Source organism: Leiobunum rupestre, chromosome 2 (genome assembly GCF_980474605.1).
Source record: "Leiobunum rupestre chromosome 2, qqLeiRupe1.1.hap1, whole genome shotgun sequence".
In the NCBI taxonomy this organism is placed as follows: Eukaryota; Metazoa; Arthropoda; class Arachnida; order Opiliones; family Sclerosomatidae; genus Leiobunum; species Leiobunum rupestre.
The window spans coordinates 9,453,469-9,573,944 of NC_143385.1; the positions used below are offsets into that span (position 1 = coordinate 9,453,469).

At 34.6% G+C, this 120,476-nt stretch overlaps 2 protein-coding genes and 1 long non-coding RNA gene across 5 annotated transcripts; 2 read left to right on the plus strand and 1 right to left on the minus strand.

Moving 5' to 3' along the window:
- Positions 1 to 31,962: 31,962 nt before the first annotated feature.
- Positions 31,963 to 103,252, minus strand: LOC149956045 (cytochrome P450 4V2-like). Its single transcript, XM_090166748.1, has 9 exons — positions 103,120 to 103,252; positions 102,470 to 102,539; positions 47,628 to 47,757; positions 42,486 to 42,683; positions 39,593 to 39,709; positions 37,965 to 38,138; positions 37,138 to 37,204; positions 32,183 to 32,362; positions 31,963 to 32,120 (listed from the first exon to the last, which is right to left on the minus strand). The coding sequence occupies exons 1-9, from the start codon at positions 103,250 to 103,252 to the stop codon at positions 31,963 to 31,965; spliced, it is 1,227 nt and encodes a 408-aa protein (XP_090022874.1).
- On the plus strand, positions 58,326 to 71,119 carry LOC149956046 (uncharacterized). The gene is made up of 3 exons (XR_016478459.1): positions 58,326 to 58,411; positions 69,776 to 69,941; positions 70,725 to 71,119. It is a non-coding gene; the product is annotated as an uncharacterized LOC149956046 (long non-coding RNA).
- LOC149956047 (uncharacterized) lies at positions 91,527 to 98,992 on the plus strand. Of its 3 annotated transcripts, XM_090165375.1 has the most exons (3): positions 91,528 to 92,467; positions 98,574 to 98,803; positions 98,867 to 98,989. In XM_090165375.1, exons 1-3 carry the CDS (start codon positions 92,442 to 92,444, stop codon positions 98,935 to 98,937), a joined length of 327 nt encoding a protein of 108 aa, XP_090021501.1. In that variant the 5' UTR covers positions 91,528 to 92,441; the 3' UTR covers positions 98,938 to 98,989. The 3 variants fall into 3 exon arrangements, 2 of the variants coding, with proteins under 2 accessions (XP_090021500.1, XP_090021501.1); XM_090165374.1 differs by having other exon boundaries at positions 91,527 to 92,467; positions 98,574 to 98,992; XR_016478460.1 differs by lacking the exon at positions 91,528 to 92,467 and adding an exon at positions 96,577 to 97,397 and having other exon boundaries at positions 98,574 to 98,992.
- Positions 103,253 to 120,476: the final 17,224 nt, after the last annotated feature.

A 120,476-nucleotide genomic window follows, 5' to 3' on the forward strand; every position in this document is an offset into this window, starting at 1 on the left:
TTTAGTGTAGAAATCTACTAATTGTTGAGGTACACCCTTTAGCAAAACGTTTTATTTAATCCAGTATTCATTTTATTGCTTCTCGAGATTTGGGACCACTACCTTAGGATCGGTGACTAATTGCCTCCATACCAAAATTTCGAGTTACTAAAAGTAAATTTATTTTTAATTCGCAACCAAACGAGTGTCATGGCGCTAACTTCTCCGAGGTAGCGCCTATGATCTAGCGTCTGCTACAGACAAATTAAAAAGTCATAGGAACGCTTTTTCTTAAATAAACTTATCAAAATATAAGCAAAAACGATGCAAAAATTATACTGAAATGTAAGTATCAATATTTATAAAGTCAAATTTACGAATACCATTGAGGAAAAACTAATAGCGTCTGTTTAGCCGCTCTAGGTTTCAATGACGAGCCAAAGGAAACGTAGCCATAGTTTTCGGTCGCGAATAGCAATTATTTCGCTGGTATTTAGGACCAGGTTGACCACTATGCCCTTATTATTTTCAAGATTGATTCTTATCTAATTAGTCGTATGTTTAGTCTTATAGACGACCACTAGTTTTGCGACCAGCTTCCAGGCGAAAATCGTTCAGTTCCTTCTTCCCCATTTTAGCCTTGGATGATGATTTCTATGGGCTATTATATTAGTACAATGTTTTGTTCAATATGTCCATCATGAGTTCTGATATCATACAGTACGCATTTTAATTTTTTTTATTATTTTAAAAACCCATCGGTCTTCTGCTGAGTCTGCTCACGGCATGTCGTGGTCGTGGCCATGAAACACAGTAAGATGGCTCAAATTGTTCCTGTCAGTGCTAAGTTTAATTAGAGATTCAATAATAATTTCATTTTAACCGGGATTATAATTCGACAAGTTATGACTGAATTTATTAACGACGGATGCTATAGGCCTAGGCAAGTTTTTATACTTTTTATATTAGCATTTTGGGTTTTGGCAGGAATTTTTCTCAGTCTGGAATCATGCCCTTTTTCCTGTTTTAAATAGACAATAGGGAATTACGTGGGCTTATTTTAAGCATAGACAAATAGTAGATTTAATACAGGACTGTGGTTAACGAAAGTCATTACTTAAACTAATTTAATAATACAATTTTAACTTTTTATTCTTTATATACTTTTAACACTGACACCCGTGTTAAACCTGGCTCATTGTCATTACCCTATACTTTGTCTCAATTTCCCCTTTTTAGATCTTCAGGATCAAGTACTTATAAATCAACAATTGACGGCTTTTAAAATTCATTTTGCGCGTGAAAATACCCCTACATGTTATGGTTTAAAAAACACGCAAAGAAGGCTGTGTGCCCAAGACATGTACCTGTAGTGTCACGCGCTAAAACGTCATTTCAAAATCCGTCAATTCTATTCTTAAACTGATCTTCAGGATCCAGTACTTATAAATCAACAATTCTATTCTTAAACTGATCTTCAGGATCAAGCACTTATAAATCAACAATTATATTCTTAAAATGATCTTCAGGATCAATCACAAGTTACTTTCTATAAAGTAACATAGGCCATCTTGTTTTGATGTTGCTGCTGCATCACGGGTGACGTATCGATGACGTTTTGCTACGAAAAGCCCTCGAGTAAATTCGACGAGGCACCCTGTTTTTAAGCATAAACTGAACTGAACTTTCACGTATTTCGTGACGAATGAGCTACTTAAAAGTTCAGCAAGCGAAGCTTATTTTATGGAAAGGCCTATTCAAAATAGTCTTACGTTTCCCTTTTTTGACCTTCATTTTCGTTAACACTTTTATCACTTCCACAGTTCGGTCACACAATTAAATATGACCGACTCTCAAAATAACCCCGTAGAACTTGATTCTTTAAAGGAACTGTATCACCGAAAAAAAAAAACGGTATTGACCCTACTTGTTTTCCCAAAAATTTACTGCTTATCTAGGTTACATGGTTTATTTTTCTCATGTAACCGCACGAACGTTCGGAGAGATACGTCGACTTAACGAAAACTATCTCGAACCAGCCTAACCAGGGCAGGAAATAAGAAATTAAATTTATCGGACATTGTCCAATTGACCCCCCCTTAAAAAAAAAGAGTAAAAACACTTAAAAAACAAGTTCAATATTTATTTAAAATGAGATCTATGCAAAGTTAGTTTTGATAAATATAGGAACCAATTTTTACAGGCAAGTCTACTTCCTTTTTCTTTGTATCACTGTGTAGTAGATTTTTCTGACTGAAAATCTGTTATGGAAGGACCATGCAAAATAATAGTCATACATTGACTTAAATGTTCTTTAGTTTTACTAGCGCGTTTATTCAAACTGTATTGGTTTTTATATCATTCATAATACTGATGCCTCTTTCTGCTTCTGCACATGAGGCTCCAACATAGCTTCCCCGGTCCCCGGATCCCCAGGGCGCCACTGCCCTCCAGGGCCGCCAGGCGGCCATCCCTTTCTATTTAGCACAGCCACAGAATCTATTAAGACTAGGATTAGCGCTCAACTAATTAACGATTTTAATTCGATAAAAAAGGTAAAGTACAAAATATGTCAGATGACGTAACATCTGTTGATAACATCGTAAAAAAAACAAGAGAAAATTAAGTTTTAATGCGATAAAAACGAACATAATTATCAAATACGTTATTAGGGGTTTTTTAATAAACAGAAAATCGTATGACTACGTAAACACAAGAATTATAGAACAATTTTAACAGAATCAACTTCAGTAACTCGGTACTTTCTCATATTTTTTGTAAAATAATTGTTAATATTTTTATTTTGTAGAAAAATACATTCCCAGTTTATTTTGAAAATGTTATCGGACAATGACCACCCTAAGATTTTTAAAATTTATCGTACAATGTCCGGTGTCCTGTGCTTATTTCATACCCTGCCTCGAACCGTCGATTTAACGCCTTACGTCGACATTCGGCGCTGCATGTAACCTCTTTACGACGACGTTTCCTTGGCCAGTAGGGTTTTCTCCTACTATCCGACTATTTCGAGGGGTCGGACATTCCCAAAAAAAGCGTACGGGATTTAGAAATCTCTGTGATTTCGCGATTTCGTCAAAGATTTCGCGATTTCATAAGATTTCGCGATTTCGTCGGAGATTTCTTCTGAAGTGTACGGGCTTTTGTACAAATGTCCGACCCCTCGCTATTTTATATCAGTTTTTATTTAAAAAGTTGTTTTTATTTATTATACGAATTTAACTAATAATTACTAATATTATTCTTGTCACTATTAATTACTATTATTACTGCCTTCACAGTTATTTAACTAATACATTATTTTTTTTTAAATTACAACGGTGCATTAAAGTTTAACGCATAACTATAATGTATTGGTTTATTGCAAATTTAAATATAAATAGCATTTAATAACGCGTGGCATGCAGGGCTTGCCACCACCCTCCTACGCATTGTAACCCGGCCACCTGAAATAATGGTTTCAAAAGTCGCTTGATGACTTAGGCGTAAGGTGGAGCCTTGGGTATTAGTCTAGCTGATTATTTTAAAATGACCAGCAAACACAAGCCACAACCTTGACCACAACCCCACACCCGTTTCTTATTTTACCAAAGAATGGCGGTTGGCATGTCTGCCCGAAAGAGACCCCCGATGGGATATACCCCTTTCTATTCCACCCCAAATATTATATCTCTCAAATCGTTTTTTTGCCCTCTTGTACTTCTGTAATGGCGTTTCTTTTGTTTACGAATTGGAAAATACCTCCGTAGTGCTTATGATTATCAACGAATTACAAGTGAATGCTTTCGATAGCTCATTACTAGATTAAATTACTACTTGTACGATAATAGGAGGTATTCTCGTGACGTCAGCATATCTACAGTGGAAGGCTAGTGTCAACCCCCATTCCCCCCTCACGACCTACCTTTGAGCCATATGGTTGCCATCGTGTATGAATTTCACGTGATTAAACGGAGACTCGTTTAGAAATAAAGCTAAATGCTCTTATATTTAGTAGCTGCGCGCAAATGTAGGCTACAAAGTGAGTGGCCCCTTTATGATCGTAAGAAATGTCATATAATATAATAAAGTATTTAAGTGGACTGTTACGTTTTACCATAAGTAACATAGTAACACCAAGAATGTATTTATTTATACCTAGGGAGAATGTCTATGTCGAGACGGTTTTTAGCCTTTCTCTCAATCCACCCGTTGGTCCCCCCAGTACGCTCCTCCGCTTTAAATAAAATGAATAGTCCCGGTATTTCATTGGCTGCTTAAAATTTACGTCACCTAACGCGATGGTAATCAAACGCCGGTGACGTTTTGTCTCTCGCCCCGCGCGAGACGGGGGAAAGGCGTTCAACGTGCCCGGCGATTGTCGCCAATAATTATTCTTCCTAAATATAAATAAATAAATTCTTGGTAGCACTAAGTATGACAATTAAACAAACTGATTTTCATAGTTATTGCGTAATCAAGATGTTTTCTCAGCACAGAGCCCTCTAGTGTCTAAAATACGCGAGACTTCCGCTAAGCCGAACATCTGGTTTCCGATAGATAGGCGGAATATTAGGCTAAAACGATAAAAATTAAAAAAGTTTTTATCGGCGCCACGAGCTCATGTTTTTTTTTATAACGCGGGCTTCAAAACAAAGCCCAAGCCCCTCGCGACTCCAGAACGTGCTCTCCGATATTAGGCTTAAATTTTTATCAAATAGTAGTCATCCAAAACGGGAAGTCGCGAGTCCAAGTCACAGCTTGAAGATAGTATCAGTGCCGAAAAAAGGTTCAGTTAGAAAATTAGCATTAAAGCAAATGGAAGTGTCATACTTATAGTTATTATGTTACTTATGGTTTTACTAATGATAATAATAATTGTTCAACAATTTATATACTCGTCCTGAGCTTTTTTTTTTCATAACATAAAGAATTTAGGGGAAAGGTTTATTTACCAAAAAACATAGTTTTATCTTATTTTACGTTGACCTTTCTTGTGGCCTTTTATTTACAGGTTTATTAGTTGCCGTAGTTACACACCCTTTTATAACAGGGCGGCTCCGACACAGGGCCGGAGCTCAGCCTACAATTTTAGCGTTTTAAAGTTATGAAAAGTTACGAAAATTATAACAACATTTAAACTATTAAGTCCTCATACATTAAACACTCTACAAACGCACAAAAATATAAGTCGTATTATTAGGCGGCTTAACTTCTTTTCCTTTACACATCTCAGCCACCCTTACTTCAAGTTATAACTTCATTCCTATCACCCCTAGCATCCTCTGACAAAAATCAAGAAACGTAAAAAGGGTCAGTGCAACTTATCGCGGAGCCATTGCTCCCTGGCTTTGTGCCATTCCAACGAGATACATTTAATTCCTACAGGATTCCAATCAGAGCGCCCAAAGCCAACCATATCTTTGAGAGACGAGCCAAACCATTCAGCCCTCCAGTCATTACTCGTGGTACTCGTACCCACAGCAGGACACTCCGCCAAAACATGTTCAATATCTTCATAATACCACCCGCACAAAGGACATTCAGGTTAGCAGTCGGTCAGCTGACTCTGACGCCCCGCTGTCAACAGTGACCCAGATCGGGCCTGGAACAGCAGACTGCTGTTTTTTCCGTCATAAAACATCTCCGGAGCTGGTTTTTCCTTAGCCGAGTATTGTTTGTCGTAGACTGTCTTTGCTCAGTACTCTAGCCTTACAAGCACATTCAAACGCAATTTTTTGTACCAGCCCCATACGAACGATCCATACGCTCCGCAGCTTTGTACCAGCCCCATACGAACGATCCAGACGCTCCGCAGCTTTGTACCAGCCCCATACGAACGATCCAGACGCTCCGCAGCTTTGTACCAGCCCCATAGAACGATCCAGACGCCCCGCAGCTTTGTACCAGCCCCATACGAACGATCCAGACGCTCCACAGCTTTGTACCAGCCCCATACGAACGATCCAGACGCTCCGCAGCTTTGAACCAGCCCCATACGAACGATCCATACGCTCCGCAGCTTTGTACCAGCCCCATACGAACGATCCAGACGCTCCGCAGCTTTGAACCAGCCCCATAGAACGATCCAGACGCCCCACAGCTTTGTACCAGCCCCATACGAACGATCCAGACGCTCCGCAGCTTTGTACCAGCCCCATACGAACGATCCAGCCCCTCCGCAGCTTTGAACCAGCCCCATAGAACGATCCAGACGCCCCACAGCTTTGTACCAGCCCCATACGAACGATCCAGACGCTCCACAGCTTTGTACCAGCCCCATACGAACGATCCAGACGCTACGCAGCTTTGTACCAGCCCCATATGAACGATCCAGACGCTCCGCCGCTTTGTACCAGCCCCATACGAACGATCCAGCCCCTCCGCAGCTTTAAACCAGCCCCATAGAACGATCCAGACGCCCCACAGCTTTGTACCAGCCCCATACGAACGATCCAGATGCCCCACAGCTTTGTACCAGCCCCATACGAACGATCCAGACTCTCCACAGCTTTGTACCAGCCCCATACGAACGATCCAGACTCTCCACAGCTTTGTACCAGCCCCATACGAACGATCCATACGCTCCGCAGCTTTGTACCAGCCCCATACGAACGATCCAGACGCTCCACAGCTTTGTACCAGCCCCATACGAACGATCCAGACGCTACGCAGCTTTGTACCAGCCCCATATGAACGATCCAGACGCTCCGCCGCTTTGTACCAGCCCCATACGAACGATCCAGCCCCTCCGCAGCTTTGAACCAGCCCCATAGAACGATCCAGACGCCCCACAGCTTTGTACCAGCCCCATACGAACGATCCAGATGCCCCACAGCTTTGTACCAGCCCCATACGAACGATCCAGACGCTCCGCAGCTTTGTACCAGCCCCATACGAACGATCCAGACTCTCCATAGCTTTGTACCAGCCCCATACGAACGATCCAGACGCTCCGCAGCTTTGTACCAGCCCCATATGAACGATCCAGACGCTCCACAGCTTTGAACCAGCCCCATAGAACGATCCAGCCCCTCCGCAGCTTTGAACCAGCCCCATAGAACGATCCAGACGCCTCACAGCTTTGTACCAGCCCCATACGAACGATCCAGATGCCCCACAGCTTTGTACCAGCCCCATACGAACGATCCAGACGCTCCGCAGCTTTGTACCAGCCCCATATGAACGATCCAGACGCTCCACAGCTTTTGTCCACTCCGTGTGAATCCGGTTTTTTTTCGTATATAGAAGAACATTTTCTTTACTAGCCTTCTCTCAGGGAGAAATTTAAGTCTTCCCAAATACTTCAATTTACTCTTAGCTTCCCTATCACGAAACAGGCTCCACCCCATTTCGCCTTGGATCGCAGCATCTGCTGCCATTGGACCCGCATTTAGGAGTGTTTTACCAACATCCCGCTGAGCTCTATCCAATACCTCTTGAGTTTTGGGCGAATAACAGACTACAAAAGTCAAGGCCGAAACAGCCACAGTTTTCCAGATGATACGACCAATCGCATATGGGTTATAGGACTCCCTCGCTGAGGCGCACACACCCCAACGAAACCTTTGCGCCTTCGCAATGAGTGCCCTAACTCTTTTTTGCTGTTTGAGATCCGTGTTTTCAATTTTAACGCCCAGGTACGTGTATTCTGTGACCTCCTCCATTTCGCGACCCTGGAGCAGAAGGATCTGGCCTGGCGGACCTTTGAAGGTAAGCCCGACATCCTTTGCAAATGAGCTTGCTATATCAAGTAATCCCTGCGTGTGTTTGGGGTTGTGCGCAAATAAAACTATATCGTCAGCGAAGAAGAGGTAGGCCAGGTCATCGGAGAAAGCACCGCTCGTATACCAGAGTCATCTAACTTCCTGTCCAGCGGGTCCAAAAACGCAATGGAAAGGCTTCAAAAGTCGCATGATGACTTAGGCCTAAGGTGGTGCCTTGGGTATTAGCCTAGCGGATTATTATTATTATTATTATTAAAGGATGGAAGATAGAGGACAGCCTTGACGAAGGCCCCCAAAGCTATAAACCGCTGGAGTCGATACTCCATCCAGGCTGTAGGAGTAATCGCCATGTTCGTACAAACTCTTTATTGCCATTGACAGCGGCCGGGGTATGCCCATTTCATCTAGTCTTTTCTATAAAAAGTCTCTCGACACACTGTCATACGCCTTCTGAAGGTCCAGGAGAGCCACCTCAAGAGGAATTGATCTAGATCTTGAAATTTCAAGCAGGTGGCAGATGATCCCCAAGACGCCGATCCCTTCTAAAACCACCTTGGCCCTCACTGAGGGGTAAGACACTTAGGATTTTTGTGTACACCGGGAGTTCACGAGAGTCTACGTTAGAACAATTATGAACAGGAATAGGGAACGCAATTACCGATTTCTCAGCTTTGTCCAGCGTACCCAAAATCATAATGACGCAATTCTACTTTTCAATAATTACTTTCAAGGTAGCGCAGCGCTACGGGTGTAATCGATTTTAAAAGGCGTAACCGACCTTCGAGGTGGTAACTCTCGTATGGATGTTAGTGATCTGGGGTTGTTGAACAGTGTGACGAGAGGTTTGTGATCCGTCAGTACGATGAATTTGGAACCAGATACAAATAGATGGTAGTGTTCGCATCCAAGTACGATCGCGAGGGCTTCTCTTTCAATCTGAGAGTATTTATTTTCTGTCGAGCTGAGTGTTCTGCTTGAAAATGCGACAATAGTCTCCTGTCCCAAATGGTCCAACTGGGTAAGCGTGACGCCGATACCGATCGGACTCGCGTCAACGTGTACAATTGTAATTTTGTTAAGGTTAATATAGTAGCGGATTTCAAATTGTCCTTTATATTCTGTATAGCATTGTCGTGAGCCTTAGTCCAAATCCATTCAATGTTCTTTTTTGTTAGAGGTTCCGTGATAGTGTAAAAGTTTGGTATAAAGCTCGCGCAATAATTAGCTAGGCCAAAGAAACTTCGAATTTCGTGTTGGTTCTTTGGAGCTGGTAGGGATTCTAAAGCTACCTTTTTTGGGTCGGGTTTTACACCTTCGTTCGAAAAGATGTGTCCGTAGAAAGTGAGTGATTTCTTTTGAAATTCGCATTTTTCTTTAAGGTGAGTCCTCTGTTACTCAGGCGTTGTAATGTTGCTTCAAGTTTTGTATTGTGGTCGGCTGTGACTGATCCTCCTATTAGGATGTCGTCGAACGGTGGTATTTATGAGATCCCGCTTATCACGTTTTCAGTTGCTTTAAAAAAAATTTCAGCTGCACTGTTCACTCCAAAATTCAGCCGTTTAATCTAAATAGACCAATGTGTGTCGAAAAGGTGCAGGTAATGTTCGAGATACTTCGTCGAGTTAAAGTTGGTGGTAGCCTTTATTTAGGTCTAAACGCCTAAACACTTTCATTCCGTTCATCGCGTATATTACATCTTCCACCTTTGGTGCAGTATGCCGCTCACGAAGTATTGATCTATTGGGTTCTCACGTATCCACGCAGATACGTATCTGACCTTGTGTATTTTACAGTATCTGGCTTCGGTACTCTAACTAATGGTGATAACCACGTAGTTGATCCTGTCGCCGGTTCTATAATGTCGTTGTCGATCAGATGTTCTAGTTCCGTCTTCACTTGTGGGCGTAAGTGAAAAGGTATTCGCTGGTGGTGTATCGCGATCGGTGGCATCGCATAGTTAACGTATATATGAGCTTGGAAATTACGCAACTTGCCGATATCTTCGAAGAGATGTAGATATCTTCCTAGAGTGTCGTCGTGTTTACTGTCTGGCGTTTTGTAATGTTAATGGATGAGATCGTTGGTAACAAATTTAGTTTTTCCAATGTTGGAGCGCCAATTATGTTGTACGCTGTCTTGCTGTGGTGTAGTACGTGAAATGTATCGTGGAAAGACTGCTTGTCTGATATTATAGTCGTTGTAAATTTCCCGATTAATGGCAGAGGCTCGTTGGAGGCGTAGATGAATACTCTTACGGTTGTTTTTTCAAGTTTGGGTCTGAATGTACTGAAATCTAAAATATTTAGACACGCGCCAGAGTTTGTGAGAGCAGGTATCTCTAAGCACCAATGTTGAATATTTTCATCATTTTATTTTGCGGGTAAGATGGTCTATTGTGAACCTGGCTAGAGCTGTTAATTGATGGCTCGTAGTCTGAAATTAGTTCTGGTTGTATGATCTCGTTTGGTTCAGAAACGTTAGGAGGTTCGTCTACTATAATAGCCGCTGCTGAGTTCATTCCAATCTCGTTCGCTTTCGATGGACACATGGCAGTAGCGGCGCTAAGGGTGGGCTGAAGTGGGCTTTAGCCCCCCTGCATTTCTGAGAATGGCCACATATTTATATTAAAAGGGCCACATATTTGAATTTATGATTTTTTTATCTCTAGAAATTTGTATTATTGCTAAGAAACGTATTTCTGGAAAACAAATCTTTAAAAATCAATTTGTTTACTCAAGAAGATAGTAGACCATTAACAGACAGATTCGGGAGGAAGGGAGCGGAAATTGAGAGAAAGTTGAATGTCCAATAGAAAGAAAAGAAAGCGGCTTAAGGGAATTTAGGGAAATACGCCGGGCATGCACGTGTCTCCTCCAGGTCGGATACAAGGTCAGTAGGGGTCCAGTAAACGCTACGAGAGCCGCAACAATATAAAACGACCTTGCACTTCTCGCTTGCTGGAAAATATTGGGTTTTTTCGATTTCACCACTTTTGCGAAATATGGCCAACCCAAGGTTCCCGCTAAGGGCCACAAAATTCTTAGGGGCCACAAAATAATAAGCCCACCTGTGAAAAAACCTTAGCGCCGCTACTGACACATGGCTTCTATGTGACCCAGTTTTCCGCACCATTGGCAAGTTTTGTTTCGAGCTGGACAGCCTTCTCGTCCTTGAACGTGTGGGAAATTGTCCCCGCAATTAATTTAATAATAATAATAATAATAATAATTGATTTATTGCAGAGAGAGTGGTTACATTAATAGGGACAGGGCGAAGTCGTGAAACGACTTTTAGGCCCTTTTATCGTATGAACAAAAACAAAAAAGTTAATAAGATTTGAAATTATAAACCTAAATTAGGTACATTATAGAAAAAGAAAAACCACAAAAAAAAAGAAAAACACACGCACTGAAAAAGGGGGAGCGCCGACTCTTTACAAATAATTTGGCCACTTGTTTAAATTTGCCGTGACTGATGTCCGACGGAGGATTTAAGTCATTGAAGAGTCTGGGCCCTTTGCAGAATAGGGAGTTACGTTTTATATTAGTACGAGCGAAAGGCACTTCTAAGAATATTGGCTTTCTTGTCAAGTACACAGATGCGAAAGGCACTTCTAAGAATATTGGCTTTCTTGTCAAGTACACAGATGCGAAAGGCACTTCTAAGAATATTGGCTTTCTTGTCAAGTACACAGATGCGAAAGGCACTTCTAAGAATATTGGCTTTCTTGTCAAGTACACAGATGCGAAAGGCACTTCTAAGAATATTGGCTTTCTTGTCAAGTACACAGATGCGAAAGGCACTTCTAAGAATATTGGCTTTCTTGTCAAGTACACAGATGCGAAAGGCACTTCTAAGAATATTGGCTTTCTTGTCAAGTACACAGATGCGAAAGGCACTTCTAAGAATATTGGCTTTCTTGTCAAGTACACAGATGCGAAAGGCACTTCTAAGAATATTGGCTTTCTTGTCAAGTACACAGATGCGAAAGGCACTTCTAAGAATATTGGCTTTCTTGTCAAGTACACAGATGCGAAAGGCACTTCTAAGAATATTGGCTTTCTTGTCAAGTACACAGATGCGAAAGGCACTTCTAAGAATATTGGCTTTCTTGTCAAGTACACAGATGCGAAAGGCACTTCTAAGAATATTGGCTTTCTTGTCAAGTACACAGATGCGAAAGGCACTTCTAAGAATATTGGCTTTCTTGTCAAGTACACAGATGCGAAAGGCACTTCTAAGAATATTGGCTTTCTTGTCAAGTACACAGATGCGAAAGGCACTTCTAAGAATATTGGCTTTCTTGTCAAGTACACAGATGCGAAAGGCACTTCTAAGAATATTGGCTTTCTTGTCAAGTACACAGATGCGAAAGGCACTTCTAAGAATATTGGCTTTCTTGTCAAGTACACAGATGCGAAAGGCACTTCTAAGAATATTGGCTTTCTTGTCAAGTACACAGATGCGAAAGGCACTTCTAAGAATATTGGCTTTCTTGTCAAGTACACAGATGCGAAAGGCACTTCTAAGAATATTGGCTTTCTTGTCAAGTACACAGATGCGAAAGGCACTTCTAAGAATATTGGCTTTCTTGTCAAGTACACAGATGCGAAAGGCACTTCTAAGAATATTGGCTTTCTTGTCAAGTACACAGATGCGAAAGGCACTTCTAAGAATATTGGCTTTCTTGTCAAGTACACAGATGCGAAAGGCACTTCTAAGAATATTGGCTTTCTTGTCAAGTACACAGATGCGAAAGGCACTTCTAAGAATATTGGCTTTCTTGTCAAGTACACAGATGCGAAAGGCACTTCTAAGAATATTGGCTTTCTTGTCAAGTACACAGATGCGAAAGGCACTTCTAAGAATATTGGCTTTCTTGTCAAGTACACAGATGCGAAAGGCACTTCTAAGAATATTGGCTTTCTTGTCAAGTACACAGATGCGAAAGGCACTTCTAAGAATATTGGCTTTCTTGTCAAGTACACAGATGCGAAAGGCACTTCTAAGAATATTGGCTTTCTTGTCAAGTACACAGATGCGAAAGGCACTTCTAAGAATATTGGCTTTCTTGTCAAGTACACAGATGCGAAAGGCACTTCTAAGAATATTGGCTTTCTTGTCAAGTACACAGATGCGAAAGGCACTTCTAAGAATATTGGCTTTCTTGTCAAGTACACAGATGCGAAAGGCACTTCTAAGAATATTGGCTTTCTTGTCAAGTACACAGATGCGAAAGGCACTTCTAAGAATATTGGCTTTCTTGTCAAGTACACAGATGCGAAAGGCACTTCTAAGAATATTGGCTTTCTTGTCAAGTACACAGATGCGAAAGGCACTTCTAAGAATATTGGCTTTCTTGTCAAGTACACAGATGCGAAAGGCACTTCTAAGAATATTGGCTTTCTTGTCAAGTACACAGATGCGAAAGGCACTTCTAAGAATATTGGCTTTCTTGTCAAGTACACAGATGCGAAAGGCACTTCTAAGAATATTGGCTTTCTTGTCAAGTACACAGATGCGAAAGGCACTTCTAAGAATATTGGCTTTCTTGTCAAGTACACAGATGCGAAAGGCACTTCTAAGAATATTGGCTTTCTTGTCAAGTACACAGATGCGAAAGGCACTTCTAAGAATATTGGCTTTCTTGTCAAGTACACAGATGCGAAAGGCACTTCTAAGAATATTGGCTTTCTTGTCAAGTACACAGATGCGAAAGGCACTTCTAAGAATATTGGCTTTCTTGTCAAGTACACAGATGCGAAAGGCACTTCTAAGAATATTGGCTTTCTTGTCAAGTACACAGATGCGAAAGGCACTTCTAAGAATATTGGCTTTCTTGTCAAGTACACAGATGCGAAAGGCACTTCTAAGAATATTGGCTTTCTTGTCAAGTACACAGATGCGAAAGGCACTTCTAAGAATATTGGCTTTCTTGTCAAGTACACAGATGCGAAAGGCACTTCTAAGAATATTGGCTTTCTTGTCAAGTACACAGATGCGAAAGGCACTTCTAAGAATATTGGCTTTCTTGTCAAGTACACAGATGCGAAAGGCACTTCTAAGAATATTGGCTTTCTTGTCAAGTACACAGATGCGAAAGGCACTTCTAAGAATATTGGCTTTCTTGTCAAGTACACAGATGCGAAAGGCACTTCTAAGAATATTGGCTTTCTTGTCAAGTACACAGATGCGAAAGGCACTTCTAAGAATATTGGCTTTCTTGTCAAGTACACAGATGCGAAAGGCACTTCTAAGAATATTGGCTTTCTTGTCAAGTACACAGATGCGAAAGGCACTTCTAAGAATATTGGCTTTCTTGTCAAGTACACAGATGCGAAAGGCACTTCTAAGAATATTGGCTTTCTTGTCAAGTACACAGATGCGAAAGGCACTTCTAAGAATATTGGCTTTCTTGTCAAGTACACAGATGCGAAAGGCACTTCTAAGAATATTGGCTTTCTTGTCAAGTACACAGATGCGAAAGGCACTTCTAAGAATATTGGCTTTCTTGTCAAGTACACAGATGCGAAAGGCACTTCTAAGAATATTGGCTTTCTTGTCAAGTACACAGATGCGAAAGGCACTTCTAAGAATATTGGCTTTCTTGTCAAGTACACAGATGCGAAAGGCACTTCTAAGAATATTGGCTTTCTTGTCAAGTACACAGATGCGAAAGGCACTTCTAAGAATATTGGCTTTCTTGTCAAGTACACAGATGCGAAAGGCACTTCTAAGAATATTGGCTTTCTTGTCAAGTACACAGATGCGAAAGGCACTTCTAAGAATATTGGCTTTCTTGTCAAGTACACAGATGCGAAAGGCACTTCTAAGAATATTGGCTTTCTTGTCAAGTACACAGATGCGAAAGGCACTTCTAAGAATATTGGCTTTCTTGTCAAGTACACAGATGCGAAAGGCACTTCTAAGAATATTGGCTTTCTTGTCAAGTACACAGATGCGAAAGGCACTTCTAAGAATATTGGCTTTCTTGTCAAGTACACAGATGCGAAAGGCACTTCTAAGAATATTGGCTTTCTTGTCAAGTACACAGATGCGAAAGGCACTTCTAAGAATATTGGCTTTCTTGTCAAGTACACAGATGCGAAAGGCACTTCTAAGAATATTGGCTTTCTTGTCAAGTACACAGATGCGAAAGGCACTTCTAAGAATATTGGCTTTCTTGTCAAGTACACAGATGCGAAAGGCACTTCTAAGAATATTGGCTTTCTTGTCAAGTACACAGATGCGAAAGGCACTTCTAAGAATATTGGCTTTCTTGTCAAGTACACAGATGCGAAAGGCACTTCTAAGAATATTGGCTTTCTTGTCAAGTACACAGATGCGAAAGGCACTTCTAAGAATATTGGCTTTCTTGTCAAGTACACAGATGCGAAAGGCACTTCTAAGAATATTGGCTTTCTTGTCAAGTACACAGATGCGAAAGGCACTTCTAAGAATATTGGCTTTCTTGTCAAGTACACAGATGCGAAAGGCACTTCTAAGAATATTGGCTTTCTTGTCAAGTACACAGATGCGAAAGGCACTTCTAAGAATATTGGCTTTCTTGTCAAGTACACAGATGCGAAAGGCACTTCTAAGAATATTGGCTTTCTTGTCAAGTACACAGATGCGAAAGGCACTTCTAAGAATATTGGCTTTCTTGTCAAGTACACAGATGCGAAAGGCACTTCTAAGAATATTGGCTTTCTTGTCAAGTACACAGATGCGAAAGGCACTTCTAAGAATATTGGCTTTCTTGTCAAGTACACAGATGCGAAAGGCACTTCTAAGAATATTGGCTTTCTTGTCAAGTACACAGATGCGAAAGGCACTTCTAAGAATATTGGCTTTCTTGTCAAGTACACAGATGCGAAAGGCACTTCTAAGAATATTGGCTTTCTTGTCAAGTACACAGATGCGAAAGGCACTTCTAAGAATATTGGCTTTCTTGTCAAGTACACAGATGCGAAAGGCACTTCTAAGAATATTGGCTTTCTTGTCAAGTACACAGATGCGAAAGGCACTTCTAAGAATATTGGCTTTCTTGTCAAGTACACAGATGCGAAAGGCACTTCTAAGAATATTGGCTTTCTTGTCAAGTACACAGATGCGAAAGGCACTTCTAAGAATATTGGCTTTCTTGTCAAGTACACAGATGCGAAAGGCACTTCTAAGAATATTGGCTTTCTTGTCAAGTACACAGATGCGAAAGGCACTTCTAAGAATATTGGCTTTCTTGTCAAGTACACAGATGCGAAAGGCACTTCTAAGAATATTGGCTTTCTTGTCAAGTACACAGATGCGAAAGGCACTTCTAAGAATATTGGCTTTCTTGTCAAGTACACAGATGCGAAAGGCACTTCTAAGAATATTGGCTTTCTTGTCAAGTACACAGATGCGAAAGGCACTTCTAAGAATATTGGCTTTCTTGTCAAGTACACAGATGCGAAAGGCACTTCTAAGAATATTGGCTTTCTTGTCAAGTACACAGATGCGAAAGGCACTTCTAAGAATATTGGCTTTCTTGTCAAGTACACAGATGCGAAAGGCACTTCTAAGAATATTGGCTTTCTTGTCAAGTACACAGATGCGAAAGGCACTTCTAAGAATATTGGCTTTCTTGTCAAGTACACAGATGCGAAAGGCACTTCTAAGAATATTGGCTTTCTTGTCAAGTACACAGATGCGAAAGGCACTTCTAAGAATATTGGCTTTCTTGTCAAGTACACAGATGCGAAAGGCACTTCTAAGAATATTGGCTTTCTTGTCAAGTACACAGATGCGAAAGGCACTTCTAAGAATATTGGCTTTCTTGTCAAGTACACAGATGCGAAAGGCACTTCTAAGAATATTGGCTTTCTTGTCAAGTACACAGATGCGAAAGGCACTTCTAAGAATATTGGCTTTCTTGTCAAGTACACAGATGCGAAAGGCACTTCTAAGAATATTGGCTTTCTTGTCAAGTACACAGATGCGAAAGGCACTTCTAAGAATATTGGCTTTCTTGTCAAGTACACAGATGCGAAAGGCACTTCTAAGAATATTGGCTTTCTTGTCAAGTACACAGATGCGAAAGGCACTTCTAAGAATATTGGCTTTCTTGTCAAGTACACAGATGCGAAAGGCACTTCTAAGAATATTGGCTTTCTTGTCAAGTACACAGATGCGAAAGGCACTTCTAAGAATATTGGCTTTCTTGTCAAGTACACAGATGCGAAAGGCACTTCTAAGAATATTGGCTTTCTTGTCAAGTACACAGATGCGAAAGGCACTTCTAAGAATATTGGCTTTCTTGTCAAGTACACAGATGCGAAAGGCACTTCTAAGATTATTGGCTTTCTTGTCAAGTACACAGATGCGAAAGGCACTTCTAAGAATATTGGCTTTCTTGTCAAGTACACAGATGCGAAAGGCACTTCTAAGAATATTGGCTTTCTTGTCAAGTACACAGATGCGAAAGGCACTTCTAAGATTATTGGCTTTCTTGTCAAGTACACAGATAGTTTGCTGAACAAAAATTGGTTTACTATGTAATTAGATAGAGATTTATAAACAAAGTTTAACAGGCTATAATCGTAGATTTCATTAATAGACAGAATGTTATATTGGTCAAAGATAGCACCAGTATGAGCGATGAATGGCTTATTATCGATAATACGCATTGCTCGTTTTTGAAGTAGAGATAATCTAGTTAGGTTATAGTCAGATACGCGCGAGTTGAGATTGACTATTGTTGGTTGGTAGTTGCTGTTGTTTCCTTAGCACTGGTCGGTTGATGTAGCGCGGTGTAGGCCACTCTGAAGATCCTCGTGGTGCTGTGTTATAGTATGGTTACGGTAGTTGAAACGATGTGTTCTGCGAATAAAATGGTGGCTGTTATGATTTGTTGATAGTGTATATAGTGGGTTTGTTGGTTGCTGGTTGATTGATTTGGTTGTTGAATTGTTTGTTGGGGTAGTAGTCGTTTGGTTTGTATGAATGGTTGAGCTGTATTTTGGCGAACAGCGTTTGCGGTAAATTCCTCCTTCGCTTCCATAAGATTCGCTTGTTCTTCCGCTAATTCATAGGATTTTGCTACCGTTAACGTAATCAGTGCTTTAAGGATCGGACCGTAACCCTGTACCTAATCGTAAAAGAGAACTTTTAGAGTTACAAGATAGAAGCTAATAGCTAACAAGAGACTAAAACAGTGTGGTTACGTGTATTACAGACAATCAGAAACAAATTCCTTAATTCGGTCTACCAACTACGAATTAAACTATATTTTATATCAGAAATGTTGAACTTTTGATCAGGGTTGTTGATTTTTTTTTTAGATCAAAATTTTTTTTATTAATTTTAAGGTTTTTGTCACTTTTTAAAAGCAATATATAAGCTTATTGATATAATTTTTATTTTTGTATAAATAATGCTCAATTGTAGTATTGAACAATATTCAGTATTCAATAGTATTTCAATAAAAAATATTTATTCGAAGAAATAAGTATATTTGTATCACATAAGGTTATGTATTTGTACCCCGCCGTTCCGCTGGGCACTACGGCGGCACACAAGACAAAGAGTCATGCCGGACAAAAATGCACTTTGCGAAACAAACGTTCGGCCAGTGAGACAGCCATAAAGACAGGCTCACATATGGCAAACAAACGCCCTCATCATGGCCCAACAAAAGGCGACACCATGGGCTGCCCTAATTCCCACCCTCGCACAGCTGAGGACTAGAGTGACTTCCTCTTCCACCACACAAATCCTCCCCAGTAGGATATTGAATGCCAAGTATGGAACACCCCCGAGGTTCCAGTGACCCAGCGCCCCGATCACGAGACACCTCCTCGAGGACTCCAGTGACCCAGCAAACCGGGTGTGGACCGCCCCCAAGAGCCCCGCGACACCGAACGCCGGGTGTGGAGCCCCTCAAGAGCTCCAGTGTATCACAGGAGTAACCTTGAAAAGTAAAACTAATTATAGTGTGAGAAATAAGGCACTATCACAGGCCAATCGCCAGTTTAAAAATTAGCTGGGCCAGTTTAAAAATGAAATGCCTGGGGTGTTAGTGGCCCTGGTGACCCCTTAATTAATTCTAAGTTCTTCCCTTCAAGATTTATAGTTCTTTATTTAACACTCCAAAATTTTGAAATACCCATAATAACTAACCTACTAAGCCTATGCCCTAGCACATATTGTCAAGACTCAAGAGTAGATAATTTGACCATAAATGATGAAAGCCTGATTTTGAAGGTTAAAAATGGTAAGTGGCCAGTGGCCAGTTTTTTAATTAAACTACTTAGGCTCTACTGGCCACAGGTCCAGTTTAAAACAATTCCTTATTTCTCAGCCTGGGAGAGTCCATTATTTTCAAAGAACCAAAAATGAGGTGGGGAAGGGATCGTGGTAGTGATAGGTAATAGTGTAATATAATGACAATATTGGTCTAGAATATAATAATTCAATAGTAAATCTCTCATTTATGGAAATTCAATACCTTTTAAACAATCTTTTATAGGAACTGATTTAAATCAACGATTTTTAAAAAAAAATCATTTGATTAAAATCGCGATTTAAATCGCTGATTTTAATCAACTTGATTTAAATCAAACAACCCTGCTTTTGATAAAGTATTTCTTTCGACCTTTACTCTGAAACAATTCGCTATGTCTACTCGGGAAAATCATACATTTTAGCTATTTTATTTGCTTTTGATTGGTCTCAGTTCGGGTATTGGTTTTTACTTCGATTTGGATTGGTAAATATATTCTATAAACATTTTCGAATGAATGGGATTCGACCGAATGGGATTGCAAAATTAGAATTCGATCAATTGGTAAAGAATATTTTTTGATTCGATCCATTGGGAATTCGACCCAATAGGATTCTATACAACGGGAATATACCAAATTGACCCCTTTTTCCCAAGATAGTTCTTATGAGTTTCTTAAAAAATATTTAAAATAAATTCTTAAGAAACCCTTAAGAATGTGCTTTTCTAAAAACATATATTCTAAAGAATACCATAAAATTATCTTAACATTTCCTAAGAATTCCCTAAACATTTCCCAAAGAATTTAAGACAGAAATTAATGATACTGAATAATGATTATAATTTTGGATTTTTTTGCGAAATGTAAAATATTTAAAAATCTATTTCAATCTGACATATTTTAATCATGTTAATTTTAGATTTAATTTTAAATATTAAAACTCAATCAATCATGTTTTGTGTTAATTTTTAAATGGTTTTTAAATAATTAAACTAGATAAAATGTTTTATTTATTTAACAAGATCTGCTTATATTTGCGCAGGTCTTTTTTCCTATGTCTCAAAAAGTTTAATATTGGGCCCTTGTCTTTCGAAAAATAGTTATATAATCAAACTTAAATTCTTCCGAAACTTCCCTTTTTAAGACTACTACTCCAAGTAAAACCAAATTTTTATCTAAAATTCCCTTCATTTTTCGTACGTTTTCCACAGACAAATTTTCCCAATATTTTCCCTAAAGTTATCACTCAAAATTTCCATTTGATTTTTCTTCAAAATCTTACAAAATATTTTCCCAATATATTCCAAAGCAATTTCTCTCAAAACTCCCCTTTCACTTTCCAAAGAGTTCTTAAGATAAGAGCTCCCTAGGATTTTCCTGAGATTTCTTGAGACATTTTTTTTAAGGGTATAATCAAAACTAAAGGTCTAGTCTAAATTTTGGTCGAGCTTTCGAATTTGACTTTATTGCGTCCACCTTAAAGCTACGGCCATGACGTCACGCGATTTAAATGACGTTATAACTGTTAAATACCTTTAAAAAAAGAAGTAGAAAACCTCAATATTAGGTCAATCTATAAACCACATTTGTCATTTATCTCTTTAAAAGGAGTATTAAGAGACATTTGTATGTTGAATCAACTAAATTCAAATTTCAATTGCCATATTTAATCGAAGCGTGGGCTTGTTACCTTAAAAACTATTTGTTAACAAACGATTTGTCCATTTGAAATATAATCCCTACATAAATTTATTGGTATCATTATGTTGCACGACAGGAATCCATACCTCTACTTGGAATGGTTATCATGCCGTATCGCGTATGGTAAGATCACTCTGACGGCTTTGGCCCCGCTTATGAGATAAAAAATCCCCTCTGCGTGCGCTCCCGTCTCACGTTTTTGTTTGTTAAGTTAGCATAGTGACGTCAAAAAAAACCGTCAGCCACATCGAGACGAAAATTTGCCGCCATAAGCATTCCAGGTAGAGATATGGATTCCTGTGCACGAAAGCTGATTGCTTTAAATAAATAATATATTGTTAATTATGGTTTTATTAAAATGTTATGTATCCTTAATCATTTTCCTCCTTTTGGTGAAATATTTTTTAAATAGAAATGAATTGTAAAATTCTGACACCATGAAAGTAACCAAAACATCCAGGGATTTGAGACGAGGTTTGAAATGCTCAAGACCGAACACTAGAAAATGTCCAACAAGGAAGACACACCGAAAAACGGAGCAAGTCGCTACCAAGAATAATCTATCCTCTCCAACTTCCTCGGCTACCTCGTTGGGTAGGAACGCTGTTAGAGATGGTACCAATCACAAAGACCAAACTCACGGGGGGAATTTTGACTCCCATTCATATCAGATTAATGAAGAAACAACACCATCCAAAGCTGATCAAATGACCGTCACTCGTAGTCAGTCCACGTCAAGTCCAACGGGTAATGATTCTTTGGCGTCCAAAGAAAATATATCAATTTTGAGTGCTCTCCGCGTGAGTGTTACTTTCACCTAGGAGCAACAAACACAAGGAGAACGCAGCTAGCCTTTAAACACGCTAACGAAGGGTTGTGTACGAATTTCATTGGACGAGAGTCACGAGCTTTTACCATGAACGGCGGGGGGAAGACAATTTCCGAATTTTCTACTTCCGACGGCAGCAGGCGCTAAAGCGTCTAGCCAATGAAAAACGTACACAAGAAAATCCACGAGTTTTGACGGGTTGCGTTCTCCTTGTGTGGGGTGTTGTGTTTGTTGCTCCTAGTACGCACAGTGAACATTTTGAAGAAGCGGATGAAGAAAATTCGTCTTCGCGTGTTTGCCCCAACGAGCTTGCAAGATTTTCTTGCCCGAGTTGTGATGTTTCTTGTCTACACAAATATAGTTTGAAAAGAAACATTGCTAATTTTCATTCCCTAAAGGGAAATACAGTATATTCGTGCCAGACTTGTAGCATTCACAAACATAGTGTCAAAAGACACTTTAATCGTTTCCATTCCACAGAGAACCGCAAAGCAAACGATGACGAAAGTGTAGTTCATAGTAAAACTAGCACGACACCTTCGTCTTTGAAGAACGTAAGACGATTCCGAACCAAAAGGTACAAACCTATCATAACCAAGGAACTAGGCACATCGACACAAAGAATAACTTCGAGACAATTAACGACGACTCCGGATTCCAGTACGGATAAGCGCCTTACCAGTATTCCAGCTAAATTAAATGCCAAGAACAAGCTAAGATTTTTCTGTGAAATATGCGACTATTCGACCATATACAAGTGGAACTTGAAACTTCATTCGAGAGTTCATCTAAAAAAACTCCCGATTATCTGTACCATTTGTGGTTGCAGGTTCCAATCCCAAAATGATCTACAAAAACACGAGAGACTGCATATTCCTTTGAAAGCGTTTGACCGTGAGCAATTGTTGAGAGAAATGACCAGAGGTCACTCCGGGAAGCCCTTTGCTGGTCTCAATTCTCTTTCTACATTTCGTTCGCGAAAAAAACTAGAAAAACACAGTGAAATGCATCCTAAATTAAAACCACTTGCATCTCAAGCACCCAGCACGACGCTAGCAGGAGAAATGAATAGCAAAAGCAATCGGGAGATTCCAACGGCGAAGCGACTTAAGTACAACGGAAAAGCAAGTCCTCCATTGAAAAATAAAACAGGCGATTCCTCAGCTTTTCCATTTTGCGATCCCACATCTGTCTCGGTGGCAATACCTGGTCATTCCCGTACCAGAATGGATCCACTGGAACTCGATCACTCTTTCGTAGAACCATCCAACAAAGATTCCGCGACTGCACGCAAATATCGTAACCGCGCCTTTTCCTGTCATATCTGCAACGAAGTATTTTCTTCGATGTCACTCATAAGGACTCATTTTAAAACGCACGATAGCAATCGTGCACGTAGACAACAAGGTGGTCGCCAAAGCTCCTTTCAGTGCGACATTTGCGAAATCCCATACGCGACTAACCAAGCCTTAAAGAAACATGTCACATTGCATTTTCAACCTTTGGATCGAAGAAATAAATATTCGTGCGACAATTGCGAATTAAGTTTCTCAGAAAAGTGGAACTTAAAGAGACACGAGAAAATTCATTTCGAATCTGTGAATCAACGAAGGAAATATTCGTGCGACAAGTGCCAGCGGAGCTTCACAGAAAAGTGGAACTTAAAGAAACACGAAAAAATACATTTGGAATCTGTGAATCAACGAAAGAAATATCCGTGCGACAATTGCGAATTAAGCTTCACAGAAAAGGGGAACTTAAAGAAACATGAAAGAATACATTTCGAATCTGTGAATCAACGAAGGAAATATTCGTGCGACAAGTGCCAGCGGAGCTTCACAGAAAAGTGGAACTTAAAGAATCACGAAAAAATACATTTTGGATCTGTGAATCAACGAAGGAAATATTCGTGCGACAAGTGCCAGCGGAGCTTCACAGAAAAGTGGAACTTAAAGAATCACGAAAAAATACATTTTGGATCTGTGAATCAACGAAGGAAATATTCGTGCGACAAGTGCCAGCGGAGCTTCACAGAAAAGTGGAACTTAAAGAATCACGAAAAAATACATTTTGGATCTGTGAATCAACGAAGGAAATATTCGTGCGACAAGTGCGAAAGGAGCTTCACTGAAGAGGCTCACTTAAATAGACACGATAAAATACATTTGGAACCTCTGGGTCAACGAAGGAAATATTCGTGCGACAAGTGCCAGCGGAGCTTCACAGAAAAGGCTCACTTAAAGAAACACGATAAAATACATTTGGAACCTCTGGATCAACGAAGGAAATATTCGTGCGACAAGTGCCAGCGGAGCTTCACAGAAAAGGCTCACTTAAAGAAACACGATAAAATACATTTGGAACCTCTGGGTCAACGAAGGAAATATTCGTGCGACAAGTGCCAGCGGAGCTTCACTGAAAAGGCTCACTTAAAGAAACACGATAAAATACATTTGGAACCTCTGGATCAACGAAGGAAATATTCGTGCGACAAGTGCCAGCGGAGCTTCACTGAAAAGGCTCACTTAAAGAGACACGATAAAATACATTTGGAACCTCTGGATCAACGAAGGAAATATTCGTGCGACAAGTGCCAGCGGAGCTTCACTGAAAAGGCTCACTTAAAGAGACACGTTAAAATACATTTGGAACCTCTGGATCAACGAAGGAAATATTCGTGCGACAAGTGCCAGCGGAGCTTCACTGAAAAGGCTCACTTAAAGAAACACGATAAAATACATTTGGAACCTCTGGATCAACGAAGGAAATATTCGTGCGACAAGTGCCAGCGGAGCTTCACTGAAAAGGCTCACTTAAAGAAACACGATAAAAAACATTTGGAACCTCTGGATCAACGAAGGAAATATTCGTGCGACAAGTGCCAGCGGAGCTTCACTGAAAAGGCTCACTTAAAGAAACACGATAAAATACATTTGGAACCTCTGGATCAACGAAGGAAATATTCGTGCGACAAGTGCCAGCGGAGCTTCACTGAAAAGGCTCACTTAAAGAAACACGATAAAATACATTTGGAACCTCTGGATCAACGAAGGAAATATTCGTGCGACAAGTGCCAGCGGAGCTTCACTGAAAAGGCTCACTTAAAGAGACACGATAAAATACATTTGGAACCTCTGAATCAACGAAGGATATATTCGTGCGACAAGTGCCAGCGGAGCTTCATAGAAAAGTGGAACTTAAAGAAACACGTGACGGATCAAGCATGTTTTAGATTTGGCAGAGCCAAAGAGAAACCTTATTTTTGCAACCTCTGCGGTACTGGTTATAGTAGCCTTTATTTCCTACAGAAGCACTGGCGCGAAAGGCATTCTACCTCGTGTCACAAGAGTCATCCGAAGAAATCCAATACGAATCAAGATCGCACCAAGGTTTCCTCAACGAGTTCGTTAATCCAGAAGAAATTTTCTTGCCCATTTTGCAAGTCAAAATTTACCCAGAATTTTAATTTGAGTCTACATATTTCACGAAAACATCACCAAGAAGCTACTCGGCGAAAAACCGAAGAACTTACCAACATTGCGTCAACGAGTTCGTCAAACCAACATAACCACGGGTTGAACCAATTCAAATGCACCCGGTGTACATCCACCTTCGCAGTCGAAACATTTTTGCAAAAACACTTGGCGAGGAACCATGGTAACACAACTTACACTTGCGTCTACTGCGACGTTTCTTTTAGAAGGCGAGATGTGAAGCGAAGACATCAAGCTCAACATCTCCGTAATGCGAAAGACTTCAGAATCTCTAAAATAGATGGTAGTGAAAAGGTCTTAAATGATGTCATCGAAGACCTTTCAACCAAAGAAGCAGTAACTGCGGTGACTTCGCAGCCTGCCGTCGTCGAATGCACAGTCCAGTCTATGGACGATGACCGTAAGGACTGTAACAGTGGCCGCGGTGTCATCAAGGAGAATGCCGAACGACGCGATTCCGGAATGTTATCGTTACCAGAGGTTGAAGAGGACGGGACAAATATTTTGTCCATGAACTATGAATGGGAAACTTGCTCGGATGGTTCGATTCTTGAGGGGTTTGAAGAATACGGGCTAGATAGTAATTTTTCCGTCGATTTAGACGATTTACTACGCGACATTTCCTTCGATGAAACCACATTTAATATTCACCAAAACGAAACGCCAATTAAAGAAGGCTTAAATTCGTCTGTCGTAATCCAAACGCAGAATAATCAAGGTGACAAACCGAACAACGCGACAAACAATAACGATACGGCTAAATATCACAACCCAGAAACGAAGGACCACGACCGCGGTAACATCGAAGAAGCGATTCATCCAGAACCTATTATCGCAGAAGTGAGGAAGAGGCCCCAGCGTAAAAGAAAATCGTGGATTTCGTACGAAGAAATTTCGGATCCGGAGGAAAACTTTCCTAATTGCTTTTCACGAGCAAACGAATTGGCAAAGACACCAAAAGCAGCGTCTTTGTTTGGACTTCGGGACTGCTTCGTTCTCATTCGTCGTTTACCTCCATAATGCCCGCCATTTACATCAGCGAGTTTCATCGAAACCATTCTTGAAAATGATAAACGAATTTTCCGAAATGAAATTATTTCGCCTTTGAATAAGATGCAGCGACAATATTGAGTTTCATAATGTGAGTATAATGGATTTCTAAGAACCTATTTATGTAGCTGAGAACTTATGAATCCCCAAACGTTAATCTTGAAAACGAAATAAAATTTTAGTTTATCGATAAATTAAAAGAATAGTTCTTTTTATAAAATAACCTTGGCCATCTTGTTGAAATGTTGCCTCCCCGCTTCAGCTGTGGATCCGTTTTCTCTCCCACTAAAGAGCTTATGAACTCATTCTTAGGCATTGGATGAACTATTCCAGGGCAACATTTCAACAAGTTGAGCAAGCGTAAAGACATTTTATAAAATCAACTATTCGCTGATAATTCGCATTTATATCTCTGGTTTCGTTGAAACTCTTTTGTCGAAGTGTCTTTAATTTATATCGTTTACGGTATCTTCTAAAATGACAATTGCTGTTTCTTAAAGAGAATAGAACCGCAGGTATTGTCTGTGGAACACCAACACTTCCAATCACAGAGTAACCCACTCACATAGAGTGGAAGGCCCTATGGAAGCGCATGATACATTAATCTTAACGAGCTAACTTGTTTTCGAGGCGTTAATAAATATAGTCCGAAGAGCGATATTGTTGTTTTTACAGTTTTTAGAGTATAAACTTACTTTTTTATCCAGATATTGTACATTAACTTTAGGCCAACTTGTTAATTTCACACCTCGAAAACAAGACGTTGCATACGAAAAGTGTTAACAAGTTTCGCTGATAGCCTTCCACTCCATGTGAGTGGGTTACTCCATAAACAGTATATATCCCTAAGGATATATATATACGCTGTTTCTCTCACTGACGCTCTGTTATTGAAAGAGGGGGAGGGGGAACACGTAAGCTTCTAAGCGCTCCAAATGACCTTGAAATCTCCCGTTTTTAAAGTACGGCCGTCTCTTTTCAGTTGGGGCCCTAGCAGGGCCGGACTTAGAGATCCTGGGCCCATAGGCAGATAAGGAGTCTGGGCCCCCTTTTCACGCGCTGCATTTACTCTTATCCCTGGAACTATGCTGTGCCTGAATGTCCCTGATTCAGCGTAGAAATCTGAGCTCTACGGTTATATTACTTAATAAAAGCTCTTAACAATCGTCGACTAAATATGCGATAATTATGCAACATTGCGATTTAAGGCTGCGTCCGTAAAGTGCCAGGCAGAAATTTTGGTAATTTAAAACAAAATCTTCTACCTAGGAATTCCTCCAATTAAATTACTATTGATATTATAGATTTATGCCTTCGAATACAGTAATTACGGTCACTGCAGGGCCCCTTCCAAGGATGGGCCCCTAGGCCACGGCCTAGGTTGGCCTAGGCGGAAATACGGCACTGGCCCTAGCATCGACACGAACTCTTGCAGTTGGCCGCAAAGCGACTGTGATGGGGTCTAAAAATCAGAGTGTATTCTCGTCCCTTAGGGATATATACTGTCTATGGTTAATCTATGGGTTATATTTCCTTTAAACGTTTCTTACCCTATCGATTTCGGATATGACATATGCGCAAATTGGGGCTGTCCACGAGGGGCAGGTCACTTCCTTGATTAACGACGCACCCCTCGAATGATTAAATCCGATTTATTCGTGATTATTTTGATTAAATTCCATTTAATCATGATTATGTTGATTAAATCACGTTTAATCATGATTATAATGTTAAATCTGATTTAATCATGGTTAAATGATTAAATCTGATTAAAAATGATTACATCCTGATTGAAACGATTAAATCATGATTAGTATGATTTAATCGCGATTAGAAATTAGAACCAATATCAATATTAATAATTAATATTAAATTATCATACTTTAGTTTTGATAATAATTATAAAATCTCGATTCGACCGATTAATAATAATTAAATCGTGAATAAAATGATTAAATCGTGAATAAAATGATTAAATCGTGAATAAAATGATTAAATCTGAATAAAATGATTAAATCTGATTAAAAAGAATAAATCCTGATTAAAAAGATTAAATCCTTATTAGAATGATTAAATCTCGGTTAAATCGTGATTGAAACGATTAAATCATGATTAGTATGATTTAATCGTGATTAGAAATTAGAACCAATATCAATATTAATAATTAATATTAAATTATCATACTTTAGTTTTGATAATAATTATAAAATCTCGATTCGACCGATTAATAATAATTAAATCGTGAATAAAATGATTAAAATGATTAAATCTGATTAAAATGATTAAATCTGATTAAAAAGAATAAATCCTGATTAAAAAGATTAAATCCTTATTAGAATGATTAAATCCATATTAGAATGATTAAATCTCGGTTAAATCGTCATTAGATTGATTAAATCGGGATTAGATTTTTTAATCTTGATTACCCTGATTTAATCACGCTAACCCTGATTTAATCACGATTACCCTGATTTAATCATTTTACTATGATTAAGACGCACCCAAAATGGAAGTGACCTGCCCCTCGGCTGTCCACAAATTACGTAACTGAGAAAATAGTCATTTGGCCTTCTCATCGTGACGGACAGGAACAATGGGAAAGACGCCCACCCGTAAATTACGTCACAAATACTGCACATCCTTCTATTCTAATAACACCTTACGTTTTAAAATTATTCAATTTCTTTCAAAATTAAGCTTATTTATCTCAGGGTTGGCAAAAAACCGGCTTTTTTAAAAATTGAAAAATCCAGTATGGTTAAATCCGGCTGTAACCGGTGCGTTAAACTAGTTAAAACCATTAATAAAAAATGAGAAAATTGGTTATATCAAGCCCTCATTGCTCAAATTTCCCGATTTAAAAATTACGTTTTTGCGCGTGACAGTACCTTTACATTGTGAGGTATAGCAGACTTATTTACCCGCTTTTATACCCTAACATGGCAGCGTATTTTCACGCGCAAAATTAATTTTAAGATACCCTAATTGCTTATATGTTAGCTCTCATTACTTGCGACAAAAAGTGAAAGTTAAGTTTTGTTAATGTTTCTAATTAATTTCTCAATTTTTTTATAAAAAAAAGTGGTTTTAACCATGGATTTTATTTGGTGGTTAAATCCGGCTTAAACCAGGGTGGGTAATCCAGTCTGGCTGGCTCTTGCCAACCCATTTTATCTCAGGAATCCATACCTCTACTTGGAATGCTTATCCTGCCGTATCGCGTATGGTAAGATCGCTCTGACGTCTTTAGCCCCGCCTACGAGAGGAAAATCCCCTTTGCGCGCGCTCCCCTATCGCGTTGTTGTTTGTTAAGTTAACATAGTTACGTCAAAAAAACCGCCAGCCATATCGAGACGAATATCTGCCGCGATAAACATTCCAAGTAGAAGTATGGATTCTTCTTTATATTATTTCAAACCTCTAAATAACTAATCATAAAACTGGTACTGTAATTTGAAATAATGAGGATGATTTATCATACTTTGCTGAATATGGCGCTAGCCGTTATTAAATAAAATAGGAAAGCGCTAATGATAATTATGTTAACTAACATTGGATTTCCCAAATGGATACTGTTATCGAATTAGGACAATGGCGTGGTAAGATAAAGCCAACGAATGCCGATTAAATAAATTTTTTAAGATAAACTTCTCTTTGATCAAGTGCCGCTCTGTATCCACAATTCACCAACGTTATCATCGAATGAGACTAAAAACTGTGCTATTAATTAAATATCGCTTGTTCCTTAAAATAATTTAAAATTTAGATTCAACTATTAAAATATTAACTGAAGAAAACTTGTAACATTAACAAAATAAATATAAATAATAATATATAATATAAATAACATAATATAATATATAATGTAAATAACATTATATAATATATAATATAAACAACATAACATAAATAACAATATAATATATATATAAAACATAATATAATATATATAAATAAATAAAATAATATAATATATAAATAACATAATATAATATATATAAACAACATAATATATTATAAATAACATAATATATTATAAATAAAATAACATAATATAAATAATATTCCGCGTTATGTAATTTCTGAATGTACCCTAAACTAGACGAGTAAATTTTCCCCATTTGTAAGTTCTCAGATACATAAATTATATCATCTTTGTTTTTCTTATATCACTTTTTCATTTAAAGTTCCGAATCAATGATTTCTATGTTTATTTCAGATTCTAAATTGCTTTTAGGAAAGGGATTTATTAGCTACACCTTTTCAAGAAAGTTTCTTGACCAGTTGCTAACGTTTATTTTAGTTTTTACTAAATGTTTTTTTTTTTGCTTACTAATCTGTTACATCTACCGATACCGGTGTTTCATATAAATGAATATATTTTTTAATGTTTGACAAAGATTAAGTCAGTCAACTTGTTAATTTTGAATGCTTAAACTGAAAGCATTTTCTTCAATATTTTTAGTTAAAATTTGACGGGTTTTTAAGATATTAATATTTTAATGTGCTACAAAGATAAAGTTAGTCAACCAATTGAAAATTCAATGCTAAAATTGAAGACTTTTTTTAGAAAATTTTCATGAAGTTAAAAGTTAACTTTTGTTCAAAGATTTGTATATCACAAATATGTTATCAACGTATACCGTTGTTTCCTAGATTTAAATATTCTTTTTCAACTGTAAGACGAAGAGTTGTAAAATGTTCGTCATTTATTTTTGCGAATGGCATTTTCTAGTTATAAATTAATCGTCATTTTTTTATTTTCAAAGGTCTTTTAAATCATTAAGTTGTGATTTATAGATATTATAGTTACCCAAGGCCATATTTCAAATTTTAATCCTTAGTACCGAGATTTCGCCCTAGAGTTATCTACATGACGGTAATGCAAGGAACCAAATGAAAACTTTACATAATTTTAACCTTTTCGTTAATTTGTTTTGTGGCCATGACACTTTGATAAATTTAGTCTTATTCTGATTTATTACCCCGGTCTGCTGTCGATATTCGTTTTATTATTTTTCTTCAGTTTTCTGAACGGTCTTGAAATAACTCGACCTACTTGTAATATTACTTACATAAAAATGAAAGTTGTGACATTTTTTATTGCTTTGGCCAGTGTTCGAAAAATAAAAGTTTATTTCAAAATCTGAAGTTACTGTTTTAACGTTACAAAAACCCTAAATATAATATATTTATTCACTTTAAGCACTTAAACAAAGTTACATAGAATGTTTATGGTGAACCAAAATAAAATAAAATAAATTAGCACAAGGTTGCCAGGTAATCGGCAAGCGAAGCACCAGGGGGACAGGCAGAAAAAAACCTAGGCCTTTAACAATGTAACACTATTAATGTTTGGTAGTATGTTTACTGTTATTAGACATTTTATATCGATAAAAAGGTAAAATTTATAAACCCTTAAAAAGTAATTTATGTTTCAATTTTTTATTTTTCCAATTTGCTTAAATTATTCCAAAACTTCCCTTTATTTATGCTAAGAGTTCTTAAGACTTATATTCCAAGTAAAGCCAATTTTTCACTACAATTCCGTTTATTTTTCTAACGTTTTCCACAGACAAATTTTCCCAATATTTTCCCTAAAGTTATCACTCAAAATTTCCATTTGATTTTTCTTCAAAATCTTACAAAATATTTTCCCAATATATTCCAAAGCAATTTCTCTCAAAACTTCCCTTTAACTTTCCAAAGAGTTCTTAAGATAATATTTCCAAACGTTCAAACCCCCATAGACTACTAAGAGCTCCCTAGGATTTTCCTAAGATTTCCTGAGACATTTTTTGTAAGGGACCAAAGATCTTGATAACCTATGACGGGCATTCCATCATAGACGTTTATCGTTAAGGGAGTCATGAGAAAAAACAAATTTAATTGATACCAATGATATAACATAGTACTTATACAGGTTATCGTTTATAAAGTTTTAACTTAATCGGTAACAAGGGTTTTTCGTGAATTTCCCAAGCCGTTTGCACAGTATCTCGTTCTTGCAAAGACTCAATTCTGAAACGACGCAGAACGTGGCACAGTATCGTCGTAATGGCCCTTACAGCGAAAGTTCCACCTAAAATACGAAAACCATATTTAGTTCTAAAATCTCATTAGTTTGTTATGTACAATTGTTACCAATGCATCTTCTGCTTCCTTCTGAGAAGGTGAGAAAAGAAAGTGGATTTCGATCCTTGGCGTTTTCGGGTAGAAATCTCTCGGGTCTGAACACATCCGGATGGTCGTAGTACTTTGGATCTCGGTGAATGGCGCTTATGAAAACCAACACCTCAGTTCCTTTGGGAATTACTTTATTTCCTGAAATATGAACTCTGCGTTTAATGGTGTTTTGGCCTAAAGCTCAGATGGACAAATATTTATAAATACAAGATGAAATTGACTTGCTCGCTCCATCACTTATTACATTTTTTTCTGGCATTACGTAAAATATCAGCTATCCTAATACCCAAGGTACCACCTTAGGCCCTAATGCCTTGAATTCTGGTGGGCTAGTTGCGTAGGAGGGTGGTTGCAAGCCCTTCGTGTCACACATAGCTCCATACACGCATTACTACTATTACCACAAGTGTATAATATTGTACAATAAGCGTGACACTTCCTATTCTTCACACGCAAAAGTTTTACTGAGAGCTATTTACAAGAGAGACTGCATAACGGGCTTCGTCACCGTTTTGCTAACGTGCCCTTTGACAGCGCCTCGCTAGGGGGAGATTTTCTTCTTGTGATGATGTCACTCCGTTACTAGCTCTCAGTAAAGTATTCCCCAAAGTGACCAACTTATGGAATCATATTATAGACTTATGCTATTGATATTAACCTCGACATGTTTTTTGTTATAGAAAGGGAACCGTGGTGGCTCAAGGTAAAATTTTCACCCGAGTGAGTTGGGCTTTTGGGCGCCCTACCACTTACCAGGGCCGGATTTACCATTAGGTATCGTGTCTAGGGCCTACGAAGGAGCTTTTAGGGCTTAAAGACTACGAATGCTTTAAAGCAACTGTCGGCTCTATCATTGCCACCTGTATTATGAAAAGGCCCCTGTTATTAGAGATGGCCATGAATCTATCCGAATCTTCGAAAAAATGACTTTCGTGGAGAGCGTGGAGCCATCTATTAATGGGAATGGAAGCTAAAACTCAAAATAGCGAAACAATAACGTCGTCAGAGAGCCATTATAGAGTATTATATTTAGACCACTTTTACTTTACTTAGTGAACTTTAACCTAAATTATATATCCCATATGAAATATATTGTACTACAATTACTATAATTGAAGTTATTGACAAATTTACAAACGAGCCAATCAACGCGAAGCATACTTTTATGTCCCGCCTTTTGGGTCAAAATGTAGCTTCAGCATCTTGTTTTGATTTCGACGCTAGCGACATCTGTTGGAAAAAGAGCTACTTCACCTAGAGCCGACACTTGCTTTAATTTATGGGGCAAACGACACTTAAATTTCATTTAGGAAATATGGGATCATAAATCTGAAACCGAAGATATAATAGAGAGCTGTTGGCTCGCGTGGTATGAAGGGCTCGCCACCACCCTCCTACGCAATTTAACTTGGCCTCCTGAATTAATAGCAGCTAGAAGACTTGGGCCTAAGGTGGTGCCTTGGGTATTAACCTAGCTGATTACTATTATTATTATTAATATTACCTCAAAAGCTTTGGAACAAAACATTACGTTTTTAATCAAGACACCACCAGTTTGCTCAATTTTGTTTGATTCGAATATAATATAATATATATAATTTATATAATATATAATATATAATAATATATTATAATAATAATAATATAATAAATAATCATCTTGATAAAATAATTTATAATATATATAATATATATAATTCATGGTAATTGGATGAACTAGAACACATTTTGGAAAATATCACTTTGTATTCCAATTTCAAGTAACTATAAATTTGTTGAACCACATCCTACTCCAGTTGGATAAAAACACCCAATTTGATTCAATTTGTTTAAAAATGTATTTAAAGTGATTTTATCTAACTGAATTTGGTTCCAACCTGGTATAGATCAATTTGTGCCCACCCTTGAAAAACTTATGTATAATATTTTTAATATAATATTTAATATTTTTTGCGTCCTTGCAGCAGCGTTAATCGCGTCGAAAAACGTAATTTTTAAGAGCCAATGAGATTGCAGTATTATTTGATTTTATTAAAGCGGAGGAGCATACCGGGGGCCCCAACGGGTGGAATTGGAGAAACGCTAAAAATAATCTCGACATATTCATTCTCCCTGAGTATAAATAAATACATTCTTGGTCGTAGCAAAGAACCAGAGATGAAAATTAAAAGGCAAGGGGTTTTGTGAAACATTTCGGAGCTCGAAACTCTAAGGGTAAATTAAAGCAAAAATTATTTAGATGGTTGTCATTAAAACAGCATACATTTTTGACCAATATTGCGCCAAATATTTCCCACAACATTGAATATATCCCTCTCCTCCATAGTTGTATGATGTTTTGTGTAATAATGGAAGGGGTTTCGATCTACAAAGGTCATAAAAACGTTCAATATTAGTTATTAAAATGTGCAAAGACCGATATAAACACGTGCAAAATCCACTTTTAAAATCTCTCATATTGAGATTATTGTTTCCTCCGCGGTATCACTGCAGCCACATTGAAGTTAATTTACAATTCAAATAGATCCGTAGAACAGTTATTTAATGGCAGTATACAGAATGTCATGTAAAATAATGTGCTTTGTACTCATTTTATGAACAACACTGGACTCGCGTTTCACTGAAGAAATATTACATATTTGTGCTCATGAGAGATATACCAGTTTATTGAAAAAAATCACATATTTGATGAGACATTTTCCAAAATGAGCCTTCTAAACATGTATATATCTTCAGTTATCCAATAAATGTCATTTAAAGAATCTATTCAGTAGCTAATTTTTGCAATTATAGTTTAGACGAATGCGGTTGCAAATGACAAAAAATTTTTATATTGAGTTAAAACCTACTTTTACAACCAATTAAGAGAGATTGAAGGTCAATTTAAGAGGCCAGATTGAAGGTCAATTTAAGAGGCCAAATTGAACGCTAGTGTACAGATTTGAAGCAAAAGCCGCCCAGAGAGTTAGATATGTATCTTCATTCTAAATTAGAAAATTTTCCTTTTTTGGAGGTATGTGTGCAACTTTGTACCATGTTTACATTTTTTGTTCTTAGAGTGTAGAGAAACATAAACCAACTTGCCAAAACCGGTCGTTTAAATGTTTCAATTTCATCTTCGACATCTTTACTAGTATTTATCAATTCTGAAAAAGGTAATCCCTCATGGCATATAATCTGTTTCTATCCTCATGTTTTCAATAACACAAGGAAATTAAAAAAGTAACATTTATAGTTTGATTTGAAAAACGTCTATCTGCATTTTGATTTATTTTTGATCTAAAAAAAGATGCACAAAGTTTATGACTTTCATTTCCTTTTTAGTTCACAGCGACGTTATTTACGTCATATCCCGTACACAAGGTTTCATGAAAGATAATACCTTCATAGAAAACTTATGAGTGATTATGTAACTCATGACAGCTAAATTATCGAAATTTTATTATGTGTAAATAAACGTCATAAGTATGAAAATAAAATAAAATAAAATATCAACACATATTCACCAAACATTGAGGGAAAATGTGCTAGGGACTACGAACACCCACCCGGGTTTAACGATTTATGTTTTAAATTGTTAATGATTTTGTAATATAATTATTAGTTACGCGGAAAGTAACTTCGGACAAAATTCATCTGCACAAATCCAAATCTTGTTAATCAAATATAACAAGTTGGCAAGGCAAAATATAATTTCTAATTTTCAGTGAAGCGTAACATGTATCTGTGGTTCTGCAGTAGAACGTTCACCTGTCGTGAGCAGGAGGGCTCGGGTTCGAATCCCGCCCGATACTAACGCAAATTCAAAACAAATTGTACAACACCCAATGACAAAAAGAGGGCTGTTTTTTAAAAAAGCTTTTCCCTAATTCCAAGAAACTGCGAACGCAGTGATTACACTTTGCCCCGAAAATGCGTACGCGTTCGCAGCTCAGACAGACAGACCCATAGACGGACAGACACGGTGATTGTAAAATTTGTAATTTCATCAGAAATAAGGTTTTGGCGCTACTTTAGCGGCCGCGTTGGCCCCCCTTCCGGCCCAGCCCTTAAGCCGTCCCTGAAAGCGGAAATAAATCACGCTTTAATTAATGTTTAGTGGAAATTAGTTGAGTGAAAATGACGTATTAATTTACGTAAAACTAAATTCCCCTGTCGGCAACTGGAATCCCTGGCGAGGCACTGTTAGAGCTTACATGAGGACATTACTTGCGAGGTCGCAGTAGCTGGTCTGACAATTGTGAGCTTTACGAAGATTGGCCGTGTTAGAAGCAATCGTTAGTAGTTAATAAGAGGCACTAGAGGCTTTTGATATTTGGGGTTATCACAACATGAAGATCGGCTGATGATAGATAGTTTAAAAGATCTTAAAGGGGAACAGTCAAGGTTTAACCAGTTAGATAGCCCTATAGCCCGTTAAAAACTAAAATTTATGCCGGAAAACGGCATCAAATAATATTAATATTAATATTAATTTTTATTAAAATAAAGACATTTCTGGAAATTGAAAAGCACGCGTCCGCTGCGACGCCTGGTGAGAAATCGGTGAGACACTCCTTGCTTGATTAAAATTGAAAAACAATATGAAAGCGCGCGCTGCTGAAGACGCGAAAGATTTGTTTTTATTTTGCACGGGCGGCGGGTTCCAGTTATACGAGACCTAAGCCTAAATTGCGCGATTTCAAAAGTTAGACTAGTTCGCAAATCACCCACTAAGGTCGTGCTAGCGCTGGCGATACACCCTAAGATGGCGGCGAAAATTCAAACCCAAATACTTGGCGTTATTTTGCGTTTCAACTTTTTGGGCCAAAAACTATTTCTTCAAGACAAAATAAGGTACGTGTAAGTATATTGAACATCATGTTGATATTTAATAACTAGAAAGTAACGTGAAAAATATTTTAGTACCATACCTATTGTCAAATCATTCTTTAATTCTCTGCCGACAATTGGAAGGACAGGGTGCAGTCTCATCGATTCCTGCAAAGAAATAATCATTCGTTCTTATCATTGTGTGGAAGGGAATAAGAAATCCGGTGAGGTGTGCAAAACTACAATGGCCTTTGTACTATGGGAAAATTACTCGTGTTGCATAAAATAAATAACGAACTACAATGCTGTTTAAATGACTTTCGTTCTTACAAATTTATGAAGATTCAGAAAAGTCTAGTTACAGTGTGCAATTTAACATAATAGTGGGATGGGAGCTTTACGGTTTCCCCTTCCCGTATAAAAATTTGGATATTAACGGTAATAGCATAAGTAACATAATAACAATAAGTATGACACTTCCTATTGCTTTAATGCTAATTTTCTAAACGAACCTTTTTTGGGCACTGATAAATAAGCTGTGACTTGGATGACTACTTTTTGATTAAAATTTAGGCCTAATATCGGAGAACACTTTCTGGAGTCGCGAGTGGCTTTGGCTTTGTTTTGAAGCCCGCGTGTGAATCATGCGTGATAAAAAACATGAACTTTTTTAATATTCCACCTATCTATCGGAAACCAGATATTTCGGCTTAGCGGAAGTCTCGCGTATTTTAGACACTAGAGGGCTCTGTGCTGAGAAAACATCGTGATTACGCAATAACTATGAAAATCAGTTTGGTTGTAAATCTCGTTAATTGTCATACTTATTGTTATTATGTTACTTATGGTAATAGTAAGTGCAGGTAGCTGTTGGCTAGCTGATTAATATCAACTTTTGTAAGGATAAGAACGATTAGTCTAGACAAACCTTGAGTGCGCACTGCATGTATGGCAATTGATTGATGTCGTCGTACGTGACCTCTCCGTTAGTGTCCTGGCCAAATACATCATCCAACTCCTGGTGGAGTTTCCTTTGGACTTCGGGATAGAGGCCAATAAGGTAAAAAGTCCATGACAAAGTGTCAGCGGTAGTTTCGAATCCCTGTGGGTTATTAGTATATTTAACTTAAATATATTTAAAACCAAACTATTTTCAATTTATATACTTAATAGCTCTTTCTATAAAATAATACAGGGTGTCTTCATTTGATCGGCCCAGGCATTTTTCTCAAAAACTATACCTTCTAGAAATGTGAAATTTTCAGTATTTACTCTCTCGGTGGAGATCGTTGTTATTTGTGAATTTCAGAAAAATCGTTAAATTTTTAACGATTTTAGAATTTGTAGTTTTTGAACGCTTGGTGGTAGACGAAAAGTTTCAAAATTCAATGAGTAAGTTGTAGAGCATACTCGAAAACTTTTAATGGAGTTGGTATGGTCAAAATCGTACATTTTGTCACTGAAATAATAGGTCATGAAAAATAACAAGTTGGTACTACCCAAATGTTTTTACGCCTCGTGTTATTGTAATGATTGTCTGTGAAATATGAACATGTTTTGAACGAAATCATTTTTTACTTTTACAAATTAAGCGTTAGAACAAGTGCAATTTTTCAAGGAATTACAGTAGGACCCCGCACACGTTTTCTAGGGACAAAAAGTTGGTGTTTTTTATTAAACAAGAAAAAGTAGGTTTTAGGGTCTACAAAATGTCAAATTTATGCCAACTGAATTTCCGAAAGCTTTTTTTTGCACTTCCGATTCGTTTAAAATGTGGGTCCGTTTTAGTATTTAAAATGCCACCGCTTTGTTTGAAAAACATTATCTCTACGTAATCCGCTAAAAAAAGTATGAATCGTTATACTCGTGAATAGCGGTCCAGGATGGTTAAGTTATACTACGGTGATGTCGGTTGTTTCAAATGTTATATCCTGACAGTCAACCAAATCACCACACTATTCTCCGAGCTGTTGTGGACTTCGAAGGAGACGGCAATGTGAATCCCAGATTCCGCGGACCTGGACGTCATAACACTAATATGGAAGACACGGTCATCACCTACTTTGTCGCTTACCCTCGAGCAAGTATAAGAATGGCATGCTCAGATTTGGACTTGTCAAAATATTATGTCTGGAGTGTCCATAACCACCATAAATTTCACCCATTTCGTGCCACGCTCCACGAAGCACTTCACGATGGTATTCAGCGCCTTCGGTTGGATTTCGGTAACTGGTTCAGTACCATGGCGGATTCCAACGAAGATTTCCTCCTGGCGTTCGACGAGTGTTCCTTTGGAAGGGACGGCCCATTGAACCACCAGAATAACCATATGTGGAGCGATGTAAATCCGCACTGGGGATTTTCTCATTACAATCAAGTACAATTCCGTTTAACCGTCTGGGCAGGTCTACTATTGGGTTATTTTTTCTTCCAAATCGGCTTAATGGGGTGAGCTACTTGGCGTTTCTACGAAATGAAGTAGCGGAAGCATTGGAAGATGTCCCTTTAGTCGACCGGCCACGCCTTTGGTTCTTGCATGACGGTGCACCTCCTCACCAGGAACGACATGTGGTGCAATACCTCAACACCGAGTTGCTTGAGCGTTGGATTGGGAAGAATGGTCCAGTGCGATGGCCTCCTAGGTCCCCAGATTTGACACCACTGGACTTTTACCTGTGGGGATTCGTCAATGAGGAAGTATACAAGACGCCAGTCACTAGCGAAGACGACTTGCGCCAGAGAAGCATTGCAGCGTTCCAACTCGTTTTTCCAGATATGGTCCGTGGTTCGTTCCAGAATATGTTTCATCGCGTACGGATTTGTATAGCAGCGGACGGTGGCATTATTGAACCGTATTTGTAAAAAACTTTCTGTAATTCCTAATTATAATAATTGCACTTGTTCTAACACTTAACTTGTAGAAGTAAAACAATGATTTGGCTCAAAACATGTTCATTTTTCACAGACAATCATTACAATAACATGAGGCGTAAAAACATTTGGGTAGTACCAACTTGTTATTTTTCATGACCTATTATTTCGGTGACAAAATGTACGATTTTGACCATACCAACTCCATTAAAGGTTTCAGAGTATGCTCTACAACTTACTCATTGAAACTTTTCATCTACCACCTAGCGTTCAAAAACTACAAATTCTAAAACCGTAAAAGATTTCACGATTTTTCTAAAATTCACAAATAGCAACGATCTCCACTGAAAGAGTACATACTGAAAATTTCACTTTTCTAGAAGGTATAGTTATTGAGAAAAATGCCTGGGCCGATCAAATCAAGACACCCTGTATATACGCTTATATGTATAAGAAGTGATATTTTTTGGAGCGCGCGCTTCCTGATATTTCCGTGTAGAGGGTCTCGTGCGTTTTCGCGCGAGCTAAACAAAAATATGCGCGCGCTCTCTAACTTTAACCACGGCCAACTTTGATTTCTCGCGCATCTCTCGCGCTACAGCGGCCATCTCATTCGTTGACGTTCCTGTGTTAACCTATGAGCAAAAGTTGTGTATGACGTCAGCGCCCCTAGCGGATTATTATTTTTAGTATAGTTTTTACATTGGGGACAATATAACCACCGAGCGTGGCGCTGAACTCCTACACATTATAGTACAGTTTATAGGGGGAAAATCCTTGCTCGCGGAATTTCGACGAATGTGTTGGCCTTAGTAGCGCGAACAGCGCGTGATCAAAGTTGGCCGTGCTTTAACTGCACGATGAATCTAACGTAACCACGTGACCTCTCGTATTTTATATAAAGAGGTATTTGAAATTCAGAAACACAGTGGCCTATGTAGTTTGTTTGAAACTTAATCTTGAAGGGACCAGGCGAAATTGAGGTTTGACCAAATAAAAAGAAGCTTTAATATAATCATAGAGTGGAAGGTTATCAGCGAAACTTGTTAACACTTTTCGTAAAATAAACAAGTTGGCCTAAAGTTAATGTACAATATCTGGATAAAAAAGTAAGTTTATACTCTAAAAACTGTAAAAACAACACCAACGCTCTTCGGACTATATTTATTCACGCCTTGAAAAAAAGTTAGCCGGTTAGGATTAATGTTTCATGCGCTTCCATAGGGCCTTCCACTCTATGCGAGTGGGTTACTCTAGGAATATAATAGTTCGATTTTGGAGTTACTACATTATAATCCTTACTAACGTGAGTTACGGTGCTGCGACAAGGACGGTTATAATTGGTTCTATCGGTTTGGCGAAGAATGTATTCAGGTGAACAGATAATATGTACCACGCCCCTCTTGTAATACCTCCCCTTTCTCCCGGTAATGGGGAGAAGACACTCTGATACAATCGCAGGATCTCTCACACGTATGTTCCGCTAACCTGTATGGCTTATGTATAAATCTTTTCCAGGCAGGGAACTCGAGACGAAAATCATTGCTCTATTTTCAGACCTTTAGATACCAGCGCTCATGCCTTTATTTTATTCTTAAAAGGTTTTTATTCTAAGTCGAAGTAGTGTGAAAACACCCTTTCTGGAAAAAAATTGGAGCTGAAAGAGCACAGTGGTGCCATTATTGCCTTAGGTGCCCGTGAATGTCAAAAGCTTTCCTAAGGTTATTGATATAAGATAAGGCTTTATCAATACTTAGAGGCCAGAGAACTGAACCTCGAGGCGTCGCCGTTAAAACAAAACCACGTAACTTGAGATACGTGATTTTGTCAAAATTGACATATTTAGTTTCTACACTCCAACTTACGTATATAACATTAAAAGCATTAATAGGTTGCAATTGGATTTTTTTTAATCGAGAAAACATTTAAACGTATCTTTGTTATTCACAACTTATTTCGCGCAAAAGCACGTATCTTGCTTATTTTCAGCTCCTATCTCACTTCATGACGCAAAACCACGTATCTCTAAATATTCCCCTTTAGCAAAATATTTTTAAATTAAAATCCTCATAAATTTAACTATAAAATTAACTCACATGTAAAAACCTAACAAGCGATTTCACATGTCCCTGCAAAATTAAAAAACCCATTTTCCTCAAAAAGGCCACCAAAAAGATACATGGTTTTGTTTTACCGGCGACGGAGTATTTATCCAAAGGCAGATTTTTTGCATTGAATGGCAAAATATCCAAGCCATGGCAAATCAATAGCTTACGTACATCATTTGCTCATACAACCTTATTTTTGGTGGTGGCAGATGCGGCTGTCAAAAATCCGTCATCTTTAAACAGAAAATATCAAAAATCTCAAAATGAGATCTCAAGTTATCCTCATATTAAATCAGCTTAATTCCGTTCTCTTTGATCTAAGTATTGATTTATCTTTATCTAGGCCTAATTTTATATCCTCCCTAGGAAATGAAAAGCAGAAATTCATAGGTGAGATTTCCAATATATTGAAGGCTATGCCATTTAACATATTTGAAAAACAATTTTCGTTTATAAAGAAATTATATTACTGCCGCAATTATTGTGGCAATTTCTTCGTAGATCTCTTGGTCCGATAAAGCCTTTAAAGGGGAGTTATCTTTGTTCAGTTGATGGTTGATCATTAAATCCAGGACGCAAGGGAGCTCTACTTCATCAGAGTACTCTTCGTTCGCAGATGCGGCCAGACTCATCTTATCTTGGATCTCTTTCCGTCTGACTTCAATTATCTGTTCGAAAATAAATTAAAAGCGTTATTTCTTAAAACTAAATCTAAGGTAATTGGGCTAAATATCCATTGAAAACAATCCAATAATCAGGGTATAGAAACCGGAAACATCTATATTCATTATCTACAAAGTTGTTGATAACTTACACAAGCGTTTTCCTTTATTTATGAGTTTTAGGCCTTTGTCAATTTATATAAATATTATTCAATTTTATATCATAAAATCACTTCTATTGTCAACAACAAACACATAATTTTATTAGTTTACCGAATTGAATTTTTTATTGGATAACGATTTAAACTTTTGATCCCAAAATTGGGTCGGTTCGCCATAATAATAAATAAGAATCAATGTCTTTTGGTGCTGGCCAAATAAATATAAAAACAGATGTCAAAGTGTTCTTACACTGTACTCTGTTGTACCCAATCAAGACCTTTAATGTTAATAACGAACATTTGTGGATCTATTTAGTTGAACACCTTTTACGATAAAAAGTAGTGTTGCTAATTTTCCGGGAAAATAAAATGCGGAAAATTTTCCGCAAATCGGAAAAACAAATTGAAACACAAATTACTTTTTAAAGGTTTTTAATGTTTTTAACTTTTTATCGATATGAAATGTCTAATATCAGTAAACATACTACAAAACTATGGGGCGCCAAACCGGAAAAAACTAAATAACATTTCTAGAAATATTTTGACATTTCTAGAAATATTTTGACATTTCAAGAAATATTTTGACATTTCTAGAAATATTTTGACATTTCAAGAAATATTTTGACATTTCTAGAAATATTTTGACATTTCTAGAAATATTTTGACATTTCTAGAAATATTTTGACATTTCTAGAAATATTTTAACAATTCTAGAAATATTTTAACATTTCTAGAAATATTTCGACATTTCTAGAAATATTTCGACATTTCTAGAAATATTTCGACATTTCTAGAAATATTTCGACATTTCTAGAAATATTTCGACATTTCTAGAAATATTTTGACATTTCTAGAAATATTTCGACATTTCTAGAAATATTTTGACATTTCTAGAAATATTTTGACATTTCTAGAAATATTTCGACATTTCTAGAAATATTTTGACATTTCTAAAAAATATTTTGACATTTCTAGAAATATTTTGACATTTCTAGAAATATTTTGACATTTCTAGAAATATTTCGACATTTCTAGAAATATTTCGACATTTCTAGAAATATTTCGACATTTCTAGAAATATTTCGACATTTCTAGAAATATTTCGACATTTCTAGAAATATTTCGACATTTCTAGAAATATTTCGACATTTCTAGAAATATTTCGACATTTCTAGAAATATTTCGACATTTCTAGAAATATTTTGACATTTCTAGAAATATTTTGACATTTCTAGAAATATTTTAACATTTCTAGAAATATTTTAACATTTCTAGAAATATTTTAACATTTCTAGAAATATTTTAACATTTCTAGAAATATTTTAACATTTCTAGAAATATTTCGACATTTCTAGAAATATTTTGACATTTCTAAAAAATATTTTAACTTTTCTAGAAATATTTTGACATTTCTAGAAATATTTTGACATTTCTAGAAATATTTTGACATTTCTAGAAATATTTTGACATTTCTAGAAATATTTTAACATTTCTAGAAATATTTCGACATTTCTAGAAATATTTTGACATTTCTAGAAATATTTCGACATTTCTAGAAATATTTCGACATTTCTAGAAATATTTTGACATTTCTAGAAATATTTTGACATTTCTAGAAATATTTTGACATTTCTAGAAATATTTTAACATTTCTAGAAATATTTTAACATTTCTAGAAATATTTTAACATTTCTAGAAATATTTTAACATTTCTAGAAATATTTTAACATTTCTAGAAATATTTTAACATTTCTAGAAATATTTCGACATTTCTAGAAATATTTCGACATTTCTAGAAATATTTCGACATTTCTAGAAATATTTTGAGATTTCTAAAAAATATTTTAACTTTTCTAGAAATATTTTGACATTTCTAGAAATATTTTGACATTTCTAGAAATATTTTGACATTTCTAGAAATATTTTAACATTTCTAGAAATATTTCGACATTTCTAGAAATATTTTGACATTTCTAGAAATATTTCGACATTTCTAGAAATATTTCGACATTTCTAGAAATATTTTGACATTTCTAGAAATATTTTGACATTTCTAGAAATATTTTGACATTTCTAGAAATATTTTGACATTTCTAGAAATATTTTAACATTTCTAGAAATATTTTAACATTTCTAGAAATATTTTGACATTTCTAGAAATATTTTGACATTTCTAGAAATATTTCGACATTTCTAGAAATATTTCGACATTTCTAGAAATATTTTGACATTTCTAGAAATATTTTGACATTTCTAGAAATATTTTGACATTTCTAGAAATATTTTGACATTTCTAGAAATATTTTTAACATTTCTAATTTTTTTTTTTAATTTCTAGAAATATTTTAACTTTTCTAGAAATATTTTTTAAACTCTAGAAATATTTTTAAACAAGTACCATCAACAACGGTACAAGTGCCGTCAGAGTTCGCCATTATAGTGTTCACACTCAACTCTACGACGCATTCAATTGGAAACTGCGAGCGCTGCTTTCTCTCTAGCGTTTTGCCGAAAAATATTTTATGTCCGTAAAATATCTATAGAAAGTCTTAAAATATATAGAATTAATATTTATAGGATTCTTAAAATTGATAGGAAATTTAAAAATATTCCTAGAGTTTAAAAATATTTCTAGAGTTTAAAAAATATATCTAGAGTTTAAAAAATATATCTAGAGTTTAAAAATATCTCTAGAATTTTAAAATATTTCTAGAGTTTAAAAATATCTTTAGCAATGTTGAAATATTTCTAGAAATGTCAAAATATTTCTAGAAATGTTATTTAGTTTTTTCCGGTTTGGCGCCCCATACAAAACATTGATAGTGTTACATTGTTAATCAGTTTAAACTAGTCTAGAGGTTTAGTTTTACTTTATTATTCGAAAAAATTAGACGAAAATACCATTTTATTTACATTTGTAAACAATATATTAACAACGGGTTAAATGTATCCCGTCAATAATGTGAACCAGATCGAGTCATTCTTAAATTGGATGTCCGAGGCCTAATTATTCGTGGCCTCGGTAGTCCAATGGTAGTGGCGTTGGTGATATGATTTTTCTCAGTCACTCAGCTGGTATTGAACAATACGCAGAGCTATTCCTTGGTTTAAAAAGAAACTTCTAATTGTATTAATTCCTGCGTATAATAAAAATAAATTCTCAAAAATATTAGACTAATCATGGAATACGGAAAATTTTCCGGAAAAGAAGCCTTGGTCATTTTCCGGAAAAATTTTCGGACTTACAACACTAATAAAAAGTGTTGTGTAATCGGAGTCGAGGGTGACGAAGTATAAGCTTCGAAACATTGGTTTATTCGACTTTTCTCCTTAGCTACCCGCTAGAGATGACTATCATGGCGGAATGTGATCGGGGAGGTTATAAGGTACAATGTGGCATTTAGATAGACGATTCCTCGACCAGGTCGTACCAATTTCTTAAATATTGGGTTTTGTCTGATGCAGTCGAGGACTCTAAAGAATTAAATTTTCCATCACTCGGCACTCGAGCTAGTTCAACTTTCTATGACTCCCAGAGTTCAACTTTCTATGACTCACGCGAGTTCAACTTCCTCCGACTCACGCGAGTTCAACTTCCTCCGACTCACGCGAGTTCAACTTCCTCCGACTCACGCGAGTTCAACTTCCTCCGACTCACGCGAGTTCAACTTCCTCCGACTCACGCGAGTTCAACTTCCTCCGACTCACGCGAGTTCAACTTCCCATGCCTCACGCGAGTTCAACTTCCCATGCCTCACGCGAGTTCAACTTCCCATGCCTCACGCGAGTTCAACTTCCCATGCCTCACGCGAGTTCAACTTCCCATGCCTCACGCGAGTTCAACTTCCCATGCCTCACGCGAGTTCAACTTCCCATGCCTCACGCGAGTTCAACTTCCCATGCCTCACGCGAGTTCAACTTCCCATGCCTCACGCGAGTTCAACTTCCCATGCCTCACGCGAGTTCAACTTCCTCCGACTCACGCGAGTTCAACTTCCTCCGACTCACGCGAGTTCAACTTTCTCCGACTCACGCGAGTTCAACTTTCTCCGACTCACGCGAGTTCAACTTTCTCCGACTCACGCGAGTTCAACTTTCTCCGACTCACGCGAGTTCAACTTTCTCCGACTCACGCGAGTTCAACTTTCTCCGACTCACGCGAGTTCAACTTTCTCCGACTCACGCGAGTTCAACTTTCTCCGACTCACGCGAGTTCAACTTTCTCCGACTCACGCGAGTTCAACTTTCTCCGACTCACGCGAGTTCAACTTTCTCCGACTCACGCGAGTTCAACTTTCTCCGACTCACGCGAGTTCAACTTTCTCCGACTCACGCGAGTTCAACTTTCTCCGACTCACGCGAGTTCAACTTTCTCCGACTCACGCGAGTTCAACTTTCTCCGACTCACGCGAGTTCAACTTTCTCCGACTCACGCGAGTTCAACTTTCTCCGACTCACGCGAGTTCAACTTTCTCCGACTCACGCGAGTTCAACTTTCTCCGACTCACGCGAGTTCAACTTTCTCCGACTCACGCGAGTTCAACTTTCTCCGACTCACGCGAGTTCAACTTTCTCCAACTCACGCGAGTTCAACTTTCTGTTACTCGCCGCGCTGATCGCGGGTAATCGATCGAGTCCCATTTAGTTTTATTTGGAACTTGAATGAGTGCAAGTTTCCTCGATATCCCTCAACAAAGGCCTCGCACACCGCTACAGATATTTATATCCTATCATCATTTCCCAAAAGCCAGGCACGGATAGTAAACGATTATTTCACTTCACCACTTACATTTCCAAAATAAGATCGTGTATACGTCTGAATTTCCCTGAATTCTTTTCCCATCTGTGTAAATCCAAAGAACAGCCAGTCCACTTGAAGCCAGGGCTTGACGATTCTCTCGTTCCAGATTTCCTTCGCTCTATATTTTGAAATATCCAACAATCTTTAAAAGTACTGTCAAATTGCTTCACTGTTTCACAAAATTATGATAATTAAAAAATCCTACACTACTCTCTATTATTTTTTGAAGTAAAACCGAGTACAGGGCAGGAAATACTACTGAAGAAAAATTCTACCAAGAGTCAAAAAAAAATTGAGGGATAAGTAATAACATAATAATCATCTAGGGCTAATACCCAAGGCACCACCTTAAGCCCAAGTCATCGAGCGGCTTTTAATGCCTTAAACAGGTGGCCGGGTTACAATGCGTAGAAGGGTGGTTGCAAGCCCTTCATGCCACGCGAGCCAACAGTTCCCTTCACTAACTATTACCGTTAACCTCTGCAACCAGGGCCGGATTAACCAATAGGCCGAATAGGCCTGGGCCTAGGGCACCAAGCTTACAAGGGGCACCAAGAGGGTTCGAAAAAAATAAAACTTTCATCATTTGCTTTTCACAAAATATTTTCCGGAGTAATTTTAGTAAATGCGTCCACCCTTATGAACCAAAAACGTTTGATTGTCACATTCTCTGACGGACTGCCGTCTAGCCCCTGACGACATACTAAATCTGGCAGCAAAATGAATTTTCCTTCCATTTCTCAATTATAAATTGAGGAAGAGCCTAGCTCGCTTCGCTCGCTATTGAAAGGGGGCACCAAAATTTACTTGGGCCTTGGGCCCCATAAAGTATTAATCCGGCCCTGTCTGCTACTTTTTATGTAAAGGGGAAACCGAAGAACTCGGAAAAAACCCAATCACATAGAGTGGAAGGCCCTATGGAAGCGCATGAAACATTAATCTTAACGAGGCAACTTGTTTTCGAGGCGAGAATAGATATAGTCCGAAGAGCGATGGTGTTGTTTTTACATTTTTTAGAATATAAATTTACTTTTTTATCCAGATAAGGTACATTAACATAAGGCAGCCTTGTTTATTTCACGCATCGAAAACAAGACGTTGCGTACGAAAAGTGTTCACAAGTTTCGCTGATAACCTTCCACTCTAGGTGAGTGGATTACTCTATGGATAAGTCGAAGTAGATGACTAAAAGATTACGGGATTAATCAGAGTAAATACATAGCGACTAGCGTCATTAAACTGGCGTTATTCATTCTTCATTTGAGGGCTTCTTCAACCGTTACCTTATTTTCAACGGGTAATTAGCTGAAATAATGGGTATAAGCCTCAGCGAAGGTAAATTATTCATTTAATTTCAATTTGGTTAAGCAGTCGACAAATGACAAAGTGTCTGCGCATCAGACGAAATTCCAGGAGTTTATGAGGCTCTCGCGTTGGCCGCTACGTGGCTGAGCCAGGCCCGGACTGGCCAGGTCGCCGAGGGCCCCCGGCTCAGGGGGCCCGAAATGGCAAATTTGTTGTCCTATAAATAACCCTTTAGATTTTCATTCTATACCCTCACACCGCCCGGTAAGGGGCCCCACTTCAGTGTCTAGCCGACGGCCCCCAAAGGAACCAGTCCGGGGCCAGTAGCGGCGCTAAGGTTTTTTTCACAGGTGGGCTAATTATTTTGGGGCCCCTTGCCGCCCCTAAGAATTTTGTGGACCTTAGTGGGAACCTTGGATTGACCATATTTCGCAAATGTGGTGAAATCGAAAAAACCCAAAATTTTCTAGGAAGCGAGAAGAGCAAGGTCGTTTCATTGTTGTTTCTCTCGTCGCGTTTTTTGGACCCCCTACTGACCTTGTATCTGACCTGGAGGGGACACGTGCATGCCTGGGATATTTCCGTAAATTCCCATAAGACCCTTTCTTTTCAACTTTCTCTCAATTTCCGCTACCTTCCTCCCGAATCTATATGTATATGGTCTACTACCTTTTTGAGTAAACCAATTGATTTTGAAAGATTTTTTCCAGAAAAACGTTTCTTCGCAATAAAACAAATTTCTAGAGATAACGAAAATTCATAAATTAAAATATGAGGCTTCTTAATTATGAATATGTGGCCCTTTTAATATAAATATGTGGCCCCTCTCAGAAATGTACGGGGGCTAAAGCCCACTTCAGCCCACCCTTAGCGCCGCTACTGTCCGGGGCTGCGTGGCTCTACGCAAACTAAAAAGGATTTAGTTCTGTGAGTAGAGGGAAAGTGATGACGAGACATCGATCCCAGGTTCAGGTTTAGGTTCGGGATCGAGATCCGGGATTTAAGGGGTGAAATGGGGGTAAAATCGTCGAAAAGTCAATGTATTTATGATATTTCTCGCGACGATTTGTTTTTTCGTATATCAACATATTGTGTCCAGGCCAACTTGTTCATTTATCTACGCTTATCTCGAAAGATACTTGAACGTATATCTTATCAAGTTTTATCGTACGGAATAAGTTGAAATGATGTAAAAATTGATAACCTAGGCGACGCGTGCGCAGATTACCCCGGGGGACGCGGTTAATTTGAATTTAAGAGTGTTTTGACGTCATGGAATATTCGTTGTTAAAGTAGAATGGAAATATTTTTAAACTTCATTTTAATATCATTGTAGTACGCTTGACACTTGAACCAATCTCACGAGTATTTCTTAAAACGAATATCTCGATCGCGTTTTATCGTACGAAATAAGTGGAAATTATATAAGTTGTATGATTAATAACCTAGGCAGGAAGATAGCGCGCGCGTGCGCGGATTACCTGGGAGGCGTGGATTGCCCGGGCGCGCGGTTAATTTGAATTTAAAACATGGATTCCCTCTCCGAAATAATTCATGTACCCAAAATTGGACCGCAAGTTTTTTTTCTTTTAGGGGAATCTCTATGGGAGTTTAACATTACAATAAAGCTAATAGGTCCAGTTTGGGGTACTTTTGGTCCGAAATGGGGTACATAGGGCCGAAAATGGTGACTTTGGTCGTTTTAAGGGTACTTTTGGTCTATTTTGGTCCATTTTTGGGTACATCAGAAAAGCAGTTGGAAAAACGAAGAGCCTTATTTTTTTTTCCACCCATCTCCAAACTCCAAAAATTTATTGCTATAATTTATTTATCCCTTCCGTAGGTATAAAATAAGATAAAAACCACTTACCTATATTTTAATTACGGTAAATTAAAAATACTTAATTAGTGTACTAAGTTACGTTTAAAAGAACCTTTTGTAACAATTCCAATATGTAAATATAGGTATAAGGATTGAAAAAATACTTAAAGTGGTTTTACTGATAAACTCTAAAGGAATTTAACTTTAAAGGTATCTTAGATTATTGTTTTTAATTTTATTCAAGTGGAAAACGTATTAAGAGTCCTTCAAAGTACTATAAAAGGATTTTATTTACGAACTTAATTCATATTTTCTTCAAACTTTCAATTCGCTTTTATTACTATTTAAATACGGTAAAATATAATTATTATAAACAAATATAGTCAGAAAGATACTATAAAACACTAAAATTAAAATTAAATTAAATTTGTGTGGATAAGATTTGTAAATATCATTTTGAAACTAATAACTTTCACGCTTTATTTAAGTCAAGCCAATAAAAACAATTACCTATATTTTAAATACGGTAAAATATAAATACATTTCCGATATGTAAATAGGTAGAATAACACTGTGAAAAGTTCCTTTTTCTTCTTTTAATACGACAACACACAACTCTGATACGCAAATATATAAAGAAAATATAAAAAAAAAATTACTCTACGTTCGATACGTTAAAATACATTTCCGATACACAAATATAGATAAAGAAATACTATAAAATGTAAAAAGGTAGAAAAATACTACACATTAACCATTATGAATTTAAGCTTACAACATCCTTCACGTATAGAGCATAACATATATGTTCAGAGTTAACTTGTTTCCTCGTTATCTTTATCGCATGTGTTTTAAATAGCGTATGGAATAAGTTAAGAATGTACTAAAATGGTGTATGTTTAAACCTCGTAGAATAAAAAGTAAAACATATGTTCAGAGTCGGCTTGATTACTAAAGCGAATCACACAGAGACGTTTCCGGTGTAGTCACGTAGGAAGAAAAATACTACAACACTCTCTATACTCTACATTCAACACGTTAAAATATACTTCCGAAATGCCAATATAGGTAGTAAAATACTACAAAATCTCTATACTTTACCTTCAATACGTTAAATTACATTCCAATATGTAAATATAGGAGGAAAAATACTACAAAAGCCTCTTTTCTTGGCGTTCAATATGTTAAAAAAGATTTCTGAAATGCAAATGTAGGTAGTAAATACTACAAAATCTCTATACTCTACCTTCAATACGTTAAATTACATTCCAATATGTGAATATAGGTAGTAAATACTACAAAAGCCTCTTTTCTTGGCGTTCAATATGTTAAAATAGATTTCTGAAATGCAAATATAGGTAGTTAATACTACAAAAGCCTCTTTTCTTGGCGTTCAATATGTTAAAATAGATTTCTGAAATGCAAATATAGGTAGTAATTACTACAAAAGCCTCTTACTCTACGTTCAATACGTTAAATTAATGATATGCCTCCGATCGAATCGTTCATTTTTTCCTATTTAAATATACACATTTAAATTAGAATTGCTTCTAGTGTTCGGCAGTCGATTAATTTTTATCCACAAATTTTCCGATTTATTTAAAAAACGTTGGTAAAAAGAATATCATTTTAACTTATTTCATTGTGTTTTTACTCAACCAAGCATTTATTTGAATAAAAGTGGTATTTATTTAAATAACCAATAGTTAAATAAAAATTGTTAAATGTTTAAATAATCGAAAGTGAACAAGCCTATTTTTTAAATAAAACAAACAGACTTTAGAGTTGATAAGATTTGTAAATATCATTTGAAACTAATAAATTTCACGCTTTATTTAAGTCAAGCAATTACATTTTTAAAAATGAAAGAAGTTAAACAATATAAAAATTAGTAAATATTGTAAATATTTTTAGGTAATAAAGAAATTAAGAAATGTTTTAATTAAAATATCTTTCATTTTCTACTACATTTTTAAAAATGAAAGAAGTTTAACAATATAATTATTCTAATATAATTTCAAAATCAGGTATTATTTAAAGTACAAATGCATAATTTAGTGAAGCAATTCTTATTTAAATACTTTTATTTAATTAATTTGTGTATCTGAAATGTATTTATTGAAAAATAAGTGGGTTTTACTATTTATCACGGTTTTTTATATATATATATATATTGGAATTGTTACAAAAGGTTCTTTTAAACGTAACTTAATACGTTTTGAACTTCCAAAATAAATTAATGTACTAAGTTACCTAAAAATATTTACAATATTTACTAATTTTTATATTGTTTAACTTCTTTCATTTTTAAAAATGTAATTGCTTGACTTAAATAAAGCGTGAAAATTATTAGTTTCAAATGATATTTACAAATCTTATCAACTCTAAAGTCCATTTTTCAGGTATTAGTAAGTATTTCATACAAACTAACTTCTAAAATATGGATTTAGTTAGTAAATAAAATTCTTTTAAATTACATTGAAGGACTCTTTATACGTTTTGAACTTGAATAATATTAAAAACAATAATCTAAGATACCCTTTAAAGTTAAATTCCTTTAGTTTATCAGTAAAACCACTTACTTTAAGTATTTTTAATAAGTTCGGTCTAATAGTAGATTACGCACCTATAATCCATGATGTTTTCATTTAAATTCAAATTATAACGAATTGAAAGTTTGAAGAAAATATTAATTTAGTTTGTAAATGAAATCCTTTTATAGTACTCTGAAGGGCTCTTAATACGTTTTGAACTTCCAAAATAAATTAATTTTATTTAATAAATTTAAACTATAATACTAAACTTTTTCAAAAAAAACTTTTACAAACAAAATTTAAAATACACATTTTTCCAAGTCAGCTAGCGACTTTTTTTAAGTAACTACTAACTACAATTAAAATCAAAGGATCTGCTATATTTTTCATGCTTTGAAAACAATTCATTAAAATCTCGAGTTTTTAAATATATGTAAAACACGAAGGAGCAGATCTTTTATCACAAATTTTTTAAAAATTATATTTAATTTAGTTTATAATAATATAGGGAACTCAAAAATTAAAAAACGAAAAAAATCAAAAAAAAAAATACTTACTTCAACCTTTCTCCCAGTTATTAGTTTCGTTTTAAACTTGGTTTACGTTTTAGTTTTACTTTGCTATTCTAGAAAATTCCAAAATTCCTTTAGAGTTTATCAGTAAAACCACGTACTTTAAGTATTTTTTTAATTAGTTCGGTCTAATAGTAGATTACGCACCTATAATCCATGATGTTTTCATTTAAATTCAAATTATAACGAATTGAAAGTTTGAAGAAAATATTAATTTAGTTTGTAAATGAAATCCTTTTATAGTACTCTGAAGGGCTCGTAATACGTTTTGAACTTCCAAAATAAATTAATGTACTAAGTTACGTTTAAAAGAACCTTTTGTAACAATTCCAATATATATATATATATATATAAAACCGTGATAAATAGTAAAACCCACTTATTTTTCAATTAATACATTTCAGATACACAAATTAATTAAATAAAAGTATTTAAATAAGAATTGCTTCACTAAATTATGCATTTGTACTTTAAATAATACCTGATTTTGAAATTATATTAGAATAATTATATTGTTAAACTTCTTTCATTTTTAAAAATGTAGTAGAAAATGAAAGATATTTTAATTAAAACATTTCTTAATTTCTTTATTACCTAAAAATATTTACAATATTTACAAATTTTTATATTGTTTAACTTCTTTCATTTTTAAAAATTTAATTGCTTGACTTAAATAAAGTGTGAAAATTATTAGTTTCAAATGATATTTACAAATCTTATCAACTCTAAAGTCCATTTTTCAGGTATTAGTAAGTATTTCATACAAACTAACTTCTAAAATATGGATTTAGTTCGTAAATAAAATTCTTTTAAATTACTTTGAAGGACTCTTTATACGTTTTGAACTTGAATAATATTAAAAACAATAATCTAAGATACCCTTTAAAGTTAAATTCCTTTAGTTTATCAGTAAAACCACTTACTTTAAGTATTTTTTAATCCGTTCGGTCTAATAGTAGATTACGCACCTATAATCCATGATGTTTTCATTTAAATTCAAATTATAACGAATTGAAAGTTTGAAGAAAATATTAATTTAGTTTGTAAATGAAATCCTTTTATAGTACTCTGAAGGGCTCTTAATACGTTTTGAACTTCCAAAATAAATTAATGTACTAAGTTACGTTTAAAAGAACCTTTTGGAACAATTCCAATATATATATATATATATATAAAACCGTGATAAATAGTAAAACCCACTTATTTTTCAATTAATACATTTCAGATACACAAATTAATTAAATAAAAGTATTTAAATAAGAATTGCTTCACTAAATTATGCATTTGTACTTTAAATAATACCTGATTTTGAAATTATATTAGAATAATTATATTGTTAAACTTCTTTCATTTTTAAAAATGTAGTAGAAAATGAAAGATATTTTAATTAAAACATTTCTTAATTTCTTTATTACCTAAAAATATTTACAATATTTACAAATTTTTATATTGTTTAACTTCTTTCATTTTTAAAAATTTAATTGCTTGACTTAAATAAAGTGTGAAAATTATTAGTTTCAAATGATATTTACAAATCTTATCAACTCTAAAGTCCATTTTTCAGGTATTAGTAAGTATTTCATACAAACTAACTTCTAAAATATGGATTTAGTTCGTAAATAAAATTCTTTTAAATTACTTTGAAGGACTCTTTATACGTTTTGAACTTGAATAATATTAAAAACAATAATCTAAGATACCCTTTAAAGTTAAATTCCTTTAGTTTATCAGTAAAACCACTTACTTTAAGTATTTTTTAATCCGTTCGGTCTAATAGTAGATTACGCACCTATAATCCATGATGTTTTCATTTAAATTCAAATTATAACGAATTGAAAGTTTGAAGAAAATATTAATTTAGTTTGTAAATGAAATCCTTTTATAGTACTCTGAAGGGCTCTTAATACGTTTTGAACTTCCAAAATAAATTAATGTACTAAGTTACGTTTAAAAGAACCTTTTGGAACAATTCCAATATATATATATATATATATAAAACCGTGATAAATAGTAAAACCCACTTATTTTTCAATAAATACATTTCAGATACACAAATTAATTAAATAAAAGTATTTAAATAAGAATTGCTTCACTAAATTATGCATTTGTACTTTAAATAATACCTGATTTTGAAATTATATTAGAATAATTATATTGTTAAACTTCTTTCATTTTTAAAAATGTAGTAGAAAATGAAAGATATTTTAATTAAAACATTTCTTAATTTCTTTATTACCTAAAAATATTTACAATATTTACAAATTTTTATATTGTTTAACTTCTTTCATTTTTAAAAATTTAATTGCTTGACTTAAATAAAGTGTGAAAATTATTAGTTTCAAATGATATTTACAAATCTTATCAACTCTAAAGTCTGTTTGTTTTATTTAAAAAATAGGCTTGTTCACTTTCGATTATTTAAACATTTAACAATTTTTATTTAACTATTGGTTATTTAAATAAATACCACTTTTATTCAAATAAATGCTTGGTTGGGTAAAAACACAATGAAATAAGTTAAAATGATATTCTTTTTACCAACGTTTTTTAAATAAATCGGAAAATTTGTGGATAAAAATTAATCGACTGCCGAACACTAGAAGCAATTCTAATTTAAATGCGTATATTTAAATAGGAAAAAATGAACGATTCGATCGGAGGCATATCATTTATTTAACGTATTGAACGTAGAGTAAGCGGCTTTTGTAGTAATTACTACCTATATTTGCATTTCAGAAATCTATTTTAACATATTGAACGCCAAGAAAAGAGGCTTTTGTAGTATTTACTACCTATATTTGCATTTCAGAAATCTATTTTAACATATTGAACGCCAAGAAAAGAGGCTTTTGTAGTATTTACTACCTATATTCACATATTGGAATGTAATTTAACGTATTGAAGGTAGAGTATAGAGATTTTGTAGTATTTACTACCTACATTTGCATTTCAGAAATCTTTTTTAACATATTGAACGCCAAGAAAAGAGGCTTTTGTAGTATTTTTCCTCCTATATTTACATATTGGAATGTAATTTAACGTATTGAAGGTAAAGTATAGAGATTTTGTAGTATTTTACTACCTATATTGGCATTTCGGAAGTATATTTTAACGTGTTGAATGTAGAGTATAGAGAGTGTTGTAGTATTTTTCTTCCTACGTGACTACACCGGAAACGTCTCTGTGTGATTCGCTTTAGTAATCAAGCCGACTCTGAACATATGTTTTACTTTTTATTCTACGAGGTTTAAACATACACCATTTCAGTACATTCTTAACTTATTCCATACGCTATTTAAAACACATGCGATAAAGATAACGAGGAAACAAGTTAACTCTGAACATATATGTTATGCTCTATACGTGAAGGATGTTGTAAGCTTAAATTCATAATGGTTAATGTGTAGTATTTTTCTACCTTTTTACATTTTATAGTATTTCTTTATCTATATTTGTGTATCGGAAATGTATTTTAACGTATCGAACGTAGAGTAAATTTCTTTTTATATTTTCTTTATATATTTGCGTATCAGAGTTGTGTGTTGTCGTATTAAAAGAAGAAAAAGGAACTTTTCATAGTGTTATTCTACCTATTTACATATCGGAAATGTATTTATATTTTACCGTATTTAAAATATAGGTAATTGTTTTTATTGGCTTGACTTAAATAAAGCGTGAAAGTTATTAGTTTCAAAATGATATTTACAAATCTTATCCACACAAATTTAATTTAATTTTAATTTTAGTGTTTTATAGTATCTTTCTGACTATATTTGTTTATAAGAATTATATTTTACCGTATTTAAATAGTAATAAAAGCGAATTGAAAGTTTGAAGAAAATATGAATTAAGTTCGTAAATAAAATCCTTTTATAGTACTTTGAAGGGCTCTTAATACGTTTTCCACTTGAATAAAATTAAAAACAATAATCTAAGATACCTTTAAAGTTAAATTCCTTTAGAGTTTATCAGTAAAACCACTTTAAGTATTTTCTCAATCCTTATACCTATATTTACATATTGGAATTGTTACAAAAGGTTCTTTTAAACGTAACTTAGTACACTAATTAAGTATTTTTAATTTACCGTAATTAAAATATAGGTAAGTGGTTTTTATCTTATTTTATACCTACGGAAGGGATAAATAAATTATAGCAATAAATTTTTGGAGTTTGGAGATGGGTGGAAAAAAAAATAAGGCTCTTCGTTTTTCCAACTGCTTTTCTGATGTACCCAAAAATGGACCAAAATAGACCAAAAGTACCCTTAAAACGACCAAAGTCACCATTTTCGGCCCTATGTACCCCATTTCGGACCAAAAGTACCCCAAACTGGACCTATTAGCTTTATTGTAATGTTAAACTCCCATAGAGATTCTCCTAAAAGAAAAAAAACTTGCGGTCCAATTTTGGGTACATGAATTATGAGAAATGAAATGTTCCGAAAATCAGACCCTAACCATGATTACAATTTTGTATTGTGGAAGCTGTGGAGGGGTAAAGGATTACGAATGGATTTTGTTTGGCTGCAGAGTTCGTCGTAAGTGTTGTCTGCTATTTTATTTTAAAGCGGCCTACGACGTTTTCTTGGCATAGTAGGATTTTATAACCTATTTTCAAGCGTAATATTTAATCTAATTAATCTTGGAAACGGAATGGTATTATAAATCATGTATTTTAATAATAATTGACCATATTTCAGTGATAAATTCGTTTAATTTTGATATTATTTCGTCGTTTTAGTCAGCGCCATGTGTATAAGGCCAAGGCCCAAAATTATTGTTGTTTACTGTTACTGTAATTAATCGATTTTTTTTTAAAGTTAACTTTAAACGACTAATTTAGATGGTAAAATGTCTATTTTGTGTACTCTATGTACACTAAGAAGGTAACATGGCTCACTTAATTTTTTAAGAACACTTCCAGAAAAGACCCACCTATCCTTTCTTTCAATGGCTAGAGACCTATTTGGGATTTTTTGCAAAAACTATTCATATTTTAAATAATAGTTTTCTGTGTGTTTCAACATAAAACCAGGGAAATTCCTGAAGTAAAAGTATCAGGTTACGACATTTACACCTATTATCCACTTATGTGTATTTTTTTGGGGTTATCCTTTTTGATGACCTGGATAGCATCCATAATTGGAGCATAGCTTGCAAGCTTCCACTCAACGCTTCCCAGTGTGCAGTCCTGTCTCTCCGTTGACAAGGCTGTCCTGTTACTAATGCCATTTACACCCTTGATGGACCCTCGTTCAGCATTACCTTGGAGTGGTCATCACTGACACTCTGGAATGGAGCACCCACATAGGTTTGAGTTACCTCTCAGGCTGCGAGAGCTCTTTGGTTTATGCACCTTGCGCATTGCTCCTTCGCCAAAAAAACTCTAGTGGTCTAAACTTAATGCTCGGCAGTATGGTCCCCCAACAATACATGCGACATTCATTCTTTTGAAATATTCCAATGGCATGCCCTGCGCGTTGTGAGCATGCATATTTATTCATATTATAACAAATGTGAGCTTCCCGTGGAGCTTCAGCATGACTCGAGTCCTGACAAATTTCAACTGGACTACCCTTGCTGCTCGTAGACGTGTTAGGCGGCTCACCCTCCATGAATAGTGTTATTCACAAAACGTGCAGCGCTCTGGTCCCCTTATCCCATGATATTTTTTCTCGGCACAGACCCCGAGAGGGTGCTGGACAACATCCCTCGTTTTGCCAGGCTTTTACCTAGCTTCTCGGAAGCACTCGTTTCTCCCTTCATCTGTCCTGGATTAAAATTATCTCCCGGAGCACCTGAAAGCTATCGCCCTCAGTTCCCAGTTCTGGAAGGAACTCTGTATTTCTCGTTATTGCTATGTAATTTAAATTTTTGGTACTAATTATGTGTCTCGACGTGATGGATCTCGAACCCCATACACATAAATAAAACTACTAGATATATAAAATTACCATAACCAATAAGTTAGGTAGCTCCAAACTCTGCATTATCTCTTGCTACCATGATAAACAAAATATGAGAGGCTGCAGAAATTATACTAAATATCTGCTTGCCTGCTGACATAATTAATATATATATATATTAGGATGTAGTGTTGGGCAGAGGACCTTGCGAATTTAGGTAGCTCCAAACTCTGCATTATCTCTTGCTACCATGATAAACAAAATATGAGAGGCTGCAGAAATTATACTAAATATCTGCTTGCCTGCTGACATAATTAATATATATATATATATATATATTAGGATGTAGTGTTGGGCAGAGGACCTTGCGAATTTTAACTTTACGGTTTTTGGCCAGATATATATATATATATATATATATATATATATATATATATATATCTGGCCAAAAACCTTAAGGTTAAAATTCGCAAGGTCCTCTGCCCAACACTACATCCTAATGTCTCAGCCCATGAACGTACTGAAATCAAACCATGGGCAAGGTCTTAAATTAGACATATGGACAAGTTCTATATGGGCCTGTTTATTTATTACTCTTGGTAAATAAAAGCCTGCATATCACGCTACTTGTCATCAAATACGCTAGACCTTGTGCGTCCTTTTTTTTTCATGATTAAAATAGATCTTGCAAATCATGAAAAAAAAGGTCGCGCAAGGTCTAGCATATGTGATGTCAAGTAGCGTGATATGTGGGCTTTCCTTTACCAAGAGTTATGAACAGGCCCATATATAATAATAGAATAGAGGACCTTGCGAATTTTAACCTTAAGGTTTTTGGCCAGATTTAATACATTTTTGTAGTTCCAGAACTATTAACCACTCTGCCACCCAGTGGCAGCGATCGGAAAACATTTCTGTGGAGGCACAAGCAATTAATTTTTTATCTAAAAATCCATATACTTAAAACTTAAGCAAGAAAATGTACAGCTCAAACTTTTTCATACTATATATATATATATTTAATAAAGTCTTTCTAATATAAAAAACACAAATTCCCATTAAAACTACAAACAATCATCCCAACACTTTGAGAAATTGGGACCTAGACCTCTCAAAAACATAATTGGCACCTCTAGAAAAGAATTAGACAATGCGAGATAATTTTTTTTGTGGTTTGGAAATCTGATCCTAAATTTTTCACATCCCAAATTAAATAATTTTGAGACAATAGATAGTTTAAGCTAACCCGCCCCCCTCCTAAAAAAACGTGTAGGGGAAAATTGTATGATTTTAGATTCAAAAGTATGCTAACCATTTTACAATTTCTTACCTGGCACGTCTTAATAATAATATTGAATATTCAAATTATTCAGCTAAATAAAAATAATATTGAATATGTATTCAAATTATTCAGCTAAATAAAAATAATATTGAATATGTATTCAAATTATTCAGCTAAATAAAAATAATATTGAATATGTATTCAAATTATTCAGCTAAGTAAATATAGTGGGAGTTATGACAAGCTGTTCTTATTATATCAAAATGTATATTAAATTGAAAAGTGATGAAGCCTTCTATAGATCTAAATCGTTAGATAATACATTTGTAGATATAGCGGAGACACGAAACCACGGAAACAAACAGGTTCTGATTGGACGCAATTCAAACATTTGATAAAATATTGTGGTAGGGCTAAAGTTTTTCCTCATTAACTCAACGACACTTAGACACTGAGACTTATCCTTTGGAATGCCACAATGGGAAAGCAGGTGGAAGGTGGTCACCAATTTCTATGCAAATCAAATAAGTACTTTTTGCTCTAGAGCGATCTGCAAGAAGAAGATGAAAGTTTTTTTTTTTGAAATTTGGCTATCTTTGAACTACGTCGCATTATTAGCATAACAGCGCTACATTTATTGTTTTATTGTATGTTTGTCGTATGCGCCTGGTCTTTCCAATGGTATATTTCTTGTCTCGCTACTCTTGAGTGGTTGAGGAGATTCAAGGGGCTGAAATCAGCACTTAGTTGCTTTGGGATAATACTAGCTCGGTCTCGAAAAGCTAGTCACTTTCCCGGACCTTGCTATGGGGACTACCGTCCCCTCTGATATATTCACCAATATTATAATCATTATGTGAAGTTACATACATATCTAGTTTTATCTACACACTGATACATGTAAACTTACATGTATATAATCACCCATATTATAATGTATGGATACAAACATATAACATCGGGGTGTGTTAATTTTTGACACATAGTAGATATTGGAAATTATACTGAAAATGTGTCCTTCATACTAGAGAGCAGGCAACAGACCAGATTACTTTCATGGTTTCCATCCTTTTCTGAAAGTTATAAATGGCCAATTTCAAATTGATATTGGTATTTATTTATTTTGTTTATCAAATAAATAATGAAGTCTTTTTCTAATTTCCGAGAACTTCTTAGCTCTCTTTATCTCTTTTGTTTCCATGAGCAAAGAAAGTGGACTTCTTATTCCGTTCCGAAATATAGCGCTGTTAAAACAACCCTTACAATTCCCCTGTGATATTTAGCACTATTTAAACTATTTCTATCTCATATTTAGCACTATTTTAAAGAATTTCACTGTGAAATTTAGCACTATTTAAACAACCCTGACAATTTAGCTTCTGCTCCAATTTAATAATCATCATCAACTAGGCTAATGCCCAAGGCCATGTTACAATGTGTAGGAGGGTGGTGACAAGCCCTTCATACCACACGAGCCAACAGCTCCCTGCACTAACTATTACCGTTAACCTCAACAAGTTCTAATGGAAGGGGAAACGGAAGAGCTCGGGGGGGAAACCCCTTAAACCAGTGGGGAGAGAACTTGCAAGCTCAACGCAGGAGCTGTTCTGAATTTTCACCCAGAGCCACAAACTGGTATCAAACCCGGATCCTCTTGCTGCGAGGCGAAAGTGCTAACTACTCCGCCACCCCACAAGTCTATGCTATTTAGAGCTATGAAAAACTTTCTAGAACAAAACATATTTAATTTATCTAAAATTTCTTTCATTATTAAATTTTATAAAAGTATGGAATAATAATTTGACTTTCAAAGCTAAAACGGTACCCAAAGTCCCAAAAACTGTGCAAAAAAATGGATGATGGACTTTTAATTTTTTCTTTTGCTTACAAGATCTAAAAGGATTTGGCGGGCCTAAAATATTTCAGACTATCTGCTGCTTAAATTCATATTCAAATCCTCTGATCATCTGTTTGTCTTCAATTACGTTTTCTTATTTTAAACAAATTCCGTCTTCATCCAATTCCATCTTCATCCAATTCCTTTTATTTTTACTATTTACTTAAACAATTGTGCTCCGATTTTATGGAATTCTGTAAGAACCGGGAAAACAGAATTTTAACTTGGCTGAATGTAGAAGTCATTTTATGATATAAAATTTTAAATCACTAATTTTATCAAATGTGAGCTTATAGAGCGTAGAATTAAAGAATATACATTATGAACTTTGAATTCTTTAGTGAATATCGATGAAGTATAAGATTTTTGGTTTGATTTGATATTTATTTGTTAGAGTATAAGTTATGAGTTTAGTATAGATTGCAATCTAAGCTCCTCACAAAGGCTTTGGTTGGCCATGTCTTGAAGAATGGACAGATTTTTGTAGTTGATGCTTGGGTTTTAGTATTTAAATCTAATGATATTAATTAAAATAAAACTAGCTACTTAATTGTGCTAATACACTTATTTAAAACAAATAAATTTTACTTTTTAATACACTTTTCTTGTTCACTTTTTAATATTGTTTGGCTTTGTCTTTTAATTAATAAATTTTGGAAGGAACAACACTAAATGATAACCAGTTATACTTGTATTAATGTAAATTGATGTATTTTTTTTTGCAGTTAAGGTGTTTATTTGAGAATTGTGAGTAATTTTCTTTGGAGGTTAACACATGAAATCTCATCAGCTTTTTATGGAATTAGTAAAGTTGGTTGAGAATTTGAACTCTAAAGCTGTTGTCACCCAAAATGTTGGACAAAAATTGTTGGTTGTGTGAATACGCCTATGGTTATGATGTTGAAGACTTAGCCTTTTTTAGTCATTGGTATTTAGCTTTCATTGTTTTAAGTTGCATTTAAGAATATGAGAAATGTTTAACTTTTTTGACGTATATCCATGAGAAATAATTAAAATAAACTCTTATTTAAGAGTGACACTAATTGATGCAACCAAAAGTGGATATGACGTAATACCAAAAGTCTTGCTCTTGGCCAAAAAACGTGTTATTTCTATGGCTCTCCCTTCGTAGGTGGATGAATACTATTTTACCGCCAGAGTTGAAGCAGACTTTCACAGGTACATACAACCTTTTAGAGGTTCCGCCGTGATTATTTCAGTCAAAAGTTTGCGATATCTTTAAAATTTGCTTTCTAAAATAAATTATTTCAATAATTCAGTTTTATTTATTATGTAAATAATTATTAGTTTAATTTGTATTTAATAATAACAATTTGATCTTGTAATGCAATAATGGGCCAAGACTTGACGGAACTGACTTTTCAGTTGTGCTTTTTACACTTTGTTGATTATGTAGTTAATACCACTGCTAACTGGGCTGCATTTTTCATTCCAGGACTGGGTTGACTTTCTGACTGTACTACTTTTCTTTAAAAATTGCGTGGTTTAGCGATTTGAGCTCTTATTAGCTATTATTTTTACTTAAGAAATATGATAAGAATAAAATAAGAGCCCAATTATGACTTTTTTACATGTCAATGGTTTGGTTTATTAGTTAATAAAGATATTTTCTTTAATTGAGCTAGATAAAATCAAAAGTTTAAAATGAACTAGAAAAAATTAAAACATTTTGCCTTGGACCCATGCATTTGATGTAGTGATACACGTTTTTACAATGAAATGAGGTATCCTGTGCACTTTGTCATCCGCTAGCATACCCTTACCAAAAATTAAGTGGTCTAGGAACTTGGTTTTAAGTTTGTATTTGGGACAAATACCAACTAAAACCATACATAAAAACAACTTATTACCAACTAAAACCATACTGCCAACTTAATATCCACTTATTACCCCTTTAACTAGTTTATTGAAAAATGCTGACAACTTAAAACCAACTTAATACCAACTAAAATGTGTATACCAACTAAATACAAACTAAAAGCCAACTTATTTTTTGGTATGGGTAATCATAGAAAGTGGCAAGTTTTAAAGGTTTCTTTATGGTATGGAAGTTGTGTTACTCTCTTTTTTTGAGTCTCAAAAACAACCTGGACAACCATGTAGATTAAAAGTGCAAAAAATTTAGGAGTTATAAATCTTTAATGACTAATGATGGAACCAAATCATGTATAAAATCAATATTAATCCTTTATTATCTGTACCATATCATTCGTTTCGATTTTAGTCACATCATTACATTAGTTATCTCTTTGCCCTTACCAAAAAATAAGTTGGATTTCAATTTGTATACACATTATTAGTTGATATTAACTTGGTATTAAGTAGGCTCAAGTTGTCAGCATATTTCAAGTTACTAGTTGAAGGGGTAATGAGTTGTTATTCAGTTGGTAGGAAAATACTTCTTTTGCTAAGTTTGTAATTAGTTGGTTTTTAGTAGTCAGGAAGTTACATATATTATTTTTAAGTTTGTTTTAAGTAGTTAAATGTAAATGTCGATTCTGGTTTAGTTGGAAATAAGTTGATTAATAAAGACGATTTAAGTTATTTTTTAGTAGGCATTTGTCCCATATACAAACTGAAAACCAAGTTGAAATACAAGTTGTTGTAAGTGGTTTTAGCCAACTTATTTTTTGGTAAGGGATGTTCAATGGAATTTGTAAATTTTTTATGAACAACTAAATTTTTTTTAATATTTTATATGCATTAAAACTAAACTAAGTTTTTGAAACTAAGCACAAATTTATCAAAGATAAATAACAAAGGCTTACATTTGATTGTATAGTTTTCTCAACCTAACCACTGTTTGAACTCATTTATTCCATGTATCTTTAACCCAAACTAAACTACCAGAATCGACATTTACATTCAACTACTTAAAACCAACTTAAAAATAATATATGTAACTTCCTGACTACTAAAAAGCAACTAATTACAAACTTAGCAAAAGAAGTATTTTCCTACCAACTGAATAACAACTCATTACCCCTTCAACTAGTAACTTGAAATATGCTGACAACTTGAGCCTACTTAATACCAAGTTAATATCAACTAATAATGTGTATACAAACTAAATACAAACTGAAATCCAACTTATTTTTTGGTAAGGGTGGGACCATGTAAAAGTGTTAACACTACGCCGGTTCCAAAAAAACCACTTTAAATACATGTACATGTAGTTCTGTTTTTATGCGCATATTATTGACATTTGAATTACGATCTTTTAAAATAGTCTTAATATAATCTTCGTAACTATAATAGTGAACGTCTCTAAAAAATTTGTTCAACAAGGCTGAGAGATCAGAAGACGCGGCGGTGTCACGTTGGCTCATCTTTGGTAATGTGTGGTATGCTTTCAACAACTCGCACTTAAATCGCGACATTAACTCATTATTGCACCAACACGAAAGCGTAAAATAACGAGTTTTGAAATTGCAGGCAGGAAAAAAAATTGACACTATGATCACAAAAAAACTGTCTTATTCCAACCCTTACCAAAAAATAAGTTTTATTTCAGTTTGTATACACATTATTATTGATATTAACTTGGTATTAGGTAGGCTCAAGTTGTCAGCATATTTCAAGTTACTAGACCACTTATTTTTTGGTAAGGGATTTAAACAGGTGTCCGAGTTAGAATGCTTAGGAGAGTGGTCGCAAGCCCTTCATGCCACGCGAGCCAACAGCTCCCTACACTCACTATTACCGTTAACCTCTGCAAATTTTTATTGCAAGTCTAGATACTGCTACCCTAACAATTTTAGTTAGCTCAATAATTCCACCTCTGTATGACTACTACAGAGACTTACTTTATTGCTCCGCAAAGACTACTAAACTTAATATACTACAAAATCAATTAAATGCAATCTGTAAAACTATACTTGGATGTTCACGGAGGTCATCAACTGCAGACCCTTACCAAAAAATAAGTTGTATTTTAGTTTGTATTTAGTTGGTATACACATTTAGTTTGATATAAAGTGGGTTTTAAGTAGGCTTAAGTTCTCAACATATTTCAATAAACAACCCTTACCAAAAAATATGTTGGATTTTATTTGGTATACACATTTACTTAATATTAAGTTGGTTTTTTAAGTAGGCTTAAGTTGTCAGCATACTTCAAAATAATAAGTTGTTATTAAGTTGGTGGGAAAATACTTTTTTCTTTAAGTTGGTAATTAATTAGTTGGTTTTTAGTTCATATTTAGTAAATACCAACTTAAAATCAACTTTTAAGTAGTTCCTAGACAACTTATTTTTGGTAAGGGTAAACACTCTTTCAATCAAAAGCTCTAAGTTAAACATAACAGGCACCTAGCAATATTTATGCATCTTATCTTTAAGGAACTCGCACGGGATTATATTCTAGAATTCTTTCGCATGCCAACTATCATCCATAACTATAATATAAAAAAGAGCCAGCTAACGAAATTTCTTTGTTGAAACACTAAATTATAATTTTCCGGATAGCTCCCTGAACTGTAGGGGAATTAATATGTGTAACAGCCTACCAAATGAAATTCGGGACATTATGGATATGTCTCTTCAAACGTGCAATTTGTAATGCAATAACTAATTTATTCTTCTTATTACTCTCAGTAATGTGTTTCTTGCAAATATGTAAAATATATCAATTTCAGTGCTTAAATTAAATTATCTTGGATCCCTTGGAAATCATCAGCTATGCTGCAGGGGAGATCCTTGTCTGTTGTAATAATTCCTGACAATAAAGTCTTCATTATTATTAAGATAAAATACCAAGCAGTACAAAAATGTGTCATTGCTAGTATGGCTATAATAATAATAATATTAATCAGCTAGGCTAATTGTTTTACTTAAGTGTATTATGTGTGCCAAGGTCAACTGGCATAGTAAAACTTGAATTATCATGTAATTTTTTGTGTTCCTGGAAACTTCTACATTCTTAGCCTCTATTTATTAATAATTATTTGCCAGTAAAAGTAAATCGTCATTATATTGGGTACTAAATGCCGTTTTTCATTAACTTTTGATGTGTAATATATGTAATATTTTTATAACAGAGCTAATCAGGTGGTAATCAATTTGAAATGCTTAAGCTTATGCCAAGTTTTCTGGTTTCCCCTTCCGTAAAAACTTTTTGAGGATAATGGTAATAGTAAGTGTAGGGAGCTGTTGGCTCGCGTGGTATGAAGGGCTTGCCACCACCCTCCTACGCATTGTAACCCAGCCACCTGATTTAAAGGCATTATAAGTTCCTTGATGACTTGGGCCTAGTTGGTGCCTTGGGTATTAGCTTAACTGATTAAAAAATTGAATAATTTTAAAGCTTAATAAATTAATTTTTTTTAAATGGAAGGTGTTTAATAAGATAGTGAAAAATTATTTAAAAAAAAACTTTGCTTTCACCAATCGCAATAGCCCAAAATGTTTTCTTCCATAAATAGTAATTATGGAAAATTAAAGCCATATTTCAATAATTAATAATTTTTTATTATTTCACAGTATTGTTTTAAAGCATATTTGTTGAATATAAAGAAAGATAAAATGGAAACGATCTTTATTATGTTAGTAGTGTGTTTTCTTTAAGAATGGAATGTATAGTGTTAGTAACTGGTAGATTTTCTCTTACACTCCACTTGATGTACAAAATTAATCTAGGGCATCTTAATAGATTTTATTATGTGCAGAACTTTTCAATTCATTTCAAAAAAGTAATCAAAACTTATACTGCCAATAATAAAAAAATAGGAGGAAAGTAGCAGACCAAATATTAGAAGTTTTAAGTCTCTTTTCATTTGACCAAATATTAATAACCTTGTAGGATAGAAATATCTTTCAGTTTCCAAATACCTTTCCTAAATGCAGTGTTAAATAATTTTGAAAAATAAAATTGGTGATAAGACGTAAGATTAATAAATAGCTTTTGATGATGTTGTAAGTTCTGAAATTTCATCTTTTTCTAAACCCACTAACTCAATTTATCTGTTTTAAGTTGTTTTTTGTAGCAAAAAATTGTTTAAATTTGTTTTCTTTTTTAGTTTTGAAGCTAATGCTGTAATACTATTTTTAATAATTTATATTAACTCCCCTTAAATGTAATGGTTTTTTACTTTTTGGAAACTGGTACAATATACATTTGTAGTGAAACTGAAAAGAAATTTAGCCTCTAGGTTTTGCAGGAAAAACTATCTACTTTCAAACAGCTATGAAAGTAAATTGATCTTAATTAATCAGTTTATTTTCACTGCGGTCACCATTTAAAATATCTGATCTTTTGGGCTGGATAGTCTTGCCTTGATACATTCCATAGGTCGTCAAATCGGGTGGTGTGTTTCCTTTAGCAATGCCTTGCCATCACAGTGCAGAGGCAACTCATTCTGTGTTCAACACAAACTCTGGGCACTTCGCTAGGAGATTGTTTGTTCTCCCTGCCTTAAGTTTGTTTTTTTTTTTGTTTTTTAATGTATTACATGTTCTTTGTGTGAATTAATAAATTGGATTTCTTACTTCTTATGGCAACCGACTTTAAAAACATGTATGTTTTAAAAAATTAAAATTTACTTATGCAAAATATTTTGTGGTTAAATTATTTTTATACAAATAATGTAGTAGCAGAAGTAAATGAACCAAAGTTATCAAAAAAGCGCTCGGAATCGGAGGGCGTTTTCTTAATGAAAATGAGAAAATCGAGTCAAATAAAAGCTAATTTCCATCCCAGTCTTTTGACGCGATAAATTACGCTTGAGAATTGTGGGTATAGCTATTTCTATGTATATAAAATGGTTTCATAAAAACAAAAACTTTTTTTTCGACCTAGGAGCGCGCAAAATTTCCAATTCAAGGTCAAAAGAAGTTGAGTTATCAGCAGCCAGCTGAAAAACAACTAATACTACAAATCTTGCGCTCTCATTATACCTGAAAGAATATTTTTTGTTAGAATATCCACTGAAAAAAAATTTATGGCTATAACTTGAAAGATGCAGGTATGTTTTTATAACTTTTTCTCACTACTTACGTCTAGAGATGTACTCATTGAACCATAAAATGAATGAAGAATTCAGTCATATATCAATTTAGATTGTATAGCTATTTCATTAATCTCATGAATATTTGTGCTATTAGTTATAGCTTGGAACTTAAATGTTTTCAATTAAATGACTTTAGAGGGCTTGCCATTAAGAGGATAATTTTTTTTATAGCATATGGAATAAGGTAAAACCGCCTTCTTTCATCTTGGCAACTAGTACTTCAGTTAGTTTTCTTGAAGCCAATTAGGTTTAGTAGTAGGTAAAAATCTTGTAAATATTAAACTACAGATACATGTCAACTAGTATTTCCAGTTAAAGATAATCTGCAAGGAATCATTGCTGCACCAGCAACACCCTTCAACTGATCAAGTGATAGACTTAGGTATGTTTGTGCAGGAATGAGCACCAGGAAAACATTTTTGAGCAAGCACAGGTCTTGATCAATACCTTAGGTAGTGGAAAGGCCGTAAACTGAGCATTCATATCAAGAGCCTTTAGGGTCATTGTCAGCAATACACTTAGTGAGGTAGTTTGTTTGAAATTGAGCCATAGGAACACGTGAAATGGGTGAGAAGGTTTTCCAAGGAAAATAGAGAAATTAAAACTATTGAAAAATCTCTAGGTATTTACAATTTTTGCATGAATTTAATAATATTTCAGTCTTATCATTACCAGAAGTAAATAACCAAAAGCATCCAAGGAGGGACTTCCCTCTTTCAATTTTATTTTTCTTTCCAGGATGGCCATAACCAGAAGGGGCCAGGGTCTTTCCATATGGTTTTGTTAACTGATGTCATAATGGTCCAACCTTTTTTTACTTTAACACATCATTAGATATAGCAATGAAACTAAGGATTCAAGTTTTAAGCTGAATTTTTTTTGAGTTGTGGAATAGTTCCACATTAGTCTAAATTTTAGCTAAGAGCTAGCATTGATAGCATTCTACCTAGGCCTAATTATTAACAATTAAACTGACTACACAAACTAAAACATGGAAAAAAATAGCTTCAAACGATTAAGCAATAATATATTAGATAATTCTAGAAGAGTTTGTTAAAATGCATGACCTCTAAAAAATCCTTTTCCTTTCATTGTTGATTATATTAAACAATATTATTAGACATACCATCTAATGACTAGGATATATCTTCTGCTAGTCTCAATATTTTTAAGATCGTCATATTAATATTATAGGTCAATTTCTTGAGTTGTACTTCTTCATTTATCAATTGGGGGAACAAAAGTTTTTTGTTTAGTAAGTTTATTGTTATAAGCTTTTACATTTAAAAATATTAGCAAGTCTCTAAGCAAAGTAAAAACTATATATAATTACTTTTGGTAACTACAAATGTTCTACTGCACCTAAATATTGTGAATCGGCTATGCATGGACTGGCTCATTTTTCCCTCAGTATATAGCGTACACTATTTACAATAGCAGTAAATTATATGTACACACTTATAATCTCTAAAGGAAGCTAGTGTGGCTCAAATTATTACAATAGAAACAGGCATGGATTATTTATCAATATGTAAACTTGGCACCACACATGATCCCCATGTCACACAAAAGAACCATAATGTTTTTCATTCAACTTAGTTTAAGCCTTGCCCATTTTCTCCAACTGTACTTGCTATATTTCCTAAAATTCCGTTTGTTTTTAGGTTGATTTACAAAATTCATGAGAAAGATGATGCTATCATGAATTGGAAGTAATGTTTTTTTTAACCAAAGCAAATTGTGCTTCCACAATTAAATTCTGTATATATAAGGCATAATTTTGGCTTAACATGCAAATGAGACTGTACACTCCTTTTAAACTAAATTGTATCGTTATTTTGACCCTTCCCTAAAGCAATGTTTTTTGCCCTTGGAAGAACCTAATAATCTCAGTTGAAATTGTATTCAAAATCCATGGTTTTTGTAAAAATTATTGATACAAACTGTCTTTCGAAATAAAATGTAGATTTCATATCTTTGGATACGGTTTTATTTTCAATTTCTCATACATTGTACAATAGATACAAAATTATAGAAATAAGCTAAATTTTTTATTTTCTTTTTTTGCTATCAGGATTTTTTAATATTAGCTGGAAAATTTATTGAAATGCAAAATTGTTATAATAAACATTCAGTGTGCCCTATATGTGAGCAGTCCATTGCACACATATATTGCACTCTTGAATGTTTATTAGTTTTACTGATATTGGCAGATTTCCGAGGATAGCCAGAGTTCCTACACAGTACTGATGAGCCCCATGGAATCTCTGGCCTAAATTTTGACTTTTGATAAAAAAAATTATAATTTGAAATGTTAGCGCCAACTTTAACCTAAATGGTGCTAAAGAAATGTGTGATTTTACTTGACATTTAGTTTCTTTGAAAAACCTTCTGATTCATAAACTTTTTCAAATTCCACTCTATTCCTATTTAGTTCTTTTACGGAAAAATCCTGACCTAGAGAATAATTGTCACTATTAATTGAGGTATTATATACTACTTGTTTATGACATGCTGCGACATTTGATAGCTATATCTGCATGGTGAGGTTGGGGCTAACCCAATTTGTGGATCCAACTTCGGCTTTTCTATAATTGCAGAGCAAAAGGTGCTAAAAAGACTAATTCACCTTAACAAATATCATCATGAGGAGGATTTTACAGTTTATCCAAAGAAAAGTGGGCTTTTTGATTTAACCAGAAATTAATCTTGCAAAAAAACAAATATTTTGAGTTAAACGCGAAAAAGTAAGAAGAGACCAACATTTAGGCCTATGTTTTTAAATGCAAAAAAATATAAACCGCAATTGAAATTGGATTCTTCAAGGTTAAGCCATATGCCTAAAAATCCACTTACATTGGTTATTCACTGAGCTAAAAAGGTAAGTCTTCAGGCCCCAGTCAGGGGTGGAAACTTCCTTATAGAAGTAACTGGCTGCCATATTTCTATGAGAAGTAATCAATCAAGAAATTAACTCATTAATACAGGAACTTGAGCTCATCAATGGAAAATATTTTGAAAAAAGAAGGTAGTTAAATGTGAATTTAACCTAGACAAAAATTTGCCAAATAAAATAATGAAATTTCAAATAAATTTTTTAAAACTAAAAAATAATTTCAATGTCTGAATTTAAGTTGAAAAAAAAGAACTAGGTATTCCGAAAATAATAAACTAATATTTAAGATTTTTATCCAAAACATTTGCATGGCAAAAGAAATAAGCAAGTACAGAATTACCTAGGAATAACATCATCCGTAACATAATAACAATAAGTATTACAATTAACAAGATTTACAACCGAAGTGATTTTCATATTTATTGCGTAATCAAGATGTTTTCTCAGCACAGAGCCCTCTAGTGTCTAAAATATGCGAGACTTCCGCTAAGTCGAAATATCTGGTTTCCAATAGGTGGGGTGGCGGAGTGGTTAGCACTTTCGCCTCGCAGCAAGAGGAGCCGGGTTCGATCCCAACTTGTGGCACTGGGTGAAACTCGGAACAACTCCTTCTGCGTTGAGTTTGCAAGTTCTCTCCCCACTGGTTTAAGGGGTTTTCCCTCGAGATCTTCGGTTTCCCCTTCCATAAAAGCTTGATGAGGTTAACGGTAATAGTTAGTGTAGGGAGCTGTTGGCTCGTACGCGTGGCATGCAGGGCTTGCCACCACCCTCCTATGCATTGTAACCCGGCCACCTGAATTAAAGGCTTTAAAAGTCGCTCGATGACTTAGGCCTAGGGTGGTGCCTTGGGTATTAGCCTAGCTGATTATTATTTTTTTTTTTTTTTTTATTTTGTTTCTCGGTGCCACGAGCTCATTTTTTTATCACGTGTGATTCACACCCGGGCTTCAAAGCCAAAGCCCCTTGCAACTCCAGACTGTGCTCTCCGATATTAGGCTTAAATTTTTATCATAAAGTAGTCATCCAAAACTGTAAGTAGCGATCACAGCTTGAAGAGAGTACGTTTCAGTGGCGAAAAAAGGTTTGTTTAGAAAATTAGCATTAAAGCAATAGGAAGTGTCATACTTATTGAAATTCTGTTACTTATGATAACATTAAATGAAGATAAAGTTTGAAAACAAAGAATTAAGATTTCAAAAACTTACTATAAGGTTTGATAATTAAAGTTACAATTTCTTTAATTTGCTCCACTTTTAACGAATCCGCACAACTTTGTTGTTTTTTTCTAAAAGTTTACTGTTTTTACACAATACCAAGAATCTATAAACATATACCCTATAGCTACATATTCAGCCCAATGATGTATAAATTTTTTAAATGTCTTTAATCCAGTAAGCCTCTTAACTTAATTTCTCACCCCCTTTGAGTGTTCTAGTAGAATTAAATTTCAATTTGGATTTTTCAAGTAATATACATAGTCTATAGTTTCCAATTCATATTTGAGGTCTAAATTAATACACACCTATTTACTTGAAAGTTATTTCATAAATATTGTTCATGATAGCATTAATTGTTTACAAATTATTCCTGTGCATTGGCGTACACGCTATTCATACATAATGGTTTTGTGAGAAACAAGCAGACAATGTAGCTCTGCCTCTCAAAAAAATTTTGAAGAAAAGTTCCTATTCCCATGTATATCCATGGAAGTATATTAACCTCATTCTCAGTGGCATAACTAGCATGGGTGACACCCGGGGTGGATATCATGGTGAGGCTACTAGTCTCTAGTTTGTGGAAGTTTTTATTTTTTTCACGGCCTGCAGTGTCACCCCCAAATCACGCCCAGACGGGTGGTACCCAGGGCAGGCCGCCCCCACCCCCTAGCTATGCCACTGCTCATTCTACAGACATATTTCATATTAAATTTGGCCAAACCATGTTTGGGTGTTTGAATCATTTACATGCTTTTGAACAAAAATAAAAAATATCTCAATGTTATTTATTTTAATTTCACCAAAGGTGACCAGCCAGTTAAGTTTCAATGTCCTTTAGCATTATTTTAGTTTAGCTTAATGATTCTCAAACATAGCCAATAATATTAGATTTAATTTTGAATTATTAAAGAAGTGTGAAAATTTTTCACAATTATTATATTGAATAAGTGGAAAATATTAGGATTATATAAGACTTTGCATAACTTAGTAATTAATTGATATTTCTTAATACTGTTGGAAAGTTAAAAAAATTAAATGACTTATGCGGATTGAACCCTGGTGCAGACACCAACCATAAATTCTTTGGCAAATGCTTCCTTTGCAGTTTCTGAAATGCTTGTATCTTTATCTAAAAAATTCGAAAGATAGTGTACAACAATGTTAATTAAATAAAGATTTTGCATACTCACAATTAATTTTTGGAAAAAATTTGAGGACATAAACTAGCCATACTTCCCATCATAGCATAGTGGTTATTTGATGCATGGACTAATTATAGTACTTCGTACGAAGTACTATAATTAGTCCATATGTTTGATGCGAGTCAGTAGAAGTGTTAAGAAAATGTTTTTTGAAAGGGAAACTAATTCTAAATTGTAAAAAGTAATTAATAAAAACCAAAAACCTTTCAGTGGCAGAAACATAAATGACTCGGTGGGAACAGAAATCATGATGGAGTGAGGAGAGCAGGGTCTGGGGCGCCAAAATATCATTTTTCTATAACATTATTATCTTAAGGGCCGCCAAATTTAAACTCGCCCCGGGCTTAATTTTCGCTAGCTACAGCCCTGGAGGAGAGAGCGGAACCTTAAAATTTTTTGGAAGTGGAATGAACACGGTATTGGGCAGGTGTTATTTTTATCTATAAGATATTATTTCATCTGCATCACAATTTGCATTGCCCTTTAAGTGCAAGAGAAATGAACATGGCTTTGCTAAACCAACTGTATTTTATTTAAAATGGGTAATTTAACTCAATGTGTGGCCCTTGATGTCTTTATATCACCACCATTAAATATAAAAAATGAGGTGCCGCAAGGCAGTGTGTTAGGGTCCCTATTATTCAATATTTATACTGCTAATATTCATGTATGGAGAAAAGTACTGCCCATGAATATGCTTACGATAATTGCCTATATACTATGATCCTATATAATACTGATTTTTTTTTCATCGTTCTGAAGTCAGATCGTATATTTAGTTTCTTACACAATCCATTGTTTAGAAAAACTTCTGTGAAAAACCATATGCTACATTGAGAGGGAGATACAATGGAAAATAATGTTGAAAAACCAAAGCCTCAACTATTACTTAAGACTGACTGCTCATAGCCTGTTCTAAAATAACTAATACACATTCCCCAAACAAGTCTCGAAGTCTAATTTTATATGAAGGTATATTCAAACTAAACTACTGAACAGGTATTAAAATTATCTAATAAAACAATTGATGTTAAATGAAATGCTCAGCGCAAAATCACAGTGGAGGCCAGCCACGGAAAAATAGTACCATTCAGTTATAATGTCTTACTTAATGAGATCGAAGAGCCCTCTGCTATATAATGTGATTAGCAATGTGCCTGGAGATAATTTTACGGAAAACTTCCTAGGTATTTTAAGATCGATTGAATTTTTTTTTGGTTGGTCAGTTGGTTCAGTTAATAATTTTAATATTATATGCAACAAAGAATGTATAGTTCAGACAATTTTTAGCGTTTCTCTCAATCCACCAAGTTCCCCAAGCTAGTCTCCATCCCTTAGGATGAATTAACTCCCCTGTTTATCATTGGTTTGGTATATTTTACGTACCCTAAAATTATTGAAACAGACTTAGGTTACTTTTTTCCTTCCCCATCTGAGCATAATAATATGACTATGGTGCCTGCAGTTTGTCTCCACATAATTATTATTCCTAAGTATAATTACATATTATTGATGCAACTTTAAGGCAGTAGTTCAGTCATTCTTGTCCTATGAATAGACCCTAAATAAATGCTTGCGTTTTCTTTAGTTTTCAATTATAGATTTAATTATTGTGCCAGATATTGTTGGTTATGACCACACTTCCAAGCTGCATCAATTCTGTTTAAACAGAAGCCCAAATCAGTTTAAAAACACAAGATTTTAGATTGGAAAAGTTTTTACTTCTTTACTAGAGGGATTAATAGGGTGGATTAAATTAGAGTATCTCCCATTATAATTCACAAAAGTAGAGATGAGATGAAACTCAGAGCTGTCGTTTTGTATGGGGGAAATAGGGCAATGCCCTTGGGCTACACGCAGGGTTGCTACCATGGATTTTGCATGGAGACCAACCTGACCTTTATTACAGCAAAGACACCTCCAAATAAACTTTTTCCTTTCTTATCTGTTCCCTTCTCTCACTCAAGGCAACAGAAAAGTGGTAGCAACTCAATTTGTCTTTCTATATTGATTATTCCATTAACTGCTCTGTTGGTTATAAATTATCTGAATTAGCATCATTAAATACGCAAGTAAACGCCAATCTTAAAAAAAATTGGCACTTCCCCTCTTACATGCCTCAAGAAAAATTTATGAAACACTGCGTATTATATTTGTAGTATTACAAGAAACGTGATACTGCTTATATTAATAAATTAGGAAGCCATAGTTTAACTTAAGTAATGTTATCTATTGATCTTGTGAGGACTACAAAAAATTTAGAAGTTTCAATTGGGCTTTCTATATTAACAATATCCCCTATTGTTTTAACTTTCTACAATCCTAAACAAAATTATTCATAATTAACTATTAATATAGTTTTATAGCAGGTGATTTAGTTGATAGATATTCATGTTTTTTCTTATATATGGAGGAATCATGTTAGTTAGTTAATCCATACTCTCAAAGAAATCATGATTTAAATTAATTGAAGCAAGATTATATAATACTACGTTTATTATTAAACTGATTATACAACAAATGAAAAATTTGTTCGTAAACATTAAAAACTGATGTCTATAAAAATTCTACCAAAACTTTACATGTATACTTTCTCTTGAGTAATAAAACTTAAAATAAGAAATTTATGAAATGATTAATGTTTTATCCTGATTAAAAGGGATATAGTTATAGGGGAAAGAGTACTGTTGCCTTTGCCTTATTTCGTTTAAGTTCAACTAGAGTCTCTCCTCTAGTACTTGAAATAAATTGGGATATTTTTGACTGCATTGTTTATTAGTTATAACATAATAAAGCGAAAGATGCTGGATTAGCACAAAACTAGCCTCACAACTTAATATTATATCTAATTAAAGAATAAATAAGTCACCAAAGATATTTCAAGTACTAGAGAAGGGGGGGGGGGGCAACCTTTTCCAGTCGAGGGCCAAATTCTAAAATTCAAAGTTTGACATTAATGAAATTAGGAACAAAGCTAACCTTTTAATTCAATTCAATTGCACAAAATACCGGACGTATCTGAAATATCTCTTTAAAATAGGTGCATGTGTAGAAAATTTAAATGAGTAGCACTAGCTACTAGAATTTAGGTTCGCGGGCCGCAATATAAATCTTGACCAACCATGTGTTGGCCATCCTTGTACTAGAGGAATGTTTGATTTTTACATAGAAGAATAGCTTGTAGGTGAAATTTTGAAATGAAAGAACTTGAACGAAAAAGGCCATTTTACAGTACTCTTTTAAATTAACGTTAGTAGTTTACCATAGTTTGACATCTTCATAAGGAAGTAAGTATGTAATACCTGACACCAGTCATCACAGGCACTTTCACTTAAGTTTGTTACACAAATTTTCAAATTCATAGAATGAAAATGGCAGCGGCAACCTTCAAAAGGTAGGTTTTTAAATAAATAGTGCATGACACAATGATATCACACTCTTTTCAGTTGCGCCTTAATTAAATCTCCTAGAAGTTAAATCACGGTACGTGGTTCAGCTATATTGCTTTGCATTTTTCTTAGAAACTAAGATAATACCTTCTTAACCACATGTGTTGATCTATACTCTTGAACCGTTGGGAGTATTTCAAAACAAAGACAATACATACGCTTACTAGACAGGCATGTTCAATTGCCCAATTGGCACACAATAGCAGACACTGGTCCAAATCCCCCCCCCCACTCTGCTGCTTCAGCTGGTAAAAAGTCTTCTTGCACGTTTCAAATGTCCACTGCGCTCAAAAAATGGAAGTCACTAACTCAAAAAAATCTTACCCGTAAATGGATTTTAGAAACTCTGATTCGTTCTCTTGGTAGAATTTATTTTAATTTCACTAAAATGGTCCTGTTACACCTAATTTCAAAGTAGTTTAAGACACCAAGTTTATCCGCTTAAGTAAGAAAATCTCAACCACAAACAATGATTGTTTCTCCAGCGCCGAGTTACTGCTTACATTAAAATAGAATAATAAGGAACGCAAGCTAAAATTCATGTCACTTATGGGTTTCGGTTCCCAAAAACAAATATTAACAGATAAATGGCCAACATTGTATAGCGGAGGCAACGTACAGTATGATATGTGACCAAAGCTTACCCCATTAATTAGCTTTGCAGATTATTACAGTATATTTTAAAACTTTCTAAATATTGAACATATTTTGGTTGGCAGTATCAGAATATTGTTATACAAGACCTGTAGTGGTATTAAAATTAGAAAATTAACTGATTTATCACATCACATCATAACATATTGCATAATTTGATCAGTTTAAATTTACATGGGATTAATTGTAGTACCTTGGACTAACTAATTATTAATATCAAAAGTCGTAATATGGTAATATCTTAGATATAAAAATATATATACCTTGCAATATAGAACTAGGACTAAAATTAATCCAAGTTCCTACTATAATTAAACCAAGATATTACTATTGCTTTGACCATATAGGGAAAGACAAAAAACAAATAACTCCAAATAAAAAAAAATATTCTTAAGATAATAGTTCATTAATTGTATAATTACTTATTAAATTTCACAATTTGTATCAACTTAAACATGAACTACATGTCTATTTACTTTAGACGAATCCAATTTGTTAGCTTTCCCGCGGTTGTTTAGGCCTATTTATCCAAGTTCACACTTTGCGCTTCAAAGCCTTAGAAACCTACAATTTCCTAATAGGTTCGCGAAGCTTCCCAGTGCGAACAAACTTTTAAATTGGAAAAATGTTTAAACATCAAAAACTTTAATAATTAAGCATCTTTTCAAGTAAAAAAGTTGCGTACTCGAAAATTAAACAGTACTTAGACGTATAAAACAATAAAATTGTACATATATTGGTTAACTATTGTTTAAACGCTAAATACGATATTTATCTATTTTGACAAACTCATCTGCTATTATAGCCAAGGCCATGAGTACGGTGTACTACCCATGCCTCTGATTTCCAGATCACAAGTCTTCATAGTATAACTAAACTTTCATCGCAAAAGCTTTGAAACTTATAGAAAATGTGTACGACTTGAAAATCTTGGAAAACGATTGTCCAAATATGTTTTGATGATGCTATCACCTAACAATGCTGTTAAACGCTGCGAGTATACACAAAAAGTAGGCTTTTAATGTCAGGTTACTTAATTAGAGTAATTAATATAAATATTGTTTATTTCTCAAAATTAGTGACTGAATTCCAAATTTTTTTATCAAAACTTAAATTTTTATCAAAATTAAATAAATTTCAATTATTTTGAAACAAAATAAATTTAATAACTATTAATTTTTATTTTTTTTTATAGTTTTATATTGTAATTTTATGATATTATAATGCTATCATACCAAGTATTTCATAATAAATAATATATGCGGATATTTAATGATTATAAGTCTAATTTGGCGCTCTGAAAGATTAGTTTTAAGAAAACGCCAAGGAGACAATTAAAATTTAGTTTGAATGCCTTAAATTTAAGATTAGATTATTAAATTAATATTTAACTACTTTTTAAGTAAGCGCCCGTCGGTTTTCTTTAATTAAATACCTTTTCTTAAAAATGGGTAATTCCTTTTTATTATCTCAGAGCGCTCTGAGGTCCACTCTTTGTTATCCACTAATTTTCCTTTTTATAAATAGTGTAGTTCAGAGGGTTCGTAGCGCTCTGAGAGCGGTAAAGGGAAATAGTGAAAATAATAAGACTTTCATGTTTCGATTTTTCCTATATATGGCTTCAAAAATGCAAATTCATTATTTTTAGCAGTTTAATTGTGGTCAAATACTTTAGACTAGCTTCAGATAAATTACATTTTCAAACACTTAAATTATTTAATTTGTTTATCCCTAGCATCATTGCTACCAAATCAAAGCGTTATATAGTCTTTGGTTTTTTTTTTCTTTTTCTTTCCAATAGTCCAGTCGGGCCATGGTCCAGTAAAGCAGACAATTATTTTTTATTTAACGAGTGGCAGACTGACAGTAGCTGAGGTACTTACTAATCCGGTCTGTCTTTAACATATTGTTTTAATGCGTGGAAATAATCCAAAGGAAATATAAGAGAGGAATAGTTTAGGGTTAAAATTATCTTGAAGATTTAAAGCTATGATTTTTGTTAATAATAAGTTTTCAATAGGCAAGGCTTAGTAATAACTTTATTTTACCGAAGTCCGAAAGTGAGTAGGCCCATGGACTAATTAACAATTAATTAGTCCATGGTAGGCCTAACCATTGGCCAAATAATGATAAATCTAGAACATTACTTTTAGTAACTTTATTCGAAAAACCGCTCCAATAGCGCTAACACCCGATCGCAGACCTACGTCATTTTGGGAGTAAATTTTTAAGGGACAGTTTAAAAAAATTATTCACGGGGTCGTCGTAGTAAATATCCGGTATTTATCATTACTTGGCCCATGGCCTAACGTATCCACGTATCCCCATTTTTCTGTTAACTTTGAATAATTCCGCATTATGATTTTACTATACCTAAGAAAATCCCAGGCCCGACTCATTCACTAAAGGAATCAACCCGGTCAGACTTGACATTTATTCATAAAAATTATTAATTGTTAAAATTGTATGGTGGCTAATAAAACTAAAATGTAAGTAACTCACCGTTTTGTTTAGAAGTGGCACAAAAATGTTTCTAAGCTAGACCACTTATAAAGTTACCATACGGAATAAAACCAGAAGCCTATAAATCCAATTAGTAGTAATTTTTACAGCATTAAATTAGAGTTACTTTGTACTAAGGGATCTATCGTCTTTGTAGTGAAAAGTAGTTAACCTCAAATAGAAAATATGGTAAACAAAATCAAATCTAGAATCTGTTTACTTCACTACAACAAATATTCTATTACTTTGGTACAAGACTGCTTACCTACCAATATTTGACTATAGGGTAATTATTTCTGAAATCATCAGACTTTGCTGCATGATAGTAACAGATTTTAACAAAACTTTTTTGGTGCGTTCATCTACCTCTACAATGAAGATTTCCGAAGTTTACCGGAAATATTTCAAAAAATTTATAAGTTATGATTTTCTGAAATTGGAGTTTTTTGGCTTAATTTTGGTGTATGTTATTGACATTAATTTTAATATCGCGTTCGCTAAAGGTTGGGAAAACATAAAAAAGGGTATCCTAAGGTAAAACTGTACGCTGAAACCGAATTTGAAATCTATTTAATTATATCTGCTATATATTTTGATATACGAGCCAAAACGTGGGGTGACACTTAATATTTTACTCACTAGGCGGCACACCTCCAATATCAAGAAGCCTGTATTCATTGCATCATCTTATACACAGAAACGTTCTTGTAAAATATCGTTTTGGTCTAAGCATTATTTCTATATAAAAATAATATTAAATTTTTCTTATTTTGACCAATTATTTATTGCAATTTTTTTGAAGTAATATAAAAAAACCACTAATGGTTATGCTAAACAATTTCAATGCAATTTATTCCATTTTTAAGAACCGTGCTTTGGTCTTTTTCAAACATTCGTTCGCAAAGTAGTAATGTCTTCACCTTGGTGATGTGGGAATTTTAACTACACAAAGAATTTCAAATTCCGAAATCCAGTGTTCATCTTTTCTATTTGGCCAGTTGTAAGAGCTCAATATTCCGTGCGGGTGAGTAAACTAATAAGTGATTCTCTGCATTCTTCATTTGTTTCTCTAACTACTCGGAAATATAACTTGGCCAGGCAAGAAGTCGGACCGTGGATGCAACGTTTCATCGCAGATTTAAACTTTCAAAAATGCGTAATTGTGATAAAAGATTGGTGACTGCGTGTTCCTTGTTCGGTTTTAGTCTTTTCGAGTCTGTTTTTTAATATTATCACGATGTAAATCTACATAGATTTACATTGTGATAATATTAAACAGACTCTCGGGTGAAGAATCATCTGCGATGAAACGTTGCATCCACGGTCCGACTTCTTGCCTGACCAATACGTTGCCACAATTTTGGACCCGCACGGAATATTGAGCTCTTACAACTGGCCAAATAGAAAAGATGAACACTGGATTTCGGAATTTGAAATTCTTTGTGTAGTTAAAAGTCCCACATTACTACTTTGCGAACGAATGTTTGAATAAGACCAAAGCACGGTTCTTGAAAATGGAATAAATTGCATGGAAATTGTTTAGTATAGCCATTAGTGGTTTTTTTTATATTTTAAAATTGCAATAAATAATTGGTCAAAAATTAGAAAAATTTAATATAATTTTTATATAGAAATAATGCTTAGACCAAAACGATATTTTACAAGAGCTTTTCTGTGTATAAGATGATGCACTGAAAAAAGGCTTTTTGATGTTGGAGGTGTGCCGCCTAGTGAGTAAAATATTAAGTTTCACCCCGCGTTTTGGCTCGTATATCACAATTTATAGCAGATACAATGAAATAGATTTCAAAGTCTGTTTCAGCGTACAGTTTTACCTTAGGATACCCTTTTTTATGTTTTCCCAACCTTTAGGGAACGCGATATTAAAATTAATGTCAATAACATACACCAAAATTAAGCCAAAAATCTCAAATTTCAGAAAATCATAACTTATAAATTTTTTGAAATACTTCCGGTAAACTTCGGAAATCTTCATTGTAGAGGTAGATGAACGCACATAAAAAGTTTTGTTAAAATCTGTTACTATCATGCAGCAAAGTCTGATGATTTCAGAAGTAATTACCCTATAGTCAAATATTGGTAGGTAAGCAGTCTTCTACCAAAGTAATAGATTCTAGATTTGATTTTGTTTACCATATTTTCTATTTGAGGTTAACTACTTTTCACCACAAAGATGATAGATCCCTTAGTACAAAGTAACTCTAATTTAATGCTGTAAAAATTACTACTAATTGGATTTATAGGCTTCTTTTTTTTATTCCGTGTGGTAACTTTATAAGTGGTCTAGCTTAGAAACATTTTTGTGCCACTTCTAAACAAAACGGTGAGTTACTTACATTTTAGTTTTATTAGCCACCATACAATTTTAACAATTAATAATTTTTATGAATAAATGTCAAGTCTGACCGGGTTGATTCCTTTAGTGAATGAGTCGGGCCTGGGATTTTCTTAGGTATAGTAAAATCATAATGCGGAATTATTCAAAGTTAACAGAAAAATGGGGATACATGGATATGTTAGGCCATGGGCCAAGTAATGATAAATACCGGATATTTACAACGACGACCACGTGAATTATTTTTTTAAACTGTCCCTTAAAAAATTTACTACCAAAATGACGTAGGTCTGCGATCGGGTGTTAGCGCTATTGGACGGGTTTTTCGAATAAAGTTACTTAAAGTAATGTTCTAGATTTATCATTATTTGGCCTATGGTTAGGCCTACTCCCTTTCGGACTTGGTAAAATAAAGTTATTACTAAGCCTTGCCTATTGAAAACTTATTAACCGGAAGTTTATCGCACAAAAATCATAGAAGTTTTGTAGTATTCTTCAATGTATCACAAAACTAAAAAAACGTATTATAAACTTATGGAGCACTTAATTGAGTTTTGTTACTGACGCCGTGAGAGTTTATACTCTTTATGGATGTGAACACTTAAATTCCAAAAAAAGCTTTAGGGTATTTGTCTCTTTTTTAATGTTGGTTGTCTTCATAAGCTGAGCCAAGACATCACTATTATCAGCCGTAAATTATTTGTTAAGTCATCATACCACATGTTATAATTATGGGGAGACTATCCATAATATGATTTGCGAGCTGAATGGTGTAAAAAGCAAACAAATTTGCTCTCCAAACATTTTACTATGCCCAGTCATTTGCCCTTCTACCGTTTAAAATATAAGGAATGAAACCTGATAATAAAAGATTGTAATGATTTCATATTTTTTAGTTAAATAAGAATGCCCGAACATCACTAGACACACTATTTTGGAAGCTCACAATTCCATTTTGAATATTTAATATTCCTTTATGCCTAGTCAATTATAAACAAAGACAATTTGAAACACAAAAAACCATATATTGAACATATAGGGGCAGCCTTTGCTCAACATTGGTAAGCGAAATCAAAATAGGTAAGTAATTAAAAAAATGCATGCAAGTTTCAAAATTATGTGAAATGCAGAAAGGCTTGTTCCATTTGGACCCTCATAATAGAAAAGGGGCTGATGTTTGTGGTACAAAATGAATACATTCAATGTGTTCGTTTACTGTAAAAATTAAATATATTTTTATATTATGAAAATGACAAATTTTAATTAAAACTACCTTTGAATTTGCTATCTATAACTGTAGATGTGCTTCTGATTAATTCAATCTTATCCTGACATAAGCAGGTAAATACTAGAAATACCCTACCCCAGATGATTTTGGAAACCAATTGAATGAACACGGATTTTTTTCGTATGAAAAGAATAGTAAAATAAAACCAACTTAGAATGATGATCAAGGTAGCATCAAGGTTAGTGTAATCCAAATGTATACTAAACTCGTTTTCCAGAATTTGAAAGGGCAATATTTGCGCCATTGAATAATACTTTTAAAATCGCATAGATTACTATTCATTATTTAAAATTAGTAATTACTATTAGTGTAAAAATAATTTGAGCCTCATCTACCTGGATTCAGTTAGATTTGGCTCAAAATCAAAGAGCAGAAAGACATTATGCTGAGCGGAGCAAGACTATATTGGTTTTAAACGTGTTAGTTCACTTTGATACACAATTAAGTCATCCACCTTATGAAAAAAGGATTTATATTGATATGATGCGTTATATATTCAATAAATACAACAACCAAACAAGATATTTGAAATGAACTTGGAGGAAACTTTAATCAGGCAAATATAAAAATCAAACTGGAGAAATAACTCTCATATGGCATATTATGCAGTAAAGTTTTGTATCACTGTTCTGTTTCATTTTACTAATAGTTTGCTTCGCGTTAAAGAGTCAGAATGTTTTTGATCTATTAGATTTTTGCATAAGGTATATAAATATATAATGATAATAATAATGGTAATGATGATTTTACTTGAAAAATAAATATTCACTAGCAAATTGAAGTTTTTAAATGGAAGGGTAGGCTTCACTTAATTTCTTGGGTGCCTGTTATTGATGTCATTTGCGGGCAGGTTTTTATATTGGTTGCTACTAGAGCGAGCTGAGAGATAATGTTTCAGAGGGAAACCAGAGAGAAAATTGTAAGAGAAAAATTTCTCAAGACCTTAATCCTAACTTTGGGATTTTCCAAAATCATTTTAACTCTTATGGTGAACATTAATATGACATCAGAATAAAAATTATACCTTTAATAAATTTATAATTGTTTTACGTATAAGGAAATTAATTACCAATAATCAGAAATAAATACCTTATTTCGAAAACCAACTTTGATGTAATAAGCTTTCGAAACATATTGGTGGTTTTCACTGTTTTTTGATGCACTGTTAAAGTTATTGAGCGAGTGAGTGTTTATTTTATGTTCACGCTTGGATTGTGGACATTCGTGATGCATTTTGCAAAAATACTTTTGTTAAATTTCTAGTCGAGGATATAGCAACTAAGGATAGTTGCACTGGTTCTTTTCCATTTTCATTATTCAAAAATCTTTTCTTAATACCGTGCATTACATTACTTGAAATTGATTTAAACAATTTAGGTGACAATTGAAGATCTCAACAACATGAAGTGTATAACTAAATAGTTTTAATATTGTTTTTTATAATTTATTCCATTTGCTTTTTTTACAATACCAAAAGAAGTTAAGTATTCATAAATTACACAGAGATTAATTGTTAAAATAGTTCTGTAACAATTTCAGTTTAATTCTTTAAGAAATTGGTTTTCTCGGATTTAATTTTAATCTGTTTTTCCTATTGTTTAATTTTCATTATTTTTTCAGAAAACAAGTCTTTATTGTCTAATAAAATTTTTTATAGACATTAGAAAAGTCAAATACCAAATTGAATGTTTAAAGGGTCGAATAATGTTAGAAGATATATTGAATTTCTAATCGTACCACAGCAATTTGTGTTCATTCTTGTTTACCAAATAGTTTTCAAATTGTGTAATAAAAACTTAAAATGAAGCCGTTTATTTATGTTACAATTTTTTTATGAACTTATATATCATTCTAACAGTTGATCAGATAGAAAGACTAAAACTAAAGGCCGTGAAATTCCACAATCTAGGAAATTATTATTATTATTCAACCAGTTCAGAAATTATATAAAATGCCAAATATTTTCTATCCTCACTTTTGAATATTAAATTTGGTAACTAAGCTCCACTGTTGTGCTTCTATTAAAATATTACTTCTATTATAGAAATAACTTTAGCAGATATTTTGTACGCATTAATCTTTTTATTTTGTTATTGGCCCTTCTATGTTGATGCTCTTTAAGTAATTTTCAGAAAAACTAAATATTTCAAGAAAACCAAAATAAGAATCTAATTTTTTTCAACGTAATACTGAAAAAAAGAGACAACTTTTACTAGTCAGGGTTGCCACAATACTTCCAGATTCAAATTCCCAGACTTTTCCCTGATATTATAAGGGCTCTTAAAAAAAGACAAATGTGCATCGGGGAAAAAAATCTACTGTATGACTTTTCACGTTTCCGATTTCGACATCACCATGCCCATCGATGACGCATAGACTAGAGGAGTCGTTTTTGTTGTTTTCTCTGAGCACGCAGTTGGAAAGCACGTTGGAAATGTAGATGTCAATACTTCGTAATGCTCATCGATGGCATCTTTTTTTTTAAAGCAAATACGATAACTAAAATTTTGTCGCTATCATTTGATGGCATTGATTTTAAAAAAGAATGTACAGTTCACAGGTGAAATCGTGGGAGACCAAAATTCCGTACAATTGACACTAACATCACGAAGGACATCAGAAAAATCGCATCGGTTTTTTTCGGCATAGATTTTAAGAGATTTTCCCTGACTTTTTAAGGGCAAAATTAGACTAGATTTAACTTTATATTTTACTTTTATCAGAAGTTGGTAAATTTAAATAAACTTATTTCAGTATAAAGGTTATTGCAACGTTAAAAAAATTAGCAAAACATTCAAGGAACTAAATAATAATCACATAATTTGTCATAGATCTAGAGTAAAATTAAATTCAGTGTCCAAATAAAATTGAATCTCCTGACTTCTCCCTGACCTTTTACAAATTCTCAATTAGACCCATTTTTAAATTCCCTGACATGTGGCAACTCTGGTTGTGAAACAGCAAGAGTATATTTTAATAAAAATACATGATAATTAACTAGCTACAGAACCATTTGAACGATTTCAAAACAAATTCCGTTGTGAATATTTATTAAAATACTGATTCACAACACAACAGTGGTCTCATTTATTTTCAATTAGTGTTGCAACGAATATTCAGTAATATTTTGCTTGTATTTCGTAAATCATTTTTCTCGAATAGAGGGTGTGTGAATGTATGATACTTTTTGCCCGCAGAAAAATACTATTAACAATTTCAAATTGCTACCTAGGTACGGCCAACTTCGATCACACTAAAAATCGAAGTTGGACCTACTATTATAGCAGCCGGTACAGCCAACTTCGGTTACGCGCGAAATCGAAATTGGCCGTATATAGGTAGCGCCCCGGTTCTTTTTATTTTAGGACTACACCACTGGTTCGAATTGGAAAAGAGTCTCGCAGGAGTCGTGTGAACCATGAAACGAAAAATCCGCGATACCAGTCCCGAATATTCGGTATTTGGCCAAATTCGCTATTAGTTGTAACATTAGTTTCATGGCTTAAAGTTAGTCTATTTTTCATGTAGCCTGTTGATATAAGAACATAGTGTTCTTCAAAAGTAGTGACTGTATTCAGAGAATTAGTGTAGTTTATGTTATTGGTCTTCCACAACGCATTATTTATGACTAATAACACTCAATAATGTTCAACAGTGCAAAAAGACTAGCATTAATTTTAGCTGAATCTACAATTGAACTTCAGTTTTCAATTTTAATAGCAGTGCTACTATGATGTATTGCTACCAGAAATAATTGTAGTTAGTGAGATATATAGATAACTTATAATATTTTACCATATCTTCACCCTAGTTGAATGATCCGCTGGTATTAATTCTTATTATTTTTGACTATGACTAAGATTTAAATAGTCTGTGTTTAAATGATTTTGTTATTTTCCTAACTTTCATATCAATTCAGCCAATTATAACATGAAAAAAATTAAGATAAATCTTTTAAAACTTTGTTGAGCTCAACCAATGTTTTGATAAGACATGCAAGTAAAATATTTGATCTAGCCAAAGAATGAAGTACTAATTACTATAGTCTGAATTCAGTTTCTATCTAAATAAATTAATCCAATGAAAGAAACAAAACAACTTTGTTTTTGATAAATCCAAGCTCTTAAAAATGTCAATTTTAGAGTAACCTAGCATTCTGGTATATCTTAAACAAAATAGATGCGTAAAGTGGGATTAAAAATTTTTGCAGCTTAACAGTAAATTAAGCTGATACATGACCTCACTCCTATTTATATTATTATATGTATTGTCCATCATCCTATATGAGAGACAAAATATCACCTCAACCAGACAAGTTTTAACATTTTGCTTTGCCCTGTGTAATTATGTATTTTTGTGCAATATTTAATACCAAATTATTGAGATGTTGGAACCCTTTAGTTCATTGGCTATGGTTTTTTATGTTCATAGTTCTTTCTTATTTATTTTGCATGACTAGATATTTATGAAGAAACCGTTGAACCATTTATTGTCTCAGTAGTTTTGCAACATTTGGTGTATGCATTACAGCACCAAATAAGAAGTATTCAGTAGTAATTCTAAAAAACAATAGATTAACATGTTTAGTTTGTCATCATGGCAAACATTCATGTTTCTTCTGTAAAATCAAATGCAGTTTGACAATGATATATGTGTGAATCTTGCTGAAGTCGTAGAGTTAGCTATTCAATAACCTATAAAATACACACATAAACCTATATTTGTGAAAAGAATTCCATAGTCATAATCATAAGCAAATATACATGGAAGGGAAAAACTTTTACTGTAAAGATTTAACTTCAAAAGATGGAGTATTGGTATTTCCGTCCCCAAACCGTCCGCAATTTTTGATTGTGGTTTGGACCTCACCCAAAGTTCGAGTAAGTAGCATAAAGTAAGAAACAATTGTGTAAAACGCATGAAAATGTTTTTGTGAAAGTCTTCTTTTAATACAATGAGATTGCATAATTTATTTATATTTAATCGTTGTGAACTTCTTATTTCTTTTGCGTAATTGTACCTCTTTTGAAAACCAACCATGCTTTTGCCCATGCGCAGACCCTGCTTTCTCGTTTTGTGGAGCTTTAAAAATAATAAATATATTGAAACTTACTGTATATATATACATACTTATGGACGATCTAAAGTTGCATAACTAAGCACAAATTTGATCAGAACTAGGACACAGAAATTTCTAGCAAATAAAAATGCTGAACTGTCCTCGAGTTATAATCATTTGGAAATTAAACTGATTAATTTGGAAAACAATTAATGATTTAGTGAAGTTTTTGTGTAGGGAAAGTATTTATTTTGGACAGGAAACCACTACTTTTGGGAGTGGTTGTAATAACACTTTCCCAATGTGCAAACTAGAGCAAGACTATCTTGTAAACCTCCCATTCTGTCTATAGGAATAACCTTACTAATTTGGAAAATATTTTTATTAAATTTTTTTGAAACATTTGTACTTAATTACAAAATAACAGATGTGAAAGCTTGAGAGTAGTCCATAGGGCCTGGTTTCGGGTCAATTGGAAGGTATCTCTTATTTTTGGACATTTTCACCCTTCATTTGACTCCTCATAGTTCGATCCAGACCCATCTTCAGACACCTTGATGAAAGGGGATGAAATAACAGTACATATTTCTACCATTTAAAGTATTTAAAAATACTGTGCCAAAAATTAATGAAAATCACTCGATGCTGGTTTAAACTCTTTATTATGTTTACATTTTAATCTGAATTATACTGTTTCATAGCTTCCTCATACCTTACTATATACATATTGATTTATTCTAATATTAACTTTTTTCCTCAAGAAGTACTTGTATTGACTTGTGAATGTGGATATTCAAATAAGTTTGATGATGGAGGACTAGCCATTTTGAATATGGGACCATTCTGCATAAGCCATTTTGTACACAGAAAATATATTAAGCCATTTTGTACACGGAAAATATACTAAGGATTTTCAACATTGTCAGCGAGGCAATTTTTTGCTTCAAGTCTCTCTTCCAATGGGCGCAACGTTTGAAAATTGACGAAATGTTTAACACTATACTGCCATAGAAACATTACTGGTTTCTAACGTAACTCTAAAATTGTTTTTAATTTCTGAAAGTTTAGGTTACACTCTCTCTACCCAAATATATAGACAAAGAAATGAAAATAGGAATACTGTTGTGGCAATATTCAGCATTAAACTCTAGAAATATGACACCCTTTATACCAGGAGCAACCTTAACACAATTACTAAAAACTTATTACGTCAGTTTTATCAGAGTGCTATTAATTTTTTTTATGAAACATATAGTATTTAATTGGGATGACAGAACCTTTTTTATTAAAAATTTACCCAATATTTACTTTTTTTTAACTTAGTAAGTCTTAGGTCTTTGCTTATATTCTAATATTTAGTAAAAGAGACCCTTTTTTGATACATAAAACATCACACATTATTAATGTTTCCAATGAATAACTGCTTAGGTATATAGGTACTTCTCTCGTAAGAAATATATTATATACTTCTGCTAGTACGTAAATTAAACCTTTTTTTGAATTAGGTGTACAATAATTACCTGAACTGTATGCCTGAGAAAAATATTCTTGACACCTTCGCTTGAAAATTCAAAAATGATCAAAAATTTTAATTGTTTGAAACCAAATTTATCGGTCTACTTTTGTAATGGAAAGAGTGCTTATTTGTTTTCATCTAAGGTATTACCAGTTCTTCATAAGATAATTTAATTGTTTTGTTTCTTTCATAAAGTAAAATTTGGTTTTGCCAAAGTGGGCCCTTTGTTATCTTACCAAAGATAATACATTTTTTATCTTTATTGTATGTAGGGTACACTACAGGTTTCACCAGGAATTCATACCTCGAACTTGGAATGGTTATCCGGCCGTATTCCCTATGGTAAGATCTCGGGGACCGTTTTCAGTGACGTGAATGAGAAAAAAAATCGCCCCCTCGCACGTGTCTCCCCTCTTTAGGAGTTTTTACGCCGCGCAACCTCCCGTTTTTTGTTGTTCGACTCCCCGTCATTTCGAAATTTAGGGTTTGAAACCCTACCATTGATAGCGACGGGTCAGCTCGCTCTCCCGACCTCTCCATGTGGAAGGATTAAGTCCGGCATTGTTAGCGCTGTCAAAATTGTCAGCAGTTACAATGCCCTTGAGAACCGCGAAGTCCGAATTACGAGGGGACTGTCGCTATCAATAGAGCGACAGCGAAGGGAAAAGCAAAAAGATGTTTGAACCCTTTTTCGACACAGGGGGATGAAATTATCTGGCAAAAATAAATCTGACTAAAAAACGAGCAAGTTCGGCTTGTAGGAAATCTTTCAACAGCCACCCAGTTCTACTACCAGGAGTGTTTACTCTCTATTGTGAACATGGTAAAGGATTATAGAATCATTTGTTAGTAGCAATTTTCCATAAGTTGGGAGTTATCAAAATTAAAAGCAACAAATATTTTTGAGGGGCCACTTGTTCATACTAATATGGGGCTGGTGGACCCTTTTATCTGATTCAGCGTCTTTCAACATGTGCATCAATTACTAGCTACATTAAAACCTCAGTTACAATTATCTTCTCAAAATATTTACCAAGATAAAAATTAGTATGTCTTACAAGGGAAGTATCCATCTGAAGTATAAATGAAACATGTACCTTTGCTGGCTAATGATTTAAAACGCAAAAATTTACTCTTAATTAGGAATATTTATTTATAAGCCATATTTTTAATAAAATCAGTAAGCCTCTGCGAAGATACATGTTTAAAAAGAATAACATTAGCAGTATAAGGAGATTAATACTTCTCTCTAAGAGGTATATTATATATTTCTGGTTTTAAGTCTTATTAGCTACATAGAATTGATATGAGTGTAAAAAATTTACCACTAATCATTAAGGTTAGATCAGGGAAAGGGGTTTTTATGGGTTTCTTTTGCAATGTTATTTAATAGTATGGAAGCAACTATGTTATACAACAAAACATACGATGTAAAGTTCTATTTACTTAAGATATATGTTATGTTGTGAATCTAAATATAACCTTTACAATTTTGACAACAGGCTTAGGAGGTTTGCAAGTTCAATATGCGTAGTTGATGATTAATGAAATTAAAAACGACTTCGTTATATTTGCATATTTAATAAAATATTTATGATATTTACAATGAAAGTCCGACTAGTTTCGTCGTGCCTAGTATGACATCTTCAGGGAAGATGTCATGCTAGGCACGACGAAACTAGTCGGACTTTCATTGTAAATATCATAAATATTTTATTAAATATGCAAATATAACGAAGTCGTTTTTAATTTCATTAATCAATTTTGACAACACGATTTAAAAAAGGCTGGTACTTTGAATTTACTTGCGTAAATTGAATCTGAAAATTTTGTGGTAACCCTTTATTTACTACAAATGTTATAAGCTTCAAATATGTACCTGCACAGGCTACCACTGCATTTTTCCAATAAAAAATTAGAAGAAAAATAGTTTTGGCTTGAAATCATTTTGTGACTTTATATAGCTATTATAGTTTTATATTATAATTGTATGCATACAGCCATGTTGCATGGTTGGCTATCTGTACTAAATAGATTTTATATATTTCCAAACTGCATTGTTTATGTATAATAATGCTTGTGCTCTTCAAACATTGCCTGAACAGAGCCACAACTTTTTAACAACACAAGGTTCCTTGTTGACAGACTTCACTGGAAAAATCATACTGGTAAATTTTTATAATATGTTATTGACTATGTACAATTTCCAAGAAAATAGCTATAGGCTTATTCTGGAAATGTTACATTGCAATGAAAAGGGTCACAACCTGGATCATAAATTAATTCGCATAATGATTAAAGTTCATTGTTACTTAGAAAAATATCTGGCTACAAAGTAGTACATGTAATCAATTATTTGTAAAAATAATTGGGGCTTTTAAAAGTGCAAAACTCATGCTAAACTTTTACGACTACACAATTGTTAGCAGGATCTGCAATACTTCTAATTTCATAATTTCAGTTTGATAGCAGATTTATTTTAAAACTAAACGCCTATTATAATGGCATTTAGAAAAAATTAGGTAATGGAGTGTACTACATTAAAAATGTCCTCTTCACACTGACTAGCAAATAGTGTTCACTAGATTGCCATTGTTGGATTTCCAAAAAACCATTATTTTACTTGACTCTTTTACGATAATGAAAACGAGAGAGAACATGGAATTTAGTTTTATTGGAAGTTTATAAAAATAAATACTTAAATCAAAAGCCTTGGTGTAAAGTGTCTGAGTTACCTTGAAATTTTAGACCTGTAAAGCCTAGGTCAATCTTTAATTCTTATTTGTTAGTCGAAGCTACATGTAGAATCAACAAACATGAGGAGAGAAAAATTTTCATTGGCTGTTCATGCATATTTTTTACTTGGGGAAAGTGCCGGCTTATTTTAAAAATAAGCTGGCTTCAAATAGGCTCTAGGCAAAAAAAACTTAGAATTCTTCAGAGTTATATATGATTAGTCTCCCCTCGCGTGTGGTGCATTTGTTAAGAAAAATTTATACTTGCTTTAGGTTAGGCTTCACAAAGCACTTACCAGGTGACTAGGTTTAAACCCTTCTAAAAAGTTCCTCCAATAAAATGTATTGTTATCTTCAATTAGTGTTTGTACGGGGACCCCTTCCCCCGAAAGTCTGGAATCCCCAACTTTTGTCCTCGACCCCAACTCCGATCCTGATGATCAAAAATTAAGTCGGCGTTAAGGTTTTTGGTTAAGGACAGTTGCACCCTACTAAAAATAAAAGATCCTTCCCTCCCTTTTTTCGTGGGTGATAATGGAATGACGCTTATGACCTTCGAAATGCATCACTCAAGGGGTTTGGTTTTTTTTAGTTTGTTTTAGAATTGTGGTCTCGGCTGCAGAGCTAGTGCAGTGGTATTTTTTTTTGTAACTTGTAAGGTGAAAAACAATGGGAACATTTTGAGCAGCCTTTACAAGAAAAATCCTTTACTAACTTGGAATATTGAAGAAAAACCTAACTTTCACAGGTATCTAAAACTGGGTCACTAATACATACAAATAGTTTCCCATCAACAACCCCAATTTTGTTTTTCCGTGGATAGCCCAACCCTGTACGAACACTATCTTTAATAGCAATAGCTTTATTGGGGCCCGGGAGTGCTCTCGGTGGCTTTTGCACTAATAATTCAGTGTATTCTTCACCAAAGTGATAAAGTGAACTTTACTGACAGTGGGACCTAGTTGTTAGAAAAAACCAAAACATTTGTCATAATAATGAAAGAATGAAAATAATACACTTCGAAGTTATTTCAATGCTTCTATTCTGCAAGCTTTTTTCATGTTCAATCCAATCAAAAGTAATAATAATTATTAGCTCAGCTAAGTCATCGACAATAGTGTTGCCATTATTTCAGTGGGCTGGTTTAAATTGTTTATAAGGGTAGTGGCAAGCCCTTTATGCCACATGAGAACTTGCAAAATCAACACAAGAGTGATCTTGAATTTTTAAAGCAGTGCCACAAGCTGAGAAAAAACCCGGCTTGATCCTCTTAAGAATAATACTCAGTCTAATACCCAAGGCACCACCTTAGGCCCAAGTCATCTAGCGACTTATAATGCCTTTAAACAGGTGGCCGGGTTACGACGCGTAGGAGGGTGGTGGCAAGCCCTTCATGCCACGCGAGCCAACAGCTCCCTACACTAACTATTACCGTTAACCTTGACAAGTGTGTATGGGAAGGCAAAACGAAGAACTCGGGGGAAAACCTCTTTAACCAGTGGGGAGAGAACTTGCGAACTCAACGCAGGAGTAGTTCCCAGTTTTCACCCAGTGCCATAAGTTGGGATCAAACCCAGCTCCTAACCACTCTGCCACCCTACCTATAAACTGATATTTTGCTCTTTCCATTTACAGAAAGTAAAACAAATCTAATTAATTACTTTAAACTAATATTGTTAACTCAATTTTTTTATCACAGGTTGTATATGTGGTTAACAAAGAAAAAACAAAATGTAAAATGAACTATGAAAATAATAATAAACTTTACATAAGAGTATTATAAATATTTAGAGTAATTTTATGACAATATACATTTTCAGTTATGAAAAAAGAAAGAGATTCGTATGGAACCTTCAACGACCTCATTCATAATAACGATATAAGTGCAAAGTATTTGAATCTTCTTACTGGTTAGCTTAGACAATGAAATATAACTTAAACCACTTTTTACAGCTATCTAGATGTACATGTAGACAAGCTTCTTAAGCCAATGTTAAATGACGGGAAAATCCATTGCAGTGCCATTTTCTCACAAATGAATTAGAACAAATCTATAATTAACCACCTGGGGGGGAGTGGAAAAAGCTTAGAATATTCACCATGAAACTATATAGCCGTGTTGGATGAGTACAGTCTAGTTCTCATACAGTAATGTTGCCCGGTTTTTTCTATTGGTAATGTATGGGTTTATCAGTTGGAGGACCCGGGCTTAAATGTTGGCTCTGGCGTGACAAATTTTACTCAGTTTTGCACAGTTCTTTAAAAACTTTGTTTCTGATAAAAACAAAGGTAACGAGATTATTAATTACTTTTGCATTTCAAAATTGAAATATTCTATAGCATAAATTAAAAGTAGCGACTAGTGCAAATAATACGAGATAAAAAAGGCCAACAATTATATATTTAAAAGTGCACAAGATAAATTAATTAATTAAAATGAACCCGACTAGTTTCAGATACACGATTGATCTGTCATCAGGGGTCTAATCAGTTTACACACACTGGTCCATATCTATAACCTAGTAGTTTCTTAAAAAGTAATACATTCAATTTTTTTATGTTATCAACACCAGGACCTCCCTTACCAAAAAATAAGTTGGTTTTTAGTTGGTTTTCACATTTAAGTTGGTTTTTAGTTGGTATTTAGTAGGTTTTCACATTTAAGTTGGTTTTAAGTAGGTTCAAGTTGCCAGCATATTTTAATAAACTATTTAAAGAGGTAATAAGTTGTTTTTAAGTTGGCTGGAAAATACTCATTTTTTGAAGTTGGTTTTTAGTGGTCAGATAATTACTTATAATTTTTAAGTAGGTTATAAGTTGGCTTTAAGTGGTCTTTATTAAGAGGTCTTTTTAAGTAAGTTTTAAGTGGTCTTTATTAAGAAAGCTTTTAGTTGGTTTTAAGTTGGTGTAAAGTGGTTTTTAAGTAGGTTTTTAGTTGGTATTTAGTTGGCATTTGTTCCAAATACGAACTTAAAACCAACTTAAAAAGTTACAAGACCACTTATTTTTTGGTAAGGGCTAGGTCACTAGTCCGTGAGCCAAGCGAGTGGTTGGTTTCATGGCGCCATCTATCACTTTTAACTAGACATTTTCCAAAGGCCACTGAAAGCGCTGGTCGTATCACAACCATTGCTTCTTCGGTTATCTCGAGACCTCATCAAGCGTTGATCAGGTAGTTCAACGATATAAACTTTATGCTGAACAATTATTCCATTATCTCGGTGAGACGTGCCCAAGCCGCTAAGAGTTTCATCTATGTCGTAGGCTAAAGTTGTCGGAACATTTGGGTAAAACGTCTTAAGTAATAGTAGATCCGATTCGTCACAGGCCTCAATTTTTTCAAGACAAAGAGCCGTATTGATTTCTTCCAATTGTGTGTATGATATGCCATGACAAAGCCGATTTAAAAATGTTATAATTTCGACCTTACCAGTTAAACGTGTCGCAGAATCCCTTGGAAAGAAGCGTGTGAGGCTTTACTAGGAATGCATGCTTTCACCGTTTGTGATACGACCAGCGCTTTCAGTGGCCTTTGGAAAATGTCTAGTTTAAAGTGATAGATGGCGCCGTGCAGAAAGCGATGTCAGAATTAGGGAAATCTTGGACTATAGAAGACGATCTTTTCGATAAACTTAGAGTTTACTTTCAAAATGTACGCAATTAACCACCTCAAAATCAAGTTCAGTAAACAATCTTCACTATGACCTTTTTAGGCTGAAGAGAGGTCAAGTAGATTCTAGTCAGCTACCTCCGAGCAAGGATGCACTTTACCGACATTCGAGGCGCGCAAACTATCAAGCGGCTATTTGGCGAAGAAGTTTGGAAAAACAACCAGCTATACCTAGTCCAGATGGCCAGATAATTGATGACAACGAAATAAAAGTAAATTGGATGAAAGCACAGTCTGCGCCTAATTCAGTTTTGGAACTAATGGCTTGTAAATGTAAGAAAGAATGCAAGTTGCCTACATGCAAGTGTATGGTAAATAACATTCGCTATTCTTCAGCATGTATTCTTGAAGATTGTGCCAATATGATAGAGCACATGGTGATTATCGACTCTGATGACGAAGAATAACGCTTAAAAATAAGCGTAATGTGTAAATGTTGTATAATAAAATAAAATTGATTTTCAAAGCATATTTTTCTCATTGAACATATTGAGGTTTTTCCAATAGTCGCTGAGCTATATCTTCGGAACTAAGCGAGATAGCCTATACCTGTACTAGACATTAGTTATTGGGCTTGAGTCACGCTTTCAAATGCACTATTACACAAGTAACTAGGATGAGCGGTAGCAGAGCTATAAGCTTTCAAAGGTTTGTGAAATTTGAATTTTCCCCCTTTTGGGGGGAAAGCTGTGCGTCCAAACCGTCCACCAATTTTTCCCATACTCCCCAGTATTTTCGAAATTTTGAAATTGGTTAAAATAGAAAAAATAGATATAAATTGATAAAAAAAACATCAAAACTGATCAACTTTTGATCAATTTGAGGTCAAAATCCCATGTTATTTTCAATGGGAAAATTTAAATTTGTTGTTGTCAAAAACATTTTTCGTTGCCATGGCAAAACGGTTGCCCATTGAATATATTCCCTTTAGGATTTTTCAAGTTACATGAAGGTCTACCAATCCCCCGAGTTTGAACAAAATCGGTGGGTTACACTTCGGGATGTCTCCTTGTAAGTGTAGCTAGATGTGCCCGTTGCCGGAACCGAAGAACAGTGAGCTAAGGTGGAGGTATGAACAAATAAAAGTATTATTAAATCATTATATTGGCGTCTTCCCTCAAAAATAAATATAAGACGTGTAATCTCTCTGTAGTTTCAGTATTTGAAAGGAGTTTATTACACATATATATTTATTTATATATTTATGTATATACATACAAACATACACACACGTGTATGTATAAATGTGTATGTTTACATGAATAAGTGTATATACGTATGAACATATATTCACATTAGCCACGTTCACACATACCCTCGTTTTGATTTATCTGCGGTTAATAGAGTTTGGAAATCTGTTTGTTCACACGTTAATTTCCAGTGAGTTTTGAAGAAAATTGGGCATGTGTAGTATAGCCATGTAATTAGGAGTACGTATGCTCATGCAGTTCTGTCACGTTTTAAAACCATCTAATTAAAGACGAATGCACAAAGAAAATTTTTTTTAATTTAATTATGCCAAAAGCTAAAAGATTATTTTCTTGTAAAATATTAATATTTTATTAGGCGCAAAAAATCCACGATTGTTGATTTTCTTAAAGATTAAAAAACATGATGTCATGAATCGCTGCCAAACTGGTTGAAGAAGTGGTTCAGCCGAAGCGATCTGAAACATTGGGACGCGCAACAGCATCCAAACATTGCGGGAGCGCTCGCATCTTTTCAGAGGGTAGGTGTGAATGCGGCTTTTCCTATTTTCGACACAAAGGTAAGAATCTGTTTGAAGAAGTCATGCGTCTCCAGCCGATGCATACCAACATGCTCAAACCTTTAAGCCGCATAGATGCGTGTATGTTTGTATAGTAATAATAATAATATTAGTAATAATAGTAATAATAATAAAATAAGCTTTATTGGATATTCCTACTATATGTTTATGTGTGTATAAATAGGATTGAAAATCTATTAACGATTTTCAATCATAAACCTTGTCAGGTAGAGTTCAACAAATAATAGCGGTCTCTATCACATTTGCAAAATTTGAAACCAATATTACGTATATTAAGAATCAAATTCCTATTAACGTGTTAATATGAATTTAGTTATTTAACTAAGTAAGTTTGGCGATGGCCATCATTTTGAGTGAAAATTTATATCTATAGCAAAAAGCATAGGTGACGTTGCATGATGTCCTGCTGCCAAGTACCTATAAATGCATTTACATATATTTGACAGAAATGTCAATGAAAAATTATTTAAAAAGACCCTCTTTAAAACTGCTCACTAAGGCTGCTTCCATGCAAATGAAGGGTTTGGTGTTAACATCGGGCTAGTAAACAAAATTTACCTTTAGAACTCTCCTGAGAAAGGAATACAATACAAATCTGAGCTTAGGAGGTACACGCAGTCAAAAATTATAACCCCAAAAAATACACATACGTGGATAATAGGTGTAACCTAATATTTAACCTACAGGCATTTCCCTTGTTTTATGTTTACGCAAACAGAAAATCATGATTAATTTAAAATATGAACAGTGTTTGCAAAAACACCAAAATGGGTCTATAGCCACTGAAAGAAGGGTTGGGTCGGTATTTTCTGGAAGTGTTCTTAAAATATTCAGGTGAGCCATGTTACCTTTTTAGTAAGAAATTATACAATCTAAATTTGTTAATTCAAACTAATATTTAAATAAAACGCTCAAATAATTTATCCAAGATAACAGTAGGCAAATATTATTTTGGGCCTTGGCCTTTTACACATGGCGCTGACTTAAGCGACGAAATATTACCAAAATTAAACGAATTTATCACTTAAATATGGTCAATTATTATAAAAATACATGATTTATAATAACATTCCCTTTCTAAGATTAATTAGATTAAATATTACGCTTGAAAATAGGTTATAAAATCCTACAATGCTAAGAAAACGTCGTAGGCCGCTTTAAAATAAAATAGCAGACGACACTTACGACGAACTCTGCAGACAAACAAAATCCATTCGAAATCCTTTACCCCTCCACAGCTTCCACAATACAAAATTGTAATCATGGTTAGGGTCTGATTTTCGGAACATTTCATTTCTCTGAATTATTTCGGAGAGGGAATCCATGTTTTAAATTCAAATTAACCGCGCGCCCGGGCAATCCGCGCCTCCCAGGTAATCCACGCACGCGCGCGCTATCTTCCTGCCTAGGTTATTAATCATACAACTTACATAATTTCCACTTATTTCGTACGATAAAACGCGATCGAGATATTCGTTTTAAGAAATACTCGTGAGATTGGTTCAAGTGTCAAGCGTACTACAATGATATTAAAATGAAGTTTAAAAATATTTCCATTCTACTTTAACAACGAATATTCCATGACGTCAAAACACTCTTAAATTCAAATTAACCGCGTCCCCCGGGGTAATCTGCGCACGCGTCGCCTAGGTTATCAATTTTTACATCATTTCAACTTATTCCGTACGATAAAACTTGATAAGATATACGTTCAAGTATCTTTCGAGATAAGCGTAGATAAATGAACAAGTTGGCCTGGACACAATATGTTGATATACGAAAAAACAAATCGTCGCGAGAAATATCATAAATACATTGACTTTTCGACGATTTTACCCCCATTTCACCCCTTAAATCCCGGATCTCGATCCCGAACCTAAACCTGAACCTGGGATCGATGTCTCGTCATCACTTTCCCTCTACTTCTGTGAGCTTATTTAATGACTATACGAAAATTTCACAATTGAAATTAGTAATAAAATAATAATGGAAAGCTAATTGGTTTGACATCCGCCGAAATGTAGAAAACTAGCAGTAGCCTGGTCTGTCTGTTGTGGTTAGTCACTATGTATTTGCTCTGCTTAGACACGTTTGCCGGCTCTCCTTATTACCTGGTTCCTCCCTGGTGACATTATTAGAAGGATAATTACCTTTTTAGATAATGCGCCAATTTCAAATCGAGATTTAATTGGGCCCCGATGTTTGTTCCTATTGAGCTTTCTGAAAAAGAAACGAAAAAGCTACGTCAGTCGTCCAATACTGTTTATGTTACTCGCGGTAAAACCATTCCCTTAAGCACAAGTACCTTATGAGCGCATTTCCCTTAAGTCGAAGCTTAATTTACGCCTATTCACCTTAAATTGAAGCTTACTTTAAGCTTACCCTTGTAGCGCAAAACGCCCACCCAACAGCGTTGAAAAAACAGTTGGCCCGTACAGTGATTTTCACGTCCAAATGTCCGACCTGGCCAAATACTGGTAAATCGGTTGGGTAAATTCTTTTGGCCAACAGTAGACCAATTTGGAAACGGACCCCAAAATTTAGTTGGGGTGTACGTAGACGATAGTTCTCGGAAATCGAAGCTTACTTCAAACCTAGTTCCCTTAAATTTAAGGTTACTTCAGGTCAAGCTCCCGTAAGATAACGCAACTTATTTGACTCGAGAATCGGGATAACCGCCGCAACCGCGTAAAGTTGACTGTTTGGTTCTTCGCGTGACCAAAAGATAAGAAACAATCGAGAAAAAGGTTGACGTTTTTTACGTACAGAGCTTCCAAGTCAATTGAGAATAACAACTTACGAAATGTGATGTCGAATGTGCATGGTATGACATAGTCTATTATTGAAAAAGCTTTTCCCTCTTCGATAGACGACAATCTTTGGCACAAAACGGAAGCGTGGTGGCTCATAATCACTTGATGTCTCTCCATCATTTTCTTCTGGAAGTTGGGACTAATTATCCGCTTGTGATGTCTGTAGCTCTCCCCACCACTGAAATTCAAATGTAATTTTACGTGATCTGTGGTCACTTAAGGAAATAGTGCACGAATTTTCTTGGTGTATTAGTTATTTTCATTAAATTTATAAAAAGATAATGAAGATTTTACTAAAAAAATAAATATTCACTAGCAAATTGAAGTTTCTAATCACAGTCATTCTCCCTAACTGAATGTATTCTTGGTAAAATAAAATGAAAAAACAATATCACAATTCCAAAATGGCACAATAAATTAAGTTATTATTTATAAACTATAAGTTTGTACCGTAACACGCTTTAAATTATTGGGCACCTCTTTTAAAGCAAGTGGCGGCTTTATCATTGCCATCTGTATTATGAAAAGGCCCCTGTTATTAGAGATGACATCGTGGTGTTATCTATTTATAGCAAAGAAAGCTTCAATTCAAAATAGCCAAATGATAACGTCATCAGAGAACCATTGAAGAGTATTATAGTTAGGCAACTTTTACTCTATTTAATGGACTTTAATTTAAATTATATACCCCGTGTAAAAATATTGTTTATAATTGCCGTAATTTAGGTTATTGACCAATTTACAAACGATCCAATCAACGCAAAGGGCACCTATAAGTTCCGCCTTTTTGATTTTGACGCTAGCGACATCTATTGAAAAAAGAACTACTTCACGTCGAGCTGCCACGTGCTTTAAATGTAAAAAAGCATATTTCATATAATATTTCTTCGAGCTTTCGGGCCTGGTTAAGAACGGTTAGTTAAGAATGACGTAAAATAGCAAACGTAATATGCAGTTTAACATTACCAACATTTGAAACCTTATTACGTGTCAACCAGGAAGTAGAACCAAAGTGGTAATTTTATGTTTTTGTAAGCCATTTTCCAAAATGGCGAAGATTAACGAAATAAGAAAAATACGCGTAAGAGCGTTTCAAACTATAATATAAAAACTTATTTTTGCTATAAAGGTTTTACTATAAATTTTATCATAAGACCACCCCTCGGAGTGTAGATTCCACAGAATAGAGCTAAAGTTTCCCGTAGACGTTTGCGAGGGGTAGCTTAACCTGTCTATTTTCAATGTGGAGCACACGTCGTGTTTACAGTAACACAAATATCAGCAGATAAGAAATCTAAACCAATATACTCTAAATCCAAAAAATGGCCACCTCCTAAATGGGGGACATTTTTCAGCACATATTTCGTTATGATTAGCTCGTTACAAATGAGTTCAGGGCCAAAACCTAATTTCACTATATAATCAGTGTTTGCCAGAACACGGCCAACTATGATTGTTCTCACGCGATTAGTAGTAACAGTCTCTTGTTACCTCTTCAAACGTAGTGTTTCTATCGAGACGGATAATGAAACGATTCTTACTTTGAAGACAGAAGGCCATCACCTATCAGTAACTTGATGGTGGCATATAACGAGGATTTCCGAACTTCATCTCTATTTGATAATATGACCTAGGTGAAAAATAGTACATTTCAAATATACCCATTTTTTACAATAAATGAAAGTAACAGAACTATTCTCACATTTCGAGTAAGTTTGCCATAGAGTGGAACTTCCAGTAGCGGCGCTAAGATGTTTTCACAAGTGGGCTAATTATTTTGTGGCCCCTAAGAATTTGGTGGCCCTTACAACTTTAGTGACCCCTTATAAATTTTCCAGGAAGTGAGAAGAGCAAGGTCGTTTTACTGTTGCGGCTCTTGTCCCTTTTACTGGACCCCTACTAACCTTGTATCCGACCTGGAGGGGACACGTGTATGCCCGGGGTATTTCCCTCAACACGTTTTTACGAAAAGTGGGAAACTCCTTTAACCAGTGGGGAGAGAACTTATTTAGTAAGGAGTTAGTTGGGATGCTAATGATATTCATGCAGCAGACAACTTGTAATTTAAACAACCATTATTAGGGAGCCTTAGACATGATGTGAGAAGTAGCTTAGTTCAGTAGCATGTCGCAAAAGTAGCTAAGCTGAGTAGCATGTCACAGAAGAAGCTAAGTTCACTAGTATGTCGCAGAAGTAGCTACGCTGAGTAGCATGTCGCAGAAGAAGCTAAGTTCAGTAGTATGTCACAGAAGTAGCTAAATTCAGTAGCATGTCGCAAAAGTAGCTAAGCTGAGTATCATGTCGCAGAAGAAGCTAAGTTCACTAGTATGTCGCAGAAGTAGCTAAGTTCAGTAGCATGTCGCAGAAGAAGCTAAGCTGAGTAGCATGTCGCAGAAGAAGCTAAGCTGAGTAGCATGTCGCAGAAGAAGCTAAGCTGAGTAGCATGTCGCAGAAGAAGCTAAGCTGAGTAGCATGTCGCAGAAGAAGCTAAGTTCACTAGTACGCCGCATAAGTAGCTAAGCTGAGTAGCATGTCGCAGAAGAAGCTAAGCTGAGTAGCATGTCGCAGAAGAAGCTAAGTTAACTAGTATGTCGTAGATAAGCAACTAACTCAACGGCGTACCGAGGGCTTCGAGGGGTGGGATATTCAGAAAAACCCCGTACTCTCGCCAAAAATCCACGCCAAAAATTTAAAATCCACGAAACAATATTAGATATCACATTTTTTTTTTAAATGTATATATTTTATCGAATCCCCAAAATACTTTTAAAATCAGCAAAATCGATCATGTAAAAAATTATGGACCAAATCGCACCAATCCATAATAACGCAGAATTTTAAAGAAAATTCAAAAATACACCAAAAGTACAAATATACCAATTTTTTATAATTAATTTGAATTTTTAACAAAATCCGCAAAATTCTAGACCTAATCACGCCAATCAACAAAACGCCAAAGAAAAAACGAGAAATACGCAAGTCCACCAAAAATGCAAATCTGTTAGGTTTTTTTTTAAATACAATTGGATTTTTGAAAAATCCAGATATCTAAAATAATAAAATACATCAAAAAAAAACCCGCAGTTGAATTTTTGGAAAATTTACAAATCTACGAAAAAATCTGAAAAATAGTCTGGAACTGTAAATACCGTACATATTTTATGACTGTCCAACCCTCGAGAGCTCATTCAAATTTAAAAGTCGTTCCTTTTTTTGGTAGGAAAATTATTTTGGTAAGAAATGTAAAAATCCCCGTCTATAAGCCCTGTAATCTTTTGCATCGGCTAATTAATTGTTCTACCTACAATGCTCGTTCTTATAATTTAATAATAAGAAATAATAAATGAAATTAACCTGAGCGTGATCCGTTGAGCAGATTACCACAATATTTTTCATGGGGAACAGGCGAACAACAAATATTCCTTCTTTTTGAAATAATAATGCCATTCCATGAATGAAATTAAGACAATCTACAAATATAACGTATCTTAAATATTTTTTCTCAAATATCGTTATTTAAGGGTGTTTTACACGCACATTTCTTTAGATTTTTTTCAAAAACATTCTTAATTTCAAAGCAGAAACACTTACTGGCTGTCAGTGGCGTTTTTTTGGAAACCTGATGGATGAAGTACCACATATGACCGAAAGGAAACACAGCCGAAATACTCGGGATGTCTTTCAAAAGCGTCCATTTCCAATACCAATATAAACACAAAAGCAAGACACTTAAAATTGCAAATATCATATTTATAGAGCAAATAATTTATTTTACAATTTTATAAAAACAATTTATGCGTTAACCGTGTACGTAAAATTAAAATGTACTAACAGTAGAATTTGCCAAAGTTTTAAAATCGTTTAAATAAAAGTCGGTGACGGAGGACTTACAGTCCAGAGTGACTCTTTGTAAATGGATAAAAAAAATTCAAATAACCTTCAATAGATAGATAATATATTTTTTTAATTTCCGTTGACAATTTTGAATTTTAATGAAAAGTAATGGTTTTTCGGAACGAGATGGCGATATTAGTGAAGCCACTCCCTAGGAACGCCTAAGGAAAACTTGTAGGAGTGTGGAATATATGCAATAAAGATACTTCTACCAAGAATGTATTGAAGTTACTTAGAATATTTCAGCATAGCATTAACCCCTGGTACCATAATGATAATGCAAAATAACGGTCAAAAACGCCGCCGATCAGTTTAGTAAAATATTTCGGCGGCGTAATCGTCGGCCATTTTCGGTATGGAGATACAGGCCGGAAGGCAGGCAAGGCTGCCAGATTTCGATAGACCGAAAATGGCCAACTCTCTCAAATGTTTTCGTTTTCAAAACGAAAATTTTGCGGCGTAGCTATCGACCAAAGATAATTTAAACTCGTACCCTAGATTCGAATACTGAGAGCTTTCACATTGACGGTTTTGTTACGAAGCGTTTACCCTTTTCCGTCACGTGACCTCAGAAAAATCGGGCTCCATCGGCAGCACGTGATCGAAGTTGGCCGTGGTTGCGGTAAGGCGCAAACCATGGAGCTCCGGCGGGAAGTGGGTAACGCTATCGGCAACGCGCGAGAGAGTGATTTCGAATCTAGGGTACGAGTTTAAATTATCTTTGTATCGACTAAGACTATTTAAGGCGCATTCAAGGTCATACCATATAGCAAACTTGAGTGGGTAAGCAGACGAATTTATGCTACAAAGGCTGCGAGGATGGGAATCAGAATCCTGTAGTCCCATATTCTTAGTCACTTCAATACATTCTTGCTTCTATAAGTTCTCCATACACGTTTGCAAAGTGTTAGCTTACCCGGTCCATTGAAAACGGTATGAAGCACTTCACATACGTCTAAGAAGTAAAATATAATTTATTTTACTGCTGGGTAACGGTAATTAAATTTTTTTTAGATACTGTTAATGGAGATAAAATTATTTCGGTAAGAAATTATAGCCTCGAGAAGTTCCTAGAAACTTTTTTTTGGTCAAAAAATAACCCCGTGTATCAGTGAAGCTACTGTTACAAATTACAAAACATTGTAAGGGGAGGTTAATATAATAACAATACCTATGACCATAAGACTATCAAGGCCAGGGTTGAACATAAGTCAAGGCATTTGACTACTAAAATAAATCGAAATCTGGGGACTCACTAGTCAATTTGAATAATGAAAAATTTACCCAAATGTTCATAAATAATGGTAAATATGGCGTATTATAAATTCAACATTCATCAATTCCATTTGATTTAAAAATAATCAAATCACGCAACTCAAGTGATAATAAACTCCTATTTTAATTCTGAGGGTAAAGCAAAATGTTGGCTGTCCTTCTTGTTTTTATACCCCCATTTTTACCCCCACTAGTCATTGACTACTAAAATAAATTAAGATAGGAGACTCACTAGTCAGGCTAACTATTAAATTAAATATCCTTATGTCCCCCTAAGTTTGAAACGAATGGGATTTTAACGTCTGGCCAAACTGACCAGATGAAAAAACGAAAATTACGCACAAATCCCCCAAGCATGCTACCGGAAACTACTTCGTAGATGGCAAGAGGGTAGTATAGTAGTGAGTGGGAGTGGCAGGATTTCCTCTTTTTCTCCGCCAGCTAGCGTAGATCCTAATTTGGATTTCTCCCGCATCCGTCTAGTGATGAATACATGGGCCCTTATGCCCAATTCCAACTTAAGGGGGTCTTGATAGTCTAATTCTATGACATTTCAAAAAATTAGAGTCCAAGTCGGAGCAGGACGATAGTGTTTGTGTCGGAAAATGAACGTTTAAACAATCGGAAGGGTCGCGCTTATTCGTATTGTTACTTACGGCGTTACTAAATGCTATTGGAAGTAGAGATGTTATTTCCGAACCTAAATTTTTAGTATTCTTAAGTGAGAGTAGCAAATAATGGTTTTCTCATTAATTTACTAGAGCTAAATCATTACTTAATTTTAAATGTAAATTAAATTATAATGCTATTTTAATTAAGGAGATTGTTAAAGTTTTTCTTAGGTAATTTAGGCAGTGTGTTTTTCAAATTGCTCATCTTTTATTTCAAGCAGAGTTTTTTTTTGTGAAAAGCCCAAAACCGCGCTTAAGACGTTTCAATCTTAAACACCAATATTAGAAAGAACGCATAGAGGTACCTTAGAACTATGAAAACACTAAATACCGGCAGCTAGGAGCAACAAACACAAGGAGAACGCAGCTAGTCTTTAAACACGCTAACGCAGTGTTGTGTACAAACTTCATTGGACGAGCCTTTAAGCTGAACGTTTTACGGAAAGGTGAAAGACAATTTCCGAATTTTCCCCTTCCGACGGCAGCATGCGCTAAAGCGTCTAACCAATGAAAAATGTACGCCAGAAAATGTACGATTTTTGGCGGGTTGCGTTGTCTTTGTGTGGGGTGAGTTTGTTGCTCCTAGCTGGCACCATGAAGATATAATTTTCAAACTCAATTAATTGCATGACGCCCTCTAGTGTTTACATTTCAATAGTCGTGGACAATGGAGTCTTTATATTATAATTAATTTTTATTTATTTGTTATTCGTATTATTTATTATTATAATTATAAACTATAATCGTGCAGTCAGCTAATATAAATTAAAAAATATATTACGAATTTTGATTATTCAATCAGATCAAGGATTCACTTTCGCACATTCCAGATGGCGGCGGCGCACAGACTTACTTTTAGGATCAACAGTAGCGTCACCAGCAATAGGCACAGGTAGGCACGTGCCTCCGTTGAAATATTTTGGGCCTACTTGGAGGTCCCAAAATTTCCAAAAACTTTCCAATAGTGCGCTCAAAATATGTTAATAATGTGCCTATTTAAAGTCCGGGTCTTAAATGTTTTTGGAAAATAACCTGTTTTTTTATGAAAAGGAAGGTTTACTGTGTGTTTAGAAGGTATATTCCCGTTGGATAGAATCCTATCGGGTCGAATTCCCAATGGATCGAATCTAAAAATATACTTTCCCAATTGATCGAAGTCTAATGTTGCAATCCCATTGGGTCGAATCCCATTTATTCGATAAAGTTTATAGAATATTTTTAACAATCCAAATCGAAGTAAAAAACAATACCCGAACTGAGACGTTAGGTTAGGTTAGGTTAGGTTAGGTAAGGTAAGGTTAGGTTAGGTTAGGTTAGGTTAGGTTAGGTAAGGTTAGGTTAGGTTAGGTAAGGTTAGGTTAGGTTAGGTTAAGTTAGGTAAGGTTAGGTTAGGTAAGGTTAGGTTAGGTTAGGTTTCATGCTTTCACTTGTGAGCAAACAAAATGTCGGTCGAATGGGACAGGTGGTCGAATGGGACAGTCGGTTGAATGAGAATCGACCCAATGGGACAAAAGCGTTTAGAGTGTTTCTGTAAACATGCCAAAGGTCATCTCGAGCTCTAGTATACTTTTCCATTGTATAAAATATTTCTCAATATTATATTCCAAGAAGAGACTAGAACTGGTTTGGTTCTAGATTGCCTGATTTCCCCATTTAGCTGAACAAATTCAAATGCACTGAACCTGGTAGGTTGAAACATGGGCCAATAAAAGGTTTCCTGAAATCTTTTATTGGCCCATGGTTGACACCTGCAATTTTAGGGGGGAGGGTGAGTAGGCGGGATTGTACTTTTGACTCTTTGAGATAAGAATCTTAAACATTGGCCGCTATGTGTCAATAGTCAAGCTAATATATTAAATAGTTTCATATTTTCATTTCATTTCGTATTGAGCGTTAGAACGAGCTATACATACAGATTTCTGTGTCAATTAATTTTAGACTACCGTCTATTTTGTTTTAATTTTTTTTGCGAGAAGAGCGGACTTGTACCTTCTCGAGGTTTAAACAGGCGCTTGCTTAAATATAAACAAATAACAAATAGTTAAATAATTTTACTTAATAGTAGAGTAAAACGTTTCAGTTAGTATTTAGTGAAAATTACCAAAGGCTAATAGTCTCAATTCACGAAAATCTTCATTGAGATCTAATCTTGGTTTATATGGTCAGTGGTTTTTACTTTTGAATTTTTTATCGACAAAACAAATCACATTTTACTGAATAAAGAGTAAAATAGTTGAGCAATGAGCAATGGAATCAAAAACGGAAAAAATGTAGAAGATAGCATTCAGAAAGATGCAATGAAACGTTTCTTGAAATCATCAGACAAAGGGGCTAAGGGATGAACCTTATAATCAAGGTATTGCAGAAAACCAATATGTACTGACAAGTGAGGGAAGTTGAAATAGTGGTAAACTTTAGTCCTAAGGGAAACTTTAGTCCTACTAAGGCAAACGTTAGTCCTGCTAAGGAAATAGTTAAAGCTTGCAAAATCTTGGTGATTGATATTTGTTTGAGCATAGACCAAGTAAACCGAGGTTTCAATTCTTCTTGATATGTTAAATTTAAAATGCCCGAATACACCATAGGAAAGGATAGAGTTTATAGTTTTTGTTGCCGCTATTTTTTGAGTAGTAGAAACACGGGTTTTGTTAATGGGTTTTCGGATTGGAAAAATATGGCGAAAAAATTTGAAGAGCATTTTAGTTCACGTAAATCTTTTCACCAATTAACAATCCTATAAGAAATATTTAGAATCTTCTAAATCACGTGGTTCAATTGCGTCTCAGGTCAATGACCATCATAGGCTTGTCGTAATTAGAAACAGAGATGTGTTATCTGCACACGTGGAAATCATAATTCTCTGCGCTCAACAATACCTAGCGCTTAGGGGTCATAGATCTAATAAAGAAAATGGAAATAGGGGGAACTTCGCTGAAATTTTAGATCGACTAAAATGAAAATTTCCTGATTTGAAAGTCAAGTGCGATAGCATGCCCAACAATGCCAAATATACTCATGGCAAAATTCAAAATGAACTGATCAATGTAAGTGGAAATTTAGTGAGGAGGATGATTGTACAAGAGGTCAATGAATCTGGTGGGTTTTATTCGGTAATTGCAGATAATATATATATATATATATATATATATATATATATTAGCTTACTTTTTGAATAAGCGTAATTAAGCCGAGATTTTTTATCTTACTCTTAAAGCGTGATTATTTATTTATAATTAATCACATCTTTTGCCCACCTCTGACTCTTTGCTTAGCTAACCCTTGTTTGAGCAATAGCTCTTAAAATCGGTTCAGTGAAAATTTTCTATAAATGACATGCTATAAATCCTTTAAAATGACTTTTTTTTTATAGATTTTTTTGAAAATATCTGTAGAAAAAACCAAAAACTAAAATGCCCCGTAAAGTATTTATAGAACTCTGAAAGATAATATTATCTTGAACTATTTGATTTGATTAAAGGATATTATTTTTCATCTTTTCTAGTTGTCTGCTTATAGGTTATCTGAGCTCTCGGAAGAACTTTTTTGCACGTTGAAGCAGAATTCATGACGAGCGCACCAACATACTGCTTAAAGCAAGTGTCAGCTCGACGTCAAGTAGCTCTTTTTTTCAACAGATGTCCCTATCATCGAAATCAAAACAAAATAGTTAAGCTACATTGTGACCCAAAATGCGATAATTATAGGTACCCCTCGCGTTGATTGGATCGTTTGTAAATTGGTCAATAACATAAATTGCAGCAGGAAACTATGTAGATATACACTTGGAATGTCTAAGGAAGATTTTTACGGCCGTGATGAAGCTCGTAGAAACGAGCGTGTCTAATTAAAGCGGGAAAACTCACGACAAAAACTCTCGCGCCTCGCTACCCTCATTCGACGAAAACTCGTCATTAAGCCTAGTCATGGTTATTATATTATTAGCTTACCTGATTATCTCTTTTATAACCATACAAATACCTGAAATTAGGTATCACTACACTTCTTTCGCGAAGAACATTATAATTACTTTAACATATTAAGTACGATAACAAATTGAGGTTTTTAAAACCATTGTTTTATAAGCCTATTTTGCGCGGAAGATCGCCTATTTGTTACCATGACGACGCATTCTTTTCTTGTATTGACAATGGCACTAATACCGCTGAAACTAGTCGAATTTTTATAAATGTTTTAATCATGGAATAAAGTGAAAATATTTAACTTGCGCAATAATTCGTGTCTTATTTTTAATATTTTATAATCTGATAGCGTAAAGATAGATCGTACAAATAAATGATTAATATGTTACTTATATTCGTTTCGTCCACGTTAGGCCTCGGACCGCCAAAAAAACGGAAATCTCCTACCTTGTCAAACCACGCTCTGCTACCATTATATAAGTTGTGAAATCGTCTTGACAAGGGGAAAATAATAATCTATATTCCATATTAAATTGTTTTATTAAATAAGTTGTTAATAATAATTAATTAATTACAAGAAACATCATGAGCATAACTGCCTCCGCCAACAGCGAAAAATGGTATATCTCCCTACAGTTCAACTTCTCTAAAAACAAAACCAATCGAATTATCACAAGGAGTAATAATACATCTCATTATAGCTCCTTTTCTTTTCTTTTTACCTCTCCGAGGGGACAAAGTCCCCTAGGAGGGATTATACAATCACCGTGTCTGTCTGTGTGTGGGTCTGCCCTGCGAATGCAGAGGTTAATCAATGTACGCAATGTCTCGAAATATCTGCGTTCGCAGTTTTTCGTAGTGTTGGTAAAACCACCGTGTGACGGCGAGCGTTAACGGATTGATTTGCGGATGGGTTTGGTTTGGATGGTGTCGTGACGGTTTTAACTCAGTTCGATTGGGTATTTAGTTATTGTAATGTCTATGTGTAGGTGTTGAGTTTGTTGTATTTGTGATATGATGGTTGTGGCTGTTGAGTTCGTGTTATGACGGTTGTGTTAGTGGTGTTTGTGTTATGATGGTTGTGGATGTTAAGACTGTTGTGTTTGTACGGGCGTTTTCTCTCCAATGACTTCTTCTTTTTAATGACTTTGGTACGAACCGAGTGCTGAGTGTTATGCAACCTCTCAACGTCCAATGGCAGGGTTTCCACCAATTGAACACGGTATTCGTCTTAGTATCAATTTGCGATTTATTAGCGCCGGCCGGGAATCGAACCCGGGTCTGCCATGTGCAAGAGATTTACTCTAACCACTCAGCCACCAACGCTTGTCAAGTGACGGTGTTTTTCTAAAAACAGCTTTGGCGAATGTCATTTACAAAGTTATAACGTTAGGTACTATAATTTATTCTACATCATTTTAAATATTTATAAATTATATTAATCTTATATTTAATGAAATATTTATAAATTATATTAATCTTATATTTAATGAAATATTAATAAATTATATTAATCTTATATTTAATTAAATATTTATCAATTATATTAACATTATATTTAATTAAATATCTGAGTATTTTACTTTGTTTGATCGTGTTAAAGTAATTGTGAACTAACTCAAGTCAGCTGTAAGATCAAATTGATTGTTTTTTTTTAATTGGAATAACCTAATTATACCCTTGAAATTATCAACTCAACCTGTGAGGCTAATTAAGTAGATTGGAAGATATTAGTAGCGAACAGCTCTCAGCTGTTAATTAAGACAAGAGTTTATAGTAAGGTAGTTTGAATTTAGTTAAAATTATTCAGTATAATTTATGAAATTTACTTAAGTGTAAGTGTGTTTTGGTTTATTTTTCAATCACGATGAACTAAGACAAATCTAGTCTTGGACACTTGAGTACCAGTTCTGCACAATTACGTAGGAGGGATATATATTGTTGGGTTATTGATGAAAGTTAAATCTAGAACGTTACATAGACTGTTCTGAATAAAAATAAACATTCATAATTTTGCATAATTCTGGTTGCCATTTTATTTCTAATCACTCGCCCACAACATTACAGTTCTGGCAATCCCGAATCAACTAAATTTGCGATATAACGGCGACGGGAAATTATTCTCGTAAATTTATCGCGCGGGCTTAGGGAATATTCTTTTAACAAAATTTCGATAAACTATCGTTTAATTAAAATCGCCCGATTCCGTTAAAATTATAAACCAAAAAGCGAACGGTCGTTATAATACCCTCTGTAGCTATTTCTTTCATTAAAATTTGATTTGTATTATATTCAACTGACAAACTTGTACTGTAAAAAGGGTGTAATTCAATTGTGCATTGTTATAGTCATTGAGTTGGGAATATTAATCTAGAGATCCAATCAAATCTGCTCCCCGCGAAACAAGTTTTTGAAAAATACGAATGTGCCGTCTGCTCTAAAATGACGAGCGAACGTTAACATATGACCCGTGGCGCCATCCATTATTTTGAAGAAAAAAAATATTTTTGCTTGAAAACGCGTCTTATTTGAACGAACCATTGAGAGATAGACGGCGCCACGGGTAGAATGATAACGTTTTCTCGTCATTTGCAGTGATGGGCGCGCTCGTATCTTTGGATACTTTTAGGATACGAGATGATACTTTATCCGAAAAATACAAATAAAATTATACGATTTTGATATGATCTTCTACATTGCAAAATGATCGCGATAGAATTTTGAAGGAAATAAATCGGGAGCGAACTATATTTGAAAAGGTTCTTCTCTTACCTAGCCTAGCGAAAAAAAGAGCGGAATAGAGCTAGTGCTTCCATTTGTTGTATTAGAAAGTACACGATAGATTTTTTCTGGTTTCTCTTCAATTTTGTTTGTATTTGAGAGGAAATATTTAAGCGCCCTCTATATGCCGATATACACTACTTGAGCGGCGAACCTATCTCACGTGATACTGAAATATAGCCAAACCCGAAACACTGTTAAGTGGTCACTGATAGAAGGGAGAGGAGCGGTCAAAGCGCGCAGTTTTTCTCGCTGTTTTTTAACGAGGGGGGGGGGCGAATAGGCGAAGGCGGGGGGGGGCGGAAATCGGAGATTTTGATTCTGCGCCGCGCAGCCTGAAAGGCGATTTCAAAACTAAAACCAAAACTCCCAAAAGTTATTTTTCCCACCGTCCCACGCAGACGCCGTTAGAGAGTCATGTGTGTTGCAAACTGGCGGTGTGGGCTCTGGCGATGCAATAGCTTTATTTATTTTCCATAATTTGGTTTTTGAAAATAATAAAATTAAAATCGATTCTAATACATAAAATCAAAATCAAATGTTGAAGAATTTACTACTGTATCAATAATCAAAAGATAAAAATTGAAATATTCATTTTAATACTTAGAACTTTTGATATGAAAAAAAATTTATTCTACTTTCTCGTGGAACGTATTTGAAATATTTTGAAATATACTTTTCATAATAATTAAAACTAAAGAAGTATTTGAAATGATACTTATCCTAATTAAAGATTTCTATTGATATTTTTCAGGCAAGGGCAAAAAAGAATTGAAATTAATTGAAACTCTCATATCTTTAAAGAAATTTGAAAGATCGTGAAAAAATCAAAGGGCCAAAACTAAATAAAATGAAAGATTGTGAATGATTTTGTCGCCATCTTTGCTCAAAAATATCAAAAATAAAATTATATTTTATAGAAATTTCAGAGGGAAAAATTGATAGTATAGTATAGCTGCTGCCATCTATGTAAAAAGATACGAAAAAGATAGATAGAAATTTTTTTGTGCATCACTGGTCATTTGGGACGCCGATGGGAGCAGACGACAGTATTCTTATTTTTAAAAACTTGTTTCGCGAAATACTGAAATCCGACGTTTTAATTGGACCTCTAGATTAATATTCCCAACTCAATGGTTATAGTACGTCTCACTCACTGTTGTAACTACTTAACTTATGATATTCTGAATAAATTAAAATTGGTCGTTTCGTCTCAATTATTCTAATTATAATTAAATTTTATATCTGGCGGGATTGAAACGAGATCACAATTTTAGTAAATATCTCTGAATTGCGGAGATATATCTTTAAGGGTCGTCTCGAGAAATTAATACCACTAGGGACAATTTTTCCGAGGAGAGGTATATTTTGGCTTGCCAACTTGTTTTGTTTCACCAACACAGTGCACGGATTAATCCATAGGGCAATACCTATATAGTTTCCTGTTATTACGCAATAATACTATGTTGCTGGCAGCATATAGACTCTAGAGGAAGTTCTTGGTTTCTTTTATAATTTATAAACACCGTTAAAAAATTACTATCTTTAAAAAAATATTATATTATTATTTAAATATTAATCTACATTCGGTTCAATTATTTATTTTAAAAAAATTGTTTTTTGTTGATTTTTCCTATCTGACTAATGTTAAATTTTGGTCATAGCGGAACCCTGGCGGGAAAAGATATACCCGTTTAATTCCGGCGATTTACGGGGCCGCTATAGTGCGGTACGCGCGATCGAAGTTGACCGTGGCCTGAGATAGTGCCTTATTTATCTCTATCAAGAGAAAATAGGGAAGAGTGTAGCTTGAGGTGTAGCTCTTAAAACAAAAATTACCTTTCCCTTCGCTTGCTACCTTGTTTGAGGGGCTCAATCTTTTCAAACACTCCGCCCCCCCCGCGAGCGAGAACCAATAAAGATGCGCGTAAGTCATGGGACCCCAACGTCATTCTTCTCGGGAATATAGTGCTGACCGAGGTAGTCTGCGATACAATCTCTCGTTTTCTACGAAAAGCGCTAAAATGTCAGAAATTTAACCCTTGGTTTCATGGCTTTTAATATTTACGTATGTAATTAATAATACACAAAGTGTTACAAAGTTTTTTTTAACGCACCACTGTTTTGTAGTTTTTCTATTATGCTCCTGTAACTACCACTTTCGTCTAACTCAAAATTATATATCAAAATAACTGGGTTTAATATGATTCCTCACGTTGCCATTTTGACTTGACATAAACCATAAAACTACAGGCAGGCAGACTACTACAAAGCTTAGCAGACACAATTTGGTTGTGCTAAAATATAATATATAATATATACTGTTGAAACACACTAACTTAATTACACAAAATTAGTAAATTGACAGCTATTTTAGTATATTTTTAAATGTTTTATTTTTAGTTTAAATCAGTTAAAGGGAATAGAACCTCCAACGCGTTCTTTATGGCAGACCCCATCAATTTCTTTTATTCCACAATCAGCGATTATCAGCGCCGCAGGTGTGAAAAGTTATGGGAAGCAGCGGAAAATATTGGAACCCTCGGAGGGCGACAGAAATACCAGAGGTTATATTCCCTTTAAAAACCTAAACTTTACGAGACAGAGATAATTAGGATATCTTTTAAAAATTTTAATTAACATTAATCCTTTGTTGTAATAGTTTAGTAGAATATTTAAGCTTTAAAATAATAATTATACCATAATTTCTGGTTTAGATATAACCAATTAAAGTTTAGAACGTTATAAAATAAAAATAAATTGATAAATTAAAAATGGAAATCAAAACCAAATTTAGTTTCTTTACGATTGCTAGCATCAAAGCTTTCGAATGAAAAAATTACCAAAGTTCCGCACATTGCAAAACGTGGTGCAATGCCTTGCCCGCGAAATATAGCGCATGCTAACAAAAAACGAGATACTCATGAAGAGGCTTCTGCGGTAGGGGGGGGGGGGGGAGCAACTGCTATTCTTGAGGATTTTTTTGACCCTCAAAGGCTCAAACAAGGCGACACGCACGTTCGGCAAAGAGTTACCAAGGCGGATAGGCAGGTGGCGAAGTAGGAGGGATGAACGCGCCAGCATCCTTGTAAGAAGTTTAGCGCGTGCTTGGCGTTAAAATTTCGGAAAAATGGCGGCAAGATTGCGGCTGCTACGCTACGCTGCCCTACATTTCAGAAACGCATTATCGACCAATTATGAGTTTCACTACCTTTTATACTAATTTTAAGTTGCTGATTCCTAATTTCAAATCCATTTATTTTTATATCTCATAGATTTCAAGATATTGTAATTGATAAAACGCATTTTTAAGCCAAATTTTCAAAATTACCGCGCAGAAACACATTATCGTGCAGGAGATAAGCATCTGCTTAGGAATTGGTCCGATAAATTTTTCAAACGCGATAGCATTGTCTCCTAGACTTCCTCGATTAGTTTTAGGGCCCACTGGGGCCCCTACTAAAAAGCATACCGGCATACCGGGCATACCATTAGCCAAGATAGGAGCGAACTTGGCCAGAAATTTTCCTAGCTTATACCAATCGGCCTGGTTCGCTCTTACAGCATGGGCATACCATTAGCTAAGATAAGAGCGAACTTGGCCAGCTTATACAAAGCGTTTTAGCTTCATTTTCGCGCAAGGTTTTGAATGTTTATCCCTTTTACCGACCTTTTCATTCAGTTTAAATTTCTTATAACTTCATTTTCACACAAGGTTTTGAATGTTTATCCATTTTACAGACATCTTTATTCAGTTAAAATTACTTTAAAATGATTTAATTTAATTTCAATAATAAAACTTGTTAATAAATTGTTTTAACTTCATTTCCGAGAACTTTTCGATGAGCATGCCTGCGCTTAGAGGGGGCATACTTGGGCCAAAGGGATGGAACTTCATGCAAACGTCATATTTAAATGTTTTTCCTTCATTTCCGACTACTTTTCAATGGGCAATTAATCCATCCAAGAATTCTATACTAATTGATGAAATTATTTGTCGAATCCCCGTGATTCATAGATTATTTTGGATGGAGCTGCCAGAAAAGAACAATAGCGATGACTTACTAAAGAGTCGTGGATTGGCCGAAGAATAGAACGATATATAGAATGTTATGTTATAATGTAAATTAGTTATAATAGTTTTTATGCTGTGAACAAAATGTTCCTTATTTAAGAATATTTATTTTAACAAATAAATTTTTTTAATTTTTTTAATACTAAGCTTATTTATAATTAACTTATGATAATATCATTAATTAATTATTTTTAATTAACTTATGATAATATCATTAATTAATTATTTTTAATTAACTTATGATAATATATTTATAATATTAAGATAGTGACTTTACTTAAGTTATTCTTTACTAATTATTTTGATTATTTTCCTTTAAAATTAACTTATAACTAAGCCTAGGTACTCTGACAAACACTATTTTTGTGGAATCGTCTGATTCTAATTAGAAATGCAACAAATTGCATTTAATGCGTTTCCGTTTTGACTCAGGAGTTGGAATTTACAGCGCAGAAACGCATTATGTGTTTATAATGCGTTTCTGCGCAGTATTTTGTACTTTTGGGGAACGCATTATGTCACATTATTCAAACATCCAAGTAATTTAAGTCATTGGTAATGTCATATTCGGAATCTTCGTTAAAAAATACCCCAAATCAATTAATTTCCTCATTTCTAGTTAGTTTAATTTTCTTATTTTTTATACGTACGGCCCTACATTTCAGAAATTTTCCCGCCGAGTTCGAGCTAAGCTTCTTACAAGGATGCTGGCGAGTTCATCCCTCCTA

What these genes read in the sequence shown, in the direction of transcription:
- LOC149956047 (XM_090165374.1), top strand. Translation starts at nt 92,442, where the DNA reads ATGGTTATCCGGCCGTATTCCCTATG. An exon ending in ATCCGGCCGTATTCCCTATG is followed by an intron (nt 92,468 to 98,573) that starts GTAAGATCTCGG and finishes TGACCTTTTTAG; the next exon opens with GCTGAAGAGAGGTCAAGTAG.
- LOC149956045 (XM_090166748.1), bottom strand. Translation starts at nt 103,252, where the DNA reads ATGATGGAGAGACATCAAGTGATTATGAGCCACCACGCTTCCGTTTTG. An exon ending in TTGGCGCATTATCTAAAAAG is followed by an intron (nt 47,758 to 102,469) that starts GTAATTATCCTT and finishes TTCAAAATATAG; the next exon opens with AGCGAAGGAAATCTGGAACG. An exon ending in AGGAAGCAGAAGATGCATTG is followed by an intron (nt 32,121 to 32,182) that starts GTAACAATTGTA and finishes TTCGTATTTTAG; the next exon opens with GTGGAACTTTCGCTGTAAGG.